General features: G+C 38.4%; 2 protein-coding genes, 2 long non-coding RNA genes and 1 pseudogene across 5 annotated transcripts; 1 reads left to right on the forward strand and 4 right to left on the reverse strand.

Moving 5' to 3' along the window:
* Positions 1–7041: 7041 nt before the first annotated feature.
* On the reverse strand, positions 7042–11624 carry LOC131255087 (probable LRR receptor-like serine/threonine-protein kinase At3g47570). The gene is made up of 4 exons (XM_058255783.1): positions 11591–11624; positions 9261–9704; positions 8425–9179; positions 7042–8381 (listed from the first exon to the last, which is right to left on the reverse strand). The coding sequence occupies exons 1-4, from the start codon at positions 11622–11624 to the stop codon at positions 7521–7523; spliced, it is 2094 nt and encodes a 697-aa protein (XP_058111766.1). The 3' UTR covers positions 7042–7520.
* A 1655-nt stretch (positions 11625–13279) lies between these two features.
* On the forward strand, positions 13280–16028 carry LOC131255608 (uncharacterized). The gene is made up of 2 exons (XR_009176196.1): positions 13280–13431; positions 15837–16028. It is a non-coding gene; the product is annotated as an uncharacterized LOC131255608 (long non-coding RNA).
* Positions 16029–19516: 3488 nt separating this feature from the next.
* Positions 19517–25529, reverse strand: LOC131255606 (LRR receptor-like serine/threonine-protein kinase EFR). Of its 2 annotated transcripts, XM_058256356.1 has the most exons (3): positions 22811–25529; positions 20395–20432; positions 19978–20100 (listed from the first exon to the last, which is right to left on the reverse strand). In XM_058256356.1, exons 1-2 carry the CDS (start codon positions 25503–25505, stop codon positions 20422–20424), a joined length of 2706 nt encoding a protein of 901 aa, XP_058112339.1. In that variant the 5' UTR covers positions 25506–25529; the 3' UTR covers positions 19978–20100; positions 20395–20421. The 2 variants fall into 2 exon arrangements, with proteins under 2 accessions (XP_058112338.1, XP_058112339.1); XM_058256355.1 differs by lacking the exon at positions 20395–20432 and having other exon boundaries at positions 19517–20100.
* A 7894-nt stretch (positions 25530–33423) lies between these two features.
* On the reverse strand, positions 33424–93540 carry LOC131255088 (uncharacterized; annotated as a pseudogene).
* A 24085-nt stretch (positions 93541–117625) lies between these two features.
* Positions 117626–124306, reverse strand: LOC131256433 (uncharacterized). Its single transcript, XR_009176813.1, has 3 exons — positions 124176–124306; positions 123979–124067; positions 117626–117664 (listed from the first exon to the last, which is right to left on the reverse strand). It is a non-coding gene; the product is annotated as an uncharacterized LOC131256433 (long non-coding RNA).
* Positions 124307–144179: the final 19873 nt, after the last annotated feature.

A 144179-nucleotide genomic window follows, 5' to 3' on the forward strand; every position in this document is an offset into this window, starting at 1 on the left:
CTAACATGTCCTACATATGGAAGGTGATTTTCTCTTCAAAGGGAATCAACTGTGCATCCGTAAAAGTTCTCTGATGGAGCAGATTGTAACACATTAAACTTTTTAATACCGGAGTATTGAAAGTTCTCAAGTACTACCATGAAATTTAATTTTGTATATCACCAATTTAGCCTATCATAACCTTACATCTATTCTCTAACCTGAATTTGACCATTAGAAATAATCTTCATCCATATATCAAGTCATTGGACCATTAATTTTAAGACAAGATCACCATATGTCCAAGTATTCTCACTTGTCCATCATAACCAACTATTCAGCTAACTATCCACCATTAGGTAAAGATATCTAACCGTCCACTTTAAGTACTTTGGACTACCCGATCATAGTAAACTAACTACCTGATATCTGCATCCGGTCGTACACATATCAAATTAAGATTCTGATCTGTTCTTGTTCACCACCTATGAATATGCTTAACCCACCATCAAAACTACAATATGAGAAACTTACACATGTGAACAAGTCACTTGAATCTAATAATATACATGTTTTACCTCGTAATTACTCCAAAAATTCACTTATGATCATCCGTTTACAAAATTGACCATACACCCACTTACATACATGATCAGAGCACTAACTATTAAGTTTTTCCATTTTTAATATGTCATCTGATCATCCATTATGTTGGTTGATATATATACATTCTCTTAATTAATTTGGTGAATAATTCTTTATTTATAATGATTTACATATAAGTTCTTTTGTAAGAATTACTTAAAAACGTGTCTATAATCATGTAGAACTATTAGATTTCCTAAAACTTTCATATTAACAATAATTACGAAAATCTCATTAACTTAGACCCTTAAATTCTAGATATATCATAAGGTTCTCACGATCCGTTTGATGCGAAATTTTATATCATGCTTATGTATTATAAATTAACTATACACATCAAATTTCAACCCTTAGATCATTATAAAAGTGACCCAATTGACAAATCAGCCCCCTAATAATTGATTTTAGTATCCATCGAGTGAAAAAACTTCATAAGTAATCGTTATAAAATACTTCCCTTCATATGAAAGACTTAGATTGCCCATAATATGGACCAAATGTGAAATATGAAGACCCCACTTTGGTAGACTTTTCCTTAGGCGCGAAATTATCTTTTCAAAGCTTACCAACTCCTTATAAATCTGGATCTTCCGATTTAACCACTGTTTGCCGTCCATTACAACTCAAATTTGGACCACATTTTGGTTTCATATGACTACGAGGTTATATAAAATTTAGACCCCGATCTATGATCCTACATACCATTGAATGTTGAAGTCACTTCCTTCATTTTGGTACAAAAGGTCAAATTTTATATTTATATTTTTTCCACTATTGATTAATCACCAAATTTTGTCCAACCGTTTGTCTATCCTAACTATACATTTCTCTCAGAATTGAGCCATGATTATTAAGTGTGGGTCGTTAATTGAGATCAAGTTCGTTTTGGCATCCGTTAGGAGAATTTTCAAGATAAGCCAATTTAAATTTTGGATCACTAAGAAAATCATATACTCTTGTCCTATTTGACGACCCTGACACACTGGACGAATTGGATTTAAAGAAAGATCAATAAAAAAGGTGAAATTAGAGAAATCCAATTCAAGCAGGATGTGAAACACACCCACTCTTTATAGAAGGAGGAGTGTGTTCTCCTCTCCACTCACACGCTCAATCTCTCAACACCTAAGGAAGAGACAAAAAGAGAGAGAGAAACACACCTCCACTCACATGCTCATTTTTTTTATATATATCATAAATCAAATTATTTTGAATTCATTATGAATTAGTCCTCCTTTTATCCCTCATGGATTCGAGGAAGCTATTTGAGGAGTCTCTTCATGGATTCGGAGTAGTTATTCCCTAAGGAAGAGGGTGATCGACCTCATCACATCCCTCCCTGCACCACCTCCTAATATTACAATTAAACATTATCACCGAACGTTTCTTATTGATGAAAATCTCATAGCTTGGTTGACCAGTGTAGCCACATCATATACGACCATTCCCTCTTTCAATTTTACGAAAAGCAGTGTAGTATCTGGACGAAAACCCTATGTAATGGTCGAGATGAGAGTGGTATCAAGGGAATGTTCTCAAAGCTATTTAAATGTCCAATAAGTTTAAGATCATGCAGCTTATTTTCACATACAACGTACATCCTAGAAATGACAATTGGCCTGACTTGACTGACCATATGGTCAAATTTCAATATAAAGTTAGTCAACATCATCAATTGTCTCTCTCAAGAATGATCATGAATCAGTTAGTGTCACTCTATTCAATAGCCAATCGAGAGTCATTCCATTCCTTTTGATCATCTCATATATATGTTAGCTCAAGAGTGTGGGTTTCAGACAATTACGAATATTCTATTGAAACCCAGCACCTTTAATGTTACTTCTCTGAAGTGCATAAATCTACTGGATGAAGATGCCTTGGCAGATGAGCCTTCACAACCAACAGGGGAGCCTTGACAACCAGCAGAGGAGTCTTCATAGTCAGAAGCATCATCAGAACATATCACAAAGCCTTTCACTGAGGTTTCTCCATCAACGACTCCATCTTCTACGGACATAGGGACATCACAATGTAATCCTCCTCTTCCTCTAGCTCCACCATTAGCTCGACAGTAGGACCGCATAGATCAACTACTTGTAACACAGACTGATATTCGAGCAACTCATGCAGGCTCAAATTGATGTAGAGAAGGCTCAGTATGGAGATTGCCTCACCAGGCTAGAGCAAATGAATCAGACTCTACATCACACCGCCCAAGATATTTGGTATATCTGACTTGTCGTGGCAACGATGTATCAGGAGCAGGACCATCGAGCTAGGGTTAGTAGAGCTCTCAGAGATAGAGTTGTTAGTTTTTGGTATTAATGAGTCGCTAACCATATCAGTCATGTTTTTCTTTTTAATGACTTGAAGATGAGATTTAGCATATTGGTATACATGTATATGTTGAGGATGTTATGTATTTTGGATGATATATAACTTGGTTGTGTTTTAGACATATTGGGCTTCACTGGTATATATATACAGATATTATGGTTGCTACCCTTTATGCTTTATTATTTAAGTTTCTACTTATGCATTGAGACATATTTTCTACACTCAATTGGTATATAATGATATGTATGTCTATGTGCTTTCATGATAAATCACTATGTTCTTAGGCTATTTGTTATATATATAAGATTATCGGATGATTCGGACGCTGTAAGATGAATGTTGTGAAATATAGTTTTCTTTAATCATCATCGTCGTTACCTCGTCTCAACTTTTTGAAGTCAAGCTCTAAGGTGTGTGTGTGTGTGTGTGTGTGTGTGTGTGTGTGTGTGTGTGTGTATTAGAAATGGTTCTGTGTGGTCAACCTCATGGGAACCTCCCCTGAGGTCGAGCTGTGTGGGCCCCACCGTGATGTGCATTGAACATGTACCCTATCAGTCAGATGCATCATTCCATGGTGGGCCTCGGGCTTAAAAATCAAGTCAATCCATGACTTGTGTAGGCCACACCACATACAAAAGTTGAGAGGGGTTACCCTCCCACCAAAATATTCATAATCATTTGTTGGGCCCATCGAGATGTGGTTCACAAATCCATTCCATCCATTATGTGTCCCACTTGGATGAGGGGTCAAACCAAGTTTCAGATGCATCCAAATTTCAGGTGGGCTCCACCAAATGCTTTTATACGTTTTAGGCACATCTTCACATGATTTTAGATTGTATGGCCCACTCGAGTTCTATAAACGGCTGATTTTTGAGATATCCCATAATCTAAAGGGGACCTATCAAATGCATGGTGTTGATTTTCGACACACACCATGGTGGGCCCATGACGTTGACCGCGTAGAAGCATTTTCCAATGAAAAAAAAAGTTAATTATTTTAACCAAAAGGGCGTATCATATTATATATCATGATGCCACTGAAATCGAAATTAGAAGAGGCCAATATAAAAGGGCCTACTACAAATAAAGTACAAATAAAGTGTGTGTTTTTCCTTACAATGGAGGGAATCACGATCTCAATAATCACTGAGGTAAAATGGAGCCTCACCTAACAATTGGATCATATTTCTTCTCTGTCCGAGGGTCTCAGCCCCAACAAATACATCCCTAATCTCATGCATTTCTGTAGCAACATTTCTCATTTCCATTCGTTCTCTTGGAAATTCTGTGGAACATTCAACTGCAATCATGATCACCGCAATCAAGCTTTCTCACACTCTACCTCTTTGAGCTCTTATTATCGCGGTGTTTTGGACAGATCCATCTTCTTCTTCTGAGAGGAGTATAGGATCCACAATCTCCATTACTTTGTCTGGAAAAGCCTTCTTTGCAAATGTAATAAGGCTTAGATTGTCCTTAAACATGTCATCAGTGGGCCTCTTTCCTACGAACATTTCCAACAAAAGGATGCCATAGCTATACACATCTCCATGTGTTGATGCCTCACCACCCATGCCGTACTCGGCAGTTCACATTTTTTTTTTCTATTAATTCATTGTTACAACAACATGTACGGAAGAAGAATGCTAATCCTAAAAACGCATACCCTAAAATGAGTTGAGAAAACAGATGGACATTCCAAATTGAATGCCTATTATTGAAATATTCGTAGGGCCATGGGATATTTGTGAGAGATCCACCATGTCCATCTGTTTTTCCAGGTCATTTGAATCTGCTCTGTTTTTAGTCCCAACCTAGAGTTGGGGTAGTTTTGTCAATATCAAAATACAATATACCATTCTATAGGTAACTAATAGCAACCAGTTTAGTGACCGGTTTAATATCTAACGGTGAAAACTATAGGCGGAGAATATAGTAATTTAGTAATATGGAAGAATCCCTAAATTTATAGGCTTGTGTGTTTGTGTGTGACTGAACAGCTTATGTGGCCATCATGTTCGTTTTAGAGCATGACTCCAAAAATAAGTCATATCCAAAGTTCAAGTGGACCACACCACAAGTAATAGTGGGGACAACGATTCCCGCTATTAAAAGGACGCATATTGCATCCAACCTCGTCTCTAGCCCCGAACGGGCAGTTCTATGGGCAGGTCCACTGTGATGTATTTGCGCATTCAAGTTGTCCATCCCTTTGTTTAGATCATTTTAAGGCATGAGAACAAAAATGAGGCTGGTCCAACGTTCAAATGTACCAGACCAAAGATGAATCTATGCAACTGACATTTAATGCTATGTGCATTTAATGTAACCAAGCTTGTTATTTGGTGTGATCCACTTAAGCGTTGAATTTGCCTCATTTTTCTGCTCATGCCTTAAAATGATCTGAAAAAAAAGAATAGCCAACTTAGATGTACAGTTGAATCATGGTGGGCCGGCCTACATAACTACCCGTTCGGCTAGAGACGGGCACGGCAGGGCAGGGTAGGGCGCAGTCCATGTCCCCATTAAACATTCATATGCCTATCATAATCTTTATTTTCAATCTGTTCATAAGGTCAAGAGAAAAAAAACAAAGATCTAATTGATCCAAAACATCTGTGACCTCAAAAAAGTTTCAATGGTAGATATTCAATCCTTCATTATTTTCTGCAGTGTGGTCCACTTGATCTTTGGATCTCTCTAATTTTTGGACTCAAGCCTTAAAACAATCTCACCAAATGAACGGACGGTTGGATATAACACATACCTCATCGTGGGGCCCACAGAACTTCTGCTTCCTGTGAGGCCACCAAGGCGTGTCTCTCATTAAATCTGATCACGATCAAGTGTGTGACTTATCAAAATTAAGTGAATATATAGAAATCAGCCTAATTCAAAACTTAAGCCGGTCATTAGCTTCTCATCCTTATGGATGAACTGAATTTTACGTAGACACCATACTGGAAACGGATTGGTTACTCCCCTGCCACCGGTCAATGGCTAGTGGTCGGTGCTCTGTGGGCCCTACCATGATGTATGTGTTTTATCCATGCCCTCCATCTATTTTTCTAGATCATTTCATGGAATGAGAAAAAAAAAATGAGTTATATCCCAATCTCAAGTGGACCACATTACAGGAAACAATGCATGACCTAATCAAACAGATTGGATGTCAAATAAACAGTACAGTGAGCCTTAGGGGAATTTTAACGGTGGATATCTAATCAGTATTGTTTTCATGTGGTGTGTTCCACCTGATGTTTATATCCCTCTCATTTTTGGGATCAACCCCTAAAATGAACAGTAAAAATGGATGAACAGAATGGATGAAACACATACATCATGGTGGGCCCCAAGGAGCACCGACCATCAGCCATACGTCTCCGCGCATGAGATAGTGTTGTTTCAAAATACACGTGGCATTCCTAACCATCTAATCATCAGCTTTATTAGAAAACAAAAAATACAACGGTTGATGTTACGCCAACGAGATGGTTTGCGGAATCGTCTGAAAAGTAGGCCATCCATGATAGGTCCACGAAATGGACAGTCCAAAAATGCGACTCCTTCATGCAAAAAGCATAGTCATTGGCGACTGCAAACTCGGCCAAGTGAAGTCATTTTGATGAGATTTGAAGCCAGGAAAGCTGGTTTACAACCATGACTCGGTCCCGACTTGATAAGGCTCATCGAGCGAGCTCGTTGTGTTGCTCAGGTCGACGCTGCTAAAACTCATAATCTTAGCTAAGGCAAACGCCTGTTGCCAGCACAAGGCATTCTGTATGCTAATGGTTTCAAAGGGCACTGAAAGTGTTCGACGAAACGCCTAAGAGATGAGGAAGATGCCGTTAGGCTAAGAATAGGTGGTGACGACCACATTTTCAATAAAATGGGAGGTGAGGTGAGAGAACATAGCTGGTATAAAATGCCGTCTTATGTTCGCATTAATGGGAGCGAGGTGGGATATTTTCCATGGTTTTTATAGTTTCTGGCTTGCTATGGTTGGTGTATAAAGCCATCTAACGGTCAGATATTTGTGCAATGGTTTGACAGTGGTTTTTGACACATTGCGAAATTCCCAGATTTTCAGATTAGGATTAAGTGTTTGGAGAGTTTGGAGGCCATATCATATTCTGTGAATGGACAGTTTGTCCGATGGTTTTTTTTTTTTTTTTTTTTTTGGGAAGAAAAGCAAGAATTTATTAACAACCAAAGCTAAAAGGATATTTTCTTTGGATGGTTAATCCAACAATCGATAATCAGTTGCAATTCAAATCTGATCAATTTTTGGGCTGTGGCCTATGATGGTAAAGCCAACAGGATGAGAGTTTTCAATGCTAGGTAGGTCCTACTCTTGCAAGTTGTAGTATATGATTGGTTATGTATTTAAATTAAGTAAAATTAGCCTATAGATATCAGACAAAAAAATGTGTAGTTTTCCGAATGTGTGGCTGTATGACTGGATGCTGTGAGGTACAAGGTGCACAGCTTGCAGATGGGGCACATGATGCATGACATATAGAAAACATGTTATCTGTAATTTTTAAAAATCAAGTCTAAGAGAGAAAGGAAGGAGATGTTGAAGGAGTCATTACCTGAGCAACATACCCAATTGTTCCCTTTATCACCGCCGAGCTGCTTTGATTCTGAGAATAATGATCGGATTCACATAGGAGTCTTGCTAGCCCGAAATTGCCGACATGGGCAATCATGTCATCATCAAGAAGAACATTGCTTGGCTTTAGATCATGATGGATGACCGGCATCTGGCAATCATGATGAAGATACTCGAGTGCAGAAGCCATATCGATGGCTATGTTTAGCCTCTGAATCAGGCTTAATTTCCTCAAATGGCTTGAGCCATCATCATCCTGCGGATGCAACCACTTCTCGAGGCTCCCATTAGGCATGAACTCGAGAACTAAATCTTTGAAATGGTCCCCTTTAAAATCGATGCTCGAGCAAGAAGTTAAGACCTTGACGAGGTTCCGGTGCCGGATATTTCTCAAGGCTTCGCATTCAGTGATGAAGCTCTTGGAAGCCCCTCTTTGTTGAAGGTTGAGCACCTTCACTGCGACGATCATCTCATCGTGGTCTAGAACTCCTTTATATACCGAACTATAGCTTCCGAAACCAATCAAATTGGATGAAGAGAAGGCATTGGTGGCTTTGAGGAGCTCTGCATAAGAAACCTTGAACTGATGATTCCTCAAGGAAGATGTCGAAGAGAGTCTCTTTCTTGGCTTTTTTCTCCAGTAACAAAAACCAAATAAACAGGATAATATGAGCAAGCAAAGAATTGTGGCGAATACTGCAATCCCCACTTTGATAACTAGAGATCTTCTTTGTTTTTTAGAGGCTGTAATTGGACATGACGGCAGCTGCAATGCTGCCACAGAGTTTCTTGTTTCCAAGGACTGAACTGGCACTCAAATTTCTGAAGACCCCTTCTTGTGGTACTTCGCCGTCGAGATCATTGAAAGAGAGATTCAGATACTGCAAGAACTGAAACTCCTCGAGGTATTTTGGAATTTGCCCTGACAAATTATTATCCAAAAGATCTAAGATTTTAATGACTTTTAGAGTATTCAAAGATCTAGGGATGGTTCCATTGAAGAAGTTTCCCTCCAAGTTGAGGTTCTCCAGTTTCAGACAATTGCTAAGCGCTTGAGGAATTTCGCCTGACATTCTATTCCTTGCAACGTGTATTTCTTCAATGTTTTTCAAGTTACCAACATCCTCTGGTAGGCAGCCGGTGAGAAAATTCCCATCCAAGCTGAGGGAAAGTGTTAAGGATACAAGGCTAAAAACTTGTTTGGGTATGTCACCATGGAGGCTGTTTTGAGAAAGGTTCAACACATATAGATTCCGACAGTTTCCGAGAGTCGGAGGGATGAATCCCTGTAGGTTGTTTTCTGCTAAGTACAGATTACCGAAAAGAGACATGTTCCCGACGGAGATTGGAATGCTGCCTGAAAATCTATTTATGGACAAGTCCAAGACTTGCAGGCTCTGAAGCTTCCCAATACTGACCGGAACAGAACCCGTCATACGGTTATGATCCATCGTCAATTGGGTCAAGCCGGCGAGATTTCCTATCCCATTAGGGATGCTACCAAATATCTGGTTTTCACTCAGTGTTAGCACTTCAAGCTGGATCGAAAGATTTCCGACGGAGTCTGGCAACACTCCTTTGAGATTATTGTATTCTAGACCTAAAAGGGTTAGATCACTACAGTCAGTTAAAGATGCCAGAAATCTTAAGTCATCTCCTTCCCTAGTTCCGAGCTAATTACCTGCCAAATTCAACCAAGAAAGACTTTGTAGCCTCCCAAGATTCGTTGGCAAGGGTCCGCTAAAACCATTATCAGTCAATTCAAGTTCTTCAAGCATCAAAGCATTGCCCAACGATCTTGGAATAGGACCTGTAAAACGGTTTCCTCCCGCTAAAAGAGCCTTGAGGTTTGGAAGAGTGAGGCCTATGTCAGACGGAGTTCTTCCAGAAAACGAGTTATCCGTCACAGAAAAAGCAAGCAAGGACGATAGGTTGTAAAGCTGAGAAGGAATGATACCAGACAATCTATTTTCAGAGACTTCAAGAAATTCCAAGTTAGGTATTCGGCTCAGATCGACCGGAATGCTTCCACCCAATATACTATCTAATAACGAAAGCCCTGTGAGAGATGAAATGTTACCAAACGAAGGTGGGATGCTTCCTACAAGCTTGTTAGACTGAAGATCTAGAATAGTGAGCTTTGGTAAAATGAAGCAGGTCCACAGCTCTAGTGGACCATGACAAAGGAGGCTGTACGGATAATGACACTCACGGGTGAAACCTTTCTAAGTGTCAGCATTATGTTTCTTTTCCATCCACCATATTCATAAGGTCATGTGGATGTGAGTGAAGTGCAAACACAGATAACAACTTGATCTGAAACTTCTCCAGCTCGCAAGAAGTTTTTAATGGTAGACATTCAATCCCCACCTTATGGTCCACTTAAGCCTTGGACCTGCCTTATTTTTTGGTTCATATATTAAAATGATCCGAGAAAATCATTGAGAGGCATGGATAAAACACTTACATCACATTGGCCCCACATGAAGGATTACCGTCCAGGCGGAGTAGGACTGTAGGACGCAATCAACGTCCACTTGGACATACACGGATTAGATACTGACAAGTTGAGTAGGAGTCTGTTACTGAAGTTACGTCACCAAGTTCTATGGGCCCCACTATGATGTATGTGTTGTATCCACACCGTCCATCCATTTTGAGATATTATTTTAAGGCATGAGTCAAAGAATGAGGTAGATAAAAATCTGTAGTGGACCCCACCACAAAAAACAGTGGGGAGAGTGATTCCCATCGTTGAAACTATCCCAATGCCCACCATAATGTTTATTTGAAATCCAACCTGTTCAAAAGTTAAAAAAGACATGAAATAAGAGAAAATACAAATATCAGCTTGATCTAAAACTTTTATGGCCTTTAGAAGTTTTTAATGGTGGGTGTCACTATCCTCACTGTTTTCTGTGTTGGGCACACTAGGTCTTTAGATTTAACTCATTCTTTGCATATTGCCTTAAAATGATATCTCCAAATGCACGGGACGTATGGATATAAAACATACATCATGGTGGGGCCCACGGAACTTGGTGACATAACTTTAGTAGCCAGTCTAGCAATATCTAATCCACGCACGAAGTGGATGGAAACAACGTGAATTGAACTTCTATCATTAAGAAATTCTCAGGGTGACACAGTGTTTGGTAAGGGCCAACCTTAGTGTTTGTGAGAAATCTACTTCATCTATCAGTTTTTAGAGATCATTTTAGGACAGCGCCAAAATAACCCGGATCCAAGACTCAAGTGGGCCGCACTAAAGGAAAAGGTGGGTAGAGAAATTCCTACCGTTGAAACCTCTCTTGGTCGAAAGTGATGTTTCAATTACATCCATACCATTCATAGTAATATTCCTACTGAGATGAACTTAAAACACAAATATTATCCTAATTTAAAACTTCTATTGCCCCACGAATATTTCAACTGTGGACGTTCAATCCTCATATTTTCGGGCCATTTGAATCTTGGATCCAGCTCATTTTTGGCCTCTTGTCCTAAAATGATATGAAAAAATAGATGGATGGGGTGGATTTCACAAAAATAAAAATAAAAAATAAAAAATAAAATAAAATAAAATCACGGTAGGCTCCACCTAAGTTTCTAGCAAAAAGGCTTTTTGCATAAAATAAGCATGAGAGAGAAGTGGTGGAGTATTTTAATAACAGGATGCTTCTTCAGTTTCCCTATACAATCTCTCATCTGACGAATAACATGCCGTCAACACTCAACCTTAGGGAAGGTATAATATGGTCAAGCGTAGAGTACCTTTTCCGAGATATATATATATATATATATATATATATATATATATATATATATATATATATATATATATATATATATATATATATATATATATAGGGGAAAAGGTACTATACGCTCGACCTCACTGTAGCATTTCGTAAGGTCGAGCATTGTCACGTTGCTGGCCGTCGGATGTTGGAAATTTCAAATCAATGGCGATGCTCTAGACGGGATTTGAAGGAGAGAGACCGGTCGTACCGGTTATGTTGAGGCCAAACATGTACTCGGCCATGTAAATAGGGATTTTTTTTACCCCTTTGAATCCCTAGCCGTGCAACCATCTCTCTCTCCCCCTCAATCCCCACCAGTAGCCACACCCCGTGCAGCCCTCTCTCTCCCTCAATCCCTGCCACCAGCCACGTCTGCGTGCAACCCTCTCTCTCCCTCAATCCCTACCACCAGCCACGTCCACGTGCAGCCCTCTCTCTCCCTCAATCCCTACCACCAGCCACATTCGCCTCCACCTCTCTCTCTCTCTCTCTCTCTACCTCAATCGATACCACCAGCCGCGACCGCCTCCACCTCTCTCTCCCTCATTCCCTACCACCACATTGTGCAGCCTCAGATTGAGCGTTACAGGTAAGGCCTCTGTTTTTTAGTATGGTTTCTATTTTACATCATGAGCACTTGCATCCGGATAACACATCATCGTCATGAGGTGTTTTTTTTTTTTTTTTTTTAAGGTTTTGTATCTGAATTTGTTTTTGTTTTGTTGCTCTTTTAGAAACAAAAACAAATACAAATGGGTTTGCAGTTGGGGCAGTGAATGTTTGGGGGTAGCGGCTCATCATCCAGAATTTTCGTGATAAACTGTATGTTTATTGAATTTCTCAAATGCATTAATTTTCAATTCAAAAGTACGTGGGTCCACAGATATGACTAGTGCAATCTACATCGTATCCATTTAGCCATCGCCCACAGCTTTAGGCTCTTTCTGATCAAGCAGTTGGGGAACTAATAGAAATGAATGGTGTAAGTAAGATCTAGAAGCCCAAGTAGGGAGCCAAAACTGACCATAGATCAGTATTCAGTCATATATACTTCTGGTTGAGGTTCAACTGTAGAAAAAGAATAGAGGGGTAACTTGTTTTGCTCTCAAGTGAAACAGAGTCAACTTGGTTACAGAAGAGCTTTGGTTCCATGTTCAAAAAAGAAAAAGTAAAAAAACAAAAAAAAACAAAAAAAAAAAGTCCTTATACATATGTCAGTCCCTTGATTTTCTGAACTGTAAGGGAACTACAACACTTAGAAGCTGCTTTTATAGGGAATTTGATAACACCACCAGAAGCTACTTCTGGCAGCTTCTCTTACAAAGTAGAAGGTATTCTAAAGTGTAGAATGGCTTCTTCTTTGAAAAAAGAAGCTGCCACCAAATGCACTTTTAGCCTAAAAACTTTGAAATCTAGAAATCCTTCATATACTCAAAAAATCAAAGGACTCCAACATCCTAAGCTAATTTCTAGTGCTGGAATCAACTAAGACTCCCTAAGAATGTCATAAAATAACATTACTTTTTGAAAATTAAGAACAGTTGACCCTATGAATTTTTTATCCCACCAGAAGTGGGATGACCCCACTGTGATGTCAGCATCATTTCATGGTAACCTCATCAGATCATGAGTCCTAGTGAACCCATCCTTTGGCCTTGTTTCTTCTTTCATTGTGTCCAATCGGCTCTATATATTAGAAACAAGATAGGCAACTAATGTGCAAAATGCAGTGTGTCAATTTAAATCAAGGAAAGCTTTTGAAAATCAAATATCAAATAGAAATCAATATCTCAATTTTTATCATTATAGCTTTGTCATGGACAACTACAGATTGAAATTTCAAAATGGTGTGTGTGTGTGTGTGTGTGTGTGTGTGTGTGTGTTTCTTGATCAAATATGCAGTGTAGGTGTTTCACCAAGGCCTTCTAATAAAAGTTTGTAGGGGCATTACTCTCATTGATACTCCAAGAAGGATAGGTGGAAAAGAGAAACTTACATTTGATTCAGCAGCAGGGTTCATATTCCTAGAGGTCAAGAAAGCCCCACCAAGTATGACGATTCTCTTCACCTTACTAGCAAATGATGAATCCTTTTTAATTGCTTGATGAAACAAACAAAACAAAAATCACAGATTTAGGTCTGATTACAATGGATACTGCATTGGAGACAAAAAATTCACTTGAAATGGTTATAGAGCATTGAGCATCAGTATATGTATTAGTTTTCTGCAGTATAGGATTTCATACAGGTGGGACCCATGGTACAATGAAAAAAAATGCTGATCTTATGGGCACCACACCATGCATTGGGGCCTACGCACAAATACTCTAAGATCAGAATATTTTAACCCTTCATCAGTAGCCTGCAAATAGGTAAATGTGAAAACAGTCCAGTTCACATTGGAAGGAAAAATAAGCCCAGAGATAAGATTGGATGCTTATAATCATCCAATCATGAAGAATTTTGGGGCGTCCTTGATCTTTGGTGGGGCCCATGAGATCAATGGTTTATATACCAAACAATGACCTCCACTTGTACTGTATAGCATATCAGGACTTTGTTCACACCCGATTGGGATCAGACCACTGGCCCAACACCATTGTACAAATCTATGGCTTTCCAAATTACTGTCAGTTTTGAAATCGAATTTTCATATGTGGAAATTTCTTAATGTCAGTGACATCTCTCTCTCTCTCTCTCTCTCTCTCTCTCTCTCTTTCTCTCTCTCTCTCTCATGTTTCCACTAGTCTTATGTTTTGAATGACAACATGTATGCAGGGGGTTCTTACTTCCATCTTTTATCAAGAGCAGCAAAAACAAACAGCCTTCTTTATTTTCAGCTGTCAATGGTCAGTCTACTGTTCAACAAGTCACACCAACAGTTGGCGGAGCTCCAAACAATTAGGTAACTCATTCCAGGTGGTCCTCTCTAATTTCTATTATGCCAGGTGGTCCTCTCTAAACCTGTGCTTGGCCATGGGCCATTCGTTAACCAGGCCTGAAATTCAGGTCAGTGTCCAACCCACATGCATAAAAACCAGGCCAAAGCCTGGTCCATGGTCAGTCAGGCCTAGAAGCATGACAGGCTAGTCCAGCCCAAATGTTACATATGTAGAATGCACTACATAATGCTGCAATGGAATTATTCACAGCAATTAAATTCTTTGCTATCACATTCTAGGGCTGGGCCTGGGGTTGGGAGATGGGTAGGGGCTGAGGCTTTACAGCCATCTGAGCTATCACATTCTGTGAGTTCTGGTATTGGGATGCAATTACTCCTACTGGAGTAGCAGCTTGGTCCTGCTTTGCAGCAGCTGGCACATTCGTCACTTGTGCTAGAGGTTGTTCCCCTATCCAACCGATGTAAACAGTAAATCAGAGACACAAAATGTTTAAACTAATGCTGTAATTTGGGTAGGAATGGTGTGTTAGACTAACAAGGCAGATCTGTGAGTTTTCAAGTTTGGTGGATGGATGGTCTTCATCCAAGTACTTATGCCCATTTCATGTTATGTAGGAAAAAGCGGAAAATGAACTTGAGAAACTATGTCAAAGCCTTGGTTTCAAGTGACTTAGTGTCTTTTTCTAAAACTATATCATTCATCTCTTAGTGAAATTGGTTATTGTTAGTATACGAGAGACATTATTATAATTTCTATCAGGGCATGTACTACAATGGTAAGAAATACCATTATTATAATTTCTTCTCTTTTAAAAAAATAGAGGCTATAGCTATGGCTATTAACCGTAGCTTTTAATCTGGAAACCGGACCTCTCACCAACCTCAGCCTATATCTATGGTTAACTACAAAATAAGCAGCTTTCCAGGTGTTTCTTAAGGTAAGGTTGCAAGTGGTGGTTGGATATGCCTATTCCTTGAGTGGTTTGTAGAGATGCCTGTCAAGTCTTCTGATCGTTGTTGAGGAGCCACTAAGATTTCTTGTCCATTCTCTCTCTGTCTCTTTTTTTTCTTTATTTCTTTTTTGCTTTTATTTTTTCCTTTCATTAATTTTTTTTTTAATCTTCCATGTTAAAAGATGTACCGTTACTTGGTTGTTTCATCCGCAATGATAGATCTTCGGCCATATAATCTGCAACCATGGAGTCTGGTTTTCAATCCTGGAACAGGTTGAATGCTTATTCCATTTAAGGAGACATGAAATCATACATGCATCTGGAATGAACATCTCTCTTTGCTATGCTTACTGCTGCAATACAGAGTTGCTATGCAAGAAATTCTTTGTTATGTTAGCATGACCGTGAGTTGTAACATGCATGCTTTGCTTTGGGCTATAGGCTGTGTATTATTCTTTTCGCTTCCTTGCGTAGACCCATCTCAGGCCTGTTGTAGAATTATTCTTCAAGATTCCTTTCTCTCACCCCTATTGAATGTAACTTCACTACAATATAACCACAAATGTGTTGTTTTTACAAGAGACATTTGTTTCTTGTAGGGGCCAAGGAGCAGCAATAGCTCTTCATCCAAGCCGGAATCCAAAACTAAAGACAAGTGTGTTGTAATGTAAAGAAAGCATTTGTATATGATGTATTTCCCTTCCTTTTTTGGCCAATTTGTTGTAATACATGAAAAGAACAACACCTAAGCAATCATCATTTGTGCAAATTTCCAATCAGCTTTTTTTTTTTTTTTTTTTTTGGGTTATGTAAATAAAATAAAAATTATCAAAAGCAATAGCCTTGTTACGGGACTTTCATTCCAAGATAAGCCAGAGATTGAGCATTTCATTTAATCATATTCCCATATGTTCATCATACAACATCTAGTTTCCCACCTATTGTAAGTCACACAATGTTGAATTAGAAGCCAATCATCGAGCATTTCACAGGGGCTTTAATATGCCCATATAATCATCATGCAATCACTAGGTTTCCACCTTCTATCAAGCCACAATGCATCGAATTAGAAGCAAAGAGCGCAACAAGCAGTGGGTTCCTTCTTAGGCAGGCCATGAAATCGTTGGAACTAATAGTACCGTCATTGTCACTGTCAAACAAGTTGAATAGCTCAGATACCTGCATCCATGAACAATTGTTTCATAACCCAAACAGGGATGGTGGAATATAGGAGCAGTTGCTTCTGCGCATACTTCCATTATCGTCATTCATGCTCGGCATTGCAGAATGGATGACATCTCCTAACTGTGCACACAATAGGATCAGAGACAAGGGATAAAAAAAGGAAAAAGCTTGTTACGGGAAAACAACAGAGCAGATGTTACCTGTTGCTTTGTGATGTAACCCTTGCCTTTGTCCTCACAACCATTAAAGGCTGCTGTGCTGAAAGAATGGCTGCTTCAATATATGGGCTGATCCGAGCAAAAACTGTGGGGTAATCAATTGGAAACAATCTCGAAATTTCATCAATGGGTCATGCTGTGAGCTTGAATCTTAATTTGGCAAGAACATTCCACAGGACCATCACCAGGTTCATATAGCAAAACAAATTTCCTTTGTTTCCCCACTCTTTTAATTCTACTTTTCTAACTGAACCCAATGACAGAATAAAAAAAATGCAAGAAAACAAGGAACCAGTGGAATAAATTTCCTATTGATACTGGATACACTAAAGCATATTTTTTGTCATAATTTTAAGTACGAATACTTTTTTTAGTAACTAGAAAAACAAGGCCATCAAAAAGAAATCTGAAGAAAAAAAAACAAAAAACAAAAAATCAAAAATTAAAGAAAAGTTGGTGATAATCAGCATCCTTAGAACCTGCTAAGCAGGTTGTTGTCATGGGTTCGAGCACCCATTATGGTGAAATTCCACTGTGTCGTGTGAGTGCGTGGGCGTGTGGGGGTGTGAGTGCATGTGTAAAAAAAATACAATTGACCATTTTCTCCGATTTAATAAAGTGAACTCATGAATTTGCTGCTGTAAAAAAGAAATCTCAACTTGTAAATGTAGTGCTCTACAAAAGTAGGCTGCATCTAGCGGTGCCAACTAATTCAATTGCATTAATTACTCAGTGAAGTGGAAACAACCAAACTAATTCAATTGGGTGAGCGTTTGCAATTCCACTTAGTTTCATAAAGGAAGTTCCAAATGCATCCTTATGAAATCAGTGTGCTTAATTGAATTGATAGAAAACTGAACTAAGCCAATTACTTTTAAAAAGGTCATTTATTGATCGGATGAGTGTTTATCAGTTGTGTATCTAAACACAGTCTCAGTAGAATCAGTGTTCTAAACTAAATTGATAGTGAACTAATTAAACTCAGAAATTTAGTTACAATTCTGTTGTTTATTGATTGTGTTTGCAATTCAAATCACTTCCATATCCGAAGTTCCAAACACAACTTTAGAGAATCAGTGCACTGAATTGGATCAACACTGAACTAAACTCAGCAAATTTCATAGTATGAGCAAAATGTTAAACAGAAATATCGACAACCAAACAATAAATACAATTACTGATAAATTCCTTAACATAAATATCACACATAAAACCTGTTTGATTACTTGTAATAAGCATAACAGTTAGACTGCGGATCTGTTTTACATACATTGGCTTTCTAACTGAATACATGGATAAAGCTACAAACAGCTAGTAAAGTGATCATTCCTTCCCAAAAGCTATTTATGAAGCCTAGCTAGCTGATGAACTCACAAGCGATGAGGAACAACTATGCTCAATTTGAAGAATCCCTTTTGAAGAAAAAATTGCCCATCCTTGACAAACAAGAGACATATTGACTCATTTTCAATTTGGAGCTTGCCCTTTTGCCCAAGGGTCGACTGCTTGACTGGGCCTGCCCGGGCCATGGGTGTATTATCTGGTATGTCAATCTTATAAGCCTGATGAAAAGATTCAGCCAATAGTCTACACTCAGTAGAGAAAATCAGACAGGTAATGATTCTCCTATCCGCATTTTTTTTGTACAATCACCCACAAGCGATAGATGAGAGTAGACGTGTGGTCTTCATAATTTTAAGTATGAATACTTTTTTTTCAATAACTAGGAAAACAAGGCCATCAAAAAGAAATCTGAAAAAATAATAATTAAAAAAATAAAAATAAAAACAAAAAATAAAGAAAGGTTGGTGATAATCAGCATCCTTAGAACCTGCTAAGCAGGTTGTTGCCATCTCTGTGACATAAACCCATGATTTTATCTTTATCTTTTTTATTTGTCTTTATAATTGTGCTGACATCAACAGCATGATAATAAACACTATCCCTCTTAGCTAATATGGAATCATCGACAAGAAAGAACTAAATCAGAGAAATCTAATAATCAGCATCATTAATACAATGAAGAATTAGAAATCTTAACAGAGACTACAAATACTATAAATCACAACCATTTAAACTATCAACAAGAGATTATCAAGAACATAATGCCAAACACTTGTCGTGAAAAGAAAAGAAAAGCCTAATGGAATATAAGAAAAATGATGAATGCATAAAAATCATTGGTAACGTGCTTGGTGAGAATAAACCAATAGCAAATTCCAAGTCTAATAGCTATGGACCGTCCCAAATCACTGCCCAAATCCAGAACTTGGATCCAGAGCCAGAGTTTGGTCCATGCCCAGACCCAAAACTTGGATCCAGAGCATCTCAATCTGAAAAAAAAAAAAAAAAAAAAAAAAAAAAAAAAAAACCAAAATCCCAATAAACCAAAAAACCAAAAAACAGAGGCCTTACCTATAACGCTTAATCTGAGGCTACACAGCGTGGTGTAGGGAATGAGGGAGAGAGAAGTGGAGGCGGTCGCGGCTGATGGTACTGATTGAGGGAGATGAGAGAGAGAGAGGTGGAGGCGAACATGGCTAGTGGTAGGGATTGAGGGAGAGAGAGGGCTGCACAGGGTGTGGTTACTGGTAGGGATTGAGGGGGAGAGAGAGATGGTTAAAGGGGTAAAAAAATCCCCATTTAGATGGCCATGTACATGTTCGGCCTCAACATAACCAGTACGACCGGTCTCTTTCCTTCAAATTCCATCTAGAGCATCGCCATTGATTTCAAATTTCTAGCATCCGACGGCCAGCAATATGACAACGCTCGACCTTACGGAATACTACAGTAAGGTCGAGCGTATAGTACCTTTTCCCATATATATATATATATATCAATGAAAAAAAAAAAAAAAAAAAAGAGTCTGTTACTTTAACCAAAAAGGCCGTATCATATTATATATCATGATGCTACTAAAATAGAAATTAAAGTGGCCAATATAAGAGGGCCTACTACAAATAAAGTACAAATAAAGTGTGTTTTTCCTTACAATGGAGGGAATCACGATCTCAATAATCACTGAGGTAAGATGGAGCTTCACCTAACAATTGGGTCATATTTCTTCTCTGTCCGAGGGTCTCAGCCCCAACAAATACGTCCCTAATCTCGTGCATTTCTGTAGCAACATTTCTCATTTCCATCCGTTCTCTTGGAAATTCTGTGGAACATTCAACTGCAATCCTGATCACCGCAATCAAGCATTCTCTCATTCTACCTCTTTGAGCTCTTATTATCTCGGTGTTTTGGACAGATACATCTTCTTCTTCTGAGAGGAGTATTGGATCCACAATCTCCATTACTTTGTCTGGAAAAGCCTTCTTTGCAAATGTAGTAAGGCTTAGATTATCCTTAAACATGTCATCAGTGGGCCTCTTTCCTGTGAACATTTCCAACAAAAGGATGCCATAGCTATACACATCTCCATGTGTAGATGCCTCACCACCCATGCCGTACTCTGCAGTTCACATGTTTTTTTTTCCTCTATTAATTCATTGTTACAACAACATGTAAAGAAGAAGAATGCTAATCCTAGAAATGCATCCCCTAAAATGAGTTGAGAAAACATATGTGAAATATTCATAGGGCCACAGGATACTTGTGAGAGATCCACCATGTCCATCTGTTTTTACAGGTCATTTTATGAACTGGGTCCAAAAATGAGGCCAGTACCAAGCTCCAGGGACCCAATTGACAAAAACAGTGGAAATGAGCACCACTGATGAAAATTCCTAGGGCCATCGGGACTCACTTTGTGATTTGAATCTGATTCTTTTTTTTAGTCTGAACCTAGAGTTGAAAAAACATATGAATAAGGAAACAACAATATAGGGCGCACGTAAGGTTGGAAGTAAAGTAAGGGTCTGTGAATCCACTATAATGAAGGGAGATTGCAGATGCAGTAAAGTAAGGGTAGTTTTGTCAATATCTAAATAGAATATACCATTCTACACGTAACTAATAGCAACCGGTATAATGTCTAGCTGTGAAAACTATGGGCGGGTTTTAAAAAATAATTTAAAAGCAGAAGGTTTTTCGTCCATGGCCCAAAAGTCAGTGATACGGAAGAATCCCTAAATTTATAGGTTTGTATGTCTGTGTGTGACCGAAGAGATTAACTGGTGTACCACACACCACCACCGACCTAGTACGTCACATGCAAAGACAGTGCATCACGTGCTCGAGACCCGGTACAAAAGGTTGAAGGGAGATCAAAGTTAAGTGGCCCATCAGGTTCAATTTAGAGTGTGAGCTTAAAAATGAGTCTTATTCAAAGTTCAAGTGGACCACCACACCACAAATAGTAATGGGACAATGATTTTGACCATTAAAACATTCATATGACCCACCATAATCTTTATTTTCCATCTAATCCGTTCATGGTCAAGAGAGAAAAAATATATCAAATTGATCCAAAACATCCGTTACCTCAAAAAGGTTTCAATGGTAGAAATTCAATCCTTCACTGCTTTCTGCAGCGTGGTCCATTTGATCCTTGGATCTCTCTTATTTTTGGACTCAAGCCTTAAAACAATCTCACCAAATGAACAGATGGTTTGGATATAACACATACCTCATGTATCTCTCATTAAATCTGATCATCATCAAGTGTGACTTATCAAAATTAAGTGAATGTATAGAAATGAGCCTAATTCAAAACTTAAGGTGGTCATCAAAAAAATGGCTTGATGAGGCTCATTGAGCGAGCTCATTGTGTTGGTCAGGTCGACGCTGCGAAAACTCATAATCTTAGCTAAGGCAAATGCCTGTTGCCAGCACAAGGCATTCTGTGCCCTAATGGCTCCAAAAGGCACTGGCGTGTTTGTTTTTTCAAAGAGATGGTAAATACACGGTAAACGGTAATTTCCCTATTTCACGTGTTTGAAAATTCATAGGAATTCATGTCTTTGAAATTAGTTCAAAAGAGGTAATTTTAATTTTTGAACTGCATGATAATGCATATGATATATCCATTCCGCCCATTTGTTTTATTATAATATTTTGAAGCATGAGACAAAAAATGAAGTAGATCCAATAATCAAGTGGCCCACGCCAAAAGAAACAGTGGCCTCACAAAGTTTTTAACGGTCAGTATTCAATTTCCTTTTTCGCATGACGTAGTCCACTTGAGTTTTGGATATGCATCACTTTTTTACTCATGCTATAAATTCAACTGGAATAATGGATGAATGGTGCGGATAAGCAAAATGCATCACAGTGGGACCTACGGATATTTTGCAATATTCTTGGTTTTTGTGTCAGAAAGTAAGCAGTTAAATCAGGTATAATATAAATGCACAGGAAAATACTTATTACTTTTTTTACACGGTATTTACCACTTCACCGGAAATCAAACATGCCCTGAAAGTGTTCGAAGAAACGCCTAAGAGATGAGGAAGATGCCGTTGGGCTAAGAATAGTTGGTGACGACCACATTTTCAATAAAAGGGAGGTGAGGTGAGACAACATAGCTGGTATAAAATGCCATCTTATGTTTACATTAATGGGAGCGAGGTGGGATATTTTCCATGGTTTTTATAGTTTCTGGCTTGCTATGGTTGGTTTATAAAGCCATCTAACGGGCGGATATTTGTGCAATGGTTTGACGGTGGTTTTTGACACATTGCTGTTGCGCCAATGTATCATCCGACATTCCCAGATTTTCAGATTAGGATTAAGTGTTTGGAGAGTTTGGAGGCCATATCAAATTCTGTGAATTGACAGTTTGTCCAATGGGTATTTTTTTTTTGGACGAAAAGCAAGAATTTATTAACAACCAAAGCTAAAAGGATTTTTCTTTGGATGGTTAATCCAACGATCGATAATCAATCGCAATTCAAATCTGATTGATTTTTGGGCTGTGGCCTATGATGGTAAAGCCAACAGGATGAGAGTTTTCGATGCTCAAAAGGTAGGTCCTACTCTTGCAAGTTGTAGTATATGAGTGGTAAGGTATTTAAATTAAGTAAAATTAGCCTATAGATATCAGACAAAAAAATGTGTAGTTTTCTGAATGTGTGGCTGTATGACTGGATGCTGTGAGGTACATGGTGCACAGCTTGCAGAAGGGGCACATGATGCATGACATATAGAAAACATGTTATCTGTAATTTATAAAAAATCAAGTCTAAGAGAGAGAAGGAAGGAGATGTTATAGGAGTCATTACCTGGAGCAACATACCCAATTGTTCCCTTTATCACGGCCGAGCTGCTTTGATTCTGAGAATAATGATCGGATTCACATAGGAGTCTTGCTAGCCCGAAATCCCCGACATGGGCAATCATGTCAGCATCAAGAAGAACATTGCTTGGCTTTAGATCACGATGGATGACCGGCGTCTGGCAATCATGATGAAGATACTCGAGTGCAGAAGCCACATCGATGGCTATGTTTAGCCTCTGAATCAGGCTTAATTTCCTCAAATGGCTTGAGCCATCATCATCCTGCGGATGCAACCACTTCTCGAGGCTCCCATTAGGCATGAACTCGAGAACTAAAGCTTTGAAATGGTCCCCTTTAAAATCGATGCTCGAGCAAGAAGTTAAGACCTTGACGAGGTTTCGGTGCCGGATATTTCTCAAGGCTTCGCATTCAGTGATGAAGCTCTTGGAAGCCCCTCTTTGTTGAAGGTTGAGCACCTTCACTGCGACGATCATCTCATTGGGGTCTAGAACTCCTTTATATACCGAACTATAGCTTCCGAAACCAATCAAATTGGATGAAGAGAAGGCATTGGTGGCTTTGAGGAGCTCTGCATAAGAAACCTTGAAATGATGATTCTTCAAGGAAGATGTCGAAGAGAGTCTCTTTCTTGGCTTTTTTCTCCAATAACAAAAACCAAATAAACAGGATAATATGAGCAAGCAAAGAATTGTGCCAAATACCGCAATCACCACTTTGATAACTAGAGATCTTCTTCGTTTTTTAGAGGCTGTAATTGGACATGACGGCAGTTGCAACACAGGAATGCCGCCACAGACTTTTTTGTTTCCAAGGACTGAACTGGCACTTAAATTTCTGAAGACCCCTTCTTGTGGTACTTCGCCGTCGAGATCATTGAAAGAGAGATTCAGATACTGCAAGAACCGAAACTCCTCGAGGTATTTTGGAATTTGCCCCGACAAATTATTATCCGAAAGATCTAAGATTTGGATGACCTTTAGAGTATTCAAAGATCTAGGGATGGTTCCATTGAAGAAGTTTCCCTCCAAGCTAAGGTGCTCCAGTTTCAGACAATCGCCAAGCGCTTGAGGAATTTCGCCTGACATTCTATTCCGTGCAACGTGTATTTCTTCAATGTTTTTCAAGTCGCCAACATCCTCTGGTAGGCGGCCGGTGAGAAAATTTCCGTCCAAGCTGAGGGAAAGTGTTAAGGATACAAGGCTAAAAACTTGTTTGGGTATGTCACCATGGAGGCTGTTTTGAGAAAGGTTCAACACATATAGATTCCGACAGTTTCCGAGAGTTGGAGGGATGAATCCCTGTAGGTTGTTTTCTGCTAAGTACAGCTCGCCCAAGAGAGACATGTTCCCAACGGAGAAGGGAATGTTGCCTGAAAATCTATTTATGGACAAGTCCAAGACTTGCAGGCTCTGAAGCTTCCCAATACTGACCGGAACAGAACCCGTCATACGGTTATGATCCATCGTCAATTGGGTCAAGCCGGCGAGATTTCCTATCCCATTAGGGATGCTTCCAAATATCTGGTTTTCACTCAGTGTTAGCATTTCAAGCTGGATCGAAAGATTTCCGACGGAGTCTGGCAACACTCCTTTGAGATTATTGTATTCTAGACCTAAAAGGGTTAGATCACTGCAGTTAGTTAAAGATGCCAGAAATCTTAAGTCATCTCCTTCCGTAGTTCCTAGCTGATTACCTACCAAATTCAACCAAGCAAGACTTTGTAGCCTCCCAAGATTCGTTGGCAAGGGTCCGCTAAAACCATTATCAGTCAATTCAAGTTCTTCAAGCCTCAAAGCATTGCCCAACGATCTTGGAATAGGACCTGTTAAACGGTTTCCTCCCACTAAAAGAGCCTCGAGGTTTGGAAGAGTGAGGCCTATGTCAGACGGAATTCTTCCAGAAAACGAGTTATCCGTCACAGAAAAAGCAAGCAAGGACGATAGGTTGTAAAGCTGAGAAGGAATGATACCAGACAATCTATTTCCAGAGACTTCAAGAAATTCCAAGTTGGGTATTCGGCTCAGATCGACCGGAATGCTTCCACCCAAGCTATTATCTAATAAAGAAAGCACAGTGAGAGACGAAATGTTACCAAAAGAAGGTGGGATGCTTCCTACAAGCTTGTTAGACTGAAGATCTATTATAGTGAGCTTTGGCAAAGTGCTAAGCTCGACTGGAATCTCCCCCACGATGTCGTTGTGGCCTAGATCGATGACTCTGAGGTTTGAACACTTGGTTATATTGATGGGTATTTGCCCTTGGAAATTGTTCTGGCTAAGATTGAGATAACGAAGATGGAACAGACGACCTATGTCTTGAGGGATTGGGCCGTGGAATTTATTCTCTTGGAGGTTGATACGCCAAAGGAATGTGAGGTTTGCAATATTGAGAGATAGGAGCCCTTTCAACTCCATTCGACGTAGGTTCAAGGCAGTTACTCTTTGACGCCGGCGACGGCATGTAACTCCTTGCCACTTGCAGAAGTGGAGAGAATTGTTCCATGAACTCAAAGCTCGGAGTGGATCGTTTGCAATTTGGTCCTTGAAGGCTAGCAAAGCAAATCGATCAGTTTCATTGCTGAAGGTGGCCGCAACGACAGTGATTGAATGCAAGCTCCCACCCAGGAAGTGGATTACATGGATGAAGATGATAAACGACCAAAATACACTCAAACCCATTTACATAAGCTCTTCCTCTGTTTATTTTATGTGCGAGATGCATAGCCAACGCTTCTATTTATTAAAGGAGTTGGGATCCTCTGTTTGCCAAAACAACGACTTTCCTGCTTTTTTTTTTTTCCTCCTTTGCTGTATGGTGATTGGTCCATCTCAGTCAGCGATGCATTATTCAATGCATTACACAATCACGCGGTCCACTTAGATTGCAACGACCACAATTTTGCTGCTTGACGCAAACAGAGGATCCGTGGCTGATGGTCGGTGATCTGTGTGCCCCACCATGATGTATATGTTTCATCCATGCCGTCCATCTGTGTTTCTAGATCATTTTATGTTATGAGACCAAAAATGAGATAAATTCCAATCTCAAGTGGACCACATTAAAGGAAACAGTGTTGAATGACCGGCGAGCATTAAAGACGTTTTGAGGGTCATAAAAATTTTGGATCAATCTGATCTTTCTTCCTTTTTTTTCCCATTCATCTGGGTCTGTATGATCAACAGATTGGATGTCAAATAAATAGTACAGTAGGCTTTAGGAGAATTTTAACGGTGGATACCTAATCACTATTGTTTTCCTGTGGTGTGGTCCACATGAGATTTATATCTCTCTTTTTTGGTATCTATCTCTAAAATCATCTGTAAAACTGGATGAACGGAATGGATGAAACACATACCTCATTGTGGGGCCCACAGAAAACTGACCACAACAACCGGGCTAGTGGCAGGGGGAGTAGCCAATCCGTTCTGTCCCAATCAAATCCCACCGCGTGGGGTCACCGTATAATCTACGTCCAAAATCAAAATACATGTCTAGTCTACTCGATAAGTTGTTGGAAATGACTTTTTTAAATCAGTACATTCATTGACGCGCTTATCAAATGAATATTCTCGATTTTGCACAGGTGTGTCACTGGCACATGTGGGTTGTTTATGTTGGACTCTTGACTTCATGGACTTCGGTACTGTGTAGAGGCGACCAAAAAAATGAGATGAATTTAAAACTCAAGTGACCCACATTAGAGGAAATAATTGGTAATATGTGACAACCATTTGAAATATTTGTATGGCCACAGTTTCATATCAAGCTAAGTTTTCGTTGTTTTAACTTCATCCTAGTGGGAATGACCTTATAAACAATTTGGATGGTATATAATCATCAAGGTAAATCTCAGAAAGGTTTCAAACGTAAGAAACTCTTTCCTTGACTTTTCATCTCATACGCCCACTTGATTTTTAGATACACCTTAATTTTATAGTCTCATGTCGTAAAATGAGCTCTCACCATGGATAAATGGTGTGAATTTCTCACAAATATCATGGTGTGTCCCACGTAGCATCCGCATAAACTATCCTTTTCAGCAATATTTTGATGTGGAAATTTGAAGCCATTATCACTATCTGGTGCCGGACCGCGGATTAGTCGTGACCTAGAACCAGCCAGGTGGGTGCAACCCTGACCATGGCGCCCAACCTGATGTATGCATTTTATATCGGAGCTGAGGATCCGTTTTTCTGGCTTAATTCAGGATGTGGTCCAGAAAATGAATCAGATACAAATCATAGGTAGACTACACCACAGGAAAAAATGTTCATTGTACGGTTACCAATTAAAACTCTTAGAGTCCTCCATAATGCTTATTTGCCATCTGATCCAATGTATTAATGAGGTTATGATAGACTTAGAAGGAAAAAAAAAATATTTCAGCTTAAAACACAGATATCAACTTGATCCAAAACTCTTGGCAGCCCACAAAAAGTTTTTAATGGTCAATCACCACTCTTTCCTATGGTGTGGTTTACCTGTGACTTGCATTAGCTTAAGTTTTTGGACCATGCCATAAAATAAGCTAGAAAAATGGGTGGACATTGTAGATATACCACGAATACATCAAGGTGGGCCCCACGGTCAGGATCACACCAACGTGTCTGGTCCTGGGTCGCAACTAATCTGCAGTCTTTGTACCTGGTGCGTCTTGGTAAGGTTGGGAAGAAGCCATCACGTGAGGTACACATTGAAAGAGAGTCTTAAAGTGACTTGGACTTTGAAATCTATGTAAGCATCGATGGCTACGAATCAATGGCACTCAGGAGGAATAAATTAAAAAAATAGGTTTGATTAAGGGACTTTTTGGGTGCCACCTAATAAGGGAGTTTTTTAATTTATGTAAATTAATAAGTTATAAGTTAGTATGGAACTATTATAAAATTAACTTATGTAATGAAAGTTATGAGTTTTTATATCTTTTGTTTTTCAACTTCTAACTTTTCTATTTATCTCTCTCCATGTGATGTGATGGGTGGTTCATATCAAAAGAAGCCCCATCCACATCAATGTTGTGGCTTAAATGATAGACGGTTCACATCAAAGGTGAGCCCCACATTATGGATGATGCACATCAAGGTAAACCCACATAATGGATTGTCCATGTCAAAGAGGCCCCTAATGATGAATGGTCCACAGCCAAAGTAGGGCCCAGATGATAGATGGCCCACATCGAAGGTGGGGCCCACACAAATGGATGGTCCATATTAAAGGTGGGCTCCACATGAGGGGCAGTGAATATTGAAGGTGGGCTACACATGGTGGACAATAATTGAACATGAACGCCACATGATGGAGAGAATGTAAATCTATAAATTGTGGAATTAAAGGACCGTAGGGTGATTCACAGATGGGGATCGAGAAAATTGAACTCAAATCTGTCCTTAGTTTAGATGCCATCACTATAAGACTAATGTCATAGTCTTCTACACCTTATCCCCTTAGAGGCACTAGGATGGAAATAGAAGCTTTAGACATGTGTGAGATTGGGGACGCAGCCTTATTTTTATAATTGTGAGAGTTAAGAAATTTAAAACTCATCGAAACTCCTCTCTCAGACTCTACACGAATTTAACAATCTTAATCCAACTAGAATGTTGTGCGTGCAACACATCCGTAGCACACCGCTCCTTATACAATTTTAGATTAATCACAACTGGAGTGGAGTCCACCAATATGCCCGATCACATTATCCAAACCTTAAGGATATCTAGATAGTTGATTAATTAGGCCCACCTTATAAAATTCTTATATTCTCTCACTTGATCCAAATTGATTAATGTCAAGGTTAAATTTTGAAAACATATTTTAATTTTAAAGAAAACATCTAAATGATTAACCAATGCATTTGTTAAATAATACAAACAACACTTCTACAATCTGGTCCATCAAGACCACTAATATTGAATCACAGTAGCCATCACAATATTTAATTTTGGTAAAATGAGACTAAGTACGGTCACAAATACCATCAAGCTTCACGACATAGATCATGGACTAGAAAGTATGGTATGAGGATTACACACATAATGTGATCACACGTGTCTATCCTCAAGAAGTTTATGAACTTTCAAATATCTTCAACGAGATAAGACTTTAATTTTACTTAAAATAATTTACGTATATACAAAAAGAAAAAGAAAAAACAAAAACTAACTTTATATCAGAATCTTCAAAATTTATAAATAAGATCTTTTTAATGTCTATAAAAATAAAACACACTCAACTTCCACTAACTGAATAAATATGTGGGGTTAATGATTCTCATGGATGTTACATGATCCTCAAATGGCGTAATAGATAGCCCTTTAGTGAGTGGATTCGCAATTATCTACTTAGTGTCGATGAACTCCACAGACATTATACGATTCTAAACTATTCCCTTCACAACAAGATACTTGATGTCGATAGGTTTTGACCTTGATGAATGCTTATTATTACTAGAGAAGAAAATCGCAGTTGAGTTATCACAAAAGATTCTAAATGATTTCAGGATATGCTCCAATACCCACAAATCTAAGAAAAAATGTTGTAACCATAGTGTCTAATTTGATACTCCATGACAAGCAATGAACTCAGGTTCCATGGTGGATGAGGTCGTCATCTTGTTTTACGTTTTTTCAAGATACAGTCCCACTAACCATCATGAACATGTAGCTTGAGGTGGACTTCTTTGTATGAACGCATCCAACATAATCTTTATCTAAGTATCCAACCAATTCTAAATGATCATTACCTTTAATATGTGAGTATGCACTCTTTGTCCCTTGTTTGTAGCACAACACCTTTGCAGTCATCCAATGTTACATTCCTGGATTAGAGAAATGCATGGCCAACATTTCATTTACATAGGAAATATCTGGTCACGTACATACATGAGCATATACTATGCTCCTTACTATTGATAGGTACGAAAAATCTTTCATTCGATTCTTGTCAAAATCATTCTTAGGAGACTAGGCTTGGGATGTAGGCTTTTTCTTTTTCTTCTCTTTTTTTTTTTTTTTTTTTTCTCCTTGTTGTGTTGAGGCCCCATTTGTCTCTTAATTATTTCTATTGTTGGGTTGTTGCCATTTGTTGATAACAAGGGAGCTTCCTTTCTTGCCTACTAAAGAAAAAGATAATCTTCTTGTTGACATCATTTAAACTAATATGTTAATTAATTTATCCTAATTAGGAACTTGAACATGGGTCCACTTTTTCCTAAGAGAAATAAACCAAAGATGATTATTTCTGCAAAAGCTATATTCTGAACCTATAGTAAACAATCAATTATATAATGTATACTTTAACTATCACATACCTCTTATGACCTACCAATTGTCCTTGGAAAACAATATGAATCAAAGAGAAGTGTAAAAATTATGATATCAATAAGTGTTTAAATTCCAATTAATGGTTGACAATAAACCCCTCCTTGCACAAGTTCCCAGGCTTCAATGAATCATTCACAAAATTTTGACAAAACTTAGATAGATGAACAATTCTAGGTAGTTGTAATTTAAAAAATTGCCACCATCACAGAAAGATTACCAGGAACTTTTTTAGACTCAAACAAAAAAGAATTCTCTTGATAATCTAAAGTTCCATCGGCGAAATGAAATAGATGTTAGGGCGTGTGATAAAAAGAGCCAACGGATAGCTTCACCATGGTCGATATAATGGAGAGTAGAAAAGAGAAACCTAAACATCCTCACCACTTGTTTGTCAAAAAAAAAAAAATCAAGTATGAAAAATAGACACAAGAATCAAGACGAGAATATATAAAGCTATTGCAAAATTAGTATCAATTACTTTGTGTGTGGAAAATTAGGATATCATGGGATATAGGGCCATCATCAAAAGAAATGCTTGTCTAAATGTCAAATCGAGCAAATTAGTAAAGAGCAAAATGTAGTAATAGTCTTTAAAGTGAATATAAGGAAAGTGCTATGGATAGCTAATAAATTGTCTCCAGGGATTGTTTGGATTTGGGCAAAGTTGTATCTCAACTAGTAGTCATGAAAAGCCATGCGTGTCTATTGTTTGTCGACTCCCTTATGCTTAGGAACCAATACAGATTTGAACGAGTAATAGATTTGTGATTGTGGGTTCCAGTCCTTGCCCGAGTGGTAGACTTCGAGGAGTTTCAACACGAGGTCTTGGGTTCGAAACCCATAGGTGGTGAAATCCCACTAGGCCATGAGTGGGTGTGTGGTGGGTGCATGAGTAAAAAAAAAAAAAAAAAGGATTTGTGATTGTGTTGACTATGGATTAGGTGTCCCTAGTTGAGAGGTGAACTACTTGCCCATAGGGGTGTCAATGGGCTGGGCTCAGGTTTGAAAAATCAGATTTTTAAATTAGGCCAGCCAAACGGCCTGGCTCGAAATAGTTCTAAATTCGAGACCTACCCCAGGCTTGGCCAGTTGACAGCCCTACTTGTTGATGACATTATATAATTTTGGTGCATATGATGATCATATTTTTCTAGGCACGTGTGACATGTTTCAATGTACTGATCAGTATTTGAATGCTAAGTTCAGGCATCCCTCTTGTGCATATATAACATGGTCAATTTTTAAGAAGTAAAAAAATGTAGCACACCTGTCGAATAACACATAAGCATAAGTGTGTAACCATTTTAATTTCTCCACATGTTTCCCAATGTATCTTGATCTTTGTGTGTTTGACAAACAATGAACAGAACACTAGTCAACGACAACATGCTCATGACCAAATCCAAGTATGCCTTGAAGTCCAAAAACTCATGGACAACAACTAATGGTGGCAATGAGCCAGGCTAGGGTTGGCCCTAGTCTTCAAAGCTCCAGCGGGTGGACCTAGCTCAAATCAAGTTAAAAAGGTCTTGGCCCTTTTAGTCCTGGTCCAACACCACAACCCTTGTAACAAAAGGGGTGAAATGGTGGAGGATTTAAAATGTTCTAATCTAAGAATTTTTAGAGGTATTCCTCTTAACCATGACGAGTCCAGCTAAGGATTGGTTTTGATAACTGAAATGTAATTAAGAGTGACTTTAAATTACACATGTGCCTTGAATTGGAGTCAATTGTAAAAGATTTAGAGACCGTTAATTCCTTTGTGCATAATGTGGATGGCCAACATAATGATTGGACCGTCCAGCAAGCTGGGCCTTGTCATTTGTCAAAAGCCCACATGGCCCAGCCCAAACACCATACAGTAAACATGAAGTGGTACACTTAATGGGCTGTTTGGATTCCACACATACATTGTTGTGGACCCCATAGAAGTTTGTGTAAATGGAAATCCTGGTACCGTGAACGTTAGGCAACCTCCACCGGATGCATGGTTTGGATTCTACGCACACATTACAGTGGACTCTACAGAAGCTCGACTGCATTGGAATTCACATAAGTTCCAAGAAGGTATGTAATCATTCCCCCTTGAGATCAAAGCCATGATGTATTTTCTGATTCCAAGGTTAAAGCTACTCCTAATCTCACATGTTCAACTGGATGAGAGTCTCATTAGCCTCAATATATGATCATCTCATTAAGTAAAGATGAATAATCACTGACATCCCATCCGTTAATTTTGTTTGATGTGTCCAAACCCGACTAAAAGTCCGTTTGGATGAAACCTCTAGAAAAGGAGGTTCTCACAATTGTCACCGTACTTAAAATAGACAAATACTCTAGTGCTGGATACTTGGACAGTTCAGTCCACTCATCCAGACCGTTCATTACATCCAACAAACGTTTCATAGAGTACAATGGAAACATCACACCAATCCGAAAACATATTAACCATTCAATCAATGGCCCATAATATGGACAGTCAAGATTGTTTACATAAAAATAAGTCTAATCAACAATCTGATTCATCTGTTTGTTAGGACCCATCACGGATTGCATATGATTCCAAAGAATCACTTTTGTTTGGAAATCATAACTATCCATTCATGCCTTGGAAAAGGGATGGCTACAGAAAATAAGGCTAAATCAAGAATGGATTGGATCATCTAATCAGTGAAATTTTTGTGTGGTGATCCCTAAAATGTGTTTCAAGTTTAATAGACAGTTCAGATCGATCAGTGGCCTATCCAAGTGAACAAATGCAACTAGGAGCACTATAACTTACCGTGCACTGAAAAAGCATTGAAGCATTTCTCTTTAAAATAAAAGATAAAACTAGCTGATTAGCTCCAAATCATAGGATCAGAATTAGACCTGATTTTGACACTTTGGACAACCAAAGATCCCCATGTCATGCATGTCTAGCATTTGGGCCATGCCAAACAAAGAAGGGCTCATCATGGGGATCACTTTGTAGAAAAATCAGGCTAGTCCACACTTAAGGTGAGACACATGTACACCAAATCAAACCACCCGGGCGTCCAATTTTAACCATCTATTCTCACAATACAGTGTACCCCACCGACGAGCAGACCATCCTGATTTTTTTGTCAGGGAATCATGGTGGGACCTACTTTACACAGTTTGGGCATCCTCCACATTTAACACACAGGCATATTTACTGCAGCTGACAACCTTGATCGAGAGATTTGTAATTAAATCCATGATTAACATAAAGAAAAACATGAATGAAAAGAAAAAAACATTATTAATATCCTCATATTTCCTAGTAAAATTGCAACTCCCTCCATTTAAAAAAATAAATAAATTACATTCTCATACATTCAACTGATTGAAAGCCTTTATTAATCAAACCACCTTACTCTTTCTTCCCACTTCCAACCATCAGACTCATACATGATCATCATCTTCCCTTAAGTTAGAAAATGACTATTAGATGAAGCCCATGATTTAAACCTTGGGACTTTTCTTAAGCATCAGAAGACTATATTCAAACCTTCGTATGAATAAATGTCTTTATTATCCTCATCATCTCACTCCTCGGAAACCGCCCAAGACACCCCCTTGCAACTGCTATCTCATCACATTCACTAACTAAATCACCACCAAAAGCCTTACTCTTCTCTCTTCGGTTCAACTCTGACACCTCAAAATCTTCCCTAAGGTCTTCACCGGCCTCAACTAAAGGAAGTGGGAATGCATCAAGGCGAGTTCCCATCACAACAACCTTGTTGGCTTTACAAAGCCTTAGAACCGTACACCACAAAGATAGAAATGAACACCTTTTGTATTGAAATAGTTTTCTTCTTGCTTTTTCACTTTGCTTACATTGAACGTACAGTGCCGCACTTGTTTCCATAATAACTTGCTACCATGTGAAATACCTATTCCACCGGCCACTACACGTGGAAATTGTGGAAATTCCAATAACCATAACGTGTGGCGGTTCAAATGGCATGAAAATGCCAGAGGTCGCTGGAGCATTAGAACCGTCCATTTGGTTTAAACGGTCCAACACTCCCCTTCAAATCAAAACCGGTTTTATTCCAAGCATTGACCTTGGTTGTCTAAATGTATCAGTAGGTAATGCCTTAGTGAATATGCCCACAACCTGTTCAGTGGTGTGACAGTACTCCAATCTCACCACTTTCTGCTTCACTTGATCTCTGAGAAAATGGTATCGAGTATCGATGTGCTTGCTCCTTCCATGTTGCATCGAATTTTTTGAGAACTCAATTGCTGACTTGTTATCCACATATATAACTGTGTATCCTTCTTGCGTATGCTTCTACTCCTTTAACAGGTTTCTCAACCAAATCGCCTCACAAACCGTGGATGATGCTACCACGTACTCTGCTTCACATGTAGACAAAGCAACAACACTTTACTTCTTTGAGTTCCATGTGAAAGCAGTCAATCCAAGATATAAAATATATCCCATGGTGCTTTTCCTTTTATCTTGGTCACCTCCCCAATCATTATCTGTGTAGCCATATAGCATTACTTCATCTTCGTGTGGATAGAAAAGACCAAATTTCATTGTTCCTTTGACATACCTGAGGATTCTTTTTACGGCTAGCCAGTGTGATTCTTTTGGCGTTTCCATGTACTTGCTTAGAAGTCCAATACTGTAGACGATATCCGGCCTTGTGATTGTGAGATACCTTAGGTTTCCAATCAGACTCTTGAACAGAGTCAAGTTCACGCTTCTTCCTTCTCCTTCTTTTATCAGCTTAAGGCCTGTTGCTATAGGCATGTTTATGGCATTGCAATCGGCCATCTTGAACTTTTCAAGTAATTCCTTGGCATACTTCTTCTGAAATATATAGATGCTACCATGTTGTTGCTTCACTTCAATGCCCAGAAAAAAGGACATCAGACCCCCCATCAGTCATTTCGAACTCCTTAAACACGACCTTCTTGAATTCATCAAACATCGGTCGGCTGTTTCCTATAAATAGCAAGTCATCAACATACAGACATGCTATAAGCATATCACTATGAGCATTCTTTTTTCTGTAAACTGCATGCTCATATGGACATTGGGCGAAGTCGTTCTCTTGAAGATAGTTGTCGATGCATACATTCCAAGCACGTGAAGCTTGTTTCAACCTATAGAGGGCTTTCTTCAATCGATACACCTTGTGTTTCTCCCCTTGCATAACAAAGCCTTCAGGCTAGTCAACATAGACCTCTTCTTCCAGAATTCCATTCAAGAATGTAGATTTCACATCCGGTTGGTAGATCATCCAACTGTGATGGGCTGCAAGGGAGATAATCATCCTCACAATGTCAAGGCGAACAACAGGAGCGAAGACTTCTTCATAGTCCACCCCGTACTTCTGTTTGTAGCCCTTTACTACGAGCCTGCCTTGTAGCGATCGATCTCACCATCATCATTTTGCTTGGTCTTGTACACCCATTTGAGACCAATGCTCCTCTGGCCTTTAGGGAGTGAGATCAGCTCCCATTTGTGATTATTCTTGATAGCATGGATCTCTTCTTCCATAGCCTTTCTCCAACATTCTTCATTCACGACCTCTTTAAATGTAAGAGACTCATGATCAGCATATAGATAGAATAAATTTACTTCTTCAGTTCCTGTATATATGTCATTGAGGCTTCTCATTTTGATCGGAGCCATGGGTGAGGGAGAACTGGACGAAGACGTGCTGGCTAAATTTTGATTTGATGAAGTACTTCCAGGGGAGATGGAACGTATTCCTAGACTTCTACGATCCGAAGGGGGTGGTGTGGCTGTCTGCTCCTAATTCACATGCCTATCTTCTTCATATTCTTCGGCCTCGACCTGATTTCCTTTGGCAGAATCTTCCTGGCTCCACTTCCAGGCTTCTTCCTCGTAGAACACCACGTCTCTACTTACCACCACCTTGTTAGTTAGTGGGTTGTAGAGCTTGTACGCCTTCAATGCCTCACTGTAGCCGATGAAGATGCACTTCTCACCACGATCATCAAGCTTCTTTATTCTCGCTTCTGGAACTTAAGCATAGGTGACACACCCAAAGATTTTAAGGTGTGCCACACTTGGCTTGTATCCACTCTATGCTTCCTGTGGTGTCTTGAATCTGACACTCTTTGTCAAACACCTATTGAGCAGATAGGCAGTACATGCAACTATCTCTGCCCAGAAATTCTTCGGTAGACTTTTTTCCTTCAGCATGGCCGTTGTCATGTCGAGAATGGTACGATTTTTACATTCCACAATTCCATTCTACTGTAGTGAGTAGGCTGTAGTGTGTTGTTGCTTGATTCCTTGATCCCTGCAATACTCTCGAAAAGCTTTTGAGGTGTACTTTTCACCTCTGTCAGATCTAAGGGTTTTAATTTTAAGACCACTTTCTTTTTTAACAAGGGCTTTAAAATTTTTAAAAATAGTAAAAGTAGCAGATTTTTCTTTAATTACATACACTCACAATTTTCTACTAAAATCGTCAATGAAGATAATAAAGTATTTATTACCTCCAAGAGAGATTGGCTCTAATGGTCCACAGATGTCAGTGTGAACAAATGTAACGGTTCTCTTACTCTTTGGGATACTCCACTCAGAAATGAGTTCCTTTGTTGTTTCCCAAGTGTGCACTCCTCACGCACTTGTTCTGGAGCTTCAATGGTAGGTAAGCCATACACCATGCTTGATGACAACAGAAGTTTTAGGCCATTGAAATTTAGATCACTACGCTAAAACTGTGAAAAAAGGACGGTCATGGACCGTCAAAAGGGCCATCAAATTTTGACATGTCGTATTACTTAAAGGACGGTCAAAAATCGTCATTTTTATTGACGAAAAAAAGACGGTCATGGACCGTCTCTTATAAGCCTTTAAAGGACGGCCGTCATTTAAAAGGACGGTCATGGACCGTCCTTAAAAAAGACTGTCATAGACCGTCTTTTATAAGCCTTTAAAGAACGGTCATGGGCCGTCCTTTAAAAGGACTGTCATGGACCGTCTCTTATGGGCCTTCAAAGGACGGCCATAGACCGTCTTTTAAAAGGACGGTCATGGACCGTCCTTAAAAAGGACTGTCATGGACCGTCCTTTATAAGAGGGTCACTATACACCTATTACAATATATTTCATCGTATTCTTCCTGATGTACACCTGTTATATAATATATTTCATCATATTCACATTCACATCCATCTAAACAACCCAAACTACATAAATCCAACATAAACTACATTCATCCAAACATAAACTACATCCATCCAAACACAAGCAATCTTATTCACATTACATTCATCCACACATAAATACATATAGGTTTAATATCATAAATAAAAAAAGAAAAAAATTAGCAACAATTTTCTTTTTGTGTCTTTCACCTGAAAAAAATAATATTAAACCAACAAAACATTATAATTCAGAATCATGAAGAATTGCATAAACTTCTTCCAAAAAAGTGGGCATTTTTTAAAATTAAAACTGATCATTAAAATAGGTTTACATTTAGGTTTTAGGTTTTAGGTTTAGGTTTAGGTTTAGGATTAGGTTTTAGGTTATAGGTTATAAGTTTAGGTTATAGGTTATAGGTTATAGGTTATAGGTTTTGGTTTAGGTTTAGGTTAAGGTTTAGGCTTAGGTTATAGGTTTAAGTTAAGGTTTAGGTTTTAGTTATAGGTTATAGTATATAGGTTATAGCTTTAGAGAATTGATAATAGGTTAAGGTTAAGGTTTAGGTTTAGGTTTAGGAAATCGGGTCCGAATTCGGGATCAGGTTTAGGTTTGGGTTATCAAGTTTAGGTTTAAGTTTAGGTTATTGAGTTGAGATTAGAATTAGTTGTAGGTTTAGGTTCAAAGACTTAAGAATACATTTCGATTTTAGGTTTAGGTTTAGGTTTTAGGCTTATGTTTAGGTTATAGGTTTAGGTTTATGTTAGGTTATAGGTTAAGGTTTAAGTTTAGGAAATCGGGTTCGGGTTCTGGATCGGGTTTAGGTTTGGGTTTTCAAGTTTAGGTTTAGGTTTAGGTTAGGGAGTTGAGATTAGGATTAGGTGTAGGTTTAGGTTTAGGGATTTGAGAATACATTTCGATTTTAGGTATATGTTTAGGTTTTAGGCTTATGTTTAGGTTATAAGTTTAGGTTTAGGTTAGCTTATAGGTTAAGGTTTAGGTTTAGGAAATCGGGTTCGGGTTCGGGATCGGGTTTAGGTTTGGGTTTTCAAGTTTAGGTTTAGGTTTAGTTAGGGAGTTGAGATTAGGATTAGGTGTAGGTTTAGGTTTAGGGATTTGAGAATACATTTATGTTTTAGGTTTAGGTTTAAGTTATAGGTTATAGGTTTAGGTTTAGGTTAAGCTTTAGGTTTAGGTCATAAGCTATAGGTTTAGGGAATTGAGAATATGTTAATGTTTCGGTTTAGGAAATTGGGTACGGGTTCAGGATCGGGTTTAGGTTTGGGTTTTCAAGTTTAGGTTTAGGTTTAGGTTAAGAAGTTGAGATTAGGATTAGGTGTAGGTTTAGGTTTAGGGATTTAAGAATACATTTAGATTTTAGGTTTAGGTTATAGGTTATTGGTTTAGGTTAAAGTTTAAGTTTAGGTTTAGGTTTAGGTTTAGGTTATAAGCTATAGGTTTAGGGAATTGAGAATAGGTTAAGGTTTAGGCTTAGGAAATTGGGTTCGGGTTCGGGATCGGGTTTAGGTTTGGATTTTCAAGTTTAGGTTTAGGTTTAGGTTAGGGAATTGAGATTAGGCTTAGGTGTAGGTTTAGGTTTAGGGATTTGAGAATATATTAGGTTTTAGGTTTAGGTTTAGGTTATATGTTATAGGTTTAGGTTTAGGTTTAGGTATAGGTTATAAGCTATAGGTTTAGGGAATTGAGAATAGGTTAAGGTTTAGGTTTAGGAAATCGAGTTCGGGTTCGAGATCGGGTTTAAGTTTGGGTTTTCAAGTTTAGGTTTAGGTTAGGGAGTTGAGATTAGGATTAGGTGTAGGTTTAGGTTTAGGGATTTGAGAATACATTTAGGTTTTAGGTTTAGGTTTAGGTTATAGGTTACAGGTTTGGGTTTAGGTTTAGGTTAAGGTTATAGGTTATAGGTTTAGGTTTAGGTTTAGGTTATAAGCTATAGGTTTAGGGAATTGAGAATAGGTTAAGGTTTAGGATTAGGAAAATGGGTTCGGGTTCGGGATCGGGTTTTGGTTTGGGTTTTCAAGTTTAAGTTTAGGTTTTGGTTAGGGAGTTGAGATTAGGATTAGGTGTTGGTTTAGGTTTAGGGATTTGAGAATACATTTAGGTTTACGTTTAAGAAATTGGGTTCAGGTTCAGGATTGGGTTTAGGTTTAGGTTTTCAAGTTTAGGTTTAGGTTTAGGATAGGGAGTTGGGATTAGGATTGTGTTGGTTTAGGTTTAGGGATTTGAGAATACATTTAAGTTTTAGGTTTATGTTTAAGTTATATATTATAGGTTAAGGTATAGGTTTGTGTCAAGGTATAGGTTTAGGTTTCGGTTTAGGTTATAAGCAATAGGTTTAGGGAATTGAGAATAGGTTAAGGTTTAGGTTTAGGAAATCGGGTTCGGGTTCAGGATCGGCTTTAGGTTTAGGTTAGGGAGTTGAGATTAGGATTAGGTGTAGGTTTAGGTTTAGGGATTTGAGAATACATTTAGGTTTTAGGTTTAGGTTATAGGTTTAGGTTTAGGTTAAGGTTTAGGTTTAGGTTATAAGCTATAGGTTTAGGGAATTGAGAATAGGTTAAGGTTTAGGTTTAGGAAATCGGGTTGGGGTTTGGGATCGGGTTTTGGTTTTGGTTTTCAAGTTTAAGTTTAGGTTTAAGTTAGGGAGTTAAGATTAGGATTAGGTGTAGGTTTAGGTTTAGGAATTTCAGAATACATTTAGGTTTTAGGTTTAGGTTTAGGTTATATGTTATAGGTTTAGGTTTAGGTTTAGGTTTAGGTTTAGGTTAAGGTTTAGGTTTAGGCTTAGGTTTAGGTTATAAGATATAGGTTAGGGAATTGAGAAAAGGTTAAGGTTTAATTTAGGAAATCGGGTTTGGGTTCGGGATCGGGTTTAGGTTTGGGTTTTCAAGTTTAAGTTTAGGTTTACGTTAGGGAGTTGAGATTAGGATTAGGTGTAGGTTTAAGTTTAAAGATTTGAGAAAATATTTAGGTTTTAGGTTTAGGTTTAGGTTATAGGTTACAGGTTTAGGTTTAGGTTTAGGTTAAAGTTATAGGTTATAGGTTTAGGTTTATGTTTAGGTTTAGGTTAAGGTTTAGGTTATGAGATATAGGTTTAGGGAATTTAGAATAGGTTAATGTTTAGGTTTAGAAAATTGGGTTCGGGTTCGGGATCGGGTTTAGGTTTGGGTTTTCAAGTTTAGGTTTAGGTTTAGGTTAGGGAGTTGAGATTAGGATTAGGTGTAGGTTTAGGTTTAAGGATTTGAGAATACACTTAGGTTTTATGTTTAGGTTTAGGTTATAGATTTAGGTATAGGTTAGGTTATAGGTTAAGGTTTAGGTTTAGGAAATCGGGTTCGGGTTTAGGATCGGGTTTAGGTTTGGGTTATCAATTTTAGGTTTAGGTTTAGGTTAGGGAGTTGAGATTAGGATTAGGTGTAGGTTTAGGTTTAGGGATTTAAGAATACATTTAGATTTTAGGTTTATGTTTAGGTTATAGGTTATAGGTTTAGGTTTAGGTTTAGGTATAGGTTTATGTTTCGGTTTACATTATAAGCTATAGGTTTAGGGAATTGAGAACAGGTTAAGGTTTAGGTTTAGAAAATCGGGTTCGGGTTCGGGATTGGGTTTAGGTTTTGGTTTTCAAGTTTAGGTTTAGGTTTAGGTTAGGGAGTTGAGATTAAGATTAGGTGTAGGTTTAGGTTTAGGGATTTGAGAATACATTTAGGTTTTAGGTTTAGGTTTAGGTTATAGGTTACAGGTTTAGGTTTAGGTTTAGGTCAAGGTTATAGGTTATAGATTTAGGTTTAGGTGATGGTTTAGGTATAGGTTTAGGTTATAAGATATAGGTTTAGAGAATTGAGAATAGGTTAATGTTTAGGTTTATGAAATCGGGTTCGGGTTCAGGATCGGGTTTAGGTTTTGGTTTTCAAGTTTAGGTTTCGGTTTAGGTTAGGGAGTTGAGATTAGAATTAGGTGTAGGTTTAGGTTTAGGGATTTGAGAATACATTTAGGTTTTAGGTTTAGGTTTTGGTTATTGGTTACAGGTTTAGGTTTAGGTCAAGGTTATATGTTATAGGTTTAGGTTAAGGTTAGGTTTAGGTATAGGTTATAAGATATAGGTTTAGGGAATTGAGAATAGGTTAATGTTTAGGTTTAGGAAATCGGGTTTGGGTTTGAGATCGAGTTTAGGTTTGGGTTTTCAAATTTAGGTTTAAGTTTAGGTTAAGGAGTTGAAATTAGGATTAAGTGTAGGTTTAGGTTTAAGGATTTGAGAATACCCTTAGGTTTTAGGTTTAGGTTTAGGTTATAGATTTAGGTTGAGATTAGGTTATAGGTTAAGGTTTAGAGAATTGAGAATAGGTTAAGGTTTAGGTTTAGGAAATCGGGTTCGGGTTCAGGATCGGGTCTAGGTTTGGGTTTTCAAGTTTAGGTTTAGGTTTAGGTTAGGGAGTTGAGATTAGGATTAGGTGTAGGTTTATGTTTAGGGATTTGAGAATACATTTAGGTTTTAGGTTTATGTTTAGGTTATAGGTTATAGGTTTAGGTTTAGGTTTAGGTTATAAGCTATAGGTTTAGGGAATTGAGAATAAGTTAAGGTTTAGGTTTAGGAAATCGGGTTCGGGTTCGGGATCGGGTTTTGGTTTGGGTTTTCAAATTTAGGTTTAGGTTTTGGTTAGGGAGTTAAGATTAGGATTAGGTGTAGGTTTAGGTTTAGGGATTTGAGAATACATTTAGGTTTTAGGTTTAGGTTTAGGTTATAGGTTACAGGTTTAAGTTTAGGTTTAGGTTAAGGTTATAGGTTATAGGTTTAGGTTTAGGTTATAAGATATATGTTTAGGGAATTAAGAATAGGTTAATGTTTAGGTTTAGGAAATCGGGATCGGGTTCGGGATCGGGTTTAGGTTTAAGTTAAGGATTTGAGATTAGGATTAGGTGTAGGTTTAGGTTTAAGGATTTGAGAATACACTTAGGTTATAGGTTTAGGTTTAGGTTATAGATTTAGGTTTAGGTTAGGTTATAGGTTAAGGTTTAGGGAATTGAGAATAGGTTATGGTTTAGATTTAGGAAATCGGGTTCGGGTTCAGGATCAGGTTTAGGTTTGGGTTTTCAAGTTTAGGTTTAGGTTTAGGTTAGGGAGTTGAGATTAGGATTAGGTGTAGGTTTAGGTTTAGGGATTTGATAATACATTTAGGTTTTAGGTTTTTGTTTAGGTTTTAGGTTTAGGTTTATGTATAGGTATAGGTTTAGGTTTCGGTTTAGGTTATAAGCTATAGGTTTAGGGAATTGAGAATATGTTAAGGTTTAGGTTTAGGAAATTGGGTTTGGGTTCGGGTTCGGGATTAGGTTTAGGTTTGGGTTTTTAAGTTTAGGTTTAGGTTTGGGTTAGGGAGTTGAGATTAGGATTAGGTGTAGGTTTAGGTTTAGAGATTTGAGAATACATTTAGGTTATAGGTTTAGGTTTAGGTTATAGGTTACAGGTTTAAGTTTAGGTTTAGGTTAAGGTTATAGTTTATATGTTTAGGTTATGGTTTAGGTTATAAGATAAAGGTTTAGGGAATTGAGAATAGGTTAATGTTTAGGTTTAGGAAATCGGGATCAGGTTCGGGATCGGGTTTAGGTTTAGGTTAAGGAGTTAAGATTAGAATTAAGTGTAGGTTTAGGTTTAAGGATTTGAGAATACACTTAGGTTATAGGTTTAGGTTTAGGTTATAGATTTAGATTTAAGTTTAGGTTAGGTTATAGGTTAAGGTTTAGGGAATTGAGAATAGGTTGAGGTTTAGGTTTAGGAAATTGGGTTCGGGTTCAAGATCATGTTTAGGTTTGGGTTTTCAAGTTTAGGTTTAGGTTTAGGTTAGGGAGTTGAGATTAGGATTAGGTGTAGGTTTAGGTTTAGGGATTTGACAATACATTTAGGTTTTAGGTTTATGTTTAGGTTATAAGTTATAGGTTTTGGTTAAGGTATAGGTTTAGGTTATAAGCTATAAGTTTAGCGAATTGAGAATAGGTTGAGGTTTAGGTTTAGGAAATTGGGTTCGGAATTTGAGAATAGGTTTAGGTCATAGGTTTTGGTTAAAGTTATATGTTAAGGTTAAGGTTATAGGTTTAGTTTTATGTTAAGGTTATATGTTTAGGTTTAGGTTAGGTTATAGGTTTTTGGTTAAGGTTTAGGTTATAGTTATAGGTTTTGGGATTTGAGAATAGGTTTAGGTTATAAGTATAGGTTTAGGTTAGGTTATAGGTTAAGGTTTAGGCTTAGGAAATCGGGTTCGGGTTCAGGATCAGGTTTAGGTTTGGGTTTTCAAGTTTAGGTTTAAGTTTAGGTTAGGGAGTTGAGATTAGGATTAGGTGTAGGTTTAGGTTTAGAAATTTGAGAATACATTAGGTTTTAGGTTTAGGTTTAGGTTATAGGTTATAGGTTGGGGTTTAGGTTTGGTTTTGGTTTTGATTTAGGTTATAGGTTATAGGTTTAGGTTAAGGTTTAGGGAAAGGTAATAGGTTTTGATTTAGGTTATAGGTTTTAGGTTTAGGTTTTAGGTTTAGGTTTAGGTTTTGATTTATGTTATAGGTTATAGGTTTAGGTTAAGGTTTAGGTTTAGGTTATAGGTTTTGGGATTTGAGAATGGGTTCGGGTTTAGGTTATAGGTTTTGGTTATAGGTTATAGGTTTAGGTTAAGGTTCATGTTTAGGTTATAGGTTTTGGGATTTGAGAATGGGTTCAGGTTTAGGTTATAAGTTTTGGTTTTGGTTTAGGTTATGGTTTTTGTGATTTGAGAATGGGTTCAGGTTTAGGTTATAAGTTTTGGTTTTGGTTTAGGTTTAGGTTATAGGTTTTTGGATTTGAGAATGGGTTATGGTTTAGGTTTAGGAAATCGGGTTTAGGTTCGATATTGGGTTTAAGTTTGAGTTTTCAAGTTTATGTTTAGGTTTAGGTTAGGGAGTTGAGATTAGGATTAGGTGTAGGTTTAGCTTTAGGGAATTGAATTTAGCTTATAGGTTTAGGGAAAGCTTTGGTTTAGGTTATAGGTTTTGGGATTTGGGAATAGTTTTAAGTTATAAGTATAGGTTTAGGTTAGGTTATAGGTTAAGGTTTAGGGATTTGAGTGTAAGCTATAGGTTTAGGTTTAGGTTTAGGGAATTGAGTTTAGGTTATAGGTTTAGGGAAAGGTTAGGTTTAGGTTATAGATTTTGGGATTTGAGAATAGTTTTAGGTTATAAGTATAGGTTTATGTTAGGTTATAAGTTAAGGTTTAGGGATTTGAGTTTAGGTTATAGGATTAGGTTTATGTTTAGGTTTAGGGATTTGAGTTTAGGTTATAGGTTTAGGTTTAGGTTATAGGTTTAGGTTTGGGTTTTGAGATTTGGTTTTGATTATATGTTTTGATTTAGGTTATAGATTATAGGTTTAGGTTTTAGGTCTTGGTTTTAGGTTTAGGTTTAGTTTAGGTTATAGGTTTTGATTTAAGTTATACGTTAACGGTTTAGGTTATAGGTTTTTGGATTTGAGAATGGGTTCGGGTTTAGGCTATAGGTTTTGGCTTTGGTTTAGGTTATAGGTTTTGGTTTTGGTTATAGGTTATAGGTTTAGGTTTAGATTTAGATTATGGGTTATAGGATTTGAGAATGCGTTTGGGGTTAGGATATAGGTTTTGGTTTTGGTTATATGTTTTGATTTAGGTTTAGGTTATAGGTTTAGGTTATAGGTTAAGGTTATAGGTTTAGGTTAAGGTTTAAGTTTAGGTTTAGGTTAAGGTTAAGGTTATAGGTATAGGTTAAGGTTTAGGTTTAGGTTTAGGTTTAGGTTTAGGTTATAAGATATAGGTTTAGGGAGTTGAGAATAGGTTAAGGTTAAGGTTTAGGTTCGGGTTCGGGATTAGGTTTTTGTTTGGGTAAGTTTTGGTATAGGTTTAGGTTAGGGAGTTAAGATTAGGATTAAGTGTAGGTTTAGGTTTATGGATTTGAGAATACATTTAGGTCTTAGGTTTAGGTTTAGGTTTTAGGTTAAGGTTTAGGTTTAGGTTTAGGTTAAGGTTAAGGTTTAGGTTATAGGTTAAGGTTTTAGGTCATAGGTTTTGGTTTAGGTTAAGAGTATGGTCCCTACAAATACAGATATAAACACGGCCATCTGGCGCAAATGGTCGAGCCCTTCCAATGCTATTCATAAAAAATGGACAGCTTCATCATGGTCATAATAGTGGTTCCCTCCTTCCAGGAAACCCCGCTCTTCCGAATAGCTCCGACGCACATCCGGGTCTGCTTCATTAATTTCGATCAAATACATAAATACGGCATGTCCAAATGGCTAGGCCCCTCCAATGCTGTCCGTAGGAAATGGACAGCTTCATCATGGTCATAACAACGGTTCTCACCTTCCACGGACTCCCGCTCAACTTCCGGATAGCTCCGACGCACATCCGGGTCTGCTTCATCAATTTCGAGTTAATACATAAACATGGCCTATGCAAATGGTCAGGCCACTCCAATGTTGTCCATAGGAAATGGACAGCTTCATCATGGTCATAACAGCGGTTCCCACCTTCCAAGGACCCCCGTTCAATATCCGGATAGCTCCGACGCACATCCGGGTCTGCTCCATCAATTTCAATCTAATATATTTAAAAACAACATAATTAGATCTAAAAGCATTTAGATACCTGGGGAAGGCCTCTCATATTCGTATTGTTGGTTACTCATCCCTTTGTCTATAAGCCACAATCGACTAACACTTTCTACTGCTACCTGTACTCTGAAACCAACACAAATATAACTGGAAAACAATATAAGGAATAAAAAAATGAATTTACTTGTACACATCATTAAATGTTTCCCTATAAGGAGGTGATATTATATCTTTGATAGTCACAACCTGTATGACACATCATTAAATGTTTCCCTATAATGCAACCTATATATAGATCCATGCAACCGATACATGGATCTATATATATCCGCAAATATATGCACATGATTAGGTGTAGGTTTTAGGTTATAGGTTATAGGTTATAGCTTTAGGGAATTGAGGATAAGTTAAGGTTTAGGCTTAGGAAATCGGGTTCGGGTTTGGGATCGGGTTTAGATTTGGGATCATGCATACAAACATACATGCATACAAACATGCATGATGATACATCCATTCATCCATGCATGCATACATACATAAACACATGCATGATGATCCATCCATCCATGATCTAACAATCCATCCATCTATCCATGCATGCATACACACATACACACACATGCATGATGATCCATCCATTCAGTCTTCCATCCATGCATGCATACATACATACATATACACACACATAAATCCATCCATGCATGTATGCATGCATACACACATGCATAATCTGTCCATCCATGCATGCATGCATACATATACACACATACATACATGTGTTTTATCATAAAACCATGCATGATGCATCCATACAAAAAAAATCAAATGAAATCAAAAAAATCAAATGAAATCAAATGAAATCAAAAAAATCAAGTGAGTTTGCCTTGCACTTTAAACTTTCACTAAGATCATAGAGTATCGACACATGTTATATGTAAGTGTTTATGAAATTGGATAACAGAAGAAGATATAAGAGGAAGCCCAATTTCTCTAACAGTTCCCAATTGTCCAAACAAAAAGGGAAAAAAGAGAAAGAATGAAACAAACAAACAAAAAAAAAAAAAAAAATCTAATATAAAAGAAACTGAAACTGCATGTCTCCTCTTAGGTTGAAATTACTGCAATCAAAGTGGCTATGTTTCCGTATATGGTAGATCAAGAGGGAGCTAAGAAGTAGGGAACACAGTCTTAAGTACTTAAAGAGTTTCCACCACCAAAGAGATTCAATCATTGGATTGTACTCATCAGTAACTTTAGTTTTGGTAACATGCATGGTGGCAAGTTTTCTGTGACAAACTTAAGCGAGCCAAGATCATTTGTGTGGGTTCCAAAAACGGTAAAATGGACAGTAATTTATAGTAATGCAGACAATCACATACACCAAAAACTAAACAATGAAAGAAAATCAACATTTGATAGTCTAAGTAACTAATAGAGAAAAAGAAGAACACAGGATCTGCCAAAAGCCAAATATATGGGAGTAAGATGATACCCCAGGTTAATTTATCAGCTACAGAAAAATCAGAATCAGCAAAAACTGAAAGGAACCATAATATATTGTTTATTTATTTGACAAGGATCCAACCAAAGGGGAACAATATGTAGAGCATCATGTATCTAAAACATGCCAGAGGCGGCAATCAGCTATTAAAAAAAATTATAGGTTTTGGGATTTGAGAATAGGTTATATATTATAAATTCAAAATAACATTTTTAGAGCAGTTCCATAACCTCGGGCGCCATCCTGCCGAGAACAAGTAGAAAGAAAGGCCTTACCGTAGATGAGTTTAGTTGGTGCATTAGAATATTAAAAAAACAAGATCCACAAGTTAATAACAGGCTGTAGAGGCCATCAGACAGATAAACACATGATTTCAAAGAATAACTTTAAAGAACTTTTTTCATTGACAAGTGTAAAGCTAATAATATGCCCATAAAAAGTAATACACCATTCTCAACAAGTGTGTGTGTGTGTGTGTGTGTGTGTGTGTGTGTGTGAGAGAGAGAGAGAGAGAGAGAGAGAGAGAGAGAGAGAGAGAGCAATGCAAGATTTGTTGCAAGAGAAACCATTGGAAATATTTCATTCTCACCAGAGATGTTAGTTCAAGGTTGCAAAGAAACACAAGGGCATTATCTGGATAACTAATGTCGAATTAATGTCTCTAAGATAAAAGCATCAGAAGACAAGACTAGGATTGTCCCAAGCTTTTTAATTTTTAAAAACTTTTTGACCTTTTTGCGGGATCAACCTCTAGAGTGGGAATCATAAAGGAAACCTAAGGTCAAGCCATAAAGGATGACCCATTCATAGTCTTCTGGGGTGATCTAGAAAGGTAATGAAGGTCAAGCAAGCAAAAGTGCTTCTTGCAATGGAGAGATGCAACACATATGAAGGGCAAGTTCACTGATCAAAGAAATCACAGGGTCCAAAATTCTGATAGGACAGTTTGTGGGGTTCACTTAACTGATTATGTGGATGGTGGAGCCCACCACTGATTTGAAAATTGTGGTGGGCCCACTCTTAAGGTGTATCAAGCATTAATGAAAATTATCTCAGGTCATGTAAGAAATAATAATAAATGATGTGAGACTATTTAATCAGTAGCTAATATCAAAACAACCACGTAGAAACAAGAAACATGAACAAGCAACCAAATGCAGCAGCACCAATTAAACACCATTGCCCCGATTAACCACATATTCCACATCAGTTTTTGTAACTGATGCAATCGAGGAGTATTCCAAAGTTGGTCAATCAGTTTTCAAGTTCTTTTTGCTTTTTCTTTTCTTTTCTTATTCTTTTTTAAAGTTTTTGAGTTTACTCGATGAACTAATTAACAAGTCACTTATATTCTGAAGCTTTACTCTGACAACAATTGACAAAGCCTTTTTTAATGGATTCGCAGTTAGTTTCATTACTTACAAACTACGAACTAAGTCCTCCTGGCTCAGTTCTGAGCTAATCAATGAGATTTTTCAAAACTGATTTCATATTTAGCTCCAATCAAAATTCCAAACTTCTCTCCAAGTTGATTGATAAATCAAGCTCCAAAGTGATCTCTAAGACTAACCTCTGACTTGAAGGAACAATAGCTCTTAGATTTATCCACAAAAACAGCCTAATTTTCTGAATTATCAACTTTCCCAATTGTTTGTGGGAAGTTTGGGAGAGACCCACTTCTGAAACAAGGAGAAAGGAGAAAAAAAAACAGAGGAGAATCTGAGATTTGACAGGAACATCACTGTCGGACTTTCCATTTCTGGGTATCATCCACCAGATCTTGAATCTGAAAGATAGAACAATCTGTATCCCTTATTGTGACCACATAAAGACCAAAGAAAACCTTAAGATGAGAAGGAAATAAATCTTCCAAATGCTGACTATGTTTGTTGAAATGCACTACCAAAAGGACTTGTTTGAGTTGGAGTTGATCAGAAGCCTAGCCTCCAAAGCCAGGCTTCTGCCCAAATACAGAAGATGTTGTTTCAAGGAAGAAAAGACTTTTAGTAAGACAACAATAGAATTACTGCATGTCACACAATAAAAACTTGAAGTCGATTCACATGTAAAAAAAAAAAAAAAAACCATTCCACTGAATACTTTCCCTCCACATCTCGTAAATAGGGTTTTTCTAAAGAGATTGTTTCTGTCAGGCATTTCATCAAACATGCAACATGCATCGTCAAGCTAGACCATTGGATGTATCTAGAGATCATGCAATTCCATGCAACGAGATCAAACCCATCAATTTGCTTGAAGATGGAGACGTATGAATCTAGTATCAAACTTAAGAAAGAAAAGGATCTCCACTATCAAAATCGTAGGAATTACAAATGAAAACCGTAGGAAGAGAAGTCACGAAAATTACATTTAAAAAAAGAAAATTAATCTTCCAAACTGTAGGAATTGTACATGAAACAAAGAAAATCCATAAAAATCAACAAACCTTGGAGTATCCATTCGTATGAAAAGCTTTTGATACTCATGGAGAGATGCAGTCCACTCGCCACCTGCACCTGCCACAATGAGTCCACGAACCGGAAGATACGCGATGGCTTCCAGCCCGTCATCCAGAGAGGCATTCTCCAAGGAGTTCAGCGACGTTGGAGAAGAGGGAATTGGAAATGAGAAGAGGGAACGAAATGAGATGTTAGTTTCAAATCCGCAAGTTGTGAGTTTTCCATAATTTAACACATTAACTACATTAATATCCCTGCATTTAAGGGACCATTTAATAGATGATTAAGATAGTTTTATATAATAAAAAGTTTAAATATTAACTATTAATAACTAGACCCATTATTTAGATGGTCTGGATAACTCTATATATCATTGCCACTATTATTAAGAATCTATCACCACTATTTTACATTAAACACAAAACTCACACATTGTTTCTATACACTAAATAACGTAACTTGTGCTTTAGATCTGGTATGGCTTTGTGGGCCCCACCATGATGCGTGTAAAACATCTACTCCATCAGTTAGATGCAACATTCTATGGTGGGCCTAGGGATTAAAAATCAAATCAATATGTGACTTGTGTAGGCCACACAATATACAAAAGTTGGGAAGGGTTACCCTCTATTAAAACATTCATAATTATTTTTTGGGCCTACAGAGATGTGGTTCACAAATCCAGCCCATCCATTATGTGTGTGCCACTTGGATGAGGGGTCATACCAAGTTTCAGATGCAACCAAATTTCAAGTGGGGCCCCACCAAGTACTATTATATGTTTTAGGCATGTCTTCACATGATTTTAGATGGTATGGCCCACTTGAGTTCCGTATACTGCTAATTTTTGGGATATCCCATAATTTAAAGGGGACCCATCAAATGCATGGTGTTGATTTTTGACACACATCATGGTGTGGCCCACACAGCTCGACCTCATGGGGGAGTTCCCATGAGCTCGACGTACATAACCTTTTCCATATATATATATATATATATATATAAATATAAAAACCTATGATGTATTTGTTATATCCACACCATCCATCCATTTTGAGATATCATTTTAAGTCATGAGCCAAAGAATGAGACATAAAAATCTGTAGTACACCCCACCACAAAACATAACAGGGAGGGTGATTCCCACCATTGAAACTATCCTAAGGCCCATTGTAATGTTTATTTGAAATCCAATTGCTTCAAAAGTTTTTTTTTAAAAAAATGGTTGTCCTAAAATGATCGTTTGTGCTGGGGTCCATCATCTGTGCTGGGGTCCATTAGAGCTTTGGATTTAACTCGTTCTTTGGACATTGCCCTAAAATGATCTCTCCAAATAGATGGACGACATGGATTAAACACATAAATTATGGTGGGGCCCACAGAGCACCAACCACCAGCCATTGGATGGTGTCAGGGGGAGTAGCCAATTTGTTCCCCTTATTTGTGGTGTGGTCCATATAATTAATCTTTGGATATGAATCATTTTTTGGACAATTCTTTAAAATGATCTCGAAAAATGGATGAACAGTATGGGTTGATCCCGAAATTTCAGTAAATCCAAAACTCAATTGGACCATGCCACGTGAAACAGTGTGGAATAATGATTTCCACCGTTGATACCTTCCTTGGGCCTATAGTAATGTTTATTTGACATCCAACATGTTTATAATACTAAAAAGATATAAATGAAGAGAAAACACAAAAAGATACGAATTATTGTGGGCCAACTTTGTGGTCCATTTAATCTCTTTACTTACCTCATGTTTAGAAAGTACAGGAGATCATGGCGAGAGAAGAATACTAGAAAATAGTAATAAAAGAAATCGTATAAAAAAATGTTTGAGGCTATTTTTGTCTCAAAAATTTGAAAAAAAGAAGTCGTATAAAAAATGTTCAAGGTCATTTTCGTCTCAAAAATTTGAAAAAATAGAAATCGTATAAAAAATGTTCAAGGCCATTTTCGTCTCAATTTTTTTTTTTAAAAAAAAAAATTGTATAAAAAATGTTTAAGGCCATTTTCGTCTCAAAATTTTGAAAAAAAAAATCATATAAAAAATGTTCAAGGCCATTTTTGTCTCAAATATTTGAAAAGGTGTTCCATTTGTATGGAAGAAAAAACCGAATACTTAGAGCCTTTACTTGGCAGCAGACGAATGAACACAAAAAAGACAATCTAGTAATGGATTCTGTTAAGGAAGAAAAGGGCTCAATTAATAAACATCTAAGATAGTATAATCATATAAATTTTTGTTAAAGGTTAATCAATGGTCGATTCCACAAGATTAAATTTCTCACATCAGCTTGATCCAAAACTTCTGTGAATGTTATTTTTAATGGCGGACGTTCAATCCCCACTTTGTAGTCCACTTAAGCCTTCGACCCACCCCATTTTTTAGTTAATATCTTAAAATGATCTAAGAAAAGCATTGAACGATATGGAGAAAGTCAATCCATGACTTAGGTGGGCCAATAGCTTAAAAATAAAGTCAATCCATGACTTGGGTGGGCCACACCACACAATATAGTGGAGAGGGGTTTCATTAAAAAATTCATAATCATATATTGGGCCTGCCTAAATGTGATTCACATATCCAACCCACTCATTATGTGTGTCCCACTTGGATGAGGGGTCAGACCAATTTTCAGCCGCATCCAAAACTCATTTGGGCCCCACCAAGTGCTTTTATATTTTTTAGGATGTCTTCACATAGTTTTAGATGGTATGGCCCACTTGAGTTTCGTATATAGATGATTTTTGAGATATCTCATAACCTAAAGGGGACACATCAAATCCACGGTGTTGATGTTCGACACACATCATGATGGGGCCCACAAAACTTACTAACATCAATTCTTAGGTTCTCACATCGCAATTTTGACCAGAATATTTGGCCCATTTTACATGTCTGGTCTGTTCACTCTATTTTACTGATCAATACCCTCAATTTGAGTAGTTACTCGCCTCAATCAGTTTACATATAAGAAAGATATTAGGCACACAGGATTGATCACACAATTTCAGTGAAATTTGATTTAAACATCTGAAGTTATTTATTCTTCAATCTGAACTGATTAGAATGTCCAAAAATGATTAAAGGTTCAACTAGTGGATGTGCCTAATAATTTAGTAATTTTATTTTTCATAGATAAATTTCAATTTCTATTTAAAAATAACATTTTCTTTTCAAAATGTATATATTTTCTCTTTTAACAAAATATCATTTTTATTATAAAATATTTCACTTTTGTTATCTAACTTTTCAATTTTTCTTGTCAAAATACAAAATCTAATTTTCTTTTTTTAAAAATATATATTTTTTACAATTTGTCAATTATTTCACAATTTTGTTTAATTTCTTAAATTTTCTTTTTCAAAATATCATTTTTTTTAAATTTCACTTTTGTTATATAACTTTTCGATTTTTCTTGTCAAAATAAAAAATCTAGTTTTCTTTTTTATAAATATATTTTTTTACAATTTGTCGATTTTTTCACAATTTTGTTTAATTTTTAAAATTTTCTTTTCAAAATATCATTTTTTTATCGAAATCTTTTTATATAAATTTTTAATTTTTTTTGTAAAAATACAAAATCTAGTTTTCTTTTTTAAAAAATATATATTTTTTTACAATTTGTCAATTTTTTCACAATTTTATTTAAGTTTTTATATTTTCTTTTTCAAAATATCATTTTTTTATCGAATGTTTTTTTCAAAGTTATCAACATTATTCAAAGTTCTTAAGTTTTTTTTTTTTTTTTTAAAAATATAGAATTTTTTAAAATCGAAGTTTTTTTTTTTTTTTTTTTAAATCTAAAATTTTCTTAAACAGTTGTTAATTATTTTTTCTAAGCTTCTTAAATATTTTTTAAATCAAATTTTAGCATTAGAGACGGTTTAGGACCGTCTCTAGTAGACACGGTTTAGGACAGTCTCTAGTAGAGACGTCTTTGACAGGGCTATAAGACGGCTAAGGACCGTCTCTAATAGAGATGGTCTTTGACAGCCTCAAATTACAACTAAAAGACGGCCAAGGACCGTCTCTAATGCAGACGGCCAATGACCGTCTCTAATGATCACATATAAGATGGTTGATGACCGTCTCAGATGGCCGCATATGGACGGTCAACGACCGTCTTAAATAATTTGTAGACATTCAAATTTTTAAGACTATTAGGGATGGTCAAGAGCCATCTAAAATTTTATAGATGGTTTACGGCCTTCTCTAAAGTGTCTTTAAACCAAGCAATTTTAGAGACGGTCCAGAACCGTCTCAAAATCCGTCCTTTTTTTCCATTTTTTACGTAGTGGATGGCCAAAGCGAAGATGCCATGTCCAAGAATCATTCTTTACTTTTCCATAAAAATACTTCTCGAGTATTATGTTTATATAGAGCAGAAATATACGATTCTTCGCCATGTGGACTTTCGTAATCAAATGTTCATGCATCTCTTATGGAAAGAGAAGAATTCTCCATGTGTAAAACATACCCTTTTGAGTTGTCCGAGACTCAGTATATTACTTTGCATGTTGGGCACGTAGTACACATTAAAGATGTAGTTTGGAACACCATTCTTCTGAAAGATTTTGATGTTGCCTTTACCTTTCACCAGTATCTTTGACGAGTCACCGAATGTCACACCACCACGAACTCCTGTAAGTTCTTTAAATAGACTTTTGTTCCCGCACATGTGATTACTTGCACCTGTGTCGAGATACCATTCATCTGGTCGATCACAACATTTTTCTTATACAAGGAGCACTATAGAGTTCCTGGTCATGACTCGATGTTTCAGCATAGTTGGATCGTTCATCGTGACCCACTAGCTTGCTCCAACAATCCGAGGCATAATGGCCGAATTTGTTGCAATTCCGGCACTGAATATTTCTCATATTTTCTCGACCACATATGGATCGGCCTCTACCATTCCCTCTTCCGTGGAAATTAGTAAATTTTTGTTGATTTTGTGGATGGTTCAGATGATATCCACTTTCTCTTCCTCTTGCATTAGTGTTGGTGCCGCGACCCCCACGATTTGTATGACCACTACTTTGGTCATCTAGAGTCAGCTTAGACTCTAAGGCATGTTCCAATGTCGATACATTATTTTTCTGCATTCGTTGCTCGTGCACTTGCAACAATCCCATCAACTCTTCGATGGACAACTTTTCCAAGTCCTTCGATTTTTCAAGAGCCACAACTACATGCTCAAATTTGGTTGTGAGATATCGGAGTATTTTTTCTACTACCCGAATATTTTCAAAATTTTCGCCATTTCTTTTTAAATTGTTAACTATAACAAGCATTTTTTTTAAAATAGTCTGAAATGGACTCACCTTCCTTCATATGTGCAACTTCGAACTCGGCTTTAAGGGTTTGGAGTCGAACCCTCCTGACACGATTAACACCCTTGAATATGGTGATGAGACTCTCCCATGATTGCTTGCATGTCGTAGCTTTGGTGATTCATTCAAAGGCGGAGTCATCCAACCCTTGATATATAAAAAAATAAAGCTTTCTTGTCATTTTTCCTTTGATCTTTGAGAGCAATCTTTTGTTCGGCAGAATAGGAGGCTTCTTGCTCCGTTGTGGGTTCTACATACCCATCATTGATGATATTCCATAGATCTTAGGATCCAAACAAAGCCTTCATCTGGATACACTAGTTTTCATAGTTATCTTTGGATAACTTTGGAATTTGCGGTTGGATTGAGGACGCCATCACTTCTTCACACCACGGATCAACGCCTTTTTCTTGACGTAGCAGTGGCAACACCTTGAACACACGATCTGCACCTTCAAACTATACCTGGTCCCACGTGATAGTCTGATACCACTTTGTTGGCTTTACAAAGCCTTAGAACCGTACACCACAAAGATGGAAATGAACACCTTTTGTATTATTATTCTACTTGCTTTTTCACTTTGCTTGCATTGAACGTACAGTGCCACACCTGTTTATATAGTAACTTGCCACCATGTGAAATACCTAATATGCCCTCATTCCATTAACTACATTTAATCAATTTCTAACGTATGGAATCCACCAGCCACAACACGTGGAAATTGTGGAAATTCCAATAGCCATAACAGGTGGCATTTCAAATGCCGTGAAAATTCCAGAGGTCGCTGGAGCATCTGAACCGTCCATTTGGTTTGGACATTCCAACGAGCCTCCCCACCCACTGCACTCACGCAGTCTTCTAACCGGCACAGCGCAAACGGGACAGGTTCAAAGCTTTGGTCCCCATACTCGACCGGTGTAAAATGATCTCTAGTGACACAAAGTATCGGGAACTTTCCAGTCGGTTCCGCTTGCCAGAGGAGCCTGGCGAGCTAACCGATTGCTCGGTCAACGGCTTCCAACCCACTTTCAACACGCTCGCTTTATCATGGCCAGCGTCATCTATTGCCTGTAGAAATAGAGACCATCTATATGTTCAGATCGCTCAAATAGCATGTGCAGTTTGCAAGGCATGGAGAAACTATTATAGTCATGTTAATCAGAGATATTACCATATTGGCCTATTTCATATCAGAGAGCACCGTAAATTATATTGCTCTTAGTTGCTTTGGGGCACGTAGACAGTCACTACAACAACTGGGACTTCGAGCGCCGGTAAAATCCATAAAAGTGCCGGTTGTTATAATAGCGGCGCTAATCAAGCGCTGATAAATGGATGTGTCGGAAAAAGTATTGGCGGCGCTAGGTGAAACAAGCGCCGCTCATTATAGATTTTCCGGACGCGAATAAGCGCTGTTAAAAATTGATCAGAGCGCTGCTAAAAGTGTTTTCTGAACACTTTTTCTAATGAAAAAGCGCTATAAAATTCCTGCACAAGCACTGTTAAAAGCTTTTGTATAGATTTGAGAGGCCCTAACATGCCAGTAATTTTTTTAATTAAATTTTTTTATTATATATATAATTCAATCAAAACCTGTACTTTTTAAATATTTGAAACATAAAAATGATGCCATACAAATAAAACTTAATATTAAACAAAATTTATATACCAGACAATATATATATATATATATATATATATATATATATATATATATATAATATATATTAAAATAAATTAAAAATGGTTTTGAATAAAAAAAAAAAAAAAAAAAAAAAAAAAAAAACAAATCCACCTGTCAAACAAAGTTCTTACCCTCTCTTGGACTTTCAAGCTCCTGTTGCTAAGGAAATGTTTGACAGTATCCACAATTCCTGAAGCAGTTAGGCTCTCATCTAGAGGCAGCTTCTCAAGTGCTCCTAGCACTGCACAATTGATTCTTCCACAGAACTGTCACTTGTGCCACCACTACACTTTTGAGCTTCCTAGAGCCATTGGTTGAGAAACCTATGCCCGTCTAACTGAAAAAAAATGATTAAGGCAACCATTCTTCTCTGTCGCTGACAAGGTACTTGCTACAATTGACATCCTTGAGGGCCTTTCAGTGCACAAACTTGACCATGTTCCTACATCTGAGAGCTTCATTAATGACCTTCAATTAAAAAACATTAAAAATCATACACATCATTGGAAACAGGTTAGAAAGTGAGAAAAATAATAATAAAAAGAACAAGGACAGGTAGAAAAAGCAATAAACAAAAGTGTTAATCTAGCATGTGTTTTGCACCATTCATTAAAAGTAGGCTGATCCACTACAAAGCTTTTTAGCTTGAGTTTGACCTACAATTCTAGGTGTGGGCACATTTTGATTTGTGTGTGACATCCAATCTAATTAACTACCTTTGGACCTCTTCATGTTCTCCTTGGCAGTCAAAAGAAACTCAGGTGGCTGTGGTGTGGCCCACCTGATCATTCAATAAGTTAAAATCATCAGGATATGATCCATCCACATTGGGGCCACGTGTACCATCTATCCAATCACTACCATTTAAGAAACCAATATAAAGTCATATATTAATCTATAGCCCTTAATTTAAAAGATTAGAAAGTTACACTTACATGTTGAGTAAACTCCATTTTCTTGTAGTCATCCCAGTTCAAGTACTCTTCTTTTACTTTCACATTTCTTATACTTTCATGCTCTGACTGCAGTCCAATGAGTTGATCCAGACCCTTCCTTAGATCCAATGCATATTTCAGGACTGCCAGGCCAAATCAAGGATGGTTTGGATCGTCTGATTAGTGTGATTTTTGCATGGTAGTCCACAAAATGTGTTCTGGAGTTAATGGATAGTTCGGGTTGACCAATTGGACTGTCCAAGCGAACAGATACAACTAGGAGCAATACAACTTGCAGTGAATTGAGAGCACTGGAGAATTCCTCACATCAAAAAGTTGAATTGTGCAACTGGTGACGTAAATGGATAGGGATGTGGAACAGATTTCAGATGATTAATGCAAATCTGGGTGTCATTTTAATGTCATTTTCCTTCCGTCCACACAATGAAGAGGATGAAAACATAGAAGAAAAATCCTAAAAAGAGAAATGTTGCTTGTTCTGGGATTGGAAAAGTTATTCGAGGTTTGCTAGCCCCACATGCAGCCAACATGCTAAACTAGCATGTGTTAGACATCTGAACCATGCAAAACTTGGAAGCCACCATTCAGATGATCCAACTCAAAAGAAAATTAGACTAGACCCACTCAGCAGGCGGGTAACAAGCATATGTAGTGAGCGGACTGTGGGCAAGTTTCTTCAAAACATTCATTGCTTTCATTGAGCGGTTGCCAGCCAAATGAGTGGACTGGCCTGATTTTTGTTCAAGGTCATCATCATGGTAAGACCTACCTTATGCGAGACTAAAATGTCCAGCACAGACCAGATCGGCATGTGAGCTTTATGTAGAGAGGCGGCATGTTGGGCTATGGATGAAGATTAGATTAAACACTTAAGTAGAAGTGCAATGCCCACAAGAAAAACTGAAATTTGTTTAAAAATCATTGGAAAAGATTAAAAATATAAAAGCTAAGGATGATATTGGACACTACCATAATGTGCTAGGTCACTCCAACAAGGCATCAAAGATGACCATTAAAGATACCAATAAGATGATGCAGGTATAGTTGCCTGAAGCATGAAGCAATGCTACAATAAATTCAGGTGTCAGAGCAAGGAACTGTCTGTTAAAAAAAATGTTAGCAAATATACAGAATTAGGAAGCACGAGCAGAAGCATGAGACTGAAATGCAATTCTAAGGGCCTGTTTGGAAGCCTGTAAGTTAGGTAAGTGGGAAGTTACTTACAGGGAAGTCACTTACAGGTGGTGTTTGGGGGAGAAAAATCACCCGTAAGTAACTTACAACTTGTAAGTCACTTATAGGCAAATCTACCAAAAAACTGCAGGGGGATGGGGGTGGGAAGTCACTTCCCTGTAAGTCACTTACAGGCTCAACGGTCAGATTTTTAAAAAGAGGGGAAGAGGGAGAAACACACCAACCCACCAAATCTCTCTCCGTCTCTGCAATCTCTCACTGCAGTTACTGTCTTCCGTCTCTTCTCCTCCTAAAACGATAGGGTTTCATCTACCATTTTTTTCTCCTTTGAAAACGAGAGTGGTTTAACGTTACTCTATAAGGCACACTGGCATCCAAATAACGCACCTGCGTATTTTTTCACACGTGTCATGGGCCTCTAATCCGAACAGACCATGTGATGCAGCATCCCATGAAACCATCAGGGACTGTGGCCTGTGGTTGGTGATCCTGTAGATCGTTTATCTGGTTGGTCTCACTGTGGCCTGTGGTTGGTGATCCTATAATGTACTCGCAGTGTTGGTGAATCTCTTAGATTGCACAGTTAGAATGCAATTAATTTAACGATCTACATCAGTGTTTGTGAATCTCTTAGATCCTAAGCATCAAACTCCTCATTAGAGAATGAGAAAAACTTTGATGATAGAGTGGGATTGATAATACGCTGGCCCTTGGAAATTACATCAGATTGCACAGTTGGAATGTAAGTAATTTAATTACTAGATTTTCTATTAATGTTTTTAAGTTTATTCTCAATGCTTAAATTGAGTTATTACTCCATATTATAGATTTTTTGAATTCGTGGGCCCACTTTTATAGCCCACTTGATGATTGTTTTAGCTTAATAATTATCTCAAATATTCATCTTGATGGGCTTAACAAAATAACATATTTGATCCCATGTTTTTTTATATGATTATAACATTTTAGAACGATTCCCCAATCTAAGATATGCTCGATGTGAATATACAGCTTTCTACCTGTAAGTAACTTACATGTTATCTAAACAGAAGAAATAACTTACCTGTAAATGACTTACAACTTACATCCAAACAGGTTACCTGTAAGTAACTTTCACCTGTAAGTCACTTACAACTTAAAAGAACTTACAGGCATCCAAACAGGCCCTAAGTTGGAGCAGGAAACAGAAATGTAATTCAAAGCAGGAGGACCACCTAGTTAGAAGGATTGTCTAGCTAACACAAAAAAAGCAAACTCTGAAATCATAGAGGGAAATAGAGAAGGGAAAGAGAAATGCATAAAACAAAGAACACATGTAAAAAATAAAAGACAGCTGAAATAGAAAATAGCCATGTCACTCTGTTCGAGGTGAAATAGATTTCATCCCTGCTATGGCTACTCTCTTTTTGAACCCCACACTGCCCATATGTGCTAATGTGGTAGAGTCTATGCACGGTACATCAGGTGGGCACCAATGTGGATATAATGTGGCCCAAAGGGCCAGCCTGGTATAGTCCATACCTTTTTTATTTTTTCTTTTTTTGTTCATGCATGTGCGGTAGACCTGATTGACCCGAGCAGCCTGATTTTCAGGTCAAGGCACATATTCCCAGTGGGATACACCATATGAACAACTTGAATCTTTCTAGGAGAGAAGAATTCACAACCCTACTCTTACAAGTAGCCATAACATTTCTCATTGCATTTTGAACCACAAAGCCTTTTCATGGTTGTTAGGAAAACAGGGAACAATAAAGGGATTATATAACTCAATAGTTACCACCTTTATGTGAAGGAAGCCAAAATCATATCCATCTGCATGACCCAGTTTCTGATCTTCCCCTCTCGGTACAAAAACATGAGGGCATGGCTGCAATGGAGCAGAAAGAGCTTTTTGCAATAGCTGTTGCTTTGGAGGTTAAGAGTGTTTGATAATCTCCAGTTGCTCTAGGCGCTTCTAGAATATCCATTCCCAACGACAAGCCCAGCCCTGCGATAATCTTGGTTGGAGCTACCATGCATGTGTTATAAAAACTACTTTTGGATACACCGAAAAATAAATAATGAAATAAAATTATCACTAGGCTGAATCATGTATAAAATACGCTGTCCTTAAAGCGTGATTCGCCCCCTTATCAACTGCTGATGGGTTACAGGCGAATTGCTTCCAGGATAAGACAAGCCTTATCTGGATCCAGCGTGCAGCAATCACGATAGGTCCACTATGGAACAATTTTAACGTAGTCGATTTATTCTGGCAGACTTAGACTATGGAGATGACAACAGTATTCCAATATGAAGCTATGTACTGTATCTGATTTGATGGGGAGATGGTGTGTTGAGATGATGAAATCGGACTGGAATGGTCTAGTTTATATAGGCCTCAGGTTTAGACCCGTTGCTGTGTGGTATTCAATGGTCCAGAATGTTTGAAAAACATTTCTGGTCGTTGTCCATTAATCTCAGACGTTTTTGGTCATCAGATCTGTAGATCTGACCGTTGGATCATCCTGGCCCGTCCGTTTTCGGACCATTGTGGCTTTTAAGGTAGCTATCCGTTTAAGAAACGGCTGGACGTTTCGGATTTAAGATCCGACCGTTCTCAATCACCTATAAAACCCAGGCTCATTTCTAATATTTCAGATCCACAGCGCCCTAAGGCTCTGACCAGACACATCGCACTGCGATCACACCGAGGTCGCACCGAGTTCGCACCAAGTTCGCGCCGGTTCCCGTAAGGTCGCGAGGGAGCGACCACTCTGCGACACGATGCGCATGTGTGAAGTGCAAAGTGCTTCATTTAGCGCCACTACAGCCACACTGCCTCACTGCCCATGCCCTCGCCCTTACCCGTGCCCGTGCTCGTGCCCGTGCCCGAGCTCGAGCCTGAGCACGAGCGCACGCGCGGGTGCGTGCGTGTGTTCCAGTGCTTCGCACTGAAACATGCAACCCGTGTTTCATCTCTTCCAAAAAAAAAGCTCTAAGTAAGAATACCCTTCTCAACATCTCATATAAACTACAAAACTTTTCTCTGTATTTCCGATGTGGGACAAAGCACATACACCACACTTTTTAATTTAAAAAATTCAAAAAGGTATTTTGCTGGGAAAATCCTGAAAATTTGAAAATTTTGAATTTTTATTTTTTTAATTATTTTTTTAAACCACAAAAAAGCAACAATCCCCCACTGGTTTTTAAAATGATGAAAAAACTCTGCCAGAATAATAATAGTTATTATGCATAAAGAAAGATATCTTGCGATTTGAATCTTTCCTTAGTGTTAACATTTTAAAGTTATTTTGAAATTTCTAGTTACCGCAGCATTGAACCAGTTATTCTTTTATGATATAACCGAAAATACTACACACATAATAACTTATGCGTTAGGTGTTCCTTTATAATCTCGCTTAGCGCTTTTAATGGCCATGTGCTTATCCTGTTTCATGAACGATCTCGAGATAACTCTAAGTCTCATGAGAAGCGGCACCTCTTCTACATTTACATAGGTGAAATCCTTCCAGAGTTTCCGTTTAAAACACTTGTCTTGTTTGACTGAATTTCATTAAGAGTTCAATACTCATCCCTCTTTATAATAGCCAGCACTATCATCCTGGATGAGGTTATCAATTTATTTAGTGCTGAAATTTTTCACTTATCAGTGAATTGTTGTTACCCATTAAACCCAATATTTAGAGATTTTCTAATTTAGGGTTGGGTTTCTTTCACTGGTGAAACTTTAAGTAAAGAGTTTCAACCCCATCCCTCTAGATATTGTCCTTACTACCTCTCTCGTTAGAGGTTTAGTAAAAGGATCAACCAAGTTATTACTTGATTTTACATATGAGATCGCAATGATTCCATCTTGAATCAATTGTCTTACATAGTCATGTCGCAAACTTATGTGCCTGGATTTCCCATTATAGGTACCACTATAGGCTCTTGCTAGAGTAGCTTCACTATCACAATGAAGTGAAACAGCCGGTATAGGCTTCGTATAAAATGAGATTTCTAAAAGAAGATCCCTTAACCACTGAGCCTCTTTGCCTGTAGCAGCTAAAGCTATTAACTCAGATTCCATAGTTGAGTGCGTTATGCAAGTTTGTTTCTTGGATCCCCAAGATACAGCTGCACCTCCTAGGGTGAATATCCACCCTGTAGTGGACTTGTTGTCCCCTGCACTCGATATCCAACTTGCATCGGTATATCCTTCCAACACTGTTGGAAATTCTGAGTAAAATAGTCCTAGTTCTTTGGTTTATTTAAGATAACCTAAAACTCTACTAATTGCTTTCCAGTGTTCAACACTTGGATTACTTGTAAACCTACTTAGTTTACTCACAGCGTATGCTATATCCGGTCTTGTGTATTACATCGCATACATAAGACTACCTATAGCACTAGCATACTCTAGTTGTGTAACTGCTCTTCCACTGTTTTCTTTTAACTTGATACTTGGATCAAACGGGGTCTTTGCCTCTTTAATTTTCAAGTGATTAAACTTGTTTATTATTTTCTCAATATAATGAGACTAGCATAATGCAAAACCCCTACTATACTTTTTAACTTCGATACTTAATATGGTATCCACTTGTCCAAGATCTTTCATTTTGAAAACTGAAGAGAGAAACTTTTTGGTTTCAGTTACACCTTCCATTTTATTACTGATTATTAACATATCATCTACATACAAGCATATGATTACAACATAATCATTACATACTTTTGAATATATGTATTTATCAGCAATATTGTGTTCAAAACCATAAGACAGAACTTTATAATCAAATTTATCATGCCATTGTTTTGGTGCTTGTTTTAATCCATATAAAGATTTAACAAGTCTACATACTTTTCTTTCATTTCCTGGTAGAACAAACCCTTCTGGTTGCTCCATGTAAACCTCCTCATCGAGATCACCATTCAGGAATGTTGTCTTCACGTCCATTTGATGGATATGAAGATGATGTATGAAAGCAATAACGAATAAGATCCTAATCGATGTTATTCGAGCTACTGGTGAATAAGTGTCAAAATAATCAATTCCTTCTTTCTGTCGAAAACTCTTAGCAACTAATCTTGCTTTAAAAGTTTGAATTGTACCATCTGTGTAATATTTTTTCTTAAATACCCACTTACAACCTATTGGTTTAGAACCTGGAGGTAGATCTACCAATTCTCATGTTTGGTTGGATATTATAGAATCTATTTCATCATTAATGGCTTCTTTCCAAAAAGCGGAGTCTCTTGAAGACATAGCTTCACTAAAGGTTTTAGGTTCATCTTCTATAGTCAAAACCATAGGTTTTTTCTTAATCACCTTCTCTCTATCACCCTCAACTAGATGAAAAGAGAGTCGTTGAGAGTCTATTTGATCAGGATCAAGACTCTTTTCTACTCTTACTCTTTGACTCCTACGAGGTTCACTAGGAGTTTTCTCTTCTATTTATGTTTCTTTTATATTTTCATTAGGAGATTGAATCTCAGCATTCTTTTCCTCCGTGAATACAAAATTCTCAAAGAATTTTACATCTCTAGACTCTATGATTACATTAGAGTCTAAGTCTAGAAGTCTATAAGCCTTACTATGTTGTGCATATCATACAAGGATGCACTTGTTAGCTCTTGGTCTTAATTTAGTTCTTTTAGGTTCTGGAGTTTTGCAATATGCAAGACACCCCCACACTCTAAGATACCTTATATTTGGTTTTCTTCCTTTCCATATTTCGTATGGAGAGGTCTTGATTTTCTTAGAAGGAATTCGGTTTAAAACATGACATGCAGCTAACAACGCTTCTCCCCATAGGTTTAATGGAAACTGTACTTGTATTGGCATTGAGTTGACCATTTCTACTAACGTCCTTTTTTTCTCTCTGCTACATCATTTTGTTGTGGTGTATAAGGTGTTGTGCACTGATATATTATGTCGTGTTCTTCACAATAGTTAGAAAATTCATTAGAGAAATATTCTCCTCCTCGATCACTACGGAGGATTTTAATATTTTTTATCTAATTGATTTTCTACTTCAACTTTATAGATTTTGAATGCATTAAATGCTTCATCTTTCGATTTTAACAGATATATATATACATATCTTGAATAATCATCTATAAATGTTATAAAGTACCTTTTACCTCCACGGGTAAGAACGCCATTTAGTTCACATATGTCAGTATGCACTAGGTCTAATATTTGAGACGATCTCTCAATGCTAGGGAATGGTTTTTTTATTATTTTAAACCGTATGCATACTTCACATTTATCTTTGTCACTATCATTGTATGATATTAGGCTGTTCTTAGCCATGAGTTTTATGGTACTGTAGCCAATATGGGCTAGTCTACCATGCCATAGCGTTACAGACTCAATCATGGAAGCAGACGAATTCTTTTCATTTAAAAAGCGTTTGATCATCCCATTACAAGCGTATCCCTTACCCACAAAGTTCTCATTCTTAGACAAGATCAGCTTGCCTGATTCAAACACAACCCTAATCCCAGGCTTGCTTAAGAGATCCCCTGAGATAAGATTCCTCCTTATATCTGGGACATGCAGTACGTTGGTCAGGATTACCTTCTTTCCAGAGGTAAAGATTAATTCCACGGTTCCTTTGCCTACAACTTTCGATCGTCCTTCATTTTCCATTTGAACCTCTTGACCATTGGTCTCATTTTCATAGGTTTTGAAAGCAGATCGATCATTGCATACATGGACTGTGGCACCTGTATCATACCATCAACCGGGAATTTTCTCTTGAACTAGGTTCACTTCTGTGACCATGGCTACGATTTCATCGTCTACTGCATTAGCCTCTTTCTTAGGCTTTTTTCGGTCCCTACAGACTCGGGCGAAATGCCCAGTCTTGCCGCAGACATAGCAAGCTCCCTTAGGTTTGTCATTTTTCTTCTTTTGAGTTTTCTTGAATTTCCCTTGATCTTTGTTAGGTTTAAGGGAATCAGTTTTCTCATAGGTATTATTTTGGGATATCTTTTCTACTGCATTCACCTTAGATGAGGATGCACCATTAGCATCATCCTTTTTGTCTCGGTTACGAGATCTTCTTCAATACGAAGATGCTTCTGAATTTGTTCTAGGGTGAACTCTTCAGATTTATGCAGTAATTTCTTTCTGTAGTCTTTCCAGCTCGGAGGTAACTTTGCGATTATAGCTCTGACTTGAAAGGATTCAGGAAGATCGATTTTTATGGCTTTTATTTTATTTACAATAAGCTGCAGTTCTTAGATTTGGACAAGCAGCGGTAGATTATCTACCATCGTGAAGTTGAAATACCTAACAATTAAAAATTTCTGTATACCTTCCTCTTCAGCCTTGTATTTGTATTTCAGTGCGCTCCAAATTTTTTTCGCTGATGTGGTCCCCGTGTACAAATCGTACAATCGATCAGAGAGAGCATTGAGAATATGGCGACGACACAGCAGTTCATCTTCTTGTCGCTTGATCCTAGCAGCGATCTGTTCTAGAGTGTCAGTGTCCTTTACTTCAGGCAGAGGTTGGAGAGTCGGGTCCAAGATGTAGAAGATCTTCAGCGCGGTCAGCAGGAATTTCAGCTTGTCCTGCCATCTAGTGAAATTTGAACCATCGAATCGGTCCAATCGGATCAGATCTTGGTTCATCAGTTTGATTAATACAACACTTTCGGTGTCCATAATCACGCTTTAAGATTGTTAGAAAAACTACTTTTGGATACACCGAAAAATAAATAATAAAATAAAATTATCACTAGGCTGAATCACGTATAAAATACGCTGTCCTTAAAGCGTGATTCGCCCCCTTATCAACTGCTGATGGGTTACAGGCGAATTGCTTCCAGGATAAGACAAGCCTTATCTGGATCCAGCGTGCAGCAATCACGATAGGTCCACTATGGAACAATTTTAACGCAGTCGATTTATTCTGGCAGACTTAGACTATGGAGATGACAACAGTATTCCAATATGAAGTTATGTACTGTATCTGATTTGATGGGGAGATGGTGTGTTGAGATGATGAAATCGGACTGGAATGGTCCAGTTTATATAGGCCTCAGGTTTAGACCCGTTGCTGTGTGGTATTCAATGGTCCAGAACGTTTGAAAAACATTTCTGGCCGTTGTCCATTAATCTCAGACATTTTTGGTCATTAGATCTGTAGATCTGACCGTTGGATCATCCTGGCCCGTCCGTTTTCAGATCGTTGTGGCTTTTAAGGTAGCTATCTGTTTAAGAAACGGCTGGACATTTCGGATTTAAGATCCGACCGTTCTCAGTTACCTATAAAATCCGGGCTCATTTCCAACATTTCAGATCCACACCGCCCTAAGGCTCTGACCAGACCCATCGCACCGAGGTCGCACCGAGTTCGCACCAAGTTCGTGCCGGTTCGCGTAAGGTCGCGAGGGAGCGACCACTCTGCGACACGATGCGCACGTGCGAAGTACCCCATCTAGCGCCACTACAACCACACTGCCCACGCCCTCGCCCTCACCCGTGCCCGAGCCCGAGCCCGAGCGCGCGCGTGTGTGCGTGCGTGTGTTCCAGTGCTTTGCACTGGAACATGCAACCCGTGTTTCATCTCTTCCAAAAAAAAAGCTCCAAGTAAGAATACCCTTCTCAACATCTCATATAAACCACAAAACTTTTCTCTGTATTTCCGATGTGGGACAAAGCACACACACCTCACTTTTTAATTTAAAAAATTCAAAAAGGTATTTTGGCGGAAAAATCCTGAAATTTTGAAAATTTTGAATTTTTATTTTTTAAATTATTTTTTTTAAACCACAAAAAAGCAACAGCATTGGCCACAAACCATGCATTTGCTCAAATGCTGGAACCTGAAAAACATCAAAGCTGACAAGGGTAAGCAAATTTGAGAAACTCCAGCCCTTTTACTACATGGCCACTCTTATTATTTTGTACATAAGAAAAAGAACAATTTCAATCTAGTCAATGTTCAAGTGAATAGTTTATTATTTCATAAAATCCACAGAGGCACCATCATTTCAAGCTAATCTAAATATTCTGTAGTCTGTGTTTGGCTGCACAAGTTAATTGACTTGCAAACATTCAGTTTAGTCAGGAACAAGTTAGACAATTAATGACATTTCCTAATTTTCATAATTGGGGAAGAAGCCCTCAGATTGCGGTTGCACAGGACTGCAATTTGGAGCTCAGAACATCAAAATTATTTGATACAGAACGAATTACAAGCTGATCAACTCCACGTTATCAAAGCAATACAAATTGATAGTTCATCCAAACCAATGTTTCAAAATACAAACTGGGTCAACTGGGATTATTATTTTTCATCTGTGAAAAATAAGTATTTATCCATTGTGCTAGATGTGTGTTGGATGTTTAATCTGTTCATTCTACTATTTACAATTTTTTTAATTTAAGCAAACATCCTGAGTTAGACAATTCAACCCAATTAGACTAAGTGTATGGACTGAATTGGCATATACATACATAAATACATACATACACACACATATATATAGAGAGAGAGGAATGCTCACCTGCTCACCTTAGGTGAGCACCTGTGAGCACCTTTGCACATGTGTCATGGGCACAGAATCTGAATGGTCCACGTGATGCGGTACCCCTTGAAACCTTGCAAATGAAAGGTAGAACCAACATAAGTTCACACACGAGCTTCATCAGGTATTTTGTAAAATTTCAAGAAGAAAAGGATAAAACTTTAAAGACTTCAAAATGAGAAAAATCTTGTAAATGATTGTTAAATTACCTACTACTCCAGCCCATTACAGGTAGGGCAGTCAACAGGCCAGGTTCGGACCAGGGCGAGGTCTGCCCAAGCCTGTCCTGCAAGCCAAAACCTAGGCCCAAGTCCAGCCCAGTCCAGTGACGGGTCAAGACTAACAAGCCCAACCCCTGGCCACGATGCTTATGCATGGCCTGGGTCGGAGTATGGCCTGAGCCCAACCCCAGATACCCTCTTTTATGCAAGATCAGGTTGTTCATTTGGGATACCAAATCGTGCATGATTTGACAAAAAAATGACTTTGAAGTCACATTCAGATCTAACTGACAGGATCCTAGACACAGCTCAAGCCTATCCTGGTTAACAAACAGGCTTAAACTTTACTGCCGGTCCAGCCCTCAAGCCTGGTATTTCAGCCTGAGCCCAGCCCAATGTGGGCCAAGCCAGAAAGGCCGACGGTCCAGCTTGGCCCATTGACACCCCTAATTACAGGTGGCTTCAGGCCTAGACTCTTGGCCCTGGACTCAAATTCAGGCATGATACTAACAAGGGCAGTTTGGAGTCAAGGTTGTTCTGTCAAGTCGGGCCACACCCCAACTGCATGTATAGAATGACATGGAGGCACAAAAACACTGCCTCCAAAGCCACTAGACCCACTCCCTCTGTATGTGTGTGTGTGTGTGTGTGTCTGTGCACATGTGTCATTTTCATCACTATCTTAGCATTTCTCCTAGTAATTTGGAGTCAGTTTGATGGTAGATTCGCAAAATTTACAATCAGCTGCCAACCAACAATCAAACTTCCTCTTTTACCCGATTCTGGAATTGGTGCTGGCAAAGGCTCAGATTGACAGCATGAGAATCCACCAAAGTCCCACCCTGTACTAACCCCAACCAAGGGTGGCAATGGGCCAGGTAGCTCACTGACCTGGATCTGGACCGGGCTTGGAACTATTAAGGGTGGCAATGGACCAGATTGCATACATGGCCCGATTAATTTTTGGGCCAAGTTTAGGCTCAAGTCATTTTAACCTAACACAACCTGACCCAATGCTGCCCGACCCGAATTTTTATATACATGTGTTACATCCTACAAATATGCCATTCTAATCCTTAGGCAACCATCTATCTTAAGTCTGGATTGTTGGTTTCATTCCACTAAAATGTTTTTTTGTTTTTTTTTTTTGTTTTTTTTTTTTTTTGTGCATGTGTGGTCCACTTGATAAACGGATAGATTAGAAAAATTCAACAGTGAAATAGGGATTTTATCCACTTTTGGGTCGGGCTGGGTCCAATCAGGTTGGGCCCAAGCACAAACAATTTGTTTTCAGGTCAGGCTTGGGCCTGCTATGCTTGGCCCCTCGGGGCCCAGGCCTATCCTGGCCTAGTTCAAAACCGCCCACTCCCACCCCTACAGCCAGGTTTGGTCGAGTCGGGTCGGCTCCTGCCCACCTCTAATGGCAACACACCACCAAGGTTGTGCACGTCATGCAATCGGGCTTACACAGGAGTTACGCAGATTTGCTATGAAAGCCTTTTGCATATACAACCGGTGGAGCCCACCATGATATTTGTAAGAAATGCGGTGGAGCCCACCATGATAATTGTAAGAAATGTATCCTGTTTATCAGTTTTTACGTGTCATTTTAAGACATACAGCAACTAATGCGGTCAATCCAAAATTCAAGTGGGCTGCCTGAGAGGAAAAAGTGAGAAAAGAAATGTCTACCTATGAAGCCTTTCTGGGCTCCACCTTGATAATTATATGTCATGGATGACCTAAAATCATTATATATATATATATATATATATATATATATATATATATATATATATATATATATATATATAGCCTGAGATACGGATATCCGTGGCCATATGAATGACTGTGATTGAATGACCACCATTGAAACATTCATATGATCACAAATGTTTGCATATCAGGCTGATGTTTTTATGTTCTTAGTGATTTGCGACGGTCCACATAAAACATTCATAATCATTTATTGGGCCGAACAAGATGTGGTTCACAAATCCAGCCATCCATTGAGTGTGTCCCACCAAAGTTTCGTATATGGCTGATTTTTGGGATATCCTATAACCGAAAGGGGACCCATCAAATGCACGGTATTGATGTTTGACATACATCACGGTGTGGCCCATAGAGCTCCAAAGTTCCCATGAGGTCGACCTCACGTGTGCGTGTGTATGGGAAATGGTACTGTGAGGTCAAGTGCGCAAGTGACGGGAAGCAATGACAGCTTCTCGGGGAAGAAGCCAATTTGATAGGAAGATAGGGCCCACCATCATGTTGTGAGAAATCCGCACAGTCCATCTGTTTTTCCATGTCATGTTAAGGCATGAGATAAAAAATGGGGCATTTACAAAACTCATGTGGGCTGCACGTCAAGAAACATTGAGGATTGGACGTCCTCTTGTTGAGCATTTGTAGAGTTACAGAAGTTTTAGATTGAGGTAATATTTTTGTATCGTCAGTTCATCCTAGTATGAATGACCTTGTGAATGGGACGGATGGCATATAAGAATAACAGTGGACCTCAGGAAAGTTTCAACGATAGGCATTTCCCTACTCACATTTTCTTATCGTGTGGCCCACTTGAGTTATAGATCTATCTCATTATTTTTCCCACGTCCTAACATGAATAGATAAAACGAATAGACAGAGTGGATTTCTAACAAGCATTTTAATAGGCCCACCTATCTTGGTGTAAATAAAATTTCATTCCCACCCAATCCAAATTGCAGGCGGTCTGTGTGGGGAATATATCAGGTGCAACTCAGGCCTCACCCAAGAAGCTGCTGCCCTTATCTTAGGCCCACATTGAAGTATGAATTTTATATCCAAGCCGCCCATATGTCTTTATAGATCATTTTTAAAATGGGTCCTTACTCTTACTTTTGTGGTAGACTCTCAGGAATTTCAACACCAGGTCAACGGTTCGAGTACCCATAGGCGGTGAAATTCCACTACGGCATGCATGGGTGGGGTGTGTAAAACAAAAAAAAAAAACACTTAAAATTTGGATGAATACTATATTTGTTTTCTGACTTCATCCAGGGTCATGTAACTTATCAACAGGTTACATGGAAAATAAGCATGATGTAAACTTTATAGTGAGCAATGGGAAGTTTTTAATGGTATAGTATTCAATCACCGCTATTTCTAATAGTATGGTCACCTGAACTGGATCTTCTTTATTTTTGGAACCAAGATTAAAATTGTCTTCCAAAACAGAAGGGCAGTAGGGTTATACAATATGCAAGTCAAGTTGGGCCCTATGGTAAGGGACGCACTAGCTCTCTTAGGTTGGGCTGCCGCCGTGCCTAATCTGCTCCCTTCCCCCGTGTGCCACCATGATGTAAGTATTATACTATTATATCCACACCCTCCATCCATTTGGCAAAATCATTTTAGGGTATTGGCACAAAAATTAAGAAGATCCAAAGCTTAAGTGGACCATAACATAGAAAGTTATAGGGATTAAATGCCTACCATTGAAAACTTCTTGGGCCGCAAAAGTTTTAGATCAAGATGATATTTGTTTGGTCCCTTCATCCAGTTTTGTGTGACATTACAAACATGTTGGATGGAAAATAAACATCATGATGGGCCATGGAAAGGTTTCAATGGTGGGCATCATTGTCCCCATTACTTTCTGTGTTATAGTCCACTAGAACTTTGTATCTGCCTCAGTTTTGCGCTCATGCTCTAAAATGATCTCTTAAAATGGATAGACGGTGTGGATATAACACATATATCATGGAGGGTCCCATAGAATTGGGGACGGGAACACACCCTCAAGATTGTTTAACACAGATTTAGCCGGTTCCTTTTTTTAAGGACAACATCTCCAGAGAATATTTTGAAATTTTATCATCCAATGGCTCAAGCAAAGACATGACTTGACCTTACGTTGAGGTTGTATGCGCTGGACCTCATAGTACCATTTCCATATATATATATATATATATATATAGAGAGAGAGAGAGAGAGAGAGAGAGAGAGTCATGCTCACGTGCACACCTTTGCACACGTGTCATGAGTGTCTAATCTGAATGGTCCATGTGATGTGGAGTCCCATGAAACCCCAGGGGATAGATTTTCACCTGATCAAAAATTTCGGTGGACCATAGCGAAGAGAAATGCAAATCAAGGGAGGAAACTATTTTCATTTTTCATGGCCCAGCAAAGTTTTGGATCAAAGTAAAAGTTGGTCTTAGGGGCTTTCATGAGGTGTTGCTTCACGTCAACCATTCAGATTTTAGATTCACATCACATATGATGAGTTCTCAAAAAAGTTTGCACAAGTCCGTGCGAACGGGTGCACAGCTCAGCATTCGGGCATTCACATAAGGTATGATGAGTTCTCAAAAAAGTTCGCATGAGTCAACGTGATGTAGCACCCCAAGAAAACCCTAAGTCCAACTTTTACTTTGATCTAAAACTTTGGTAGGCCATAGAAAAAGAAAACAATTTCCTCCCTTGATTTGCATATCTCTTTACGCCCACTAGAGTTTTAGATCAGGGTAAAAATTGGTTCCTTCGAGTTTCGTTGGATGCTGCATCACATGGACCATTCGTATTAGACACCCGTGACACATTACAAATGTGCGCACATGTGTAGGTGAGCATCCCTATATATATATATATAGAGAGAGAGAGAGAGAGAGAGAGTCATGCTCACATGCGCACCTTTGCATACTTGTCATGGGCATCTAATCTGAACGGTCCATGAGAAGCAGAATCCCATGAAACCCTAATGTACAAATTTTCACCGTAATCTAAAATTTTGGTGGGCTTAACGGATCAAATTTCTTATACATTTACTGCAAGGCACAAATACATCACATGTGTGCAGCTTCCTAAGTCATCCCATTTTCTCTTGACATCCATTGCCGAATTTAGATATCAACTAATCTTAATATATGCTCTCCTGCATGAAGGAGCTTTTTTTTATTTATTTTTGGGTTAGCTTGTCAGTACACACCCATGTCAGTCACACACTCCACCTCGGGCATAAAGAAGCTGCTCCACGGTACTTGGCTAAACGAGTACCCAGATTGGGTGGGCCTGACTGTGGTGTTAAAGTGAAATCCACCCGCAACCATTAGGTGAATCACCTCATGTTTGAGCCAGGGACAAAAAATCTGCCCATCTTTGTTTCAGTTGGGCCACACGATTCGAAATTTTTTTGGGGAAAAATCTCACCATCTACACTGTTCTCTAAATGTGATCCATTTTTTTTTTTAATTTTTACTTTTAACACACGCACACACCACCACCACACGCTCACGCCTTAGTGGGATTTCACCACCTATGGGTACCGAACCTTGACCATGTGTTGAACCCCCTTACGGTCTACCACTGGAGCAAGAGTAAGGACCTTAGATGTGACCCACTTGAATCCCATGTGAGCTTGATTGTTTAGCCTTTAAGGATATCTATTGGTTTCAAATCTAATGGGTGTAATGGATTTTACATGCACATTATAGTGGGCCCTGTAAAAATCGAGGGTGGACTTCTCTCTCCCAACTATTTTTCTTGGCGTGCCTCAATTAAATAACAGATCATCTTGATTTTTTGGCCACTAGCCTACCATGGGATTACAAATATAATGGTCCGAGTTGATCTCATATGCACATCAAGGTTTGACCCAGTAAAATATCACTGCTAGCGTGACTCCCGCACTGGTTCCTAGAATATACTCGAGTACCGAGAAAAGATCGATCAGATCGAAGAAAAGATTGATATCTTCCGGACGGACTTAGATTGTGTAGTGTACCACACAAGCACGGGGGTGTATAGATGGCGAAGATCTGTTAGACTCACCATGATATATGTGTTCTATCCACACCATCCATCCATTTTCTCATATTACATGAAGGCATGGCCCCAAAACTAGGCTAATCCAAAGCTCAAGTGAATCTCACCAAAAGAAACAGTGGGAACAATGATGTGTTGACATCTTCCTAGGGCCCACTATGATGTTTATTTGCCATCCAACCTGTTCATAAGGTCATACAGACATGGATAAGGAAAGGAAAACACAAATATCAACTTGATCCAAAACTTATGTGAATTCAAGAAGTTTTTGAAGGTAGGCCTTCAATCCCCACTATTTCTTGTGGTGTGGTCCACTTGAGCATTGGATCTACTTCATTTTTGGGGTCATGCCCCTAAATGATTTGAAAATATGTATGAACAATGTGGATAAAACTAATAAATCATGTTGGGGCTGATTTTCAGTCCCTTGTTCTTACATTGGGTGATCCACTTGATGGTGGAAATGGATTTCAAATTAACACCATAGGCAGGGCCCATCTGAATATCCAACCCTTTGTGACCTGAAATTACTCGTCTCTCGTGGTATTCATCTCTCCAACCGAGTGTTGCCGCCCGCGCAGACAACCATCCTCATAATTTTACAGGGCCCACCTTAATGTGTAAGTAAGATTCCCTCCCATCATTAGATGTGTTATTCCATTCCTGGCCTAGAGCCAAAAAATCATGCTAACCTTTGATTCAACTCAGCCACCCCAATGGAAACGGTAAGGAGAGACGTCCACCCTTGATTTTTACCATGCTCAACATGACAAGAATATGCAATCCACTCCAACCATTAATATGACACTAAAAATCTATGGCCTATGTCCGAAAAGCAGGGGTATATGTGATTCAGGTGGGCCGAACCAATGAAAATAGTTTGGAGGGTGATTTTTCCTTGTACACTGTTTTTAATCATGAGGTCCACTTGAACCATGGATGAGGCTGATTTTTTATACATGGTTCTAATATGGGGTGACTCACCTGATGGTTGGGGTGGATTTCATATTAACACTATGGTGTGGCCACCATAGCTAGCTACTTTTCCTCTTAGAATAACTTTTACGTGTATTGTTATTAAATAGCAGTAATTAGTCTTTGAATTCATCAACTCGTTGGACGAAAATGCAATGTCCAACTAGTTGTGTGTGAGCATTTCACACACACGAGGATGGTGAACAAACACCACAAAGATGCCTGGTATAAGGCAATTGGGTGCCCACTGTGATGTATGTGTTTTATCCATGCTGTTCACCCGTTTTCCAGCTCATTTTAGGGCATGATCTAAAAAATCGATGTATTTACAAGGATCAAATGGACCATCCCAAAGAAAACAGTGGGGATTACTGTTGAAAATGTTCTCGGGCCCACGGAAGTTTTGGAAGAAGCTAATGTTTGTGTTTTCCCTTAATACAAGTCTTTGTGTCCTTATGAACAGGTTGAATGACAAATAAAAATCACTGTCCTTAATACAAGTCTTTGTGTCCTTATGAACAGGTTGAATGACAAATAAAAATAACCTAGAACCTAGGTAGGTTTCAACCGGGACATCATTTTCCCCACTACTTCCTGTGGTGTGGTCCACTTGAACTTTGAATATGCTTCAGTTTTGCATTCAGCACTAAAATGAGCTGTAAACAAGATGGACGGCGTGGATTAACACATACACGACAGTGGCCCCCTGGTGACATGGTCGCCAGGCAATCCGCTTCCCAAATGCGCAGGCCCGGTATTAAGGACGCGGTTCTCCTGCTAAAGAAGTTCCTGTGCTGGGAACCTAGGTGTGCCCACCTTGATGTTTGTGAGAAATCCACCCGTTCATCCATTTTTTGATCTCATTTTATTACATGAGGCCAAAATTCAGCCGGATCCAATACTCAAGTGGGCTGAAATCGTGAGGATTAAACATCCACAGTTAAAATGTTCGTGGGGCCACAGAACTTTTAAATCAGGCTAATATTTGTGATTTTAGTTCGTCCCAATAGGAATGACGTTAGGAACAGTATGGATGGCATGTAAACATCACTGTTCAGCTCAAGGAGGTTTCAACGGTAGAAATTTCTCTACCTACCTTTTCCTTTAGTGCGGCCCACTTGAGCCTTGGATACTCCAAACTTTGGTCTAAAGTCCTTTAAAAAAAAAAAAAAAAAAAAAACCGGATCGACCATCGGGTGGATTTCTCATAAACATTATGGTGGCCCCACCTAGACTTCCAGCCCAGAACATCCTGCTAAAGGCCTTCGCAGGAAATGCGCATCCCAGTAATAGTTTTTCATCCAAGTGGACGGTCAAATTAAGATGAGTGCAGATACAATGCTTTTTCTTTAGCTTAAATATTTAAGTCTTCCTTTTTTATTCATGCCATGTGTTTTTTCCTTTTCCTCTTTTCCTTTATACCGAGTCTTCCACTACCTTTTCTTTAATCTCTCTCTTTTCCTTTTATTTTTCTTTATATCAAGTATTACACTACCATTTGTTTTATATTTAATTTTCTCCTTTTCTTTATACCGTGTCTTCCACCTCCATTTGCTTTTTTGTCTTCCCACGGTCTTTTCAACATCAAAGTAAGCTACGTTGATAAATGGATCAGATCTGTCGATGTTGATTTACACTCTACAAATGTTTGGGGCTGCTGTGGATGGCTCATGTATTAAAATCCAGTAAAAATAACTTAAAACAGCTATAAAGTGCAAAAGGAGTTGATGTAAGATGTGGCCACATATGCATTCTTTGCATGGTGGGATGAAAAGAAACCCAAACGATTGAATGCTGAAGTAGTCGGTCGTAAAAGGATTCAGTCCTACTTAGATCATCACATGACTAGTCCTAAGCGTATCTTTCGAATAGATTCAACTGGATACGGAGAAATCGTCATTTGAAATGTGGATTGTAACAATAACTTTTGATCTGGACAATTGACATGAAATACACAATTTATCAATCTTTATGTAATGGTGGTTTTAGGGTCAAGTGACTTGCACAATAGGTCACAAAAAACACTTTTCTTGAGAGTCAATTAGAATTTAGAAGAATAAAAAAAAAAAATACTATTTTTAGAAATTTTCATGCTCAGTGTATTTCTTTATTCTTGTAATTTTAGTATTTTTGTTTCGTTTAGAAGTTGCTTGTAATAATACTAAAATGTTCTGGTATAGTTTATTTAGTATTTTTACTTTTGGCAAAATTAGTTTTTCAAGAAATTTATTTTTTTAATAATTTTGAATTTAGGTTTTAGGTCTTTTATATGAGTAATGTAATTGAGCACTTATAAGTCATTTTGCAATAAAATATTTGAATATTTTATCTTATTATTTTTTGGAGATTCAAAAACTATCTTATGGATTCAAGGTTTTGTCTGCTTTTTTTTTTGTTAGCTTGTTAGTACACCCCACTATCAATTCACACTTGACTGTTAGCCACCCCCACTAGTGATCAATAATCTTTCTTTTTACTGTTTTATGTTCTTCCTTGCATCATACTTGTTATGGGTAAAAATTGACTAGCCAGATGTACAGACTCGAAGACTATGGTTTGCTTGAGGGCCGAAAAAATACCTCGACCTTAGCGTCGGGTGCCAACCTCGGAGGTCAGCCTCGGGTACCAATTTCGGAGGTCAACCTCGATCAAAGAACTTGACCTCATGAACCAACTTTGGAAGTTGGCCTCGAATACCGACCTTGGCCTCGGGAACGGACCTCAGACTCGGATAGAAATACACTTTAAATATATAAAATATTATTATCTTCCAAAGATAGGATTATCTTTCAAGATATTTGCCAAGGATATAGGAAATCAATCACAACACGTTAAGAGAAAGATCTCTTCCTCAATACGCATCTACCATAGAGAGGCATTGCCATATATGCCACCGTCTCTAAGCGGTTATAAAGGTTATAAATAAGGACTCCGCCTGTAGTGAAAGGTACGCAGATGTTAGAGCATAAAATTTGGTTAAAGGAAAGGAATTAAAGAAGGAAGGTTGAAGATTGAAGTGAAGTATAAGAGAGATAGAGAAGTTGAGTTGCACAGATCTCAAGTTGCGCGAATCTCGAGTTGCGTGAGTTATGAGTTGCGCTGGAGTAGGAGTAGCGCTGGACTGCGCAACTCATCATAGTTGCGCTGACCCACGCCACTCTCTAAGGGGACGATTGGATTGGAACTTACAAAATGATGCAAAGTGGGGTCCACAGTATGGGATTTGAGAGCCCACAAGTGCGGAAGTCTATAAATATCCCCCTACCCCCTCATTTGAGGGATCGGATTTCCAAAAGACCAGTACCTTTGATAGGTATTGGAGATACAAGTGAGTGAATGGAGGGAGAGGAGAAAGCAAGAGCACGTAACTCCTCGGCCTCTTTGACGCAATATATTGTTGACTTTTCAAAAGTTCTCAAATCATTTCAAGTGTCTTAAGGGATTTCTGATATTCCTTTATTATATTGATGAAGGAAGATGTGCAAAGAAGATTTGCACAACTCATCTCTTATAGAGATGTGAATTATATGAGCCGGAATCCTGCCAAAATTTATATTTAGATTCATTCAACACTTATGCTTTTGGTTATAAAAACTCTATCCTAGAATCAAAGGATTAAAAGGATGTGATGAATTCAGAATGAATAAATTTGATGATTATTCTCTCATTCTCTCTTTATTATTATTAAGTAAGATAATCCCCCGAATCAAATGAATGTTTTTTGTTTCTGGTCGAAATAGCAGAATCTCTCACCCAAAACCCCTCGATACTATTAGACCTAGATTCCTAGCCTGACTTTGGCATCGGAGGGTTCCCTGTTCTACCCAGGGTCTCCTCTGTCTCCTTTCTGTGCAAGTTCTCGAAAGTCTAAAGAGGGTGGACTAGATTTTTGCATCAACTAACGATTGCCGGGATTATTCTATTGGCATGGTTCTTGAATCAATAATCATCTAACGCAAACCCTTTTAGGTGGATGGTCCAAATCTATGACCTACCATTTTGTGTAGATGAAGGAAGATGACTCTATTATATTGCAATAGAATAAATCACATGATATCATATTCTATAGCAGAAAGACTGTGCAACATCCAAGCTCTTTGGAATCACCCTAATGTGTGTGTTAAATCCACTTTGTGAGGCATCTCATACTAGGATCTGAGTGTGGAAATAAGGCTAGTCCAAATTTTAGGTTAGCCACATAATGGGGACAATTGGGGACTGGGAGGCCCAATATTGCAGAAACCTTCTAAAGGGCGCCACCATGGTGAGCTGCAATAGGATAAACATATATAGTAAAAACCTGCCAGATAAAAACCTAAGGTGAGCCAAAAGGCAGGAATTTAGAGGTTCTAGTCATGATTTTAGATTGTTCCCTATGTGTGGGGCACATAAGTCTTGTATGTCACCGGCTTTTATTGTGTACAGTGAAGATGAGGTGGAGTAGTTGATGAATGGAATGGATGTCACGAACATATATCCCAAATTAATGGCCCTGCAAAGTTCAAGTATTGAATGCCTTGCTACCCACAAGAGTTGCAGAGGCTTCATGTCTGTATCACCTTTGGATTACAAATAACATCAGTAATATGGGATAAAAGTGCCATCATTTTAATTTTAGAACATTTGTCTAAATATTTGTAGCATATATAATTCGCAATCCTAAACGGCCCTTGACATTTCCTGCGTTTTGCATTTTCCACAAGTAGTAATGCAATTTGCTTCCAATAAGCAATGGTACGAACATGGACAAGCAAGGATGTTGTGAACTAATCATGTGGAATACCACAATATATACATGTGAAATATCTTAGGGTGATCCGTGTGGGGTGTAGGGGGTAAAGGTCAAGTCTAACTCAGTCCGAGATTCATTTGAGTCTTAAAACCATGTGTAGGACCCATCATGATGTGTGAGTGGCATCCAATCTGTCCATCATTTTTTTATCGTATTATTTTAACGTGCTAACAAAAAGATTGCGATGATCCAATACTCAAGTGGGCCACACCACACGATTAGTGTGAATGGGATGCTATGGTGATTTGGATGAATCGCTCCTCAGGAGTGATCTCTGCTCAGACCATTAACCCATCACCATTTTTCAAAGGCCAAAAATAAGGAAGATAAATAGAATCAACACCTGCCCACACGCATTCCAAACACAAAATACTAATACAGTCAAGTAATTTAAAGATTTAAGCAAATGACATACATGCAGCGTATAAGGGTCCAGATCTTGCAGCTTCAGTTGCAATAGCTGTAAATTAAGAATGTTCTTATTGCAAACACACCTTTTGTTATATGAGAATATGCAAATGATAGTTTTATACCGAAAGAATGCAAAGATAGTTTATTTATTTAGTTTTATACTTCCACTGCGAACTTGATAAATGTAATAAGCTCTCATTGAGAGGGCATTTGGTTATTCTTTTTACTCTCGTAAGATAAACTCAATATAGTTGATTTTATTCTTGTGAATGTTACCTTCATGAATGTATCTGAATGTGATCCAAATGGGAAAAAAATAGGGTATAAATTTAAAAGCATCCAGATTTATACATCATTAACACCCGGTTTTCTCGGACACAAGTATAAACTCTGGCTGTGAAATTTCGGGCTGTTACATTAACTCTCTCAAAGCTCTCTTAAATACTCACTAAATTGTCATGAAACAACCCCCCATACATATATAAATCAAATTCCCAACGGTAAAAAAATGACCAGAAAACTGTCAGGTTTGATGTCATCAAAGGGTCTTCGATGCCATCGAAGTGACCTTCGATTCCATTGAACCCAAGCAACAAGATGTTTAAATAGTTGTTAGACAGTTTCTATCGATGTTATCAAGCGTCCTTTGATGTCATCGGAGAGGAACTTTGATGCCATCGAAAAATTCTGAATATATGGCCTGGGGTTGCTGGAAAATTTGGGTCCTTTTTTTATGCCATCGAAGGGTGGTTTGATGCTATTGAAAAATTTACGAATTATGTCATTTTCTTGCTGGACAGTTTGAGCACTTTCTCGATGTCATCGAAGCTATGTTCGATGCCATCGATGTTTAAGTTCGATGCCATCGGAAAAATTTAATTTTTCTTTGTTTTGTTGCTGGACTATTTGTACTCTTTCTTGATGCCATCGAGGTTGTGTTCAATGCCATCAAAAGAGTCTTCGATGTCATCGAAAAATTGAAGAAAATACTGCAATTCTTGTTGGACAAACTAAACATATGGCACGATCCCATCGAGGTGCCTTTAATGCCATCGAAGGTTGTTCGATGGCACTTCGATGCCATCGACAATGTCTGAATTTTAATAGTCTTATTATTACTCCGACATCAACTTAAATACTCATTTAAAATACTTAATTATTGTTATTCCTAGATGTTTTTGGTTAAGTATGGGCTATGATAGAAGGTTTTAGCTATAGAGTTTGGCATAGTCATGAGGTTATCTTTACCTTAACTTGAGCTTGAAGCTTTGAACCCTTGAGTCTGCAGTCTTGGGTCTTCTTTAGGTCTCACTTGAGTTTAAGACTCAGACTTTACACTAATTAACAAACTAGGGTACTTTTAAAAGACATCACTAGATGGCTCGACTCTTTCTTCCATTAATCTTAGCTTACTAGACTTTTTGAAGCAAATATTGCAGGTGTTCGAGTTTAAGTGCCTAGCTCAGACATTAAGAAGTTCATCATGACCCCATCGGATTTTCCTAGAAAGTTGCGTCTGAAAGCTAAAGCTACTAGGAGCTTTCTATCTCTATCATTTGCCCTGCCCATAGAAGGATTGTAGCCAAGCTTACACATATCCCTATCTTGAGCCTAGTGCATAATTTGTGTCCTGTTGATTATTCTCCTATATTATTGTAAGAGCTTTCCTTGGCCCTGTCTGTGGGCTTTTTCTGACCTGATGTGTGGGTTTCTCCCATGCTTGGGATGTAGGCTTTTTCTTTTTCTTCTCTTTTTTTTTTCTTCTTTTTTTCTCCTTGTTGTGTTGAGGCCCCATTTGTCTCTCCATTATTTCTATTGTTGGGTTGTTGCCTTTTGTTGGTAACAAGGGAGTTTCCTTTCTTGCCTACTAAAGAAAAAGATAATCTTCTTGTTGATATCATTTAAATTTATGTGTTACTTAATTTGTCCTAATTAGGAACTTGAACATGGGTCCACTTGTTCCTAAGAGAAATAAACCAAAGATGATTATTTCTGTAAAAGCCAGATGCTGAACCTAGTAAACAATCAATTATATAATGTATACTTTAACTATCACAAACCTCTTAAGACCTATCAATTGTTCTTAGAAAATAATATGAATCAAAGAGAAGTGTAAGAATTATGATATCAATAAATGTTTAAATTCCAATTAATGGTTGACAATAAACCCCTCCTTGCACAAGTTCATAGGCTCTAATTAATCGTTCACAAAATTTTGACAAAACTCAGATAGATGATGAACAATTCTAGGAGTTGTAATTGAAAAAATTGCCACCGTCACAGAAAGATTACCAAGAACTTTTAGACTCTCTTGATAATCTAAAGTTCCACCGACGAAATGAAATAGAGATTAGGGCGTGTGATAAAAAGAGCCAACGGATAGCTTCACCATGGTTGATATAATTGAGGGTAGAAAAGAGTAGAAAAGAGAAACTTAAACATCCTCACCACCTATTTACCAAAAGAAAAACCCAAGTATGAAAAACTGGCATAAAAATCAAGACGAGGATAAAGCTATTGCAGAATTAGTATCAGTTACTTTGTGTGTGGAAAATCAGGACATCATGGGAGATAAGGTCATCATCAAAAGAAATGCTTGTCTAAATGTCAAATCGAGCAAATTAGTAAGGAGCATAATGTAGCAATAGTCTTTAAAGTGAATATAACGGAAGTGCCATGGATAGCTAATAAATTTTCCCCTGGGATTGTTTGGATTTAGGCAAAGTTGTATCCCAACTAGTAGTTATGAAAAGCCGTGCATGTCTATTGTTTGTCGACTCCCTACTGCTTAGGAACAAATACAGATTTGAACGAGTAATGGATTTGTGATTGTGGGTTCTAGTCCTTGCCCAAGTGGTAGACTCCAAGGAGTTTCAACACAAGGTCTTGGGTTTGAAACCCATAGGTGGTGAAATCCCACTACGTGGTACGTGGGTGTGTGGCGGGTGCGTGAGTACAAAAAATAAAATAAAATAAAATAAAATAAAATAGGATTTATGATTGTGTTGAATATGGATTAGGTGTCCCTAGTTAAGAGGTGGACTACTTGCTCATAGGGGTGTGATGTACCAAGTATTTGTCTGCTTAAGTACAAGCATCCTTCATGTGCATTTATAACATGGTCATTTTTAAGAAGTAAAACAATGTAGCACATGTGTCAAATAAAAACATGAACCTAAGCGTGTAACCATTTTAATTTTTCCACATGTGTCCCAATGTATCTTGTCTATGATCTTTGTGTGTTTGACAAACAATGAACAGAACACTATGCTCATGACCAAATCCAAGTAAGCCTTGAAGTCCAAAAACTCATGGACAACAACTAATGGTGGGAATGGCCCAGGCTAGGGTTGGCCCTAGTCTCCAAAGCTCCAGCGAGTGGACCTAGCTCAAATCAAGTTAAAAAGGCCTTGGCCCTTTTACTCCTGGTCCAACACCACAACCCTTACAACAAAAGGGGTGACATGGCGAAGGATTTAAAATGTTCTAATCTAAGAATTTTTAGAGGTATTTGTTTTATCCATGACGAGTCCAGCAAAGGATTGGTTTTGATAGCTGAAACATAATTGAGAGTGACTTTAAATTACACGTGTACGTTTGAATTGGAGTCAATTGCAAAAGATTTAGAGACTATTGATGCACATCCTTTGTGCATAATGTGGATGGCCAACATGATGATTGGACCGTCCAACAAGCTGGGCCTTGTCATTTGTCAAAAAGACCACATGGCCCACCCCAAACACCATACAGTAAACATGAAGTGGTACACCTAATGGGCTGTTTGGATTCCACACATACATTGTTGTAGACCCCACAGAAGTTTGTGTAAATGAAAATCGTGTACCGTGAACGTTAGGCAACCTCCACCGGATGCATGGTTTGGATACTACGCACACATTACGGTGGACTCTACAGAAGCTCGATAAATAAAAGACAGCTGAAACAGAAAATAGATTTCATCCCTGCTATGGCTACTCTCTTTTTGAACCCCACACTGCCCATATGTGCTATTGTGATACAGTCAATGCACAGTACATCAGGTGGGCACCAATGTGGATATAATGTGGCCCAAAAGGCCAGCCTGGTATAGTCCATGCCTTTTTTATTTTTTCCTTTTTTGGTCATGCATGTGCGGTAGACCTGATTGACCCGAGCAGCCTGATTTTCAGGTCGAAGGCACATATCCCCAGTGGGGCACACCATATGAACAACTTGAATCTTTCTAGGAGAGAAGAATTCACAACCCTACTCTTACAGGTAGCCATCACATTTCTCATTGCATTTTGAACCACAAAGCCATTTCATGGTTGTTAGGAAAACAGGAAACAATAAAGGGATTATATAATTCAACAGTTACCACCTTTATGTGAAGGAAACCAAAATCATATCCATCTGCACGACCTGCTTTCTGATCGTCCCCTCCCGGTACAAAAACACGAGGGCACGGCTGCAATGGAGCAGAAAGCGCTTTTGCAATCAAGAATGGATTGGATCATCTAATCAGGAGGTTAGGAGCGTTCGATAATCTCCAGTTGCTCCAGGCGCTTCTAGAATATCGATTCCCAACGACAAGCCCAGCCCTGCGATAATCTTGGTTGGAGCTACCATGCATGGCCACAAACCATGCATTTGCTCAAATGCCGGAACCTGAAAAACATCAAAGCTGACAAGGGTAAGCAAATTTGAGAAACTCCAGCCCTTTTACTACATGGCCACTCTTATTATTTTGTACGAAAGAAAAAGAACAATTTCAATCTAGTCAATGTTCAAGTGAATAGTTTATTATTTCATAAAATCCACAGAAGCACCATCATTTCAAGCTAATCTAAATATTCTGTAGTCTGTGTTTGGCTGCACAAGTTAATTGACTTGCAAACATTCAGTTTAGTCAGGAACAAGTTAGACAATTAATGACATTTCCTAATTTTCATAATTGGGGAAGAAGCCCTCAGATTGCGGTTGCACAGGACTGCAATTTGGAGCTCAGAACATCAAAATTATTTGATACAGAACGAATTACAAGCTGATCAACTCCACGTTATCAAACTAACAATTGCAATACAAATTGATAGTTCATCCAAACCAATGTTTCAAAATACAAACTGGGTCAACTGGGATTATCATTTTTCATCTGTGAAAAATAACGAAAGTATTTATCCATTGTGCTAGATGTGTGTTGGATGTTTAATCTGTTCATTCTACTATTTACAATTTTTTAATTTAAGCAAATATCCTGAGTTAGACAATTCAACCCAATTAGACTAAGTGTATGGACTGAATTGGCATATACATACATACACACACACACATATATATAGAGAGAGAGGAATGCTCACCTGCACACCTTAGGTGAGCACATGTGAGCACCTTTGCACATGTGTCATGGGCACAGAATCTGAATGGTCCACGTGATGCGGCACCCCTTGAAACCTTGCAAATGAAAGGTAGAACCAACATAAGTTCACACACGAGCTTCATCAGGTATTTTGTAAAATTTTGGGAAGAAAAGGATAAAACTTTAAAGACTTCAAAATGAGAAAAATCTTGCAAATGATTGTTAAATTACCTACTAGTCCAGCCCATTACAGGTAGGGCAGTCAACAGGCCAGGTTCGGACCAGGGCGAGGTCTGTCCAAGCCTGTCCTGCAAGCCAAAACCTAGGCCCAAGTCCAGCCCAGGCCAGTGACGGGTCAAGACTAACAAGCCCAACCCTTGGCCATGATGTTTATGCATGGCCTGGGTCGGAGTACGGCCTGAGCCCAACCCCAGATACCCTCTTTTATGCAAGATCAGGTTGTTCATTTGGGATACCCAATCGTGCATGATTTGACAAAAAATGACCTTGAAGTCATATTCAGATCTAACTGACAGGATCCTAGACACAGCTCAAGCCTATCCTGGTTAACAAACAGGCTTAAACTTTACTCCCAGTCCAGCCCTCAAGCCTGGTATTTCAGCCCAAGCCCAGCCCAATGTGGGCCAAGCCAGAAAGGCCGACGGTCCAGCTTGGCCCATTGACACCCCTAATTACAGGTGGCTTCAGGCCTAGACTCTTGGCCCTAGACTCAAATTCAGGCATGATACTAACAAGGCCATGTTGGATTCAAGGTTGTTCTGTCAAGTCGGGCCACACCCCGGCTGCATGTATAGAATGACATGGAGGCACAAAAACACTGCCTCCGAAGCCACTAGACCCACTCCCTCTGTGTCTGTGTGTGTGTCTGTGCACGTGTCATTTTCATCACTATCTTAGCATTTCTCCTAGTAATTTGGAGTCAGTTTAATGGCAGATTAGCAAAATTTACAATCAGCTGCCAACCAAACATCAAACTTCCTCTTTTACCCGATTTTGGAACTGGTGCTGGCAAAGGCTCGGATTGACAGCATGAGAATCCACCAAAGTCCCACCCGGTACTAACCCCAACCAACTAAGGGTGGCAATGGGCCAGGTAGCTCACATGCATGGTCCAATTAATTTTTGGGTCAAGTTTAGGCCCAAGTCATTTTAACGTAACACAACTTGACCCAATGCTGCCTGACCTGAATTTTTATATACATGTGTTATATCCTACAAATATGTTATTCAAATCCTTAGGCAACCATCTATCTTAAGTCTGGATTGTTGGTTTCATTCCACTAAAATGTTTATTTTTTTTGCGCATGCATGGCCCACTTGATAAACGGATAGATTAGAAAAATTCAATGGCAAAATAGGGATTTTATTCACTTTTGGGTCGGGCTGGGTCCAATCAGGCCTTTTGCATATACAAGCGGTGGAGCGCACCATGATATGGCTCCTGCCCACCTCTAATGGCAACACACCACCAAGGTTGTGCAAAGCATGCAATCGGCTTACGCAGGGGTTACATGGATTTGCTATGAAAGCCTTTTGCATATACAAGCGGTGGAGCGCACCATGATATTTGTAAGAAATTTACCCTGTTTATCAGTTTTTACGTGTCATTTTAAGACATACAGCAACTAATGCGGTCGATCTAAAATTCAAGTGGGCTGCGCGAGAGGAAAAAGTGAGAAAAGTAACGTCTACCTATGAAGCGTTTCTGGGCTCCACCTTGATAATTATATGTCATGGATGACTTAAAATCATTAAAAAAACAAACACTTAGCCTGATGTACGGATATATGTGGCCATATGAATGACTGCGATTGAATGACCACCATTGAAACATTCGTATGACCACAAATGTTTGTATATCAGGCTGATGTTTTTATGTTTTTAGTGATTTGGGACAGTCCACATAAAACATTCATAATCATTTATTGAGCCCACCTAGATGTGGTTCACAAATCCAGCCCATCCATTGAGTGTGTCCCACTTGGATGAGGGCTCAGACCAACTTTTAGCCGCATTCAAAACTCAGGGAGGCCCCACAAAGTGCTTTTATATGTTTTAGGCATGCCTTCACATGATTTTAGATGGTATGGCCCACCAAAGTTTCTTATATGGCTGATTTTTGGCATGTCCTATAACCAAAAGGGGATCCATTAAATGCACGGTATTGATGTTTGACACACATCACGGTGGGGCCCACATAGCTCGAAAGCTCCCACCTCACGTGCGCGTGTGTGTGTGTGTGGGAAATGGTACTATAAAGCCAAATGCGCAAGTGACGGGAATCAATGAAAGCTCCTCGGAGAAGAAGCTAATATGATAGGAAGATAATTGGGGCCCATCATCATGTTGTGAGAAATCCCACAGTCCATCTGTTTTTCCATGTCATTTTAAGGTATGGATAAAACATGGGGTATTCCAAAACTCAAGTGGGCTGCACGGTAAGAAACATTGAGGATTGGACGTCCTCTGTTTTACATTTGTGGGGTTACAGAAGTTTTAGATTGAGGTAATATTTTTGTATCTTCAGTTCATCCCAGTATGAATGACCTTGTGAATGACCTTGTGAATGGGACGGATGACATATAAGAATAACGGTGGACCTTAGGAAGGTTTCAATGATAGGCATTTCCCTATTCACATTTTCTTATCGTGTGGCCCACTTGAGTTCTAGATCTATCTCAATATTTTTCCCATGTCCTAACATGAATAAATAAAACGAATAAACGGAGAGGATTTCTAACAAGCATTATAATGGGCCCACTATCTTTGTGTAGATAAAATTTCATTCCCACCCGATCCAAATTCCAGGCGGTCTGTGTGGGGAATATATTAGGTGCAACTCGGCCTCACCCAAGAAGTCGCGGCCCTTATCATAGGCCCACATTAACATATGAATTTTATATCCAAGCCGTCCATCTGTCTTTATAGATCATTTTAAAATGTGATGCAGAACTTGAAGCAGATCTAATTCTCAAGTGGACCAAACCATAGGAAAAAGTTGTGATTGACAATTAATCGGCCACTTAAATTTTGGATGAATACTATATTTGTTTTTTGACTTCATCCAGGGTCATGTAAGTTATCAACAGGTTAGATGGAAAATAAGCATGATGTAAACTTTACAGTGAGCAATGGGAAGTTTTTAATGGTATAGTATTCAATCACCACTGTTTCTAATAGTATGATCACCTGAGAGTTGGATCTTCTTTATTTTTGGAATCAAGACTAAAATTGTCTTCCAAAACCGAAGGACGGTACGGATATACAATATGCAAGTCAAGTTGGGCCATATGGTAAGGGACGCACTCTCTTAGGTTTGGCTGCCGCCGCACCTAATCTGCTCCCTTCCCCCGTGAAGCGGAGTGGCTGGCAGGCTGGTGTGCCAGCCGCCACCGACCTTGGTGGTTTGATGTCGTCGCCAAGTTTTGTGAGCCCCACCATGATGTAAGTATTATATCCACACTGCTCCATCCATATGGCAAAACCATTTTAGGGTATTGGCACAAAAATTAAGAAGATCCAAAGCTGAAGTGGACCATAGCATAGAAAGTAATAGGGATTAAACGTCTACCATTGAAAACTTCTTAGGCTGCAAAAGTTTTGGATCGAGATGATATTTGTTTGGTCCCTTCATCCAGTTCTGTGTGACATTACGAACATGTTGGATGGAAAATAAACATCATGATGGGCCATGGAAAGGTTTCAACGGTGGGCATCATTGTCCCATTACTTTCTGTGTTGTGGTCCACTTGAACTTTGTATCAGCCTCAGTTTTGTGTTCATGCTCTAAAATGATCTCTCAAATGGATAGACGGTGTGGATATAACACATATCATGGAAGGTCCCACAGAATTGGGGGCGGGAACACACCCACAGCTAAGCATTTGGACATTCACACAACGTATGATGAGTTCTCATAAAAGTTCGCATGAGTCGACGTGATGCAGCACCCCAAGGAAACCCCGGGCCTAACTTTTACTTTGATCTAAAACTTTGGTGAGCCATAGAAAAAGAAAACAATTTCCTCCCTTGATTTGTATCTCTCTTTGCGCCCACTAGAGTTTTAGATCAGGGTAAAATTTGGTTCCTTCGAGTTTCGTTGGATGCTACATCACTTGGACCATTCGTATTAGACGCCTGTGACACATTACAAATGTGCGCATGTGTGTAGGTGTGCACGACTATATATATATATATATATATATATATATATATATATATATATATATATATATATATATATATATATAGGAAAATGTACTATGCACTTGACCTCACGAGTCTATCCCATGAGGTCGAGCTGTGTGGGCCGCACCGTGATGCGTGTCGACCATCAACACTGTGCATTTGATGGGTTCCCTCTAAATTATGGGATATCCTAAAAATCAGCCGTATACAGAACTCAGGTAGGCCATACCATTTAAAATCATGTGAAGACATGCCAAAAACATATAAAAGCACTTGGTGGGGCCTACCTGAGTTTTGAATGCTGCTGAAACTTGGTCTGAACCCTCATCCAAGTGGGACACACATAATGGATGGGCTGGATTTGCAAACCACATCTCGGTGGGCCCAAAAAATGATTATGAATGTTTTAATGGTGCACGGCCCCTCCCCACTTCTGTATGTGGTGTGGCCCACAAAAGTCACGGATTGACTTGATTTTTGAGACCTAGGCCCATGATGGAATGGTGCATCTGACTGATGGGGTAGATGTTCGAAACGCATCACGGTGGGGCCCACACAACTCGACCTCATGGGACGGTCTTGTGAGGTCGAGTGCATAGTACCTTTTCCCATATATATATATATATATATATATATATATAGAGAGAGAGAGAGAGAGAGAGAGAGAGAGAGAGAGAGAGAGAGTGTGTGTGTGTGTGTGTGTGTGTCATGCTCACCTGCACACGTACACACCTTTGCACACTTCTCATGGGCATCTAATCTGAACAGTCCATGTGATGCGGAATCCCATGAAACCCCAATGTACAAATTTTCACCCTAATCTAAAATTCTGGTGGGCCATAGAAAAGAGAAGTGAAAATCAAGGGGGGAAACTATTTTCATTTTTCATGGTCCACCAAAGTTTTGGATCAACCTAAAAATTAGGCTGAGGGGTTTCATGATGTGCTACTTTACGTGGACCGTTCAGATTTTGGAGTCACATCAGGTGTGATGAGTTCTCAAAAAAGTTCACACCAGTTCCGTGGTTCATAGTGGTATATATATATATATATATATATATATATATATATATATATATAGAGAGAGAGAGAGAGAGAGAGAGAGAGAGAGAGAGAGAGAGAGAGAGAGAGAGTCATGCTCTCTTGAACACATGTGCACCTTTGCACACTTGTCATGGGCATCTAATCTTAACAGTCCATGTGATGTGGAATCTCATGAAACCCCAATGTACAAATTTTCACCCTAATCTAAAATTTTGGTGAGCCATAGAAAAGGCAAATGAGAATCAAGGGAGGAAATTGTTTTCATTTCTCATGGCCTACTGAATTTTTGGATCAACCTAAAAATTAGGCCGGGGGTTTCATGATATGCTCCGTACAGATTTTGAAGTCACATCACGTATGATGAGTTCTCAAAAAAGTTCACACTCTATATATATATATATATATATATATATATATATATATATATATATATATATAGTAATGCTGACACACAACTAGTTGGACAAATTTCCAACTAGTTGTGTATTAAATAGTAAAAAATATTTATTTTACAGCAAGTGATATAATACATGTGAATATTCATAATATCAAGTTTTATATAAGTATGATATAAATTATATGTCAAAGATCTAGCCTATCCATCAAACATGGTATGCTAATTATATTTTATCTGCTAAAAATTAATAAAAGATCATCATTATTGAAGCCACACATATAAGTTGAATATGTATAGCTAGAATGGATTTCTAATAGCCCTGTTTTCTTATAAATAAATATCATATCATTAATCATTATATAGATATATGTCCTTCACATGTTTAAAAAACATCCTATCTAATTAATGGATCAGATTTCTTATACATTTAGTGCAACTCACAGATACGTCACATGTGTGCAGCTTCCTAGGTCATTCCATTTTCTCTTGACATCCATTACCTAATTTAGATATCAACTAATGTTAATATATGCTCTCATGCATAAAGAAGCTGCTCCACGTTAACGAGTACCCAAATTGGGTGGGCCTCACTGTGGTGTTAAAGTGAAATCCACCCCCAACCATTTGGTGAATCACCTCATGTTTGAGCCAGGGACAAAAAATCTGCCCATCTTTGTTTCAGTTGGGCCACAAGATTGGAAATTTTTTATGGGAAAAATCTCACCCTCTGCACTGTTCCCTAATTGTGACCCACTTTAAAAAAAAAAAAAAAAAAAAAAAAAAACACACGCACACACACCACCACACACTCACATCGTTGTGGGATTTCACCAACTATGGGTACTCGAACCTTGACCATGTGTTGAAACTCCTTACGGTCTACCACTGGAGCGAGAGTAAAGACCCTAAATGTGACCCACTTGAATCCCATGTGAGCTGTGTAATGGAATTTACGTGCACATTATAGTGGGCCCTGTAAAAATTGAGGGTGCACATCTCTCTCCCAACTATTTTCCTTGGTGTGCCTCAATTGAATGACCGATCATCCTGATTTTTCGGTTATTAGCCTACCATGGGATTAAAAATATAATGGCCCAAGTTGATCTCACATACACATCAATGTTTGACCCAGTAAAATATCACTGTTGGCATGCCTCTGCACTGGTTCGTGGAATATAGTCAAGTACCAAGAAAAGATCGATTAGTTCTGAGAAAAGATTGTTGTCTTTCGGACGAACTTATATTGTGTAGCGTACCACACAGCATGGGTGTGTATTAGGGGTGTACATCGAGTCGAACCGAGATGAGTTGGCCTTAGCTCGAACACTGGCTGACCTCAGCTTGAACTCGGCTTGGCTCGATCCTCGAGCCTGACTCCCCAGCTCGGCTCGGTTCGGTTAGCAGCTCAGGCCAAGTTCAAGCCTAGATCGAGTCGAGTTCACCGTTGAGCATTTCCACAAACACCTGAACTGCAACTTCAAAACCCGTTTTGCAAAAGAAGCCATGGTTTTACAGGTATTTTCTCAAGCACCTTTTTTTTTCTAGCTGAGCCCGTGGGAGATGGGAGGGTTGTCTTTGCTGGGGAGGCTACCAACTGACGGTACCCAGCAATGATGCATGGAGCTTTCCTCAGTGGGCTGAGGGAGGCTGCCAACATATTGAGAGCAGCTAACAGGAGGCCCTTGGGTTTTCCAAACAGGCCATATGTACGAGAGGAAAGTGTGGATTGGAACAATCTATTTACGAGTCCTGATTTCTCAAACATCTTCTAAGTAACAAAAATTAAAAAAAATAAAATAATATTAATAATAATAAATAAAAATAAAGGTATTAGTTTCATGTACATACCTTCCTTGCCACCAGCCACATTTCGTTGAGTCATTTTATCAAACGGTTGGTGAGCAACGTCAATGGCAAAGTAACCGAATCACCGAACTGGTTCGATCCAAGTTCGATTCGAGCTGGATTCGATCCGAGTCGAGTCGAGCTGGGGCCTACTCGAACTCAGCTCAAACTCATTTTCGAGCTCAAAAAATCAGCTCGACTCAACTCGATCGTAGCTTCGACCGAGTCGAATCGAGCTTTTTTGAGTCGAGTCGAGCTAGCTCGGTTCGTGTACACCCCTAGTGTGTATAGATGGCAAAGATCTGTGGGCCTCACCATGATGTATGTGTTCTATACACACCGTCCATCCATTTTCTCATATTACTTGAAGGCATGGCCCCAAAACTGAGGCTAATCCAAAGCTCAAGTGAATCTCACCAAAAGAAATAGTGGGAACAATGATGCTCGGTGTTAGCATCTTCCTAGGGCTCACCATGATGTTTATTTGCCATCTAGCCTGTTCATAAGGTCATACACACCTGATAAAGAAATGAAAATGCAAATATCTACTTGATCCAAAACTTCTATGAATCCCAAGAAGTTTTTGAAGGTAGGCCTTCAATCCCCACTGTTTCTTGTGGTGTGGTCCACTTGAGCATTGGATCTGCTTCATTTTTGGGATCATACCCTAAAATAATTTGAAAATATGTATGAACGGCGTGCGTAAAACTAATAAATCATGTTGGGGCTGATTTTCAGTCCCTTGTTCTAACATTGGTTGATCCACTTGATGGTAGAAATGGATTTCAAATTAATACCACAGGCCGGGCCCATCTGAATCTCCAACCCTTTGTGACCTGAAATTACTCATGTCTCGTGGTATTCATCTCTGGAACCGAGTGGTGCCGCCCGCCCGCCCACATTGATGTGTAAGTAAGATTCGCTCCCATCATTAGATGTGTGATTCCATTCCGGGCCTAGAGCCAAAAAATGATGCTAACCTTTGATTCAACTCAGCCACAACAATGGAAACGGTAAGGAGAGACGTCCACCCTTGATTTTTACCAAGCTCAACATGACAAGAATGTGCACTCCACTCCAACCATTAATATGACACTAAAAATCTATGGCTTGTGTCCAAAAATCAGTGGTATATGTGATTCAGGTGGGCCAAACCAATGAAAATAGTTTGAAGGGTGAGTTTTCCTTGTACACTGTTTTCAATCATGTGGTCCACTTGAACCATGTATGAGGCTGATTTTTTTTATACATGGTTCTAATATGGGGTGACTCACCTGATGGTTGGGGTGGATTTCATATTAACACTATGGTGGGGCCACCATAGCTGGCTACTTTTCCTCTTAGAATAACTTCTGTGTATTGTTATTAAATAGCATTAATTAGTCTTTGAATTAATCAACTAGTTGGAAGAAAATGCAATGTCCAACTAGTTGTGTGTGAGCATATATATATATATATATATATATATATATATATATATATATATATGTGTGTGTGTGTGTGTGTGTGTGTGTGTGTGTGTGTGTAGGCATGCTCACCTAGGCACTTGCGCACCTTTGCACACATGTCATGGGTGTCGAATCTGAACGGTCCATAAGATGCGGAATCCCATGAAACTTTAAGAGGTGAATTTTCACCCTGATCTAAGATTCTGGTGGGCTATAGCAAAGAGAAATTCAAATCAAGGGAAGAAACTGTTTGCACTTTTCATGGCCCACCAAAGTTTTGGATCAAAGTAAAAATTTGAACCAGATAGTTTCATGAGGTTCTGGTTCATGTGGACTGTTCAGATTTGCGAGATTCATCAGATATGATGAGTTCTCAAAATAGTTTGTATGTACTACGTACGAACCAGTTCGCAGGTGAGCGTTTCCGTGTGTGTGTGTGTGTGTATGAGTGTTATACGTTGTGACGAGGATGGTGAACAAACACCACAAAGATGCCTGGTTTAAGGCAACTGGGAGCCTACTGTGACGTTTGTGTTTTATCCATGCCGTTCATCTGTTTTCTGGCTCATTTTAGGGTATGATCTAAAAAATCGATATATTTACAAGGATCAAATGGACCATGCCAAAGAAAACAGTGGGGATTACTGTTGAAAATGTTCTCAGGCCCACAGAAGTTTTGGATGAAGCTAATATTTGTGTTTTCCCTTAATACAAGTCTTTGTGTCGTCATGAACAGGTTGAATGACAAATAAAAATCACTGTAGAACCTAAGTAGGTTTCAACCGTGGACATCATTTTCCCCACTGCTTCCTGTGGTGTGGTCCACTTGAACTTTGAATATGCTTCAGTTTGGCATTCAATTAATAAAATGAGCTGTAAACAAGATGGACTGCGTGGATTAACACATACACCACGGTGGCCCCCCTGGTGACATGGTCGCCAGGCAATCCGCTTCCCAAATGCGCAGGCCCAGTTGTAAGGACGCCGATTTCCTGCTAAAGAAGTTCCTGCTGGGAACTAGGTGTGCCCACCTTGATGTTTGTGAAAAATATACCCATCCATCCATTTTTTTGAGCTCATTTTATGACATAAGGCCAAAAATCAGCCCGATCCAACACTCAGGTCGGCCGAAATTGTAAGGATTGAAGGTCCACAGTTAAAATGTTCGTGGGGCCATAGAATTTTTAAATCAGGCTAATATCTGTGTTTTCAGTTCATCCCAATGGATGGCATGTAAACACCACTGTTCAGCTTATGGAGGTTTCAACGGTAGGAATTTCTCTACCTGCCTTTTCCTTTAGTGCGGCCCACTTGAGCCTTGGATACTCCTAACTTTTGGTCTAAAGTTCTAAAATGGAGTAAAAAAATAATAATAAATAAATAAATTTTTAAAAAAAAAACACCAATGGACAGGGTGGATTTCTCACAAACATTACGGTGGCCCCACCTAAACTTCCAGCCCAGAACATCCTGCTAAGGGCCTTCGCAGGAAATGCGCATCCCAGTGATAGTTTTTCATCCAAGCGGACGGTCAAATTAAGATGAGTGCAGATACAATGCTTTTTCTTTAGCTTAAATATTTAAGTCTTCCTTTTTTATTCATGCCATGTGTTTTTTCCTTTTTCCCCTTTTCCTTTATACCGAGTCTTCCACTACCTTTTCTTTGATCTTTCTCTTTTACTTTTTTTAATTTTTCTTTATATCAAGTATTCCACTACCATTTGTTTTATATTTAATTTTCTCCTTTTGCTTTATACCGTGTCTTCCACCTCCATTTGCTTTTTGGTCTTCCCACGGTCATCAAAGTAAGCTACGTTGATATATGGATCAGATCTGTCTATGTTGATTTACACACTACAAATGTTTGGGGCTGCTGTGGATGGCTCATGAATTAAAATTCAGTAAAAATAGCTTAAAACAGCTATAAGGTGTAAAAGGAGTTGATGTAGGATGTGGCTACATATGCATTCTTTGCATGGCGGGATGAAAAGAAACCCAAACGAATGAATGCGGGAGTAGTCGGTCGTGAAAGGATTCAGTCCTACTTAGATCATCACATAACTAGTCCTAAGCGTATCTTTCGAATAGATTCATCTGATACGAGAAATCGTAATTTGAAATGTGGATTGTAACAATAACTTTTGATCTGGACATTGACATGAAATACACAATTTATCAATCTTTATGTAATGGTGGTTTTAGGTTCAAGCGACCTGCACAATAAGTCACAAAAAACATTCTTCTCGAGAGTCAATTAGAATTTAGAAGGAAAAAAAAATACTATTTTTAGAAATTTTCATTCTCATTGTATTTCTTTATTCTTGTAATTTTAGTATTTTTGTTTTATTTAGAAGTTGCTTGTAATAATACTAAAATGTTCTGGTATGGTTTATTTAGTATTTTTACTTTTGGCAAAATTAGTTTTTCAAGAGATTTATTTTTTTAGTAATTTCGAATTTAGGTTTTAAGTCTTTTATATGAGTAATGTAATTGAGCAATTATAAATCATTATGCAATAAAATATTTGAATATTTTATTTTATTATTTCTTGGAGATTCAAAAATTATCTTATGGATTCAAGGTTTTGCCTGCTATTTTTTTTTTTTTTTTGTTAGCTTGTTAGTACACCCCACTGTCAGTTCACACTTCACTGTTAACCACCCCTACTAGTGATCAATAATCATTCTTTTTATTATTTTATGTTCTTCCTTGCATCATACCTGTTATGGGTAAAAATTGACTGACCAGATGTACAGACTCGAAGACTACGGATTGCTTGAGGGTCGAAAAAACACCCCGACCTTGGTGTCGAGTGCCAACTTCGGAGGTCGGCCTCGGGTACCAATTTCAGAGGTCAGCCTCAATCAAAGAACTCGACCTCGTGAACCAACTTTGGAAGTCGGCCTTGAATACCGACCTTGGCCTCGGGAACCGACCTTAGCCTCGGATAGAAATACACTTTAAATATATAAAGATATTATTATCTTCCAAAGATAGGATTATCTTTCGAGATATTTGCCAAGGATATAGGAAATCAATCAAAACACATTAAGAGAAAGATCTCTTCCTCAATACGCATCTGCCATAGAGAGGCATTGCCATATACGCCATCGTCTCCAAACGGTTATAAAGGTTATAAATAAGGACTCCGCCTGCAGTGAAAGGTACGTAGATGTTAGAGTATAAAATTTGGTTAAAGGAAAGGAATTAAAGAAGGAAGGTTGAAGATTGAAGTGAAGTATAAGAGAGATAGAGAAGTTGAGTTGCACAAATCTCAAGTTGTGCGAATCTCGAGTTGCGCGAGTTATGAGTTGCGCTAGAGTAGTAGCGCCGGACCACGCAACTCATCATAGTTGCACTAACCCGCGCTACTCTCCAAGGGGATGATTGGATTGGAACTTACAAAATGATGCGAAGTGGGGTCCATAGTATGGGATTCGAGAGCCCACAAGTGCGAAAGTTTATAAATATCTCCCTACCCCCTCATTTGAGGGATCAGATTTCCAAAAGACCAGTACCTTTGATAGGTATTGGAGATATAAGTGAGAGAAGGAGTTACGTAGGTACTCTTTGAGGCAATATATTGTTGACTTTTCAAAAGTTCTCAGGTCATTTCAAGTGTCTCAAGGGATTTCTGATATTCCTTTATTATATTAATGAAGGAAGATGCGCGAAGAAGATCCGCACAACTTGTCTCTTATAGAGATGTGAATTATATGAGCCGGAATGCTGCCAAAATTTATATTTACATTCATTCAACACTTATGCTTTTGGTTATAAAAACTCTATCCTAGAATCAAAGGATCAAAAGGATGTGATAAATTCAGAATGAATAAATTTAATGATTATTCTCTCTATTCTCTCTTTTGTTATTATTAAGTAAGATAATTCCCCGAATCAAATGAATGTTTTTCATTTCTGGTCGAAATAGTAGAATCTCTCACCCAAAACCCCTCGATACTATTAGCTAGACCTAGATTCCTAGCCTGACTTTGGCATCGGAGGGTTCCCTGCTCTACCCAGGGTCTCCTTTGTCTCCTTTCTGTGCAAGTACTCGAAAGTCTAAAGAGGGTGGACTAAATTTTTGCATCAACTAACGATTGTCAGGATTATTCTATTGGCATGGTTCTTAATCAATAATCATCTAACGCAGACCCTTTTAGGTGGATGGTCTAAATCTATGACCTACCATTTTGTGTAGATGAAGGAAGATGACTCTATCATATTGCAATGGAATAAATCATATGATATCATATTCTATAGCAGAAAGACTGTGCAACATCCAAGCTCTTTGGAATCACCCTAATGTGTGTGTTAAATCCACTTTGTGAGGCATCTCATACTAGGATTTGAGTGTGGAAATAAGGCTAGTCCAAATTTTAGGTCAGCCACATGATGGGGACAATTGGGGACTAGGAGGCCTAAAATTGCAGAAACCTTCTAAAGGGCGCCACCATGGTGAGCAGCAGTAGGATGAAAATATATAGTAAAAACCTGCCAGATAAAAAGCTATAAGGTGAGCCAGAAGGCAGGAATTTAGAGGTTCTAGTCATGATTTTAGATTGTTCCCTAAGTGTGGGGCACATAAGTCTTGTATGTCACTGGCTTTTGTTGTGTACAGTGAAGATGAGGTGGAGTAGTTGATGAATGGAATGGATGTCACGAACATATATCCCAAATTAATGGCCCTGCAAAGTTCGAGTATTGAATGCCTTGCCACCCACAAGAGTTGTAGAGGCTTCATGTCTATAACACCTTTGGATTACAAATAACATCAGTAATATGGTATAAAAGCACCATCATTTTAATTTTAGAACGTTTGTCTAAATATTTGTAGCATATATAATTCGCAATCCAAAACGGCCCTCGACATTTCCTGCGTTTTGCATTTTCCACAAGTAGTAATGCAATTTGCTTCCAATAAGCAATGGTATGAACATGGACAAGCAAGGATATTGTGAACTAATCATGTGGAATACCACAATATATACATGTGAAATATCTTATGGTGATCCGTGTGGGGTGTAGGGGGTAAAGGTCAAGTCTGACTCAGTCCGAGATTTATTTTAGTCTTAAAACCATGTGTAGGACCCATCATGATGTGTGAGTGGCATCCAATCCGTCCATCATTTTTTTATCGTATTATTTTAAGATGCTAACAAAAAGATTGCGACGATCCAATACTCAAGTGGGCCACACCACACGAATAGTGTGAATGGGATGTTATGGTGATTTGGATGAATCGCTCCTCAGGAGTGATCTCTGCTCAGACCATTAACCTATCACCATTTTTCAAAGGCCAAAAATAAGGAAGAAAAATAGAATCAACACCTGCCCACGCACATTCCAAGCACAAAATACCTAATATAGTCAAGTAATTTAATGATTTATGCAAATGACATACATGCAGCGTATAAGGGTCCAGATCTTGTGGCTTCAGTTGCAATAGCTGTAAATTAAGAATGTTCTTATTGCAATCACACCTTTTGTTATGTGAGAATATGCAAATGCCCCATTATTGAAGTGGGGCTATGTAATAACCCCTTTTTGTTCATGTGATGATTATCCACTAAGAAACATGTTTAAGTTGCCAAGATCTGAATGATTTTTGGAATTCTGTGGAAGTATAGTTCTGGTACATTATCTAGTACTAAGAGGGTAAAATTCTTGCAAGTTAATTATGCAGAAGATTTCCACTGTTAGGAACATGGCTTCATGGTAAGATCATCTCGAGAATGCGTCTGATCTGCCCCAACATGGCTATCTCACTTCATGGTCAAATGATTTGGATAGTCCATCTGATTTTTCCCAGCAGAGATAGAAATTCAAAAATACTTGTGGGACCAATTCTTTATTATTATTATTTATATTTTTACAACAAAATCTATATATTGGATTGAGGGAACTGTACATCAACATTACAATTTTGGGCTACCCTTTGCAACAAAAAGGGGGAAGAGGACAGCCTATCGTACCCTTGAAAGGGAAAAAAAAAATACTATGAAAAGATTGAAAGATTTTTATTGATCATAATCGCTCCGAGGCTTGACCGGTCCAGTACTAGATCCCCTTTTTTGAGGATGGGAAGAAGTGAAGGGTCTGTTAGGAGCCCGTCTTGCTGAACGATGCTACTTAAGTAGGTTAGGTTATCCGCCACTCTGTTGGCCTCCCTTGGGATGCGAACAATCGAGATATCATGCGTCCTTGATGTCATCATAGTGCCTTTTCCAATCACTACAAGAAAAACAGGCAAAGGCTATGGACAAAAACCGTAGCAAAATCCCTTTTGCTATGGATATGATCCATAGCATGTAACACCTGGTCCATTCGGTACTATTTTCCATACTTATGATGATTGAAGCCCTTAACTAGACATGGATGATCATTCATAGTACACACCCAACTGACCAGAACCCCAAGACCTCGAAACTTATCTCATTTCGATCGCCCCATTGCTGCGATCGTGGAGGTACCACCCATGTGTCGGTATGATACTCCGTTAGTGAGATACACCGTGAAGAATAATAACTGTATCGTGTGCGCATGGCACCATATATTTCATTCCACACATGTGCACAACACATGTCATGCACACATGTACATGCCACACACGTACATGCCATACATGGGTGAGAGAATCTCTACCCATGTGTGTGATGTCACACACCCATACCTCCCATCTCTCATGTGCTCTCCAAAGTCAACATCTCTCCATGCCACACCTCATGTATGACATCATCAAACCATGCCATCCCATGCTTCTTTAGTCCACCATTAATTACAAATCATGAATTAATTATCAAAATTATAGCATAAGCTAATATTAATCACATTAGCCTCACTTAACCAAAAGTTTATCCATTTCTCTATAAATACACCTCCACCCCTTAGCCTTTCACCATTTTTTTACAATTAGAGAGAGAGAGAGAGAGAGAGAGAGAGAGAGAGGATTGATCTTGGTGGGCCATCAATCACATCCCTTCCATCCATCTCAACCATCCATTCCATCTCAACCATCCATCTAATTCATCAAGGTGAGTACACCCACTCCACTCTTAATTTGTTTTCTTTTTTATTATTTGTATAATTGTTAGTGATGACAATTTGAGGATGCTGATGTGATCAATGGTGTGGATATAGAGGAGAGTACATATAGAAAGATGATAAAAAAATGGTGATGATATTATAATAATGATGTGTTAATGGCGTGGATTCATGAAAAAATACATATAACATATAAAAAGATTAATAATAAAAATAATTTATTATAGACTTTATGTAGGACCCAATGATAGTGGCCCCACCAACATGCTTGTAGGCCATCCAAACTGTCCATGTATGGGGCCAACTCTTACACACCACAAAAAAAAAGAAATAAAAATAAATAACTAAATAAATAAATATATAAATAAATAAATGAAATATATATGTGTGTGTGTGTGTGTGTGTGTGGGTGGGTAGAGGATGGACACTGACAGCGCCCAGGAAGAGCTGCAGCAAGTAGCAGCGTGTAGGCTGCTTTTACAAAGGAAGAGGGGGCTGTGGGCCCACAACACCCCCCAACATGATTGATGTATTAAATCCACGCTGTCCATTCAATTTTTCAAATCATTTTAGGCGTTGAAATGAAAAATGAAGCCAATCCAGTTCTCTGGTAGGCCACACCATTAAAAACCATGTGAAGACATGTTAAAACATCTAAAAGTACTTGTTGGGGCCCACTTGAAATTTTTAAACATCTGAAACTTGGACTGGCCCCGCTACCACATGGGACACATACAACAGATGGACTGGATCGTCCTGTTATGGGCCCCAAATATGAAAAATTTTTAAAAAAAAAAGAAGAGCAAAACAGCCTGACGCTGTTGCTGCAGCGTCTGACGCTGCAGAAAGCAGCGTCTTCTATTCACGCTCGAAGAAAATGGGCCCCACCACAGGCCCTACCTTGATGTATGTCGAACATCAGCACTATGCATTTGATGGGTTCCCTTTAAAAATGGGTCACCCTCAAAATTCAGCCGTACACGGAACTCATGTGGCCCACACCATCAAAAAATGAAAATAAAAATAAATTCATGAAGCTGAATAAATCAGCAATTTTCATGAGGCTGATCATGTGGTATATGTTATATCTAAACCATCCATCCATTTGGTGAGCTTGTCTTAAGGTTTGAGAAGAAAAATAAGATAGATCTAACTATCAAGTGGGCCACACTAAAGCAGCAAGGATTAAATATCTGTAAGTGCTATAGTTTGGTCTGTTCTTCGACTAGTCTTAGGCCTTCTTCGACTAGTCCTAGAGTTGCTTCAACCAGTTTAAGAAATTCCTCGATCAGTCGTGAGTTTGTTACAAATTTTGGATAAAATTTGTTAGGCTTCGACTAGTCCAGGAATCTGTTAGACCAGTCGAAGGAACAGTGTCGATTGCATCTTCGACCAGTCGAAAAACTTCGACTCAAAATCCAGCGATATTTTTCAGGTTCTTCGACCAGTCGAAGGAGATCTTCGACCAGTTGAAGGTGACCTACGACCAGTCGAAGGAGACCTTCGACCAGTCGTAGAACGGTCAAAGCTTATCGCGCCTGATTTTTCAAATATCTGTTATTGCTTCGACTAGTCGAAGAGCTCCCTAGACCAGTCGAAGACGCGATCTACTCACCTATAAATAGTGCACGAATCTCAGAAGAAATTATCGAATTAATTAATCCATTCAAGCCAATCTTCGTCGAACTTCTGAGAGATAATTCTGTGCTCCATCTAAGCTAAGTGTGCTTATTTAATATTCTCTTTCCTTAGCTTTATTTAATTGATTTTTTTTCTGCTATTCCAATCTAATTTGATAAGAGGAATTGTTATTCCCTTTCTTTGGAATCAAAATCAATTAAGGCAAGCCCTATTTGGTTTAATTTAAAATCTATTAGAATTAGAACTATTGTAATTGAGTACTGGACATTGAACTTGGACATTCAATCATCTACTCTGATTTGGTTCTACCGGGCTGCTATAACGAAGGAGATAATCAAGTATTTTACATTTAATTGTAAATTCCTTTCTATTTTGGTTTCTTTCAAGATTTGCCAGAAAAATCTTGTTGTATTGGTTATTTGAGGAGAGCCAGAAAAACTCAGAAGTGGGGTTTTTTAATTGTGTAAGCCCACAGACAAAGACACAATTATAAAGGTTTTGGGTGAACCTGGGAAAACCTATTTTGTTAGTGAACGCTAATATCCCCTGTGTGAGGATATTAGGAGTGGAGTAGCATTCTGTGTGGCTGTTGTTTAACAGTTGGTGAACACACAGGCGAACCTCTATAATCCCTTGTGTTGTGGTTGAATGATTTATACTTCTGATCTTTAATATTCTTTTGTGGGATGTATGTATGGTGGTGAATGTTGTAATCATTTAATTCAAGCATTGTGAGAATTTTGTAATAGTTTAGAATTTATTTTCTGCTATTCCTTTATCAGCTTGATATTCAATTTACTTTAAAAGTTGTTCCAGCAAGGTTGCCCTGCCATTTTTATGGTGTATGGCTGTCCCTAGAACAATACATTTGTGATTACAATTTATTTTAATTCAGTTTGTATTTATTTCTGTATTCCTCTTCGGTTTGAGATTTGATACAAAGATCTTTCTAGAAATAAGGTTGTCCTACCATAAACTCTGATTTTTGGTGTAAGGTTGTCCTTAGAACAACATTTGTATCAACCTCTCAAGATCTGAATTTTGAGGTTATTTTACCTTCTTGCATTGTGATTTATTTTGGCTACCATATTCTTTTTAATTCCGCTGTTATAAGTTTTATTTGACATTGTCCTATTCACCCCCTCTCTAGGACATATAGCTAGGCCTTTTCAAGTGGTATCAGAGCCTAATAGCTCTTTTTATTCTTGGATTTAATTCCTGAGCTAACGATTTAAGCTATTTAAGATGTCAAATTTTGATAGCCTTTCAGTCACTAGGCCTCCACCCTTTGATGGCTCCAACTATGCCTATTGGAAAGCAAGAATGAGGATCTTCCTCAAATCAATGGATGAGAGTGTGTGGCAAGCCACAACAACTGAATGGAAACCTCCCATCATGGAAGTTACTGGGGTTGATGGTTCAAAATCTATGAAAGTCACACCATATTACCAATGGACCACTCTTTAGAAAAGTGAGAGTGGTGCAAATGCTAAAGCACTAAATGCAATTACTTACGCACTATCACCGGATGAGTTCAAAAGAATCATTTCCTGTGATACTGCAAAGCAAGCTTGAGATATATTAGAAATGACACACGAGGGTACTACAATTGTCAAAAAATCTAAAGTCCAACTCCTCACAACCAGATTTGAAGAAATTCATATGGAGGAAAATAAAATGTTTATGGACTTTTACACTAGATTGAATGACATTGTAAACTCAATGTGGGGTCTTGGCGATAAAATCCCAAAAAGTAAAGTGTGTGCAAAAATATTACGCTCACTTCCTGAATGGTTCAATTCTAAAGTAACCGCGATCCAGGAACTTCATGATACGGATAATATGAGGGTAGAAGAACTAGTTGGTTCTCTACAAACCTACGAGTTAAACTTTAAAGCTCCTAAAGGTAAATCTATCGCACTAAAATCTTCTAAATGTAATTCAGAAGAAAATTCTGATTCAGAAGATGATATGGCTTTTTTAGCTAAGAAATTTTACAAGAATTTCAAAACCAAGAAAAGGGTTGATTTTCAAAAATCAAATGATAAAAAGAAGTTTAGACCCAAATCTTGAAAATCTTTGAAAGATAGTCAATGTTACAACTGTCAAGAATATGGGCACTTAGCAAATAGATGTCCTAAAAGGGACAAACCCAGGAAGAAGGGTATGTTGGCTACATGGGATGAATCATCTGATTCTGAAGGTTCTTCTGAATCAGAAGATTCTGAAACTGAGTCGGGCAATGAGGTTAAAGCTCTTATGACTCTAGCCAAATTCACATTTTCAGATAATAACTCAACAAGTGAAGAAAATCTGAGTAGTGAATGTGAAAATGAAAATGATCTTCAAGACGCTTACAATGCCCTATATAAGGAAAGTTGTAAAATTGCTGTCAAACTTAAACTTCAAAAAGAAAAGTTTTCTAAACTCAAAAAATGTTTTGAATCACTTGTCTTAGAAAAATCACAAATTTCAAATTGTTTTGAAAAATCAAAATGTGATTTGGAATTCAAAAACTCCCTAATTATTGATTTAAAATCTGAAATTGAGAAACTTAAAACTGAAGTATCTTCTCTTCTGAGTCTAAAGGACACATGGAAATATGCCCAAGGTGATCCAAAGTTAGAAAAACTGTTATCCGGATCAAGAAAATGTGGCGATCGATCCGGGTTAGGCTATGATAAAAATCTACCTCCTAAACAAAAGTATACTCCTCTTATGTTTGTTAAAGGAGAGTCCTCAAACTCAAAAGGGAAAAGTACTTATCAAGATTTTTCTAGAAATTCAAAAACTTTTCAAAAACCTAGAAGCAGCCATGTCAACTTTAATCAGAAACGAAATCCACTAGCTGAAAAGATAGTTGATTTACTCAAGGAGCTCTTAAAACCTAACTCTATAGGTCATTCCTACAAATATACACAAAAGAAGACCAATTATGTTCCTAAACCCAAAACAGTTATGAAATGGGTTCCTAAAGTTACCTACTTAGTTGCTCACACTGCTTTCAAAGCAACAAGTCATTCAAAGTGGTACCTAGACAGTGGATGCTCCAGGCATATGACAGGTGACAAAGCTTTATTCACGGATCTGAAAGATATGACTGATGGTTCAGTCACATTTGGTGATGGTAGCAACTGTAAGATTATAGGCCAAGGTACGGTTCAACTTTTTAATCTTCCTGTGTTTAAAAATGTTTTATATGTTGAAGGCTTAAAACATAACTTGCTTAGTATATCTCAAATATGTGATAATAACGATAATGTTCGGTTTTCTAATTAAAGCTGTGAGATACTAAACAATAAGGGTTCTGAACAAAAAGACTAGTGTGATTCAAGAATCCATTAATGTTGTCATTGATGATCACTTAAACATGCCAATTTCTAATTTAGATAATGATGAAGTACTAATCATTGATAAACCCGATATTTCATCGAATCAGACTGATTCTGAGTTGAGGACTGTTAAAGATCATCCAACCACACAAATTCTTAGAAACCCTCTCACCGGTGTTCGCACCCGTAGACAACTTGAGGATATATGTAATTATGTATGTTTTACATCCCAAATAGAACCATCTAACGTAAAAGAAGCTCTTGCTGATGAGAACTGGATTGTTGCGATGCAAGAAGAACTCAACCAATTCGTAAGAAATGATGTTTGGTATCTCGTACCAAGACCTAACGATAAACACATCATTGGAACAAAATGGGTTTTCAAAAATAAGTCTGACGAGTGTGGAAATATAATTAGAAACAAGGCTAGACTAGTGGTACAAGGTTATACTCAAATTGAAGGGATTGATTTCGATGAAACTTTTGCACCAGATAAAAGGTGCCTCAATCAGACTATTTATATCCATTGCATGTTTTAGAAAGATAAAGATCTATCAGATGGATGTGAAAAGTGCTTTTCTAAATGGCGATTTACATGAAGAAGTCTATGTTGAACAGCCAATGGGTTTTGAAGATTCCAAAAATACTGATTATGTATATCGGCTTAAAAAGGCACTTTATGGATTAAAACAAGCACCTAGGGCATGGTATGAGAAACTAACGAAATTTCTTTTAAGTCATAATTTTCAAATGGGATTTGTTGATAAAACTCTGTTTGTTAAAAAACATAATGATCATATCTTAATGGTGCAGATTTATGTTGATGATATTATTTATGGATAAACTTGTACTGACTTAACTACTGAGTTTGCAAATTTGATGAAATCACAGTTCGAAATGAGCATGGTTGGGGAATTGACTTATTTCCTTGGATTGCAAGTAAAGCAACAACCTGAAGGAATATTCATTTCTCAATTTAAGTATGCTTTGAATCTAATCAAGAGATTTGGATTTGAGAATGGCAAGAATTTCGATACTCCTATGAGTACTACCTTGAAACTCTCAAAAGACTCTAATCGTAAAAATGTTGACTCAAAACTTTATCGGAGTATGATTGGTAGTTTGTTATATTTAACTGCTAGTAGACCTGATATTTCTCTAAGTGTTGGTATTTGCGCAAGATATCAATCTGATCCAAAAGAATCTCACTTGATTGCTGTTAAGCAAATTATTAGATATGTCGCAAGTACTGTAAATCTCGGTCTCTGATATCCTCATGAGACCAGTGTCCAATTAGCTGGGTACTCAGATGCTGACTACGTTGGTAATCTAGATGATAGAAAATCAACCAGTGGTGATTGTTTTTACATTGGAAATTGTCTAGTTTCCTAGTTTAGTAAGAAACAAGATTCTATATCACTTTCAACAGCTGAAGCTGAGTATATCGCAGCTGGTAATGTATGTACACAGCTTGTTTGGATGCAACGAATGCTAAGTGATTATGGAATTAAACTGGATTCTATGTTATTACATTGTGATAATTCCAGTGCGATAAATATTTCAAAAAATCCTATTCAGCATTCTCGTACTTAGCACATTGACATTAGATTTCATTATATAAGGGAATTAGTAGAAGAAAAAGTTATATCTCTAGAATATATTCCTACCGAAGATCAACGAGCTGACATTTTCACAAAACCTCTCGATAAAAGCAGGTTCAAAAAGATAAAATTTGATCTTGGCATGTGCTTTTTAAAATGATTATTTATGCCTACTTGTATTATAGTGTATATATTTGCTAGATTGAATTCCAATTTTTTTTATAATTTGCAAGAAACATGAATTTTTGGTCATTCTTCGACCTGTCGTGAGTATACTCGACTAGTCGACCTACGACCGGTCGTAGATATCCACGACCAGTCGTAGAACTCGGGAATCACTTAAATTTGGAGATTTTTACTTTCTTCCACATTTTGTTTTTCTTCTCTAAGGAGCCGTGCTTCGACTTGTCGAACCCATCTTTCATATTCTTCAAGGTTAGTGTTCCAAATCACTTTTTTCTTGCAGATTTGTGTCTAGATTGTTTACTTTGCAAGCTTTAAACTTTCTATTTTGAATTTTATTGAGATTTGGGGTTTGGATTTTGAAAAATCTGTTTTGAGTAAACACACTTCTCAATCCTTTACAACTTCTTAATTCCTTGATATCTTTGTTGCAAATGGCTTCTAGAGGTAGAAAAACTACTTCCCGTGGTCCTTCTTCTTCCTCCAGATCGAACATTATCTCTAAGCGTCATCTTCTTGTTTCCAATGATGATCCATCATATGTTAGGGACATTAGATTACGTAATGTTATTATTGAACATCCTGTTGATGTTAATCATATTGCACCTTTTGACATCCTTCCTATGTTTGAAGCTGTAGGTTGGGTTAACTTATTACATTGGGGTGGGTCTGCATACCGGTCCATTGCTCAATCCATGTTTATATGTATTAGTGCTTTCTCACAGGATAATTTAACTTTTAAAATATCTACTAGAGAAGGGCCTTTTGACATTGATCGTCATTTAATTTCAGCCCTTATGGACATTCCTGTGAATGATGAGGGTATTCCTATCCATAACTTAACTGATAAACCCTCAATGTCTGAAAAACGCATGCTCACTAGAGATTTGTGCAACATGGATGTTCAATGGACACAAAAAGGGAATGCGCTTCCCGCAAGGTATTTGTTACCCAAGTATAGAATTCTCCACAAAATCTTTATGTCTAATCTGTATCCTCGTTCGGGTAATAAAACTGACTTGACTTCGTTTATGGTTCGTGTTATCCATGCTATTTCCAATAGTACTCAGATTTGTTTACCATCCTTAATCTGTCTTTTCATTCTTCAGTTTAAACTCCATCCTGGTCATAGTGACATTCCTTTTGCCTATTTAATGACTGTATTGGCTATACATATGTTAGTCGATATGCCGGTTGATGAGGCACCAATCCATCATCTGATCTTCATCAATACTAATATCAATAAGATGAAGCTGGATCTACTTCCTGAACAAGGTGGTGGTGGTGGTGGTCATGAAGAAGCTGGTGATGACATTAATATGGATGACATTTTTGAGGAACTGGATTCTGACTCAACAAATGATCCAGATTTTGTACCATCTGATGTTGATGCTCGTCTTAGTACATTAGAGGATAAAGTTGAGAATATAAATGTAAAGATGGAAAACATGTCTGTTGCTCATGATTTACAATTCAAGTACATGCGCAAATATCTTAGGCGATTGAACAAAGGCATGCACCAACTTGATCCCTCTATTCCTGCTCCGTCATCTGGTTCTGGTTCTGACTAGTTTATATGAGACTTCTGGTCTGTAATAACTTTATAACTTAGCACTTGGTTGACTGATTTTGAGTTGGATACTATCTATGTTTTATGCTGGATATTTATTCTATGTGAAGCTATGCTGAGTATCTCTATCACTGTTTTGTTATACTCTCATAACTCCTCATGTTTACTCTCATATATCCCTTTATTTAGTTCTCCTTTATTGTTGTTTCCTTTGTCATATTGTGGCAAAAAGGGGAAAAATGGTTTGTTCTTAATGATGTAATTGTGAGAGGAGTAGCATTGGTTATGTTACTCAGGGGGAGTATGTTTGACCTAGTTGAATGAAACTGGTTGAATGTTGAATGTTGAATATTGAATATTGATTTGCAGGTAAGCCAGTTGATATGACCTGGTTCATAACTCTTTAACCAGTTGTTTTACTTTATGTTTATCTTGGTTATGTGTTTTGTCACTAATTTGACAAAGGGGGAGATTGTAAGTGCTATAGTTTATATCCCTGTCCGTTGTCAAATTTGTGGTGCCAAAATCACCGTTATATATAACTTGCTTAAGTGAAGCTCTCTCAAGGATCAACATTCATAAACAAGCTAAGCTCACAACAAGCAAAGCTCACAAGTATAAGGATCAATCTTGAATGCAAGAACTGCTCACAAGACAAGACTCAAGCTGCAAGACTTCAAGAAGAGTACAAGGCAGTTTGTAAAGAACTCAAGACATTTTTAAGATTGAGCTACATCAAGATTTCAATTACATCAAGACTTCAAGGCTCATACTTCAAGGTCACTAGTTCCTAATGTTTCAATGTCCTTACTTCATGGTTGAGGTTTGACTGACCTTAGGTTGACCTTAGAAGTAGGTCATTTTGGATACATAAAGCGAATGTTTATTTTACATAAGTTTGGTCTGTTCTTTGACTAGTCCTAGGCCTTCTTCGACTAGTCCTAGAGTTGCTTCGACCAGTCTAAGAAATTCCTCGATCAGTCGTGAGTTTGTTACAAATTTCGGATAAAATCTGTTAGGCTTCGACTAGTCCAGGAACCTGTTCGACCAGTCGAAGGAACAGTGTCGACTGCACTTCGACCAGTCGAAAAACTTCGACTCGAAATCCAGCGATATTTTTCAGGTTCTTCGACCAATCGAAGGAGATCTTTGACCAGTCGAAGGTGACCTACGACCAGTCGAAGGAGACCTTCGACCAGTCGTAGAATGATCAAAGCTTATTGCGCCTGATTTTTCAAATATCTGTTATTGCTTCGACTAGTTGAAGAGCTCCCTAGACCAATCGAAGACATGATCTGCTCACCTATAAATAGTGCATGAATCTCAGAAGAAGTTATCGAATTAATTAATCCATTCAAGCCAATCTTCGTCAAACTTCTGAGAGATAATTCTGTGCTCCATCTAAGCTAAGTGTGCTTATTTAATATTCTCTTTCCTTAGCTTTATTTAATTGATTTTGTTTCTGCTATTCCAATCTAATTTGATAAGAGGAATTGTTATTCCCTTTCTTTGGAATCAAAATCAATTAAGGCAAGCCCTATTTAGTTTAATTTAAAATCTATTAGAATTAGAACCATTGTAATTGAGTACTGGACATTGAACTTGGATATTCAATCATCTACTCTGATTTGGTTCTACCGGGCTGCTACAATGAAGGAGATAATCAGGTATTTTACATTTAATTGTAAATTCCTTTCTGTTTTGGTTTCTTTCAAGATTTGCTAGAAAAATCTTGTTGTATTGGTTATCTGAGGAGAGCCAGCAAAACTCAGAAGTGGGGTTTTTTAATTGTGTAAGCCCACAGACAAAGACATAATTGTAAAGGTTTTGGGTGAACCTGGGAAAATCTATTTTGTTAGTGAACGCTAATATCCCCTGTGTGAGGATATTAGGAGTGGAGTAGCATTCTGTGTGGCTGTTGTTTAACAGTTGGTGAACACACAGGTGAACCACTATAATCCCTTGTGTTGTGGTTGAATGATTTATACTTCTGATCTTTAATTATTCTTTTGTGGGATGTATGTGTGGTGGTGAATGTTGTAATCATTTAATTCAAGCATTGTGAGAATTTTGTAATAGTTTAGAATTAATTTTCTGCTATTCCTTTATCAGCTTGATATTCAATTTACTTTAAAAGTTGTTCCAGCAAGGTTACCTTGCCATTTTTATGGTGTATGGCTGTTCCTAGAACAATACATTTGTGATTACAATTTATTTTAATTCAGTTTGTATTTATTTCTGTATTCCTCTTCGGTTTGAGATTTGATACAAAGATCTTTCTAGAAATAAGGTTATCCTACCATAAACTCTGGTTTTTGGTGTAAGGTTGTCTTTAGAACAACATTTGTATCAACCTCTCAAGATCTGAATTTTGAGGTTATTTTACCTTCTTGCATTGTGATTTATTTTGGCTACCATATTCTTTTTAATTCCGCTGTTATAAGTTTTATTTGGCATTGTCCTATTCACCCCCCCTCTAGGACATATAGCTAGGCCTTTTCAATATCTACCATTGGATCCCTTTTGGGTAAGAGGTTTTGGACCAATATGAAATTTGTGTTTCCCCTTAATTCAGGTCTTAGTCACCTTATGAACATATCGAATGGAAAATAAACATTATGGAGGGCCCTATGAATGATTTAACGGTGAAATCATTATCCTCACTGCTAATTGAGGTGAGGTCCAGATAATCTTTGGTTATGATTCACTTTTAGATAATTTTCTAAAATGATCTTTAAAAGTAAATGAAAGGTGTAGGTATAATAAATACATCACTTTAGGACCCATGTAAATTTGATCTCCTTGAACCATTCGTACAACTCGAAGCTCGAGCATGTAAAATCACTTATTAGGTCCACCTGAAATATAGATGTATCTAAAACTTGGTCTGACCCCTCAACCAAGTGGGACACACATAATGGATGGGCCAGATTTATGAACCACATCTCTGTAAACCCGATTATGAATATTTAATGGAGGGTAAACCTCTCAACTTGTGTGTGGTATGGCCCACTTTGATGCAGGTGTTATGCCACTTAATCTACCATGGCTATGACACGATATATATTTATGATCCTCACCGTTTATCTATTTTATTAACCCTTTTGACGGTATGTTACCATGAAGCAGGCCCATCCAATGATTAGATAGCCGTACATTATGAAATAATATAAATTGAACTCTCATCATTAAAAAAATTTATTATGGGTCATCTTGATGATGTATTACATATTCAACCCATCTAGCCCATGTACCGGGTCCCCTTTAGAGCATTATCCCAAAGATTAGTCAATCCAACCTGAATTGGACCATATAATACAAGGTTGCGAGAATAAGGACCTAACTATTGAATCCAACCTAAGGCCACTATGGGGTATCTATTTAATCCATACGGACCATCCACTTCCTCATATCATTTTAGAATTTGTACTAAAATCAAAGTAGACCTAAGTCTTACGTAGTCACATACGACTTAACCTCATGGGAAAGCCCCATGAGCTCCACCATATAGAACTCATTATAAATTTCATTTATTTGTGGGTCCAAGAATATTAAGGCCCATTTTAAGTGAATGCTATGTGGGCCCATCAGTGGTAGCCTTGTTTGGGCCAACCATTGGGCCTCTTCGACAAGGGTTAGTAATCTCTATGTGTTAAACATATGACGAACTAGTATTATAATTTTTGAAGTAATGATGAATAATCCCTTTAATGGGTGGTTGTGGACAGCCGTTGATCACTTGGCACTTTGGTTAGAGTATGGTCCTAAGTAATAGGATCATGTGACTTGTGTTTAAACCCTTAAACATGTTTAATTATAACAAATATGTAGATTCTAGTGGTGTGAGGGTGTGATATCCCTGTTTGGACTATTAATGATGTAGGTATTTGATGTATATATAGCCACCTAATCATAGGCAATGGTGGAGTATATGTAGTATATGTAGTCATTTAATTGTATGAATGAGAAATACGTATAAGGCCACCTAACCGTATGAAATCAAGTGGCATGATGGTCATTCAATAGCGTAGGTTTGTGCTTATCGATTTAGATACCGCCACTTGAATCACATATAACTAAGTTGTACACTAAACCGAATATGATGTAGGGTTATGTTACCCAAGCTAATCCTATCAAGGTCCTGGATTCTATACACTATGATCTTTAAACTGTAAATGGTACGATGAAATGTGGCTCTTGGCCTTTAACCATGCGACACTAAATATGAGCCATTAACTATGTGACGTGTGAATTAAGACTTATCATAATTGGTGTAGCCATGTATTCGTGGCCTATGGGCAAGGCCCATTGAGATATATTTCCAGTCCATATGATGAAGCTCATTGTGATGTATTTTCGGCCCATGTGATGCGGCCCATAGTATTGTGTATTAGGCCCAGGTATGTGGTCTACCTGTGAAATAGATTTGAGGCCACTTGCAATGTATTCGAGGTCCATGGGTTGTGAGATATTTGAGACTCATGGGCGTGGCTCATTGAGATATATTTTAGGCCCATGGGTTGTGACTCATTGTGATGTATTTGAGGCCCATGTGTAGGACTCACCTCTTGAGTATTTGAAGCCCATGGGTCGTGAAGCTTGATGTGGTGTATTCATGGCCTATGAGCCAAAGCTCATTGCGATGTGTAGTGCACATATGATACGACCCAATGTGATGTATATGCTTCCCATGAGTGAGGCCCAATGCGATGAATGTGCGGCCCTTATGTGAGACCCGAAGCGATGTATCTGAGGACCGATGTGGTGTGTATTCACCATGATGTATGTATTGATATTTATGTGGGCCATTCCTTGGGGACAATGTAGGTTAAATGTCCACATTGTCGAAGCCGATTGTTGAGGCCAGTTATTGATACTGATTATGAGTATGTGACAACACAGCATTATCCTACATGCCCATACGCATCATCTGCATGTTTGTTATGAGATGTGGTTGACCATTGCATATGTCGTTGGACAGATTGTTATGAGACTCCCTGATAGGCGGAGGTTATCTCACATGAGTGCACGATATGCCAGGATTGATGCATGACTGTATTGTATGACTCATGTATCTTGCATTGTGTGCCCTAGCGATATCAGGGCCGTAGCCTCCACAGGCATATCATGGATGGCCAGATGGGACACCGAAAATATTTGGTTCTAGCATACGGGCGCCATAGATGTCCTTGGGTGAAAATCCCTAAACCTCCGAGGCCAGGAGACGCCCCAACGTCGAGACCGAGTAGATACATGAGCGCCCGAGTGCCGAATACCAAGAGGCTGCATCTCCCACTGTGTCGTGGTCGGTTGGGAGGGGGTGTGGCCTTACCCACCCGACGATAGAGGGCATTACTAGGCTGAGTTTGACCAGCTCGTAAATGGGTCCGCTATCGACGTGCCGGATAGGTATTGGCAGACTATTAGCCAGGCGGATAGTGAGGTTTCTTACGCTCACTTGGACTGTGCTGCTGGGAGAGAGACAGTGCCATTTGGAGTGTACTAAACCCCGGTGATGATCCCAGAGATGAACTGTACTGATATGTGGACTTATTGAGCAGGAGTTGCATACTTATTCATTCATTCATTCACTATTCACTCGGGCTGATGCTGCGCAACTATTTGTTGAGTGTACCTTCGCAATGGCCAGGATTTCGGTTGGGGCGTGCGACTAACCTGAGATCAGGAGTTTACCACATTGAGTCTGATTATCCAAATTAGGTATGAGACTATTTTGGATAGAAGTCCCTTGTGATAGACCCCATAGTCTGCGATACTACGTACTACCATCCAGACTTTATTCCAGCATAGTCATTTCATTCGCCCCATATATTGCATTGCATCCTCGACATCTGATATTTGGCTCTTTATAACTCCTCATTTACATGCTGATTTATATTACGTACTCTGATATTGTATGACTCATAGACTTGTCAGTATTTCCGATATTGTATAATTATGGCATGACAATATGATGATGATGACGTGATTACGGATGTATGTAATATGGTTATGGCTGTAGTATGATTTTCTTGTAGCATATTTATCTTGCTTGCATGTAGGACACACTGCACATACGTGTGTACTCACTAGGCTTTTTGCCTAAGCCTACTATTTTCCATTTTTTTCAGGGTTGGAGTAGCTTGGAAGACTTAGCTTTCTCGATGCATTGCATCTATTCTTCGATTTGGCAATGTTGACGTTACGTATCTTTTGTAAAGCATTATACTTATAACCATCGGGACTTATGATGGAGAGTGTTGCTTGGTAGTTTTATCATGGATCTTCATGCTCAGGTATTACTATGTATATATATATATATAAAAATTCAGTCAAAAATTTTCCTTGTGGTGCTCCGAACTCGGGACTTGGTGTATGGAAGTCGAGTGCCGAATTCGGGGCATCACGGAAGCTGTCCGTCCCCGAGTTTGGGGCGTGACATAGCACGTCCGCCGCTATTAGTGGTGTAGCTAAAGATCCAGCTACGGACTAAATCCGTAGCAATAGATACAAATTGCTACGGACTATATCCGTAGCAATAGAGACCAATAGCTACGGATATAGTCCGTAGCAATAGATACTAATAGCTACGGACTATATCCGTAGCAATAGATTTAGCTACCCCATCAATAGCGACGGACGTATTATGGATCATATCCGTAGCAAAAGGGATTTTATCTGTAACAGTAGATACCAATAACACCAATAATATCCATAGCAATAGATACCAATAGCTACGAACAAAAGCTGTAGCTATATCCACAGATTATATTTCTACCTATTTTTTTTTTTAAATTGTCATAATACGACCTGTTTCCATTGCAAGAACCTGCTGTCATTGATAACTCATCTAAGCTTAATGCTGAAAGAAATAGTACATAAAATGCAATTAGAAAAAAATGAAACGATGCGTTTATTACAAATAGCAATCAAATTATATAATGCATCCCATATTCACATTTCTAAATAAACAATACTTCACTTTGCTCAACCATTCATAAGAATTACAACTAAGGCGTGCCCTCATGTATAAGAAACAAATACACTCCAACATATATGTATTCAATAATGCTTACATTTTTACAGAATTTTCTTCCTTCAGACGGTCAATTTCAGCAAATGTAAAAGATAGAGCTTCTTCTTTCCTTGAAACTGCAGATGTAACTTCTATGGACTTCGACACAAGATCACTTTCATCCTCCATTGACTTCTTTAGTTTGTCAGCCTATATAAAATAGCATTTGTAGACACAATCAATCAAGCATGCCTTTGTACACATCTCAAAAGGAAGAAAGACAAAAAAAAAAACACTTATATATGGAGAAATAAAACACTTATATATGGAGAAAAAAAATACTTAGGAAATCGGGTTCGTGTTTGAGATCGGGTTTAGTTTGGGTTTTCAAGTTTAGGTTTAGGTTAAGGAGTTGAGCTTAGGATTAGATGTAGGTTTAGGTTTAAGGATTTGAGAATACATTTAGGTTTTAGGTTTAGGTTTAGGTTTTAGGTTTAGGTTATAGGTTATAGCTTTAAGGAATTGAGAATAGGTTAAGGTTTAGGTTTAGGAAATCGGGTTCGAGTTTAAGATCGGGTTTAGTTTGGGTTTTCAAGTTTAGGTTTAGGTTTAGGTTAGGGAGTTGAGATTAGGATTAGGTGTAGGTTTAGGTTTAAGGATTTGAGAATACATTTAGGTTTTAGGTTTAGGTTTTAGGTTTAGGTTTAGGTTTTAGGTTATAGGTTTAGGTTTAGGTTTTAGGTTTAGGTTAAGGTTAAGTTATAGGTTATAGGTTATAGGTTAAGGTTTAGTTTATAGGTTTTAGTTTAGGTTAAGGTTATAGGTTTGGGTTTAGGTTAAGGTTTAGGTTATAGGTTATAGGTTAAAGCTTTAGGGAATTGAGAATAAGTTAAGGTTTAAGTTTAGGAAATCAGGTTCGGGTTTGAGATCGAGTTTAGTTTGGGTTTTCATGTTTAGGTTTAGGTTAAGGAGTTGAGATTAGGATTAGGTGTAGGTTTAGGTTTAAGGATTTGAGAATACATTTAGGTTTTAGGTTTAGGTTTAGGTTATAGGTTTAGGTTTAGGTTATATTTTATAGGTTATATGCTATAGCTTTAAGGAATTGAGAATAGGTTAAGGTTTAGGTTTAGGAAATCGGGTTCGGGATTGGGATCGGGTTTTGGTTTGGGTTTTCAAGTTTAGGTTTAGGTTGGAGTTGAGATTAGGATTAGGTGTATGTTTAGGTTTTGGAATTTGAGAATACATTTAGGTTTTAGGTTTAAGTTTAGGTTATAGGTTATAGGTTTAGGCTTAGGTTAATGTTAGGTTATAGGTTATAGGTTATAGGTTTTAGTTTAGGTTAAGGTTACAGGTTTAAGTTTAGGTTAAGGTTTAGGTTTAGGTTATTGGTTATAGGTTATAGGTTAAAGCTTTAGAGAATTGGGAATAGGTTAAGGTTTAGGTTTAGGAAATCGGGTTCAGGTTTGAGATCGGGTTTAGTTTGGGTTTTCAAATTTAGGTGTAGGTTAAAGAGTTGAGCTTAAGATTAGGTGTAGGTTTAGGTTTAAGGATTTGAGAATACATTTAGGTTTTAGGTTTAGGTTTAGGTTTAGGTTAAGGTTTAGGTTTAGGTTATATGTTATAGGTTATATGTTATAGATTTAAGGAATTGAGAATAGGTTAAGGTTTAGGTTTAGGAAATCGGGTTCGGGTTCGGGATCGGGTTTAGGTTTGGATTTTCAAGTTTAGGTTTAGGTTTAGGTTAGGGAGTTGAGATTAGGATTAGGTGTAGGTTTAGGTTTAGGGATTTGAGAATACATTTAGGTTTTAGGTTTAGGTTTAGGTTTAGGTTTTAGGTTATAGGTTTAGGTTTAGGTTTTAGGTTTAGGTTAAGGTTAGGTTATAGGTTAAAGGTTAAGGTTTAGGTTATAGGTTTTAGTTTAGGTTAAGGTTATAGGTTTAGGTTTAGGTTAAGGTTTAGGTTTAGATAGTCGGGTTCGGGTTTAAGATCGGGTTTAGTTTGGGTTTTCAAGTTTAGGTTTAGGTTAAGGAGTTGAGCTTAGGATTAGGTGTAGGTTTAGGTTTAAGGATTTGAGAATACATTTAGGTTTTAGGTTTAGGTTTAGGTTTAGGTTTTAGGTTTAGGTTAAGGAGTTGAGCTTAGGATTAGGTATAGGTTTAAGTTTAAGGATTTGAGAATACATTTAGATTTCAGGTTTAGGTTTAGGTTTAGGTTTTAGGTTAAGGTTAAGGTTATACGTTTAGGTTAGGTTTAGGTGTAGGTTATAGGTTATAGCTTTAGGGAATTGAGAATAGGTTAAGGTTTAGGTTTAGGAAATCGGGTTCGGGTTTGAGATCGGGTTTAGCTTGGGTTTTCAAGTTTAGGTTTAGGTTTAGGTTAGGGAGTTGATATTAGGATTAGGTATAGGTTTAGGTTTAGGGATTTGAGAATACATTTAGGTTTTAGGTTTAGGTATAGGTTTTAGGTTATAGGTTTATGTTTAGGTTTTAGGTTTAGGTTAAGGTTAGGTTATAGGTTATAGGTTATAGGTTAAGGTTTAGGTTATAGGTTTTAGTTTAGGTTAAGGTTATAGGTTTAGGTTTAGGTTAAGGTTTAGGTTTAGGTTATAGGTTATAGGTTATAGGTTATAGGTTAAAGCTTTAGAGAATTGAGAATAGGTTAAGGTTTAGGTTTAGGAAATAGGGTTCGAGGTTGAGATCGGGTTTAGAGTGGGCTTTCCAGTTTAGGTTTAGGTTAAGGAGTTGAAATTAGGATTTGGTGTAGGTTTAGGTTTAAGGATTTGAGAATACATTTAGGTTTTAGGTTCAGGTTTTGGTTATAGGTTATAGGTTTAGGTTTATGTTATATGTTATAGCCTTAAGGAATTGAGAATAGGTTAATGTTTAGGTTTAGGAAATCGGGTTCGGGTTCGAATCAGGTTTAGGATTGGATTTTCAAGTTTAGGTTTAGGTTTAGGTTAAGGAGTTGAGATTAGGATTAGGTGTAGGTTTAGGTATAGGGATTTGAGAATACATTTAGGTTTTAGGTTTAGGTTTAGGTTTTAGGTTATAGGCTTAGGTTTAGGTTTTAGGTTTAGGTTAAGGTTAGGTTATATGTTATAGGTTATAGGTTAAAGTTTAGGCTATAAGTTTTAGTTTAGGTTAAGGTTATAGGTTTAGGTTTAGGTTAAGGTTTAGGTTTAAGTTATAGGTTAAAGCTTTAGGGATTTGAGAATAGGTTAAGGTTTAGGCTTAGAAAATCGGGTTCGGGTTTGAGATCGGGTTTAGTTTGGGTTTTCAAGTTTAGGTTTAGGTTAAGGAGTTAAGCTTAGGATTAGGTGTAGGTTTAGGTTTAAGGATTTGAGAATACATTTAGGTTTTAGGTTTAGGTTAAGGTTATAGGTTTAGGTTAGGTTTAGGTGTAGGTTAAAGGTTATAGCTTTAGGGAATTAAGAATAGGTTAATGTTTAGGTTTAGGAAATCGGGGGTTTGAGATCGGGTTTAGTTTGGGTTTTCAAGTTTAGGTTTAGGTTACGGATTTGAACTTAGGATTAGGTGTAGGTTTAGGTTTAAGGATTTGATAATACAGTTAGGTTTTAGGTTTAGGTTTAGGTTTAGGTTTTAGGTTTAGGTTAAGGTTATAGGTTTAGGTTAGGTTTAGGTGTAGGTTATAGGTTATAGCTTTAGGGAATTGAGAATAGGTTAAGGTTTAGGTTTAGGAAATCAGGTTTGGGTTTGAGATCGGGTTTAGTTTGGGTTTTCAAGTTTAGGTTTAGGTATAGGTTAGGGAGTTGAGATTTTGATTAGGTGTAGGTTTAAGTTTAGGGATTTGAGAATATATTTAGGTTTTAGGTTTAGGTTTAGGTTTTAAGTTTAGGTTAGGTTTAGGTGTAGGTTATAGGTTATAGCTTTAGGGAATTAAGAATAGGTTAAGGTTTAGGTTTGGGAAATCGGGTTCGGGTTTGAGTCGGGTTTAGTTTGTGTTTTCAAGTTTAGGTTTAGGTTAAGGAGTGGAGCTTAGGATTAGGTGTAAGTTTAGGTTTAAGGATTTGAGAATACATTTAAGTTTTAGGTTTAGGTTTAGGTTTTAGGTTTAGGTTAAGGTTATCGGTTTAGGTTATAGGTTATAACTTTAGCAAATTGAGAATATGTTAAGGTTTAGGTTTAGGAAATCGGGTTCAGGTTTGAGATCGGGTTTTGTTTAGGTTTTCAAGTTTAGGTTTAGGTTTCAGGTTATAGGTTTAGTTTTAGGTTTTAGGTTTAGGTTAAGGTTAGGTTATAGGTTTTAGGTTATAGGTTTTAGTTTAGGTTAAGGTTATAAGTTTAGGTTTAGTTTAATGTTTAGGTTTAGGTTTAGGTTATAGATTATAGGTTATAGGTTAAAGCTTTAGAGATTTGAGAATAGGTTAAGGTTTAGGTTTAGGAAATCGGGTTCGGGTTTGAGATCGGGTTTAGTTTGGGTTTTCAAGTTTAGGTTTAGGTCAAGGAGTTGAACTTAGGATTAGGTGTAGGTTTAGGTTTAAGGATTTAAGAATACAGTTAGGTTTTAGGTTTAGGTTAAGATTATAGGTTTATGTTAGGTTTAGGTGTAGGTTATAGGTTATAGCTTTAGGGATTTGAGAATAGGTTAAGGTTTAGGTTTAGGAAATCGGGTTCGAGTTTGAGATCGGGTTTAGTTTGGGTTTTCAAGTTTAGGTTTAGGTTTGGGTTAGGGAGTTGCGATTAGGATTAGGTGTTGGTTTACGTTTAGGGATTTGAGAATACATTTAGGGTTTAGGTTTAGGTTTAGGTTAGGGAGTTGCGATTAGGATTAGGTGTAGGTTAAGGGTTAAGGATTTGAGAATACATTTAGGGTTTAGGTTTAGGTTTAGGTTTTTGGTTTAGGTTAAGGTTAGGTTATAGGTTATAGGTTATAGGTTAAGGTTTAGGTTAAGGTTGTAGGTTTAGGTTTAGGTTAATGTTTAGGTTTAGGTTATAGGTTATAGGTTAAAGCTTTAGGGATTTGAGAATAGGTTAAGGTTTAGGTTTAGAAAATCGGGTTCAGGTTTGAGATCGGGTTTAGTTTGGGTTTTCAAGTTTAGGTTTAGGTTAAGGAGTTGAACTTAGGATTAGGTGTAGGTTTAGGTTTAAGGATTTGAGAATACAATTAGGTTTTAGGTTTAGGTTTAGGTTATAGGTTTAGGTTATAGGTTATAGCTTTGGGGAATTGAGAATAGGCTAAGGTTTAGGTTTAGGAAATCGAGTTCGGGTTTGAGATCGGGTTTAGTTTGGGTTTTCAAGTTTAGGTTTAGGTTTAGGTTAGGGAGTTGAGATTAGGATTAGGTGTAGGTTTAGGTTTTGGGATTTGAGAATACATTTAGGGTTTAGGTTTAGGTTTAGGTTTTAGGTTATAGGTTTAGGTTTAGGTTTTAGGTTTGGGTTTAGGTTAGGTTATAGGTTATAGGTTATAGGTTAAGTTTTAGATTATAGGTTTTAGTTTAGGTTAAGGTTATAGGTTTAGGTTTAGGTTAAGGTTTAGGTTTAGGTTATTGGTTATAGGTTATAGGTTATAGGTTAAAGCTTTAGGGATTTGAGAATAGGTTAAGGTTTAGGTTTAGGAAATTGGGTTCGGGTTTGAGATCGGGTTTAGTTTGGATTTTCAAGTTTATGTTTAGGTTAAGGAGTTGAGATTAAGATTAGGTGTAGGTTTAGGTTTAACAATTTGAGAATACATTTAGGTTTTAGGTTTAGGTTTAGGTTTTAGGTTTTAGGTTTAGGTTTAGGTTATAAGTGTAGGTTATAGGTTTTGTTATAGGTTTAGGTTTAGGTTTAGGATTTGAGAATAGGTTTAGGTTATAAGTATAGGTTTAGGTTAGGTTATAGGTTAAGGTTTAGGGAATTGAGTTTAGGTCATAGGTTATAGGTTATAGGTTTAGGTTATTGGTTTTGGGATTTGAGAATAGGTTTAGGTTATAAGTATAGTTTTAGGTTAGGTTGTAGGTTAAAGTTTAGGGAATTGAGTTTAGGTTATAGTTTATAGGTTTAGGTTGTAGTTATAGGTGTTGGGATTTGAGAATAGGTTTAGGCTATAGGTTAAGGGTGTGGTCCCTGCAAATACAGATATAAACACGGCCTGCTCCAATTGGCTAGGCCCTTCCAATGCTGTCCATAGGAAATGGATAGCTTCATCATGGTCATTACAGTGGTTCCAATCTTTTAGGGACCCCCGCTCAACATCCGGATAGCTCCAATGCACATCTGGGTCTGCTCCATTAATTTCGAATAAATACATAAACATGGCCTGTCCAAATGGTCAGGCCCCTCCAATGCTGCCCATAGGAAATAAACAGTTTCATCATGGTCATAACAGTGGTTCCCATCTTCCAAGGACCCCCGCTCATCTGGATAGCTCTGACACACATCCGGGTCTGCTCCATTAATTTCGAGCAAATACATAAACACGGCCTGTCCCCGGGATCCACTGAATTCGTCTGATCCATGGATCCAAGGAAGCCGGATACTATAATTATTGACTGGAACATGAGAGCAGAGAAGTGTTGACTCACTTGTTCACTTTAACCCAAGTAACTTTTAGTGTTTCCTTCTTCTTTTCATCAAACTCTTCAATCACCTTCTTGATTTTTGACTTATCATTCTAAGAAGAGAAGAATACATTAAACAAACAACTTCAGACATAAACAAATTCAATTTTTTTTAAAAAAAAGATGAGATCCTTTACAGGCTGAGAAATACAACAATATACCTCAATGATATTTTTCTTGGATAATAAGTCATTGTATTCATCTTCAGCTTTCTCGAACATTGCCATAACTTTTTTGTTGACCCTCTTCTCAAGGCTGAAAGTAATCAATCAGATTAACTGAGATGCATGTCCATTAACCTTCCTCTTTAAAAAAAATGCAAAACCAAACATCAATTAGGTGTTGAATCATACTATTTCATTGTCATGGAAAAGAAAACAAAGAAGTGTGTGCTCTTGAATGCAAAACCAAACATCAATTGGGTGTTGAATCATACTATTTCATTGATTTTTCAGGGAAGCATGCTCTTAAATGACTGCGTCCTTCTCCATAATGAGCCTCTCCCTTTCGTTTTCAAAGTCATAAATCCTTTCACAATTGAATGCATTGAAATTTAAAAATAAGCATGTGCAAGAATGCACCAATTACAATAAGAAGTATGTGCAAGAATGCACCTTGTTGTCTATTGAAGATGAAATTAAATCAGTCTTGTTTTTGTTGGGATTGCTTTTGCCTACGTTGATGCTCAAATGCGAGACACATCCCATGGAAATATCTGCAGTTTCAGATCAAACCTATAAATCAATAGCAAAACAGAAGTGCAGTTTGGGTGCACAAGTGAGCAATGTACATACCAGCTGATTTATCTATGAATCAACAAACTCTATGTAGCTCCAATTGATTTCCTCTTTTGTGTACTCTTCCTGTTCAATTTTGAAGACATGCTGTTAGTACACAACCCAAGAAAAAATCAAGATATTAGAGGTTTCCAAGATAGAGGCAACAACTTGTCATGGAGTAAGCTAACCTGGTTAAAATGCTGTTGCAGCTTCTCATTTGTGAAATTAATGCAGAACTGCTCAAAATTGTTTACCATGAAATATAAGGAAATATTAAACACGCAATTTGTAATGTATAGTGCAGGGGCTGGACACAGGTCCACTGCCTGATTTTTTTTGCTGGTTTCAGCCAAGATGGAAGGCCCATTTGAGGTCTGGCCTGAACTGATTTGCTGCCCATAAAAATCCTAGCTGTAAGGTTGGTACTACGGGCCTGTTTGAGGCCAGATTCTAGTGCAGATCAAGGCCTAGTCAGGGCCTGATTTCATCTCAAATCGGACCCATCTGGAGCTTGTTTTCAGCACGCAGCACGACCTAAATGGAGGCCGTTTGGATCCAGGTTTCATGGCCTAACCGTGAGCCATGTCCGGCCCGACTGCGAGGCATCTGAAATGTGTTTCTCAGCCCTCTGCACGGTCTGATTAAAGGCCTTATTTCTAGCTCAAAACACTTTCTCAACTAGGCTACACTCAGCCCATATCTCTGTGCATTTCATGGCCAGCAGAAGGTCCAACTGAGGGCCGATTTTCAGCATCTTTATGGCCTATCTGGGAGGTATTTCGACTTAGATTTGGGGCTAGCTGAAGGATGTTTTTCAGCTCCCTTGTGTGGCCTGAAGAAGGCCTAGTTTCAGCCTAAGGTTGAGGCCTGTTATAGCTTGGATTGAAAAGGCCTGCTGCAGCTCTCTTCACGGCCCAGTTGGAGGTCAGTTTCAGCTCGCAACATGGCCTCCAAACATGGCTGGAACCTTTATGAAAGGAAGAAGGAAAATAAGAGAAGTTCTATTTAATCATCAAATGCATAAAAGCTATGATCTCTAGAACAAAAACCCCATACATGAATGATGAACAAGAATTCTATCATTTTAAACATCATTCAGGACAGAGTCAAATCGATACCAGTGGAATTGACAATTTGGTAAGTCCACCAAATGGTCTATTCCATTGACAAAAACAGAAAGGAGATGGGAGTTTGGTTTGTCATTTGTCATTGGCATTGGAATAATGGCCCTAACTTTCAATAGGAAGGAGAAGATGGAGGATATCGTACCCATATTACCTGAACTACCATTTGTTAGGACCACCATGTTTTGATTTTCATTTTCACTTTGGGGTTTTTCCTCAGCAAAGCCAACTCCTTTAGCAGCCCAATTGCATCTTATTTGTCTATTTCCAAGCCATTTACTTGACAAGAGCATAGTAAAATTAAAGAAAAATACCATGTACAAGCATTCTGACAAACCCAAAATTTGCAAACCCCAAATGCCTTACCAGTCAAGTCATTGATAGCAATCTCAGCATCTTGCAAAACAATAACAAATAAATAGATAATCAGGTTTCAATGAATAATGAACCATGACGATTAACATAGAATAAATAGATAATCAGAAAATAAAGGAAAAGTACACAACTCACCTTGATGCCCATTCTCCCTCCTCCTTTACCCGGGCTTGGGACCATGAAGATTGACATAGAATAAATAGATAATCAGAAAATGAAGGAAAATTGCTCTCTCTCTCTCTCTCTCTCTCTCTATATATATATATATATATATATATATATAAGCTATTGATTCACAACTATGGTGATCAGGACGGATGTCCTAGTACATGTGGTACACAGGTAATCATGTTTGTGGAGCAATGACCAAGAGAACAACAGCAGTTGGATGATTTTAATCATTTTCTCATTGTAAACTTTCCTTGTTGAATGAGGAAGTCTACTCCACCTTTTTTAGACCATCCATTCGCAGACTACTTGTGAAATGGTTATCAAAATCCAAACATTGAGCTACAACCCACCCACGTGACAGCCCAACAGTTGCTATGGTCACACACTTGTGTGGCACATGTACGGTAGACAGATTCCTCAATGTAATATGTGGAACATCATGACATGCGTGCATTATAGAGAAAAGCACCATCGTGATATAATAACTCAAATACATAACAGCCCCCTTGATGAGGGTCTGACGCATAAGCATGCGATTACAAGCACAACAAAGAAAATAAACTATTTCACTAATATGACCATTTGTCAATCATAGACTTGTTTTGCATTAATTAGAAAAAAAAAAGAAGAAGAAGAAGAATAAAAATGGATGGTGATGGTGCACTTTATTGCAACATTAGTGGAAGTTTGTCCTTGACAAAGGAGCGCTTTAAAACTTGAATCCTGCAAATTCATTTGTCTTTTCCATTTTTCACCTAATTTCTTTTGTTTATATGTAGTTTGACAAACCTGACCAAGCCAAGTGATTGCTTTCTCTCAATGTTTGTAGATGATTTTGCAGAATGAGCTTCCTGATGTCATGGGGTAAAGAAGATTCAGTATGGGAGTGATGGGGGACTACCTAAAATTAGATCTCCAGAAAATATATACAATGAATGATAGGAGAATTTAAAGATATATACTTGAAATGGATGGTTGCATTGTCTTTTATATAATTGTGTGCATACCTTATTTATTATTATGGTCTGTTACAACTATTACTACTAATATTATTATTATTGTTTCCTTTGTTGTGGTTATTATATTGGTATCTGATAAGTGTCTTTTGTACACCTTTTAGCCTTGAAACCACAAGGCACGTGTCAATGATCAAGATAACTTTGTCCAAGGAGCTGGATGCATCCTTTGTCGGTTGAGTGGGAAATAATTTGTTTTCTATCATAAAGAACATTAGAGATTCTACATTCCAAAAGAAAAAACAATACAATGGAACCAAAGTTACAAGTTGGGTTGGCAGAAAGAGTAAAATGATTTGCATATTTTGATAACCCATAATTTACATAAACTATTTTCTCTAATACATCATTACTGTTAAATGAGATGAAATCATTTTTAAGTGGCAATCAAACAGGGCCTGAGTTGTGTTTGAGACATGAGTTCTTCATGGCTATCAACAAGTTTTGGCTATTTTGGGTGTGCATTTCAATTTGGGATTTGTCATATAGGTCTTGATGGTTAATAAAGCATCACATATTTTTTAATTAAATGGGTTTAATTCGCAATACAAAAACAAATAAGTTGTGATTTTTGTGATTGTTTACTTCTGAGTGTGATCTTAGTCAGCGTGGATGTTTAAAGTGGTTTTTAGGAACTCTTTTATGAAACTACTAACATGAAGAAATGCTAAAAAATAAATAAATGTGGTGCTGAATGTTTCAGACTTTCTGTTTGGGATTGTGAAAAACTAGCATCATAGCAGCCAAACAATTGTTTTGGAACATCTTCTTTTCCTGTCCAAATGGTTTGGAGGCCATTCAGGGTGCTGAATGCAGTTCTTGAAAAAAATACCAAGGAAGAGGAAATTTCACTTGGTTTGTTAAATTTTAAAAAAGAGAAAACCAGACAATGTTAGGTTGGAGTGCGGATTCTTGTTCGGAACATGAAAAGTAGCACATCCATGATGATTGTCCATATGAAGTTCCCACCTTTTAGTTTTCTTTCATAACCAGATGAAATAACTTTAAATGGTCATCTTGCTGTCATCTTGAGAGTTTCAGTGGGTTTGATCTTTCTTATCAAACTCCCCTATAGTAGGTTGAGTTAGGACGACCTCCAAGAAATGATTTCAGGGTCCATGTGGCCATTACAGATTTTATGGACCATTGGGCAAGGTAGGCACGAGATGGGATGCAGATAATAAGTCTACATGTTTATAAAGCTGCCCATCTCTCCATGGATTCATCTCTGAAGATACATACACAAGAATTAACTGAGGGTATTTGGATTGGTTGCAAACAATGGAAAATCATGGAAATGAAATCTATTTCCACAAATGTGATGTTTTCCCTAGATTGCGAATACCCAATTGTAGGTGAAAATTGATTTCTATTTCCACAGTTTCCTCAAAAAATGAGTAAAATGATTTCCCAAAAACCATGTTAAATCTAGATTTCCATGGTTCCCCAAAAAACATGTTAAAGCGGTAAGGCAAGTTGCTACTTGACCATACATCAAATCCGAAATTCCATAGTTTTCGTTTCCTGAGGATTTCATAGGGGTTTTTCATGTCTGCATTTTAAAGTAATTGGAATTTATTAAGAACAAAAAATAGGGAAACAGGGGGGACTGCTGAGATAGCAGGAAAAAGAGAGAGAGGGAGAGAGAGAGAGAGAGAGAGAGAGAGAGAGAGAGAGAGAAAAGAAGCCAGTTATCCAAACTGTTGAATTGGTGGACCAGGGTGCGAGCGGGCTATCTTGTGCTGATGAACTTCCAGGGATAGCCTACTTGGTGACAATTTGGTAACAACTCTATGAGGGTTGGACTCTAAGCTAAAAATTAAGGCTCACAAATTAAATGGGATGGGGACGTTGCATTAAAATAAAAATAAAAAATAAAAAAATAAAAAAAACCTGGTCAATATCTCCTAGCATGAATGTCATTTCAACAAACAGATAGCATGCCATTTCATCAAATAGATACAATGCCATTTCAACAAACAGATAGCATGCCATTTCAACAAACAGATGGCGTATATCAAAGCTGAAAGACAGGAAAAGAGATACAAATAGAAGAAGATATCAATCCTGTGGAGAGGAGTTTCATGGCATGTGTATCTTCGAGTAGGAGATTCACGGTTGCTACAATGGAGAGAGAGAGAGGAGGGCGTTCACGGCTGATGCATTGGAGAGAGAGGGAGGAGAATGAGAGAGATGGAGCAGAGATAGGGAGGGAAAGAGAGAATTAGGGAAAGAAGAGAGTAGGGAATGCTCTGATAAGGGAATGGAGAGAGAGAGAGAGAGAGAGAGAGAGAGAGAGAGAGAGTGAAATACTGTGTTTGGGCACGCGAGTGCGCGCCCAAATTTAGGCGTTTCTGATGGACGGACATAGACGGTCTGATCAGGGGCTCCGTGGGGCTCATCATGATGTATTTACTCAATCCATTCTGATATATAATTTAAATAAATTATTTTAGCTTACCACAAGAAATTCCAGATATATTGAAGATCCAAGTGAACCACACCATAAGAAGCAACTGTAATTTAATATCAATGTTTCCTACTGTGTGGTCCACCTGAGCCTTCGATCTAGCTGATTTTTTTTTCTAATCCTCTAAATTAATATTTAAAAATATATTGACGGCTTAGATAGAACATATAGTTTCTTTTAAGCCTCATAGAGCCCCTTACATCACTATTAAATATTAATGGTGTATTGACTTTTAGCTACGGATTAAAACCATAGCAATATTAGCTAAGGCTTATATCCATCACAAAAAAGTAACGTAGTCTGAATCCTTTGCCCCTTTTTTTGGTAGTGAATAAAAGATATTCCACGTCAATCTTTCGAAAACAAGTCCCCCACCGCAGCTGAGTCACTTTCAGCAAGCAATGGATGTCCCACCTAAAAGCAATTTGATTACATTCTGTTTTCATTTGTAAGGTGCATAATTGAGATTTCTGATCTGGTTTGCCATAATAGAGCATTTATCCTTTTTAACCTCCAACAGTGGTCACAATATTTTCATTTCTCACTAACAGCTCAATATCTCTTTCTACCGCACCGCTTATATCGCATATGAACAAAGGGCTAAAACAACATTGGCACATGTACGATGCTTTAAGACCAATTGTGGTACATGTAGCATTCATGCGATGCGCTTGAATGGGCATTTTCACTTGTGGGGAACTTGAAAGTGGTGAGTGGCATATCGCACTTGTGGGGAACTTGAAAGTGATGAGTGGCATGTTGCACATGTCATAAATTGGCACATGTTGCACATGTGAAGTACTAAAAGATGAATAATGGTCATGTGGCACTTAGCATATGCAGGTGTTTGAAGGCACATCACACTAACAAATGAAGCACTAAAATATAGACAATACACATGTTATGTATGTGGCACATTGGCAAATGCATGGCTCTTTCATAGCACATCGGCACATGTGTGATATATGTGGGGCTCTTGGTGACCCATGGCCTAAAAAAAATTAGGTTGATCTAACACGCAAGTGGGCATCTACATATAAAACAAGGAGATATGTAGGGTGTGTTCACCCTTGATTTCCATCGGGGCCAACTAGAGTTGCAAAATTACATGAGTTTTGTGGGACCTTCATCCATCAATATTAAGGAGTTGAATGGTTGTACACCATGTATACAACATGGTGGGTGTTTGTACTAAAATCTTGCAAAATCAAATCAATGGTGCCCATCATGACAAGTGGCATATTTGATATCTTTAGAATATGTGCCAAATATTTGGAGAGGAGATTATATCTTCGAGAAGCCTTAGCATTTATGCAATTGTCAAATAAAGGTGAGAAACCATTAAAGCCGCATCACCAATGGAGTGTGTTTAACGAAGGCATACCACGATGAAAAAGGAGTAACTGCTCTTTCCTAGCTGATTACTCGCAAAGGTGCCACAAGGATGATTAGTTATTCTCACTCCCTGCTCGAGAAAGGTATAAAAAGAAGATGTAGTCCAAAATCTGGTAAGGAAGTAAAATCAATCTAGCATAGTATTTTTTTAATCGTAGTCTAAGATTAGCCTCTCCATTGCTCATCAACCATTAATCCTTAGGTTAGGAGTAGTCTTAGTTTGTCCCTGTGAATATGCTAGACCGACTGTTAGTTGCAACCAATAGTTGTAATTCACTTCCATCTATGCTTGCATACCAGATCTGAAGAAAGATCTTAGTCTTGGAGTCTGTTCACCTACGCTTATACACTGGGTCGACTATAGTTGTAACTCATGGAATTGCCTTTACCTCACTCATCAACACACTGCTTTAAAACGTACCATGCTACTCTCAGTCAAGCTAATGATTTCATTTTAATGATAAGTTACATGTATTTCCACATCTCTCGATTTCTTTTTGGTTCGACCATACAATAGTTGCACCTTCGTAAAGTCATTGATTATTAAGGCAAAAAGAGCCCATTGGAGGAAGTCCTGTTAGTGCACTGATTTATGCACCATATTTTCTAGTCACATGATTCCTTGTATCATGTAGTTGGTTAAAGCCTTGGAATCCGAAGACCAAAAACATAAGTGAAGGTGGAGCATTAAGGAGAAAGACCAAGTAAAAACAATGCCTTGGTGACTATAACACTTGACCAACAACAACCTAAATCTCCAGATGATCTTAAACCCAATAGGTAAACCTCTTATTGATCATCCTTTAAGCCATAGGATCATAAATTAACCATCCTTATATTGGCTTTAGAGGTCCCGTGTTGTGGAGAAAACTACATAATTTCAACAACCTTTGGTCCCATCGAACCCACCTTCAGTCCAACCAAAAATGGCTAAAATAAGACAACGTGCTGGGATATAATTTTGTGTAATTCAGCTACAATAGAGTGCCACATTCAGTCTCATTGAAGAGCACTTTCGGTGCAACCGAATACCACCTTCGATACGGCCAAATGTGCCCAAATTTGTTCAACAGCTTTCTTGTATAATTCTGTTCAACTAAACCTCATAATCAGTGCAACTTAACCTCTACCTAGTATGACAAAAAACAGTTGTTATAGATTCGTTTGAGCTTTTTTTCCTATAAATTCAGCAACCAGATCTTTGTAAAAATAATGAATTTTAGTATTTTAGATACCTGAGTGCATACCAAACTCTACCAAACCTCATAGCTTTTATCCCAATGAGATCTATGCTCTCTTCTTAGTGATTATTCACTACAACAAGCATTCCAAGCTCCTCTATAAGAAGACTATGATCTCAAGTCCTCTCTAGACTTTAGACACCATTTTTCTTGGCAAACTCAAGTGTCTATCAACCTTTAAAGTTCCCATCAAGTATAATCCCCTAAGATTTACAATTTTTCATTAGTTATAGGAGATTGTACCCCATCACCTTGGTCACCACAACAGAGCATCACATGCAAGGCGTTTGATCTTACAGCTGAAGCCTTGACAAAGCATCGGGCATCATGATCGAGGAGAAAAGGGGATCTAATTGAAGCATAAGAAAGCTTCGATTAAGTAACCAAAGAAGGCACTTCAAAAGGAGCTTAATCTAATAAGTAAGTTGTCATGTGTAAGAATCTATATACACTCTTTCCTTTTGTAGGATTGAGTGTAAGAGTTTGAATTACCAAACTCATCTAAGTTCTTGTATAGGACTTTAGATCTTGTATAGAGCCTAAATCAAAGTCCTTGTGTAGGCCACTGGACACAGGTACATACATATTAATCTCCGAGTGAGCCTCCTGTAAGAGTAAATGTAGGTACTTAGATTAGGACTGGAGTTATTGGTTAGACTATAGAAATAAACTAAAGTCTCTTACGGGAGCCTTCATTGGGAGTGTACATCGGTAGGTTCTTATGTAGGACCAAGGTTCGTTGTGAGCCTATAGAAAATCATTTAAAGTCTCTTGCGGGAGTTGGTCCTTGTGTAGGATTATAAAGGTTAGAAGTGAACCTAATTTAAAACCTCTAGTGGTGAAATCTAGTACACTCATGCGTTAAGTGCGTCCACCGGGAGTGGATTTGGGAAAACGAACCACTATACATGCTTGTATTTAGAAATATTATTTGAGCATTTGTTTAATTATGCTTATATGGTGAATGTTTAATTATATGGATGTATAATTAAATGAATGTTAGGTGTTGATAGATAGCACATCCCTCACACACATATACAATATCATGTTTATAGATTAGTTTCTTAATTGCCACATCCTTTGTATTATATGTGATTAGACCCTCTAATGACTTAAGCCTTAGAGTTAATCTCATTGATTAGTTTAATTTGCATATTAGTTTAAGTAGGTAATTGTGTTTTAAAAGTCATAATTTTTAATTAGTCCTAAACACTCCCCTCTAAGACATAGTCATCATTCTTTAGCACTGCCAAAATTTTGCGTATAACCGTGGTATTCTATTCCACGCAATTTCAAGCCCTAACCTCTACAAGTCGCTTGGTTAACAAGCACATTGTTGGTTGAATAGATGGCTAATCTGTTAGTCGTTTGACTAAGCACCACTCTATCTCGACACTAGGGGTCAACAGTGATCACGATTTGAATTAGACCAGATTAGTTCTAGCACATCTACATAGTAGTAAATGTATCTCATGTAAATGAAAACTATAACAACACCATTTTTAGCACACCTAGTGGGATAGGTGTGCAACTGTTAGTTGAAGTTTACAACAATATGAGTAAGGGATTTACTCGAGTTAGTGGAAATATTTAAAATAAGGATCTCAATTAGGCCCCTGGAGCATTTCAAATACAGGCCAAAATAGAAATTCCAAATTCCCAAATTCCCCACTTCTAGTAGTTCTGGAAGTAGGATCGTCATCCCGAAACAACTCCATAGAGGTTAATGAAGTTTTAGATAACATCAATATTGGCATAAGAGAGCTAATAGAATAAGGAAGGGTATAAGCTAAGTACTCTAGGGCTCAAATTGAAGCTATTAATAAATTGATAGCATTCCTTTATGACAAGTTTCCTGGTAACCATCATTATAATATGGAAGCACATTAATTCAGAAATATTCTCTGAAAATGCTAATTATTCATCTACACAAAGTTCGGCCAGATCCAGGTCTGATGGATCCAAATATACTACTTCAGGCAGGCATTAGAAGAAATGGAAGAAATAGTTGATTCAATGGTCTATTTACCATAAATCATACCTAGATTGGGTCAATCGGTATGCCAAAGTGCCAAGAAGTACCAAAATACAATAGTTTTCACTATTTTCTAGAGATACAGACAAATCTACAAATGAGTGAATTAGTTGTTTCACGGTAAGGTGTGGTGGATTCTCGATCAAAGAATACTTGAAGTTGAAATGTTTTATAAATTCATTAATGGATACTGCATTTACATGTTATATTAATTTTTTTAACAAATTTAGTCCAAACCTAACAAGACATGGAAGAAAATTTTCATGCTCAGTTCTATCAAACTGAACCAGAATTTTCTTTAATCGACTTATTATGCTTGATGCAATTATTTAGTGAGCCGGCTGAGAAATATATAACTCAATTTAAAAATTGAAGAACAAATGTCCAATATTTGCTCTAAAAGCTCAATTTGTTAAATTAGTCATGGAAGATCCAAACATTGAAGTTCAGAAAATTTTTAAAGAGATGGACCTCGAAGATTTGGTCCATCTGTCAAATAAAGCAACCAATTATGAATGAATTTTACATGAAGAAAACCAATGGAAAAATTCATTACTGGGAACTTATTATCCTTGGCTGAAATAAGCTTTAATAAACCATTCATTTGTATGACCCTAATAAAAATTAATTATGAATCATCCCATCAAGGTCCTAATGCAGTTAAAGGAATTGCAGAACAAAATGAATGATATTCCCTCAATATTACAAAAGATGGTGAGATATTTGATCTCTTACTATCTGCCAAGCTTATTAAACTTCCACCGAAGGAAAGGATTCCTTTGGTAGAAGAGTTGAAGAAAATGAAATACTGTAAATGGCATGGATTTAAGTCTCATTCAATTAGAAATTGTATTGCTTTCAGAAACGTGATCCAGGATAATATAGATTCTGGGATGCTTAAATTTTCATAGAGAGAATGAGGCCATGTTAGTAAATACTGACTCGTTTCCTCTGATAGTAGGAATCAACATGATTACCAGTAATCTAAGAAACATGAATACTCCAAAAAAGAAGGTGGCAAAGGAGCAATATGATCATGGACCAAACTATGTTAATAAGAGAGTGAAGCCCAAAAGAAACGCTAGGGGGCAACATTATTCTAGTAATAAATTGGTAGTCAAGGAAAACAAGTTGGGCAAGAGATGACATGAGGATATTCAATGATAGCATTTTACAAGGGTGTAATTCTTTTCAGAAAAATGGGGATTAGCCCCCTGTATATTTGTTAATTTGAAACAACGATGTACAGATTGGACTTTCGGGTGGTCTTCATAATAACATTGGGCCTCACCTATATCATTTCGCCTAATTGGAAGATGGAAAGTAGGAGGAAAAAAAGAAAAGAAAAGATGAATTTAGAGGAGAGGGAACTGCTTTAGGCGTGAAGACGGGGGAACATCTGAATTTTGTTGAAGTCAGGGACCCACAACTGTCCCACATAAGCATCAATTGGAGAAACTCAGACAATTGGTTGGCCTTGCTGCATAGCTAACAACGATTATCTCAATAAAAACACAATACATGACTGGATGAATTACGTGACACAATTTATTCATGGAACGACTATTTGCGACATCCAATCCCGAAAGTGATATAACACGCATTGCAAATAACTTACATCAATTTGTGCACCACCACCCATAAGACATGGAATTAAGTGTCGCCCCAGGGGCCGTTATCGAAAATACATTACGCCCACGATATTTATTCAATACTAGAGGGGGATTCCCAACATAGTACTTGTATAAAAGAGAGAAACCCATTGAATTATGGGAATTCTGGAATATTAAGACATATGCCCAAGTCTTAAAAGTAAATAACACAAGGCTAACAAAGTATAGAGAAGAGTGGTAATAGCTAGCTCAATAAAGAGGAGAGTGGCAATGGCCAACTTAACAATAAGGAGAATAGCAATGGCTAACTCAACAAAAGGAGAGTGGTGAAGGCCAACTCAATAATAAGGAGAATGGCAATGATTGTTTCCATCGTCCCATATAAATTCATAAAGATCACTGTAATAAAAGCCACACCATAATTTTCAAAGGATAGACAATCGATCGTGGTAAAATTATACGATAGCAAGGAAGGAATCATAATAACATAGAAACATGTATAAAGGCAATTAAATCATGACAACTTAAATTAAGGTAAACTTAAAGGATAAAAACCCTCACCTTTAACGCCGTTTCTCCCTCAAGAGTGAGTATACACTATGGGATTGAATTCTAACATGATTTAAAACAATTTAGGTGGTTAGATCACTCAATTAACTGTCTCATATGGTTAATATCGAAGGCTATGATTTGACTTAAGATCTAGGTTTATGATCTAGCTTACTAAGGTAACATATTAGATATAAATTTAGTAGATGAGAGGGTTAACTTGGTTAGTACTCAACCTTAGCCAATCCGACCTGACCCGAATCTTCAGCAAATTTACCTAATCAAGTCGACTCGGTTCAACTCAATCCTAAACAGCCTACATATGGTTATTGAAAACCCAAGGAAAATCAAGAACTAAACTTAAGAGCTTACCTCCATTCCTCAAAGGGATCCACCCCAGATTTGAACCCAACTCAGCAACTCAATGAGTTGTCACTTGAACCTAAGCAAAACTTGGTCTCTCTCTTTCTTTCTTTCTCTCTTTCTCTTTCCTTTCTCTTTCCTTTCTTTTTTCTCTCTTTTCTATTCTTTCTCTTTTCTTTCTTGAAGTGGTCCAAGGATGGAAGCCAAAACCCAGCCTGACTCAGGCTCGGTCAAGCTGAGTCAACCTGGTGCCTGCACCAACGCCCTCTCTCTCTCTCTCTCTCTCTCTCTCTCTCTCTCTCTCTCTCTCTTCTCCCACGTTTTTCTCTCTTTCTCTTGTTCTCTTTTACTCCCACATTTTTCTCTCTTTCTCTAGTTCTCTTTTGCTGGCTAGGTATATTCTCCAGAGACATGTGTGGAGGTTTATATAGGCTATGGGATTTTCTGGATTCTTCATGCATAATTCCTACGCGGTTGCTATTGCGTAACATCATAAAATGGCGCAGCACGATCATTGACCGCAGGGGTCAGATCTCCTTCCAGATCTTTTATCTTTTCTTCTTTCCTCCGCAGATTAGATCGGATCTGGACATGCTATCATGTAGACGTCCTAGATCTCCCTATTGAATCAGCGACGTAAGGCAGAAATCTGTGAGTTGTGACGGTTTCTTGGGCAAGGGATATGACCTGATCTAATGGTGGATCGTTGATTAGGGTTTCTTTTGTTAATTCGTTGGTTGGAGTTTGTTGAGTGGGTCCCACGGAGCTCATGGACCCTAGCGATCAAAGGTTCAGATGCCTTTCATCGATGGTTTCATAAGGGATTCCTCCTTAGCTCACGCGGACGTTCGAGAAGTCTGAAGTTTCCATCATGATAGGATTTTCTTCCAATTTTTTTGGAATCTCTAGAGTAGTTAGAATTTCCATCTTTAGGGACTAGACGGCTCGGATTTGAGCTGGGTTCCACGGCTTGGGTGTGGAGGTTGTTGATATTCTCAAAGAGTCATCTTGCGGAGGGAGTCTTTTTTCTCATCATTGTGGAGATCTCCCTGTTTTCTAGTGTTCTCTAATTAGAGTCGGATCTCGCGCTGGCATGTATTGGAAGGCTGAGATGGTTTTCATCCATTGGTTGGTGTTGCATGGGTGCATGTTATCAGGATGCAAGAACAAGGTGTCATCTGTTTTTCAGGTTGCACAATCCACTTGTGATCGGGCTTGTGTCCGAGTGAAAGCTTTCCTTCATGTAATTTGGCCTAAGTTTTGTTCGAACCTAACCTAGCTGCAGAATGGATGGCTTGGATCATCCGTATGGATGGTGATGGTGGGCCGGAGTAGCTCCCAAAATGGACGTTGTCCGTCCATTGCGGGGGGATGAAAAGAAGAGGGAGATCTCTCCTTCTTCGAATGGGAGTCGGGTCAAACTCGGTCTGACCAAAGTTTGGGTGCAGTGTGACGTGAGTGCACTCGCAGGTTATCAAATGGGGTTTAGGGTATGTTAGTATGTATGTGCTGGTATTTAAAAAAAAGGTTATCAAATGGGGTCCACCATGGCATGTGATCAAATCCACACCGTCTATCGAACTCTGCTTGTCTTATTAGGACGTCTGACCAAAGATGGGGCAAGTCCCAAGCTTAGGTGGGTCATCTCAAGTGAATATTCATTTTAGTCATTTGATCTTGCTGATCTAAGGGCTGAAATTTGACATGTATGGTTAATCTATGATAATTAGGCAATATATACAATTTCACATGAAACGGATTAGAAGAACCATGTAATTTTGGGATTTAAGTGTCACGCCCCAAACTCGGAAAACGGGCTCACAAAATTCCCGATCGCCGAATCCGGTGCCAACAGCCTCCGTAGTGCCCCATTCTCGGATTCTGGCACTCTCATGCCAGATTCCGATCCTGGGATCCTACAAGGAGGATTTTCAGTATAAATTTTTTTTTTGTAATAGAGCATAACCACAAGCATAACTAAGTCACAAAACAACATCACCACATATCCACTATATCGAAAACTTTTAAGTACAATGCAGAAAGGGAAATACAGGGTGATCAAAAGCTTCAAAATAAACTGATGTGCACTCCTGCCTCAGCGCTGCTGCTGTCCAACACTACCTGCACGCAACGGTCGTGCATAAGCTTACAAAAGCTTAGAGGGTGGTGTAAGTGTGTGTGCAAGGCCAGCGCCAAGTGTACAATATCAAAGTAATGCGGAAATATGCGATAAGTCCATGAATGCTATCAGCTGTACCAACGCTATATGATGCAAGACATGAATGCTATCGGCCATACCAAGGCCATGCGATGCGAGGCCTATGTAGCCAAATGTCATATGCGAGATGAGAAGCAAGCATGTCAGTCCTCATCAAGTACACATATCAGTACAGTTCCTCTCTGGATATCACCGGGGTCTAATACACTCCAAGCTGGCTACCACCCCTGCCGACTGCGCAACCCAGCGAGTGAAAAAGACCTCACTACCCGCATGCCAATATCGGCCCGACTCATCGATAGCGGACTCATTTACGAGCTGGTCAAACTCAGCCTAGCTTATAGCCCCCTCACTCGGGCGGATAAGGCCACACCCCCTTCCAACCGACCACGACACAGTGGGAGACGCGGCCTACTGGTATTCGGCACTCGGGCGCTCATGTATCCACTCGGTCTAGACGTTGGAGCATCTCCTGGTACCAAAAAGGTTCTGGGACTTTCACCCAAGGACATCCTAAGTGCCCACAATGCTAGAGCCAATATTTTCGGTATCCGATACGGCCATCCACGATGTGTCTGTGGAGCCATGACCCTGATGTCGCTAGGGCGTGCAGTGAATCATGACACACAATGCGAAATGCATGAGTCAAACCGTCAATCATGCAGAAATCTCATGCGTACCACGCGCTCATGTGGGGCACTCTGTCTCAAAAGGAGTCCCGTAAATGTCTCAGCCCAACGGCTTATGCTATGATCAAGCATTCCTCATATCAAGCATACATATGATGCGTATGGGCATGTATCATGGAGCTATACTAAGCATGTTATAAAGTAAGGAACTATCAACAAGTATGGGCCTATCAATGGGCCTTAAGGAGAGTTACAATGCGAACATTTAACCAACATTGTATTTACAATGTGGACGTCAAACCAACATCGCTCCCAAGGCATGGCTCGCCATAAAATACCATTACACAAACCATATGGAATCACACATTGCAATGGACCCTAAGGACATCCCATTGGGCCTCGACCCATGGGCCTTAGACACATCAAATGGGCCGTATCACATGGGCCTTACATTCATCAAATGGGCCGCATTAATGGGCCCCTACCAACGGGCCTTATGTACGTTGCAATGGGCCATATCCCACGGGCCTTTGAAAACATCACAATGGGCCTTGTAACATGGTCCTTATGCATGCCAAATGGGCCTAATCATATGGGCCTTATGCATACCAATGGGCCTAATCATATGGGCATTATGCATACTAAATGGGCCTAATCATATGGGCCTTATGCATACCAAATGGGCCTAATCATATGGGCCTTATGCATACTAAATGGGCCTAATCATATGGGCCTTATGCATACCAAATGGGCCTAATCATATGGGCCTTATGTATCTCAAATGGACCACACCAATTGGGCCCCATATGTAGATCAAATGGGCCTCATAACACGGGCCTTATAAATGTCAAGGTGGGCCTTAAAAATGACCACAAATACATATATACATACATACATACATATATATATATATATATATAATTCATGCCAAAGGATCAACCGATCCTCACTTCAAATAATAGTGGTAGGACCCACTTGAACCACATATCTGACTCATTCTTTTGCTCATGCCTGAGCTTGCAAAAAGGCTCGACGGTTGGGGATGCAACACAAGCATCATGGTGGGGTCCACTGTCCAGACAGTGGACAGTGTGGATAACCACATAAATCATGGTGGAGCTCACCGTCCACTGCCGTGGACGGCCTGGAGAGAACACATACACGGTGGGTTCCACCGTCTCGTGCTGGGGACGGTGTGAATAAAATACATACATCACTGTGGGTCCCACGTGGGGCCCACCATAACGTTTGCTTTCCATCCAACCTGTTGAGGAGGTCACGTGGAAAGAAGTGGAAAAACAAATTTCATATTGATCTTAAACTTGTGGGCCCAAAAATGGTTTTGATGGTAGAGTTCAATCCCACTGTTTCCTTTGGTGTGGGCCAACCGAGTCTTGGATGGACCTCAAATTTAGAGGGTGGTCATCCAGGCTTATGTGATCTATTGACGGATTGGATGGAAAATATACATCATGGTGGGGCCCACGGCTGGAGCCGTGGGTCCCTGCCGGCCGCCCGCTACACGCAGCAGCTGGACGTCCTTTCCACCTTATATTATATATATTTTTTTAAAAACCCATTTTTTTGGTTTTTCACGTGTGGGGCCCGCTTTAAGGTAATCCACTCTAACCATCAGATTTTATAGTCCACAACAAGTTCATCAAGCCCAATATTGGACCTGTTTCAGCGTGTAGAAAAATCCGGAGAACTTTAAACGGTGGAGATCACTGTTTTGAAAGGTATGGCCCGCCAGAAGCTTGGATCAGTTTCATCTTCTGGCTCAACGCCTAAAATGGTTTGGAAAATGGAATGGACGGTGTGGATTAGCCCCATACATCAAGGTGGGGCCTACATGGGCAAACCCCTTCCAAAACTCATGAACCAAGCTCATATTTGTGTTTTCAATAGACGTCCAGCATCCCTGGACGCTGGACAATCTGGGCCTATCACACGCATAAGGTGGGCCCTGTTTAGGTGGGCCACCAAATGATGAGTGTTGTGGATACAATACATATAAGGTGGGTCCCACCTATAGATGGTTTAGGATAAAATACAAGCCTTATGGTGGGGTTTATTCGGGCGGGCCACACAATCACACCAACATCACAAGAAAAGAAGAATAAAAGAAAGGGAGGGAGAGAGAGAGATATACACGTGTGATGGAGGGACCCCGGCACTATGGGCCCTCCGTTTCAAGCATCCAATCATACATCAAGTGGGTCTCATTGCATATGGGCCCACCAAATTGAAAATCAACGGTGGAGATCCTTTCTCCATCAAACTAGAAGGTCTAGATGACCATATTCATGCAAGAAAGTAAACATCATGATGGGGTCCATGGAGAATGGCCCCATCATGGAATGATTTTAAGCATCAAGGTGGGCCATTAGCCACATCAAGGGTCCAAAGTGAGGTCCATACCATTGATCGGTAGGCCTCACTTGGCCCATCATAAGAACATGAAAATCTAGTCTATAGAAGCACCCACCGGTTGATCTTCTCGGTCCGTTGAAATGCCGATCTCCTTAAGCTTCACTTCAACGGTGGAAGATGGAAAATGAAAGGCTAGGATGGAGGATTTGGGATGGGAAAGTGGGCCACACACATGCACTCTCTCACATGGAGAAGCTTGGACGTGAGCTCTCTCCTTGGTTGCTTGGAATTGAGTTGAGAAATGAGAAAGAGAGAGGGAGAGATGGGATGTAAAGAGAGAGAGTGATGGATGTGAGTGATGGGTGAGGTGATGTGTACTTGACTAGCATGGGTGTGTAAGAGAGAGGGTGAGAAAAGGGTTGACTTTGGAGAGAGAAAGCATGGGTTGCTTATACTTGACATGAGGTGATGGATGGGATTGATTGATGGGATTGATTTGACATATTGTAGAGATTCTCTTGGGATTGCAAACGCGCGGCGTTTTCTTCGAAATAAACGCCGGCTCACATCTTCCTGCCAGGGTATCGGATCGGTGCGAGAGACGCGGCGTCGGAACCGCGGCGACGGTGCGGTCGCAATGGTAAAAGTCTTGATTTAAGCCGACTCAAATGTACAGCATACGACTTAGGGTCGATCGCAACGTCAATTATACGTCACGGGTTGCCGAAATTCGACAGGAAGGATCGCGGGATTCGACGGAACAGAACGGACTAGGATACGGGTCTTACAGCTCTCCCCACCTAATAAGAAATTTCGTCCTCGAAATTTATACTACCATCACAACTCAACATAACTCATAAGAAAATAGGAAATATAATATCATATATAATCAAAACACATACATCATACAATCAAACATCGAAAAGATGGGGATAACGCTCTCGAATTTCCACCTCGTGCTCCCAAGACGCCTCATCCACACTATGATGGCCCCACTGCACCTTCACTAAGGGAATGACCTTGGTCCGTAGGACCTGCTCTTTCCAATCGATGATACGAACTGGCTGCTCAATGTAAGAAGCGTCCTCACGAACCTCCAACGGCTGCCAATCAATAACAGGCACCACCTTCCTCAACATAGAGACGTGGAAAACGTTATGGACACCAGACAACTGAGATGGCAAGGCAAGCCGATAGGCTACGGCGCCAACGCGCCCGGTGATCTCGAAAGGTCCTATAAATCTCGGGGCAAGCTTGCCCTTCACTCCAAAACGAACCACACCCTTCATGGGTGAGACCTTGAGATACACATGGTCCCCAACGGTAAACTCCAAGGGACGACGCCGACGGTCAGCAAAACTCTTCTGCCGGCTCTGAGCTGTGCGCATCCTCTGCCTAATGATGTCGATAACCTCTGATGTCTGCAGCACAAGCTCAGGACCTAAGAGACGCCGCTCTCCAACCTCGGTCCAACAACTCGGAGATCTGCACGGTCTGCCATATAATGCCTCAAAAGGAGCCATGCCAATGGTCGCCTGATAGCTGTTGTTGTACGCGAACTCAGCCAATCGCAGGTGCTCGTCCCAACTACCCGAGAAATCAATTGCGCAGGCCCGAAGCATATCCTCAAGGATCTGGTTGACCCTCTCGGTCTGGCCATCGGTCTGCGGATGATACGCGGTGCTGAGCTGCAAATCAGTCCCCATCGCTCTCTGAAAGCTCCTCCAAAACTGAGACGTGAACCTTGGGTCTCGGTCTGAAACGATTGAGACAGGAACACCGTGTAGTCTCACGATCTCATCAACAAACATCTT

The sequence above is a fragment of the Magnolia sinica genome, chromosome 9, assembly GCF_029962835.1.
Source record: "Magnolia sinica isolate HGM2019 chromosome 9, MsV1, whole genome shotgun sequence".
Classification (NCBI taxonomy): domain Eukaryota; kingdom Viridiplantae; phylum Streptophyta; class Magnoliopsida; order Magnoliales; family Magnoliaceae; genus Magnolia; species Magnolia sinica.

What these genes read in the sequence shown, in the direction of transcription:
- LOC131255087 (XM_058255783.1), bottom strand. Translation starts at nt 11,624, where the DNA reads ATGGCCGAGTACATGTTTGGCCTCAACATAACCG. An exon ending in GTTTGGCCTCAACATAACCG is followed by an intron (nt 9,705 to 11,590) that starts GTACGACCGGTC and finishes TCACTATTCTAG; the next exon opens with ATCTTCAGTCTAACAAGCTT. An exon ending in TCAATGATCTCGACGGCGAA is followed by an intron (nt 8,382 to 8,424) that starts GTACCACAAGAA and finishes GTGCCAGTTCAG; the next exon opens with TCCTTGGAAACAAGAAACTC.
- LOC131255606 (XM_058256355.1), bottom strand. Translation starts at nt 25,505, where the DNA reads ATGGGTTTGAGTGTATTTTGGTCGTTTATCATCTTCATCCATGTAATC. An exon ending in AATTGGGTATGTTGCTCCAG is followed by an intron (nt 20,101 to 22,810) that starts GTAATGACTCCT and finishes TGTGAACTGCAG; the next exon opens with AGTACGGCATGGGTGGTGAG.